We start from the raw sequence: 139496 nt of genomic DNA on the forward strand, positions 1-139496 counted from the left end.
CCTCCAGAGCCTGTTACCACATGCCCGACTACGGCTTTGGGTCTGAGGGAAGGGCAGTGGAGAGCCTGGCAAACAGAATCACAAGCTGTTCTTTGGTGGGGGTGGGGCTGTCTGCGTGACACCTCACGTGAGTACAGGTCTGTGTGTGGAGGGCCAAAGGTCAATTTTGGGTGTTCCGAAGGAGCTGTCAACCTTATTTTATTCTTTAAGTTAAAAATATATGAGTGTTTTGCCTGCATGTCTGTTTGTGTACCATATGCATCTTTGGTGCCCCGGGGGAGGGTGTCAGAGGCTATAGAACTGGGGTTAGCTGTCAACTACAATGTGGGTGCTGGGAACCAAGCTCTGGACTCGTGGAAGAGCAGTGTTGTTTTTTACTGCCGAGCCCTCTCTCCAGTGTGCCTTCTCTGAGACGAGGTCTTACTATGTATCCCTGGCCGAGCTTGAACTTGACAGGTAGCCCTGGCTGGCTTAGAACTCACCAAGATCTTCCTGCGTCTGCCTCCCAAGCACGGAAATGAAATGTGTGCCATCATGCCCAGCAAGTTGATTACTGCATATATGTATGGTGGAGAGGGGGCATGCTACTGCATGTGTGGCTGTCAGAGGACAACTTTTTGGGGTCAGTCCTCTCCGTCCACTTTTATGTAGGTTCCAGGCTTCAAACAGGTAGGTTGTCATTGCTCCCCTGCTTTTTTTTAAGCAAGATCTCACTATGTCAGCCTCCAGCTCCAGCTACTGAGTGCTGGGATTGCCGGTGTGCACCACCATGCCGAGCCAAGTCTCTTATTTTTGTTCTGCTGGGGATCAAACCTGGTGCCTTGTACACGCTACCAAACCCCCAAACTCTGACATCAATATTTATAGTTTTTATATGATGGGTATCCTGCGTGCAGTATGTCTGTGTACCACACTTGTGCCTGGTGTGTGCAGAAGCTGGAAAAGGGCCTTGGACCCCAGGAACTGGAGTTAAGAAAGGTTGTGAGCCCCCAAGTGTGTGCTGGGAGGCCAGGATGATGAGAAAAGGCACAGGAACTTCTTAAATCAATATTAGGAGGAATCAGAATTATTTTAGAGTTAATCTGATCCGAGTTGTGGAGTAAAACCTTATGTATTTGACAATGGTTAACAGAGACCTTTCTGGAAGAGCATGAGTTTGGTTTGTAACCTCAAGTCAGCTCGAGATTTCCCATCTTTTTGGAAAGGGCTTATAGGCCGGGTGCGGTGGCACAGGCCTTTAATCCCAGCGTTCAGAAGGCAGAGGCAGGCAGATCTCTGTGAATTTGAGGCCAGCCTGGTCTACACAGTGAGTTCTGCACAGCCAGGCCGGCTCTGTTATAAGGGTGCGGGAGTGGGGAGAGGGGAGAGGATTGGGAGGACGACCCCATAAACGGATGGGATGGGACAGGATGGGACGAACTTATAATAGGTGTGGTCAGCTGAAGTACTGAAGTGTAAGGTCTGGCGGCACGGTCTGTAGCCCAGGCTGAAAGAGAAGGCCAGCCTGGGCTATGTACCAAGACTCCAGCTGGATAAAAAGGAAAAGTAGCTCGGTAGTGGTGGCGCACACCTTTAGTCTCAGCACTGAGGCAGAGGCAGGGGGATCTCTGAGTGCAAGACTAGGCTGGTCTACAGCATGAGTTCCAGAACAGTCAGGCAGCCTGGCTACACGGAGAACCCCTATCTGGGGCGGGGGGAAGAAAAAAGAAAGGTGCTGGAGAGATGACTCTGCTAATAAGAGCACGGGCTGCTCTTGGAGAGGACCCTAATTTAGTTTCCTGCACCCCAGAGGCTGACAGCTGTAATTCCAGACCCAGCGTATCTCTGATGCCCCCTTCTGGCTCCTGTGGGAAAAACGCTCATGCAAGCGCGCACACCCGCCTTGGTTTCCCTGAGCGCCATTACTAAAGGTTGTGTGTCACCAGTATTGACACAGAGAGGCATGGCTCTGGGTCTCAATAGTGCTGGCCTTCACATGTTAATTATGAATGTGAAAATGTCAGGATCCAAATATCGAACTCTCAGTGTAGAGATTGTGGAGTGACACAGGGGAGGAGAAGGACCCCATTCCTACGAAGGGGCCAGTTGTGCTCGGAAGGCCCAAGTTCGAGTCCGGCTTCTCACAGAGCAGGAGAGTTCATTTCTCTCAGCTAGAGTCCCCTCGGCAGCCCAAGACTGATGTGAAGCTGAGGGACTCTCCACACACTCTTCAAGAGAGAAGAGACAACCATCGGCTCTGCTCGGACACCCCAAAAGCTGGAAGAGAAAGTCAGATTCTACTCTGCAAACTGATCCGCTGAAGTTTCCTAGGGCACATCGGGAAATGTAGTATTTTTTTCACTCACACACACACACACACACACACACACACATCTGTATAGAAATCACTTCCGGGTTAAAACAAAACAAAACAAAACACAAAAAACGAGCGTGAGTCTAAGTCTTTCTCTAGTGGGCCTACAGTTTTCCTGCTACCAGAAACTTGTTTTCTGGGTTCCGGTTGCTGACGGGAGCCGCTACTTCCCTGACTGACTCATGTGCGCATCTGCTCATGCGCAGCGTGCTCTCCGATGTCTGCAGACTACACTTCCCAGAAGACCCTGCGGTGGGCGGGGCCTACCCGCCCCCTGGGAGGGACAAGGTGTTCAGCGGAGACACAGAACCTCTGACCTCGCTCTTTTATTAACAGAAAAGTGTGCCCGCACTTGTTCGGTGGCCCAGGCCGGGGCGTACACAGCCCGGCCGGGCCCTGTTCCTGCCCGGAGTTTGGTGTTGTCAGGCTTCCGCCGGTGCCTTCTCTTGGGGCTCAGGATGCCGGGGCGGACCAAGCGGCGGGCCCGGCAGCGCTGGGGGGCCGGGCGGGGCCTGCCTGGCCCATGAGGATCTGCACCAGCAGGTCGGTGGCCAGCACGTGCGACGGCTCCTCGAAGCCGATGGTTAGTAGCTGCTGGTAGTCCCCGGGTGGCTGTGGGCACAAAATCCTGGGGGCCCGGAGACAAGCCTAGATCGAGCACCTCTGCTTCTCAGCCAGGCGGGCCTTTGTTTCAGTTAGGGTTAGTAATGCAGTAAGGAACGGTGTTTCCTCTGGTGAGGAACTCCTGGGCTTGAGGCTGCTCATCACTTTGCTAGCTGTGTCTCCCTGGGAGAATGACTTACCCACTCTGAAAACATGTTTCCTTTTTTATAAAATAGACTGGTCCACATATCTATGGATTGCTGTTTAGTCTCCATAAAGCACTGTTCAGAGCACAGTAATATGTGATCCCTACTACCAATGGAACCTGAGGTTCAGTCTTTGTGGGGTTCTGTCCCGCCCTCCCTCAGATCTCGCACCCACAATCACTGGGATCCTACCATGAATCAAGGTCATCCTCAGCTGGTCCTAGGGAAATCCACCGGCCAATAGACCAGAGTTTCTGGATCTGGGGGCACGAATTGGCTGGTCCCTGGCCAGTATCCTCCCATGTATCTCGGTAACACAAGAAGTAGCTGAGAGGGAGAGATCAAAAGGAAAAGCAATGCCTTAGCTTTTTTTGCTGAGAACTTTAATTCTGGAGGTGAGACTCAAGTTCATCAGAGGTTGCCTGAGGTTTCAGGTAGGAAGGAGTGTGACTCACTGCTGAGGACTTTCCTCCCTAGTGGCCTGATCTGAAGAGGAATACTTCTATTTTAATGGGGAGGGAGAGTTAAGAAAACTAAAGGTTGAAAGTGTAGCTCAGTGGTATACAGCTCTGGTCCCTGGCTTGTCAGTCTCTGGTGGTGGCACTCAGCAGAGGACTTTGATTTTGACAGAGGAACTCACTAATCCACACGGGAGTCCGGGCCGTGGCTGCTGGCCTCTGTGGTGGCCTCCAGGTTCCAGCGCATCTTCTTATAGAGGTACCTCGGGAAGTGGCTGGCAGTGTATGCAGCGGGGGTGCAGTACCGGAAGATGGACACATCGTGGGAAGGGCTAATGGAGAACCTCCCGCAGAAGAAGCAGGAGATGCTAGCAGGCGACGGGAGAGTGGGCAGTAAGCTGGGCCCTGGGCTCCACCACCCCACAGCCTCATTTGCTGACCCCTTACCTCAGAGGGTTAGTTTCTTCCAGGTCCACAAACCCAAAGGAGGCGTACATGAGGACTAACTGTTCCAAGCGCAGAGTTAGCTGCTGGGAGATCTCCAACAACTGCATGGAAGGTGGGAGTTCATGACCTTAGGTGGTCGGCCAGAAGCAGCCCTCCTGCGCCTAGGCGGCTCCGAAGGGGAAGGCTCTGGTAGGACAGCCACTGTACACACCCCCTTCCGGACCAGCTCCTGCAGGGCTCCGTAGATGGGAGGGACACTCCTTGCGGCAGCCTCAAGGTACAGGAAGTAAGGCTCACACATTTTTAAGAAGGTGGGCATGGCCTTCGCCAACTGTTCCTTCTGCACCCTGTCCCTGCTGAAGGGAGGAAGCGGCCTTCATGTGGTAGCCCTCTCCCTCCATCCCCAGGTGCTCCATGCTCACCCTCCACCTGTATCCCTGGCTGAACCCATTACAAAATTCCCTCGGTGTTGTGGCTTAGTGGTAAGAACACTTACATAGCCTGTGCGGAGTCCTGGATTCCATGCCAGCACCCAAAACTTACACATAAAAAGAGGGACTGGGAAGCTAAGTTCGTGGTAGAGATTCAGGTTTGGCATGGGTAAAGCTTTAGCTTCAGCATAAGGAAAAGACCCCTCCCCCCCATGTCAGGTCTTTCTCCCACCATCTTTCAGAACCACCTGCATCAGAGCCATTTGGAACATTTGTTAAAGTCCTGGCACCTGGCCTGGAACGCAGCTCCGTGGCAGAAAGCCTGCTTAGCACAAGGGCCTGGCCCCATCCCCTGTGTTTGGGGGTATATACAACTGAGCTCTTTCCAAGCTCTGCATGGAAAGCTGGGATTTAAGCAAGCCTCCTGTAAGCAGCACAGTGCCTTCCCCCTGGTCTGGAAATTGCATTTTTCTCTGGGTGTGGAGGGTAGCCTCTCATACCGGAAGTTCTCTGGCTAGCGTTGATGCAGATGGATTTTGTTTAGCTCACTTACACAGTTTTTAAACATCTTTGCTAGCATTTCATATTTACTAAGCAGTACTCAGTAGACCGAGGCAGAAAGGTCGCCAACTCGAGCATAATGAGACTCTGTCTCAAGGGGGGAAAAATCGGACCAATCAACCAACCAACCAAAAACCAAATTCTGGAAGAAAGATTCTGGGTATCCTAATTAAGGCCGATACACTGCCTTCTTCGGCCTCTCAATTCTCCACAGCGGACGGTACACTAGGAGAGTGTACTCCTAATCAGCTAGCCCTGTGTACTAGCTCCAGGCCCTGAGTTCAGTTTTTGGCCCCTGTGGGCTGCACAGCTTGTCCTCCTGTCCTAGGCCCTTGTTCAGGGTCACCTGTAGAGCAAGTAGCTTTGAAAGTCGTCCGCCTTCCTGAGCAGGTAACGGAGCTGGTCAGTGATGGGGCTGAACATGGAGTCCAGTGGGAATCGAGTCGGGGCCGGCCCGAGCTCCGCTGCCAGTGGCTCCCGGGAGGAAGCGGAGCCTGGGGCTTCCATCAGGGGCTGTGCCCGCTGGGGTTCCAGCTCCGCCGAGGCCTCTGGTCTCCCTGTGGGCGACCACGAGGGGTCCCCATAGGGCGGCGGCCCGGGTCCCAGTTCGTCTGAAGGCGGTGCTTCTCCAGGGCCCAGGGCCAGCGACCCAGCGAACCACGGCTCCGCAGCCATCAGCGTCCACCGCAAACTCCTCCTGCGGCGTTCCGGGAGCACAGCACACCTGCGGCCGGCCGGCCGGGACAGTGATCGCAGCCGCGGCCCACGAGGCCCGGCCTCGACGTCTCCGCCGGCACCGCCCCGCGGGGCTTTTGCCTCTTTTGAATTTGGGCACGCGGAGGGCCGCGCAGCCTGGGCCTGCACTGCGCACGGAGCTCGCCAGGTGCTGGCGCGCGGAGCAGAGGGCGCTGCGAAGGGCGGAGCCTCAGACCTGCCTTGTAGCTGCGGCAAGCGGTAGGCACCTTTTTCTCTTCTAGGCTGGAGAGGGTTCCTAACGTGTTAGGAATCCCGGAGTAACAGTTACGGAGAGACACTGGCTCCATCCCACCTGGTGGCCCCAAGCTCCAACCGATGGACCTGGGATCAGCATGTGGACCTACTGGGACTAGTGATGTAGCGATTACTTCCACAATAAACTCCTCAGACAGGTGATCCGGCTTATCTCTTTTGTTCCAATATGCCCGCCCTAGTCCCAGAACACATCTCTGACTCGTGTAGATTGGATTCCTTGCTATGTGCAAAGACTGACTGGTATTTAAGTACAGGTAGGAAGCCAAATGCATTAACTACAGGGCTGGAAGGACAGCAGCAACAGGTGTCCTTGTCCTGTGTGACCCTCAACTTTCTGCCTTGTCAAGCCAATTGCCCTGTCTATAAAATGCCTTTTTATGATGTCTGCTTCATGAAACAACAGGGGACAACAGATCTCTCAAGTGTACAGTTAACTGTTGGTCGCTCAACAAACACTTGAGCAGGTAGTTCTGGAATGAACAGACAGAAGACAAACTATTTCAGTCCTAGAGACTTTGTTGTTGTTGTAGACAGGACTGAACAGCGTAAATTGGCCTTGAAATGACTATGTAACTAAGGCTAGCCTTGACTCATGATCCTGCTTCCATCTCTGAAGGGCTGACAACAGCTGCGAACCCAGCCCAGCTGCAAATACCATTTCCTTTCTGCAGTGGTGGGGCGGGAACCAAGGTGTTCTGCATATCTGGCAAGCCTCCTCGTGGGCTGAGAAAAGCCGCCACTATTCCTTCCCCACGAAAGTCTCAACGTTAACTCTCCACAGAGTTTGTAGCGCCTCCTATCTCCATTCACAAAATGGACTCTTTTTTTTTTCTTCTTTAAAGTTTTTTTAAGTTTTATTTAAAAAACCTTCGGTGCAATATTAAAAAGCAATACAGCCAGGTGGAGCAACAATGGACAGACAGAAAGGGAAGGAACCAGAGGACCAAGGTCCCTTACCTCAGCTGTTCCCCAGAGGCTGGGGGCCAGGCTGGGCGGAGGGCACAGGCGGTGGGAAGAGAGACCACCACCAGGACGAATAGGCAGAACAAAACATAGATAAGATACATCTGGCTGAACTGAGGAGGGTCTGGGGCCACAGGAAGCTCCCCTGTTTTTTTGTTTTTCAAAAATGTCCTTGTTTGGGGTGAAAGGGGGGCCCCTGGTAACTGAGCCAAGTCCTCCTACCCCACATTCCACTATGGTGGAGAGGGGATGAACTAAGGTGGGGGCGAGAAGAGGGGGAAATGAATGGGGAGGAGCACCTCCTCACTGGAGTCTCTTGGGAAGGTTCAGAGGGTCCCCATGTCCAGCTCCTGGACTACGGGGCCACCATGGGTGGGATCTGAACTGGATGGGGTCGGACAAGGCTAGGTGCTCAGCCTAGAAAGCCATCAGGATCGTCATCCTCAAAGTGGCCTTGCTGAAGCACCTTGATGTGGTGCTCGTAGATCTTCAGGGCTGGGCCCAAGCGGATGGACAGGCCAGTGAGCACATCTGTCCGTTGCATGAGCAACAAAGACTTGCCATCAATTTCCTGGGCAGGACAGAAAGGGCAGGGTCAGCAAACACCTGCAGGCCCTGCGTGTGCAGACGCGTGCAGTCCCGGGAACTCACCTGCTCCTGAAAAGCAGTGGCCTGCTCTGGGAAGCCCGCCTCAGTGAAGTACTCCACCACATCCATGACCGTCCACTCCACGGGGTCAGCTGGCTTCTCTTTGCGCCCAGGACTGCATCAGAACGAAGAGTAACAGTGACCACAGCACAGCTCACCCAGGTTCTTAACCCCAGTGTCCCCAGCGCTTCAACTTACGGGCAGCCGAAAGGTGTCCCATCAGCCCCAGGGAGGGCTGGTTTTCCTGGGGGCAAAGGCACAGGAGATGGAGAATCTGGAGCAGCCGCAACACAAGCTGGCAAAGGGGAGAGCAGGTGGCAGTCTCAGGCGAGTTCACAGGGCCCTGCTCCGCACTGCCCACCCAGAGGGGCTTACCTGATCCCCCTTCTTTATTCACAGCTGCCATGGAGAACACCTGGCGTGTGCAGCTGCCAGGTGCTGGTCCCCGCCCTTCATCCTGACCCTGGTAGGGTCCACAGGGCGACCACTCCTTGACCCTCTCCTTAGCACTCTGAGGGCCGCGCTCTCCATTAATCTGTTGGTGCTGCGCACCTGCGGGGCGGTCACTCTCAGGCACTTCTGAGCCCTCTGATACATTGTCCTCCTCCTCCTCCTCCTCGTCCTCATCATCTTCCTCTTCCTTCTCAAACACCCGTTCTTCTCCACCTCTCTGGGGCCAGAGAAAGAAGCAGGCAGAGTTAGAGCTTCTAGTCCCGGATGAAATGAAATCCAGTGTCCGACGCCACCTTTGACAACAACACGGAGTAACTTTTACGCTGTCGTTTCCGTGCCAGGTTCTGGGTTAATAAAGCCCTCAATAGCCAAGTCTTACTAAACTCGCTAAACTACCCCCAGGGGTCGCTACTGTCAGCAATCCGGGTTTACAGCAGAGGAAACTGAGGCTCCGGAAGATCAGGTCACCGACCAAGATAACCGCTTTCGTAGTCCACGGGGACCCTGGTCGAACCCCGGCCACCTGACGTGCCTCTCCCTCCCGGGACTCTCGTCCCCACCAACTTCGCCCGCACCTGCCCGGTGCGCTCACCTTGCTCCGCGCCGCGCGTGCGCTAGCGGCCGGCGGCGCCCGTCCCGGCCTGTCTCCGCGGGGCAGCGCGAGCGCTCCCAGGCGGGTGCGCTCCAGACGGCCCCGCGCCGCCTCTTCTTCCAGCAAGCCCTGCACGCGGCCGCGAGTGAGGCGTCCGCTGGCGCCGCCGCTGCCCCCGAGGTAGCGCACGACTTCCCGCAGGCTCACGGGCCGCGCCGGGCCGCCCGCCCGCGCCGCGCCCCCCTCCGGCGGCGGCTGTGGCTGCGGCGGCGGCGGCTGCTGCTGCTGTGGCGGCGCCGGCGGCGGCGGCTCCCGGGCGGCGACGGCGGGTGGCGGTGCACGGCGCGGGCCGGCTGGGGGCGCCGCGGCCGGGGGCGCGGCGGGCGCTGGTGGCGGCGCGGCCAGGGGCGCGGCCCGCTGAGCCCGGGGACCCGGCTGCGCGGGGCCGGGAGAAGGGGGCGCTGTGGCGGCGGCCGCGCGGGGCGCCCGGGTCGGGGCGGCGACGGGCGCGGGCGGCGGGGCGGGCGTGGGCGGTGGCGCGGCGGGGCCCCCGCGGGGGACGCGCGGCGGGGCGGGTGGGGTGGCTCCGCGGCGGGGCGGCTGGACGCGCGCCGCGTTGCGGTACGAGATGCTCCCCTTGTAGCTGACCCGGAGCACGGCGCGCTGCTGGATCAGTTTCTCGAGCTCCGCGCGCGTGCGCTCGGGCTCCGGGCCGTGCCGCCGCCGCACCATCCGGCAGATGCGCTCCAGGTCCGGCCGCGCCTTGCGCGAGCGCAGCGAGTCGATGGTGTCCAGAATCCACTCTTGATAGTGCGGGGAAGCGGCGGACGACGAGGCGGCGGCCGCCGTGGTGGCGGCCGCCGCCGTCTCCGGCGGGGGTAGGGCCGGGGGCCCCGCCATGCCTCCCGCCCGGCCCGGCTGCACGGTGCGCGCTGCCTCCCTCCCAGCGCGGCGCCCCCTCCCCGCTCCCCTCCCTCCGCCGCTGCCCGCCTCCTCCGCCTCCCCCCGGGGGGCGCAGCGCCTCGGCGGAGCGGCGGCGGCGCTGCTGTTTCTTCGCAAAAAAAAAAAAAAAAAAAAAAAAAAAAAAGAGAGAGAGAGAGAGAGGAGAGCGCGCGAGAGAGACAGAAAAAAAAAATAGTGAGAGAGAAAGAAAAGAGGAAAAAAATATGCACACACTCACTCACTCGCACGCACGCACACAACAGCCCCGCTTCTGCTGGGCGCGCGCGGGGCCGGGGATGCGAGGAGGGAGGAGGGGAGCGCGGCGCGGCCGGCCCCTCCCCGCCGCCGCCGCCGCACGCGCGCCCTGCGCCCGGGACACTCCGGCCCCCCTTCCTGCTCGCCCTCCCCCGCTGCCCGCCTTCCTCGCTCCCTCCCACCCCCACGCGCCCGCTTTTAAGGTGGAGCCCGGGCCCCCGCCCGCCCCGTGTACCCGGCGCTCTAGCTCACTCCGGCTCGCTCCGGCCCCCCCTTACAACTCCCGCGCGCTTTTTAAGGAGGCGCCGCGGAGTTGGCGCCGGAGCGGGGGCGGGGAGCGCGGCGGGCGGGGGAGGGGAGAGCAGGGGGGGGAGGGGACAGGGGCGGGCGGGGCGCGCGGGCGGCGTTCGGCCGCCCTCCAGCCATTGGGCGCGGGACCCAGACGTCCTCGGCGCCCAGCCCCCTCTCCACGCCTCTCCGCGCGCAGCGCTCTCGGGACCGCACTTACCGGGAACTAGCCGCGCCGCGGCCCGACGCTCCGCGCTCCTAGGGAGCCGCGGAGAGCTCACTAGCGGCCCTGCCGCGCCTACACGAGGGCTTGCGGGCGCGCGGGGCTCCCCCTTTCTCCTTCTACCCGGCCGATCCCGCTGCCGTTCGGTCGAACTGGTCCGGGCGGCTCCCTCCAGTGGCCTCTTGGTCCCGGACTAGACGAAGTAGAGGTGCGAGCAGATTTGAAGACCAGAACTCAGGGTCAAAGGACAGTTTGCCCACCCCACCCCTTCTTTCTCTGGCAGGGCGGAGGAAGTGCAGGAATTCCAGCTAAACCTGGTTTCTCCAGGGTCCCGAGGCCAGGGTCTCCCGAGCCTCGACGCTGAGGTCCGAAATTCCCTTTCCTACACCCCGAGGGTGTGATCGAAGTCGGGAATACCAGCGACACTTTTATTTTAAAACAAAACTTTATTGGTAATAGTTTTCAAATATGTTTACAACAGCACACTGTTCAAGAGGAAGTCTCATCCTTCGAAGCACACAGGTTGAACGGCCCCCCTCGCCCCCTGGGGCCCCCACCCAGGCCTGAGAGCTCCTCCTTTTTGGGAGAAGTTACGAGAGGGATAAACACAGGGATAAATGGGGTAATTTCCCCAGCAGCTCCCCACCTTTCTATTGAGAGAAAAGCACAGTCAGACTTGGGGGTGCAGTGAATGGGGATGCACACAGCAAGAGGTGATGGACAGCTGACAGCTAAGCTAGAAGTGAGGCGCCCAGGATGGGGAGGGGCTGATGCACGGAAGAGTTGGCATGAGACCCCTAGAAAAGGGCTGGGAGGCTAGCAGCTCAGGGCGAGGTTCAAAGCCCGGTTCCTTCCTCGACAGAGTCAGTTGGCTACCCCGGTCTCATCAGGATGGATTTGTGGAGCAAGGTAGTTTGGGAGGGGTGGGGCAGTTTGGAGGATGGGAGGCACTGGTGGAAATTAATTTAAATGAAGATTAAAAAAAAAAAAAAAAAAAAAAAAACTAAAACAAGAACAAAAAAAAAAAAAAAAAAAACAAAAAACCCACTAGCAAGCAGCCCTCTGTACACGTCACTAAAATCTCCCTTTCCAAGTAGGACTGCATGGAAGGGAAGGTTGGCTTTTCTGTCCATCCTTAGTGTCCGGTGCTGGGGTGAGGGTGGAGGCTGAATTTGGGCCCCTCTTTCCGTACCCTGCCCCTGGATACACCAGCAAGATGGGGTGTGACTGGAGCTAAGAAATTCATTGAGAACAGGCAGAGAAGTGTGGGGGAGAATGGCGGGAGGGGAACAGCTGATGTTGCCCCTTCCCCAGTGTCTGGCTTTCCTGCTCTCCCTAACCCTGGGGGTGTGGAGTGGGTGTTAAATTAGATGCATGGAACTCTAGGGCCCTCTGGCTGTTCGATCCAACCCTCCCACCCCCAACCAGAAAAAAAAAAAAAAGATAAAGAAAAAGAAAAAAAAAAGATAAAGAAAAAGAAAACCCATGGGGCTCAAGCACACCCCTAAAACTCAGTAAACTCCTTGCCACACTTCTCAGTGATGGAGACCCGGATCTCTTCCTCCTCATAGTCGTCAAAGTTACTCGTGTCCCCAGGGCCTTTAAACTTTGGTATGAAGGGAGCTTCCACCTGGAGAGGGATTAAGAACCACCCAGAGCTTATTAGCCGACCTTACCATCATTACAACAATAAAATCGAATGGCCAATAATCAGAAGACACTTGCTGTAACCCAGGCCTGTGCTCAACGTTAGGGCATAGTGTCTTCTTTGCAACCCAACTCAGCAAATGGAAGTCACGTCCCAGAGAATATTTCCTGTCCAAAGCCACAAAGTTGCTAGAGGACCCAGCATCCCATGCATATTCACTTACTAGCTTCAGGAAGCTCTTGTTTAATCTCAAGCTTAATAGGCTGTTTGTAAGATCCTATCCCTGATTCCTGGCCTTTCCCCAACTTTGGGCATGCTGGGGAAAAAGAAGCCCACCTTTCTCTGATAGATGGCAATCCAGTCAGTTGTGGCAAACCACTTGTGGTTCTTGATGTCATTGACCCCGTTCTTGAGGTTTCCAAAGCGCTTGGTAAGATCCACCTGTAGAAGGTTCCGTAGCAGGTCCTTCAAGTCAGAACTGAAGTGGGATGGGAACCGCACCTGGAAGGGGGTGTAGACAGAGTGGGGTGCTGCTCACATACTTAGGGGGTCCAGAATGCTTTTTCCATTTTTGACACAGGATATCCCTCAGCCAACCCCACCCCTAGACAAGGTTTCTCTGTGTAGCCCTGGCTGTCCTGGAGCTCTCTGTAGACCAGGCTGTCTTCAAACTCAGAGATCAACCTGCCTCTTCCTCCTAAATGCTGAGATTAAATGTGTGCACCACCATACCAGGTGAGACAGAATTTTAAGGTATAGCTCAAACTGGCCTTAAACACATGATCCTGTCTCCTAGCCTCCTGACTGCTAGAACTACAGGTACACACCATACTTGAACAGCCCTACAGGGAGAATCTGTTAAGATGGCTTGAAGGGCCCAGCAGTGGTGGCCCACAAGTTTGAGGCCAGCCTGGGCTACAGAGTGAGTTTCAGGACAGCCAAGGCTGTTATATAGAGACCTCGTCTTGACACAAAAAGGCTTGTTGGAGTGTGGTGGCACTTGCCTATAATCCCAGCACTCAGGCAGAGGCAGGTGGATTTCTGTGATGTGAGTTTAAGGCCAGCCTGGTCTATATGGTCTAGACCAGCCAAGGCTACATAATGAAGACCTTGTCTCAGTGGGGGGTGGGGGGCAGGAAGATGGCTCATTGCTGGGCCAATGGATGGTTCTGGTCCTGCAGAGGACCTAGGTTTGATTCTAGTACCCACACGGTGGCTCATAACCACCTGTAACTCCATTCCTGGGATATCCAATGCCTTTGGCCTCCAAGGGTGCCTGCACTCATGTGTACACACCTACATACAGACACACAAATATACACATAATTAAAAAATAAAGTAGGTAAAATATAAATAAAGATGGCCTATTGGAGCTAGCGCTACAGCTTTGTGACAGGTCAGTAGCCTAGCACAAACAGGACTCTGCCTTTAGGTCCCAGAGGCCATGTCAAAAAATATACCTTGAGTCCCCTCTGGGTTTGCTGGCTTGGCAATTGTGGGTAAGGCCTGAGAATCTACTACCCCAAGGTCACGTGTAACAGAACTATAGAGAGGCCCTGCCCAGGCCTCTAGACTTGTACTGTATCCCCTCAGCTGCGGTTCTTCAGGTAACTCTGCTGACTGAGGTCTGATGGCTTCTGAAATAAGGATATTTCATCACTCTGGATAAACTGACTTGTACATTCCTTAAGAAGCCAGTACAGTTCTTCCAGTCATGCACCTCCAAAGGCTCTTGTACGTCCCTGTATGCAGCCCCTGGATTTATACCTGTAAGAACTGGCTTCAAGGAGCCAGAGGTGATGGTACAAGCTTGTCATTCCTGTACTTGGAAGGCTAATTCAGGAAGGTTGAGTGCCAGGGCCCCATATTAAGACCCTGTTGTAAATCAATCAGTCAGTCAGTCAAACACGCAAAATGGCTCAGCAGGTAAAGGTACTTGTTGCTGAGCCTAATAATCTAAGCTTGATACCCAAGGTATCATAGTGGGACAGAACTGACTCCTGAAAATTGACCCTGACTTAAATACACTGACACAGTGCCACAAGCATAATGAACTGGTGTTAAAAAATAAAAATTTAAAAAAAAGGAAGAAAAGAAAGAAGAGGAAGGAGGAAAGAAAGGTAAGGCAGACTAGCAAGAAAAACAGACTAAAAGAATGGAAAGAAACAAAGACAAAAAGAAAACCAGCTGGTGTCTGCTATGCCTTTCCAGTGCCGTGTGACCTTGGCCGGGGTCCTTGACCTCTCCAGGCCTGTACTGGCCTCAATGACATGGGGCAGATATCCCAGGGTTCTGTGTGACAAGATAACACAGCCAGGGCCTGTGGGAACTGTAAGTTGTTACAAAGAAGGGGCTTATGCTCAGCCATGTGTGGTGGCACACGCCCGTTCACCCAGGATTTGGGAGGGAGCAGCAGGACCCGAAGTTCAAGGGTAACCTTGATTACTTGTGGAACTGGAGTCCAACCTGAGACTCTTAGTTTTCAAAACAACAAAATGCCCAGTGTTAAAAGGGAATTCGCTCTCCTCCTCAGAATCTTCCCTGGAGTTTTTTGTACCCTCAGCCACCATCCTGGACATTTCAATTTTTCATTTTGTGTTTCTTCTGAGTGACATTCTGTAACACTGTTCAAAATCTCTAATTTCACAACAATCCTCCTGCCTCAGCCTTCTGAATTTGAGAATAAAAAGCATCTACTAAGTAAGGCTCCCTCGTTTACTCCCACCAGAGGCAGAGACAGGCAGATCTCTGTGAGTTTGAAATCAGCCTGGTCTATATAGTAAATTCTAGATTAGCCAGGACTACAAAGTGAGACACTGTCTCAAACAAACAAACAAACAAACGAAAAAAGAAAAAGAAAAATGCAGGGCTGTCTTTCTTCTGTGCAATAGGAGGCACTCATATTCCACTCCTGGGTGATGATGAGTATGTGCCCAGTCCTGAGGACCATACACAGAATGGGAGTCTTCTTCCAACCTCCCAGAAAGGCACACGGCTGGTTCCCTTGTTTCCAGATGGGTCAAATGAGGCTCAGAGAATCAAAGTGATTTTGTCTCAGTTTTACCCAATAGTTTGTTACAGGACTGGGACTTGGGAGGGGCAGAGCCCACAATCCTTGAACAATGCAGGGAGACTTGGAGCCAACCAGTGGCTGTGGTCAAAGACGCTGAAGCAGGCGGCTGACAGCCAGGTTTCCCTGCTAGGTACAACTGCTGAAAGGAGAGCTGTGATTCTCAGCACCACTCCCGCCCCTGCGAAGGTGTCCACTTGCTTCTGATGGTGCAATCTCAGACCAACCATTCTCCCTCTCTGCACCTTAGTTTCCTCATTTCTTCAGCGTATGGCTAAAGGGTAACCAGGGCTAATGGATGGTAGTCCTCTTGAAAGGTACACTGCTGGGTTTGTCTTTGTTATGAGACAAAAAAGTTTTACTCTGTAGCCCAGGCTGGTCTGGAACTCATGGCAATTCTCCTGCCTTGGATTTCTAAAGAGTGCTGTATCACCATGCCAGGCTAACTAAGGGTACACAGCTGCAGGCCCTGCCCACAGCAGACTAAGGCTTGCTCTTATGGCTGGGGGCAACACTTGGGAACCAAACACATTTGTTCTTCTGGTCTGGTGTCAGGGCAGCACATTCTGTAACCAGTGATCTGATATGATTAGGCTTCCTCACATGCTTAGGAATTCAGTCCTGTCAGTTGTGAGATAGATTCTCCAAAGCATTGTCGTGTGTGTGTGTGTGTGTGTGTGTGCGTGCGCGCACTCACGCACACGTGAGTGCATGTGTCTGTGTGTGTCTTGTTGGCTATACATGCTAGACCACTGCCCTACCGCTGAGATATACCATTATTCCCCATCACTGTGGATTCAGGGCATGTGTACTATAGCTGAGCCATGCACGCCTGTCCTTGATTTTTCCGAGTTTCACTAGCTCATGCTATCCTGGAAATCTCTATGTGGCCTAGGCTGGCCTCAAACTTAAGATTCTCCTGCCTCGGGCTTCTGACTGTAGGGTGACAGGTTTGTGTCCCCACACTCAGCCTGGGGGGAAAAGTGGAAGGCTGTTTTGATGCCTTCCAGGGCTGAACTCTATATCCTGGCCTCACCTTCCCAGAGACGATTTTCTCGTAGATCTGGATAGGCTGGTCAGCGAAGAAGGGCGGGTAACCAGCAGCCATCTCGTAGATGAGGACCCCGAGAGCCCACCAGTCCACAGCCTTGTTGTAGCCCTAGAGCAAGATGGGGGGCCATTCGATGAGGCAAGAAGGTGAAGAGGGAGATGGCTCCTCAGGGGCAGGGCAGGCTAGTGAGGTGGAGCAGGCCTCAGGGGTGGGACAGGCTGGTGAGGTGCCTACTTTGCTCAGGATAATCTCGGGGGCCAAGTATTCAGGGGTCCCACACAAGGTCCAAGTACGGCCTTTCACACGCTTGGCAAAACCGAAGTCTGTCACCTGTAGGCACAAGAATGGGCAGTAGGTAGGGAGAAGGGCTGCAGGCTTCAACTGTGCCTGGGAGTGCCCTCCCCCGGCCGCGGGCACCTGAATATAGCCCTGCTGGTCGATGAGAAGGTTCTCGGGCTTGAGGTCCCGGTAGATGAGGTCCAGGGAGTGCAGATACTCAAAGGTCAGGACGATCTGCGCCGCGTAGAAACGGGCATGGGGCTCACTGGTGGGACAAGCCAGGAGGGGATGTGTGGGTGAACATGACCACATTCCCAAGTGGTCCAACACGTGGGTCTGATTGCCCACGGAGCAAGACACCCCATGTCTAGCTAATCAAAATGCAGATTCAAGGCTGGGCATGATGCTGTGCACCAGTGGTCCCAGCTATGTGGGAGGCCAAGATAGAGGGAGTGCATGAACCCAGGATTCCAAAAACAGCCTGAGTAATATACAAAGACTCAAAACTGTACAGTAAAAACTGGGGAGCCAGACATGGTGGCACATATCTATCACCAAAGCACTCTGGGAGGCAGAAGCAGAAGGACCGTCTAAAGCCAGCCTGGGCTACATCATGAGTTCTAAGCCAGCCCAGACTACATAGTGTCAAGAACAAAACAAACAACAACAAAATCAAGCCACCCCCCCCACACACACACTGAGCTGTACAATTCCATTCCAAAGCTCGAGATAGACAAAATGGGGCTGAAGGCTTAGAAGGATGGGTGCCTTGCTGAGGAGTTAACTTATTCAAGAAAGTGCTTTAAGGAATTTTGTCTGATACTCAAGAGTTTTGGAAGAAAGTAATTAGGGTACATACAAGCGTCAAAACAAAACCCACCTACCAGGCATAATGGCATACACATTGAACCTCAGAACTCCAGAGTCCTGTCAGTTCTAGGCCAGCCTGGTCTACGTGGTAAGCCCCAGGCCAGCCAAAGTTACATAAAACAAACCAAACAACAAAAATAATGCCAAACACCTCACAGGTTTGGTCATCAAGGACTTCCGGTCTTGTTGGTTTGTTTTTGTAAATTAGGCAAAGCTGAAGTTCATAAAAAAGACAACTTTTAGAGTTTGGACAAGAAACCGCAGGGGTGGGGGTGGGGGTGGGGGCTCTCAGCAGCTGTCCAGAGAGAAGTGAAGGAGAAGGGTGAAGCCAGGCTGTGTGCATTGCCAGCAAGGAGGGCAGCATGTAACAGCAGGCACTCACACAGAAGCACACAACTTCAGAGAAAAAGGAAGCACGAAGTACTGCAGACATTGTACCCAGCGCCCAGCCAGCACTGGACAGGTAGAGACAGAAAAGGAAAGGCTTCCCCTTTCTGACTCAGGCAAGCCTCACAATGGCACACAGAAATCTCACTTTTTGATTTTGTTTTGAAGATGGTTGCTTGTTTTTGACACAGGGGTTTTCAGTGCAGCCTGGGTTAGTCTCAGACTCCTGATCATACTGTCTCGACATCCTGAGTGCTGGGATTAGAGGCACACACCTCCACACTTGATGGGATGTTTGGATTTTAGTGTGTATAAAAATATTTGTTTAGCTGGGCAGTGGTGGTACTCACTTTTAATCCCAGCAGAGGTAGGAGAACCTCTGAGTATGAGGCCAGCCTGGTCTACAGACTGAGATCCAGGACAGTCAAGACTATATAGAGAAACGCTTTCTCAAAAAACAACCTCCCCCAAAAGAACGCCAACAACAAAGCGCGCGCGCACATACACACACACACACACACACACACACACGTCACATAACATACTACCATAAAATTTAAAACTACATGAAATTATCCACTAATTTTAAATTAAAAAAAAAATTCTTTTGAGGTGCAGTGGTGGGCTCCTATGATTCCAGAAAGCTGAGGAAGGGGAACCGAGTCACCCTAGGAGTTAAAGGCTAGCCTGCACCACATAGTGTGATCTCTTTTTTTTTCCTTTCTGTGCCGCCACTGAGCTCCACCCCAGACAAGCCAATTGAAACTTTGAGCCTGAAGTCACCATGACTGGTCATTCAGCTTGGTTGGCTGAAACATCACAAATTGCTTAGCATAACAGGAACAAAACCCCATGGGGGTTAAGTGTGGTGACAGATGCCTGTCATGTCAGCACTCAGGAGGAAGGAACAGGAGGATCTTGAGCCAAAGACCAGCTTCAGTTACACAGCAAGACCCCACCAACAAACACCGTGCACGCGTGCGCACACACACAAATCAAATCAAATCAAATCTGACTGAAACCCAGAGAGAGCACTTTCCACTGCTAAGCAAACTGGATCCCTGTATGCCCCTGGGATGGAAGGGAAGGGACCTGCTTACCTGAACCTTCCGATCCGCCGTAGGTGAGAGAACATCTCTCCACCAGGCACATACTCCATGACCATGTATAAGTTTGAGTTGTCCTGTGGGAGGCAAATTGAGTCAAGGCCCTGTCCTTAGGCACTGGGCTCCATCCAAAGACCACGGTGGCCTGGAGGGCCACTGAAACCTCGGTGACAACTATCTTCCCAGTGGCCCATGCTTCAAGCAGCAGGAGCTGATTTTGTCTGGGAGCAGGAAGAAGCAGCTACTACTCTGTCCTCACAAGAGGGGAAGGTGAGGACGTGGCCAGTGGCCAGCTATACTTCTGCAGTGGCTACTGTCTCAAGCTTCAGTGTCAGCATTTGCCACACAGGCGAGACAGGCGACAGGATCTGCCAGACCCAAAACAAGAATGTGTGGGGCAAGATGGCACTCAGCTAGAGTCTTGGTGACTGAGGAGGGCAAAGACCAGTGTCTTAAGACCAGCCTGGTTATGCAAGAAGAAGAAAATATATTTGCTGATGAAATAGCTCAACTGTTACAGGCTCACAGGCAAAAGTAGAAAAGATTACTACAGGATTGGGGACGTGGCTCAACTTCAGAGCATTTCATCTAGCACATATGAAGTCCTGGATTCTATCCCTAACACCATAAAAAACAAAACAAAAACTGACAAGGCATGATCTTGGCACTCAGGAAGCTGAGGCAGGAGAACCATGAATTCTAGGCCAGCTTGGGATATACAGTGAGATCCTGTAATCCCAGTACTTGGGGAGGCAGAGGCAGTGATCTCTGTGAGTTCCACGACAGCCTGGTCTACAAAGAGACTCCAGAACAGCCAAGGCTACACAGAGAAACCCTTTTTTGGAAAAAAAAGAGAAGGACGGAAGGAAGGAAGGAAGGAAGGAAGGAAGGAAGGAAGGAAGGAAGGAAGGAAGCAACGAAGGAAGGAAGAGAAACTATGAATTGCTGTTTTGAGTGGTATTCCCACAGGTTCTTATGCACCTGCATAAGAAAGAAAGAAAAGAAGAAAGGAAAGAAAGCAAAAAAAGAAGGAAGGAAGGAAGGAAGGAAGGAAGGAAGGAAGGAAGGAAGGAAGAAACTATGAATTGCTGTTTTGAGTGGCATTCCCATAGCTTCTTACGCACCTGCATAAGAAAGAAAGAAAAGGAAGGAAAGAAAGAAAGCAAAGAAGGAAGGAAGGAAGGAAGAAAGGAAGGGAGGGAGGGAAGGAGGGAAGGAAGGAGGGAGGAAAGAAAAGAAAGAAAAAAAGAAAGAGAGAGAAAGAGAAACTATGAATTGCTGACTGCCTGTTTTGAGTGATGTTCCCACAGGTTCTTATGTACCTGCAAGAAAGCCTCACTCTTAGCATAGTGCTGCATCCCATTTCGCAAAAGAGGTGAGCAAAGCTCAGTGTGGCCAGTGCCTCTCCTGCAGGGTGATGCATATGAGAGGCAGGGTGGGAAGCAGTTCCCTGGTTGCCTGGCCTGGTGGCAGTCTGTGTTCCTGCGGACGAGTCAGGGTGGTGATTCCAAGGGAGGTCATTCAGGCTGGGTGATGTACCCAATATTACTGAACTAGCAGTTGGCTAAGTGAAGAGCTGAGCTGGAGGTGCCCAGGGCCCCAGCCCACCCTGGTTTCTGGCATTCCTCCTCTATAATCTTCTTCCTTGAAAGTGGGTGGCCCCAGCCCTCGGGGTCAAGAGGCTGTGCCCTGCAGATGGCTAGGATCTACCCTCCACCCTCCTCAAGCCCAGGCTGTGGCCCTTACCTTGAAGGAGAATTCAAGTTTGACCAGGAACGGGAAGTTGACAGCCTGCAGGATGCGCTTCTCATTCAGAGTGTGCTCGATCTGCTTCAGCTTTACCACCTGAGTCAGAAAAGGGGTGTGAGATAGGCTCCTTCCCTAGCCTGGGTCACAACCAGGAATATGGGAGTGGGGACCATTTCTTCAGCCAGAATGGTCCAGATACCCACAGCTTGGCTGCATGCTGAGACATGGCACACAGATCAGAGGACAGAACATGTATATAGGAGCCTCCCCACAGACCAGAGGAAATTTTTATCTTGTGTGGTACTGGGCATGGAACTCAGGGCCTTCCATGTGCTAGACTAACTATCACTGAGCAACATTCCCAGTCCTTTTAAAACTTTATATTTATTTATATCTCTGTTGGGAGCAACCTGAGCATGCTCAGGCATACATGTGGAAGTCTGTCCCCTTTTACCATGTAAATCCTGAAGGTCAAATTCAGGTTGTCAGGCTTGGTGGCACCTTCACCTGCTAAGCCATGTTGGTCATCTTCCCCAGCAACTTCCAAACACATTTGGAACAACTGTGACAGAGCAATCTTTTCAGTTTCTACACTTTCTTGCCTTTCCACGGATTTGTAAGTGTAAGATGATCTGGATTTGGTATACACGTTAAAGATTGAGGCAGAAGGATACGGAGTTTAAGAACAAATTTGGGGGGGGGGGGGCTGGAGAGATGGCTCAGCGGTTAAGAGCATTGTCTGCTCTTCCAGATGGACCCTGGGTTCAATTCCCAGCACCCACATGGCAGCTCACAATTGTCTGTAATTCCAGGATCCAACACCCTCACACAGACATCCGTGCAGGCAAAACACCAATGTGCATAAAATAAAAATAAATAAAATGTTAAAAAAAAAAAACAGAACAAATTTGGTTACACAAAGGCACTCACCTAGGCTACATGAGACCCTATCTCAACACACACACACACACCCCAAAAGTAAAATACAGTGCATTCCAAAGCTAACATGGAAAAAAAAAATCACAAACTGTTTCACCAGCAGAGTAGTGCATGCCTGTAATCTCAGCATTCAGGAAGGCCTCAGGTTTGAAGGCAGCCTGGGCTACCTATTAAGGCCTTATTTTAAAACCAAGGCTGTCAAGTTTGATCTGAGTCTGATGAACTGAGTTCAATCCCTAGAACCCACAAGGTAGGAGAAAACCAAGTCCTTAAAGTTGTCCTCTAGCCTCTACACTTTTGCTGCGGCTCTCACCAACTGCCCAATTAAAGGTATAACAAAAACAAAACAAGCAGCAACCGCAACCTAGCCTGATGTGGTAGTGCGTGCCTGTAAGTCCAAGCACTTAGGAGGCAGGAGGATTAGCAGGAATTCGAGGCTATCCTTGGCTACACAGAGTCTGAAACTAGGGCTTTGATTGATGAGACAATCAAAACCAACCAACCAACCTTTACATACACTGGCAGCACAGAAATGGTTACAACAGATCCACTGTATTAACTGTAAAACATGGCTAAAATAAATTCCAGGGCTGAGGGATGTAGCCCAGCAGTGTAGCACTTGCTTAATGTGTGTGAGGTCTTGAGTTCTAGTCTCAGCAGCTGGAGAGGAAAAAAAGAATTTCCTCTGTTTTGTTGTACTCTTTCGACGGGATTACTGGATAATGGAGAAATCCTCCTGTTAGGCTGTGGGGTAGCTCAGTGGTTGAGCAAGTGAATGGCCCAGATTTGATTGCCAGTACCACACAGAAACAGAAACAAAGAAATTCTATGACTCACGCTGTTTCTGTTGGTGGTGTTCTATAGCAGTGTCAGCCTCAAACAGGGGTCAGAAATCTTCATTGGTCTGGACAGGTGGCTTAGTGGTTTAAAAAAAGGATGAGCTCATCTTGCAGAAGACTAGAGTTTGATTCCCAGAACCCATGTCAGGTGGCTCAAAAACTCTAGCTGCTGGGGGATGCAATGCCTCTAGCCGCCATGGGTACCTACAAATATACCCACAGGCACACACAGACAGACAGATACACATAGACAATTGTAAGAAAAAGCTTTATAGCGGGAGTTGAGAGGATGGCTCAGTTGGCAAAATGCCTATTGCACAAGCATGAGGCCCTGAGTTCAGATCCCCGGCGCCCTGGCCAGTGTGGCGGTGTGCATCTGTAGCCTGGCACTGGCACACTGGAGACAGGTAGGTCTCTGGTGCTCGTTGGCCAACTTCACTCCAAGTTCAGTGAGGTAAAGTGGGGAGCCAGGCATGGTGGCACATGCCTTCAAGGCAGAGCTCATGGTTTGAGACAAACCAGCCTGGCTTATACAGTAAGTTCCAGGATAGCCAGGGCTACAGAGAGAGAAACCCTGTCTCAAAAAACTAAAAAATAGTAATAATGATATTAAAAATATAATTAAATAATTTAATAATAGTAAATAATACTGTAATAATACTAAATAATGATAATAATGTGTAGAGTGACTGAAGAAGAGATCCAGTATATATCTTAGATCTCTAGCTTACACATGGACACACAGACATAAAGACGCACACTCATGCATACACAGAGTTTATGAAAAGCTGCATGTGGTGGCAAACACCTGTCACCCCATGATTCTGGAAGAACATGGAGAAGGATCTCAAGTTTGAAGCCGGTCTGGGCTACATGGTGAAACCCCATTTGCAAAAAGCTTTTTGTTATTTTGAGACAAGGCTTCATATAAGCCCAGGATGGCAATAAACTTGCCAAAAGGATGACCTTGAATTTCTCACCCTGCCTCCACCTCTGCTCCTGACTGCTAGGATGTTCCACCACAAAAGTTTTGTTGTTGTTGTTGTTGTTTCTGTCCTTTATTTTTCTCTGCATAGCACTCGCTAGCTGTCCTGAAACTCACTCTGTAGACTAGGCCGGCCTTGAACTCAAAGATCCCCTTGCCTCTGCCTCCTGAACTGGGATTAAAGGAGTGTGCCACCATGCCTGGCTTCTACCACAAACATTGTGAGTGTCTGTCTGTATTTGCGTCCATGTGTGCACACACACATTCCCCAATCATTCTCCATCTCCTTTTTGTTTTTTGAGACAGGGTTTCTCTGTATAGCCTTAGCGGTCCTGGACTCGCTTCGTAGACCAGGCTGGCCTCGAACTCACAGAGGTCCTCCTGCCTCTCTGAGTGCTGAGATTATAAGCACGTGCTACTGCTCCCGACATTTTTTTGTTTGTTTGTTTGTTTGTTTTAAAGAAAATCCTCTGTATGGAGTTTCAGGTGTATACACCCACAGTGCATGTGTGGGGATCAGAGGTCAACCTCAGGAGTATGTTTTAACCTTCTATCTTGCTTAAAGCTGGGATCTTATCTGCTGTTGCATATAACAAGCTACCCTTGAACTCCCAGGGACTCTCCTGTCTCCACTCTGTCTCACAGGAGGAGTGCCGGTACAAATGAGTGCTACTGTGGTAGGCTTTGTGTGCCCTCTGGAGATTGAACTCAGGTCCTCAGTCTTGCCCGAGAGGTGACTTATCTACTAAGCTATCTCTTCAGCTCTTCAACTCTTTAAATTGTTTTTCTTTAAATTCAGTTATCGGCTCCACACAGCCACAGTTCAAAACAAATACTGAGAGTCACAGGCAAACATGGGACGAAGCACAGGGAGTCTAGTGGAAAGAGGGGGGAGGGACAAATGGACATAGAGGTGACAAGAGCTCCACAAGAAGACTGTCAGAACCAGTCAACCAGGACTCAGAGGGGCTTGCGGAATCTGAAGCACCAACCAAGGACAATGCACAGACTGGACCTAGGTCCTCTACATATATGTACCGATGGGCAGCTCAGGCTTCACGTGGGGGCACTAGTAAGGGGAGCAGGGGCTGTCTCTGACACGGACTATGTTGCCTGCTTTCTCACCACTTCCTGCTGATGGGACCCTACCAGGCCACAGGGGAAGAAGACAAACCCAGTCCTCATGTGACTAGATGTGCTGGAGTGTGTGGATAGGGGGGCTCTCCTATTTTGAGGAATAGGGGAGGGTGTGTGGGAGAGGAGAGGAGGGAGAGGCCTATGACCGAGATGTAAATTGAATAAACTAATTAATTAATAAAAAAAGAAATTCACTTATCTTGTTGGGTGGAGGTGGGAGGGTGGGGGTGGATGCTTGTGCCATGAGATACTTGCAGAGAGCACAGGACACTTGATCTTGATCTAAGGACAACTTCAACTTGTAGGAGTGCTCTCTCCTTCCACAATGTGGGTTCTGGGGACTGAGCCAGCTCTCTAATCCCATCTCTGCCTCTACCTCATTTTCAGATAGGCTGTTTCACCCTGAAACTTGGAGCTGGTTATGCTTATTGGCCAACAAGCCACACACACACACACACACACACACACACACACACACACACACACACAATTCTTTTTAAAGAACTTCTGTGTAAGTGGAGCAGTGTTGGCATGATCCTTTAATCCCAGCACTCAGAAGGCAGAGGCAGGAGGATCTCTGTGAGTTTGAGGCCAGCCTGGTCTACAGAATGATACAGAGAATATTTTGTCTTAAAAAAGCGAAAGAGGGTGAAGGGAGGGGCTAGAGAGATGGCTCAGTGGTTAGAGGGTCTTCCAGAGGTCCTGAGTTCAGTTTCTGGCAACCACATGGTGGCTCAAAACCACCTATAATTTGATCTGATGCCCTCTTCTGGCATGCAGGTGTACATGCAAACAGAACACTCCTACATTAAAACTAAATAAATAAATAAAAGAGAGCAACTCAAAAAAAAAAAGAGGACCTTGTGTGTAAACCTGATTTTCTCCGGAAGACCCTGGCCTCCTCTGCCCAGAGATCTGCAGAGCTCTGGCCAGGGTGTGCAGTGATGCTGCTTCCACAGGACCTCACACCCTTTCCCACTTCATCTTTTTCAGAGATAAGGGGGGAACCCAGGGCCCTGAGAATGCTGGCCAAGCGCCAAGCCTCTGAGCTGCACCTCAGAGGCCGACAGTAAACTACTAATAGATGACTTACAATGTTTAAGAAAAGAGGCACATGTCCCTTCACTTTCCGGAACTCAGAACAGTATTTTGCATGTGGCAAGGCCAAGCTGCCACTGGACCCTCCTAAAATCTGAGGTGGAAGAGAGGGCTGCGTTGCTAATTTACAGCGAACTGCAGCTATGTTCTCGTGCAGCCCTTGGAGCTGGCAGCGGTGAGTGAATGGGCAGGAGAGCTGGTAGGCAGAGCTGGGAAAGCCTGGTAGCTGCTCATCTTACCTTCTGTTTGTCCAAGATCTTCATGGCATAGTGGTTCCCGCTCTCCTTGTGCTTCACGAGCATCACACGCCCAAAGGAGCCAGTACCAAGGGTCTTGAGTCTATCAAACTGATCCAACTGGGCTGTATTCTGCACGTAAGGACAGAAGGGTCAGGGCACCTCCCTGCAGCCTTCTGAGCTGGGGAGTCCCCTGTGTCACCGGCAGAGGGGGCCCTGGGGAGTGGATGGAGATGACCCAGGGGACATTCTTCCAAGCAGGGTAGCAGGGGCCAGATCCGGCCCTGGCCTGGGGCCCAGGAGCTGCTAGCAGCTGCATGGAGAGCAGGGGCTGCCAGGTGCAAGGAGTGGGGTGGGGCCCAGCGATGAGAGGCAGGGGTCACCATGGGCGAGAGAGAAGGGAATAAGAAGACAGGCCTGGGGAGGGCACACAGTGACAGAGCACACAGTCTGGCCCCTGGGTACTGCTCACTCTGAGGTACTCACCTGAGAAGGGTTCTCCCATTTTTTCAGAAAATCTTCCTTGGCTTTGGCTAAGAACTCTTTCACTGAGGGAGAGAGAGTAAGGTTAGGTGAAGAGTCCTTGCTTCAAGGCACATCAAGTTTTCCACGCTGGTGGAAAATGAGGTACAGATGTTTCAAGCCACAACCCGATATTTTACTAGTGTCTTTGGAGGGGGGATCCTAGATGCAACTTGGGGAATCTTGATTGGACCAGTGCCCGAGTATCCTACTAATTACAGAGCTGGGTCTCAGATTCCGGTACTATCTGAATAGGGTTCATGGAGATTCAGGCACACAGGCCAGCCCACCCCACTCTCCCCACACTAACAGACATTCCTTGGCCTGAGTTCTGCCAGCTGAGGTATTAATAGCCTCTGATCTGGCTGCTCCTCTGTTGAGGCCAGGCCTTGGTGGAGGCCTGTAGGGCTACTGTAGCAGGTGCCCTTGGGGGGCTCAGCTGTCACCTTGGTCCCCGCTGGCTCTGTGCCTGCCTTTGCTGAGGGGAGAACTCTCACCCCTGAACTACTTCACTGGGTACCTCCCTTCAGGCACACTCCACCCTGGCGCCTACAGCACCCTGAGGCCAGCATCTCATTTCTGAATGTAGAAGCTGTCCCTGGAGACTGGCTAGGGCACCCATTTCATCTATACTCTTATTTGGTCTGCTTGACAACCTTCCATACATCTGTTTTAACCACTTAATAGCTCAGGAAAATGAATGCGGTCTGAGGACAGCTCATTGTTGTGTACGGCTACTGAGAGGCAGCTGAGGGCCAGGACTTCAAGGTGGTAACTCAGATACTCTGTCTGGAGCCTGATGGGCTGTGTGTCTTCGGACAACTGATCCTGTCTCGCTGGGTCTCAGTTTTTCACATGAGCAAATGGGGATGAAGCAATGATGACTTTGTAGTGCTAGGGAGTAATTCCACTCTGGCAAGGGGAACTGGACAGTGGCCTGGCGCCAGGTTTATGGTACAGAAATATCAGCTATTCTCTGTGAGGGTTAATCTTAGTTGGCAACTTACATCGGGAATCAACTAAGACCCCAGCAGCTAGGCACACCTATGAGGAGTTTTTCTTAACCAGATTATTTGAGGTGGGAAGACCCACCGAAATCTGGGCCACACTGTCTGATGGCAGCCCACCTAGAAAAGGACACGGAAGAAGGAAGCTTTGCCTTTTGCCTGCTTGCCCTGACTCGCACTGGCAAGTTCATTTGTCCTTTGCTGGTATTAGAACCCACTTCTTCAGTATTCCAGTATAGACTGAAGACCATCGGCTGTTCAGGGATCTTCCAAAACTAGACTGAGACAGTTGACACATCCAGTCTTGGGACTGAACAACTACCCAAACTACAGACTGTACACCAGTCTAATAAATCCCAGATATTTATTTATTTCCATCTGTTCTGTTCCTTTAGAGAGCTATGACTAATAATCTCTTTATTTTATTTATTTCTTTATTCTGAGGTAGGGTCTCAGTCTACATACCCCTGGCCACCCTGGAACTCACTACATAGAACAGATTAGCCTGCTTTTGCCTTAAAGGTGTGCACCACTGAACTTAGCCCCTCTATTGATTTTCTGAGACAGGATCTTACATTGTAGCCCACTATGACATGGAACCCACTATGTAGCACAGGATTTCCTTGAACTCAGAGCAGTCCTTCTGACTCAGGTTCCCTAGTATTGAGACGGATATGAGCCACTATACCTAGACATTTGGGGTCAAGGCACAGAGGGGACAGTGCCAGGAGGACCAGGCTTGGAGTAATGGCACAGACTTATAATATCAAGACCTGAGGAAGGATTTTGAGCTCAAGGCCAGCCTAGGATATACAGCAAGGACTTGTATTGAAAGACTTAGGGACTGGAGCTGTTGCTCAATAGTAGAGCACTTGTCAGTGTGCACAAGGCCTAGGTTCTAACCCTAGCATGACAACATGAGAGAACACACTGGGGTGTAACCCACAATTAGGAGGCTAAGATAAAAGGATCTCAGGTACTAGACAGCCCTCTCAAAAAACAAAACAAAACAAGTAAAGGCAGTGGTGGACAACAAGAATAAGCACCTGAAACAGGAACCCCGCACTCACCTGCTGCCTGTCTCTCCCAGCAGAGTGTGGTATGGGGGTTAGGTAACATGGGGCAATCTAGGGCCCATCAGTTCCCAGCCAGGATTCAGGGTGCTGACTGAGGCTTTAGTCCCCAGAAAGTGTAGCGCAGGTAACCCAGGAAACGGACAGCCAGATGGGCCCAGAGGAACAGCTGCAGCCACAGCTGGAAGGTGGTATCACCCTCACCCTCACTACTTCCAGACCCCAGATGCACCTCACATTCACTACTTCCAGACCCTAGATCCATCCCAGGAGGCCCTAGGTTCTCTCTGCAATCTTCACTTTGATGGAGTAACCAGTGCCTCTTGGTAAGTCCTGGGGGTTGGGGAAGGAGCTGGTTGCCACGGAAGCATTTAAAGGCACCTGCTCCAGCCTGGCCAACGTCTGCAGAGGCTCTCCTTGGCATCAAGAGGTGGGAAGATTCTCTACAGGGTATCCCTCTGCCTGGCCTATCCTTCCAAAGATGCCCATGGCTCCCAGAATGTCTTTCCCAGTGGTGCAGTCTGCACAATGTCCATGTGCCCAGAAGACTGCCCATGGGCAGAGGTGAAGGAGTTAAGATCCAGGCTCAGGCAACAGGTGCCAGCTCTCCAGAGGTTAAAGCCCCAGAGCTTGTTATTAGCTGAAAGAACAGGCAGAAAGGAAGGCCAGGGTGGGGAACAGTGGCAGAGCCGCTTTATCTTCTCTTCTGAGTTCCCTTTTAACGCAGAGCCCCCAAATCCTGCTACCTTGAGAGAAATGAGCACATCTGGTTCTCTGTCTTGTTCCTCTGTAGGGGTAGAGAGGGGAATGGTGTCCCGGGATGTCCTTGGCCTCTGTCAAACGTTACCCTGCGCCTGGCTCTGTTCTCAACCATGAAAGTCCAAACCGGAAATGAATGGCTAAACTTGGGTGGGGGAGGGGAAGGTAGCTTTACTCATCCTCTTCCTTCTTTCCAGGCTTCCAAAAGCCAAAAGCTCTACAGCAGCTTTCCCAGGGCTGCCTGGCACCCATGGACCCTTGCTGGCAACAGGAAGTAGACAAGGAGAGTAGACCAGCAGCTGCTAGCCTGTGGAACTGCAGCCCTGCTCACTTCTCTCATTTGTACGGGAAAGGTGCCATTGGCCTCCACTCTCTGGATCTGATGTGCTGAGAAAACTCCAGACACCTCTACGAAAGTCAGTGCCACAGCAAGACATGGAAATCACCTTGGATTCAGATATGGGGTCATGGCAGCAGGCGAGTGCACTGCATCACAGTCCCAGTTTGAGGGTGACCCCCAACCCTAGGTCCCCTCTGTCTCCAGGCAGGGTTCAGGGTAACAAGCTCTACTCTACCCAGGTCTAAGGTGGACCAATCTTCATTTTGGGTTGATCCCCAAACTGGGTGGGACTATTCCATGTCTCTGTCTGAGCTGGAGCCCCACTCTGGGTATACCATCTACTCTGGTCTGAAATGGACCCTCTGCTCTTCCTTCTCAGGCCCCAACCCAGGATGTTAGGAAAGGAGGGGTTTCGAGGGATACCCAAGGGTCCACAGACTCCTTCTCTCCACCTGCTCCCCTAAACCCTTATCACAGCCCCTCCCTAACTTAAGGGGCAGATAGTGCCTAGGAAGTTGCTATAGCAACAGGGCTCAGCCTCACCATCGTTGGAGCTGGAAGCCATCACTCAGTCTTTCTCAGGGCACTAGCACTACGGTGGCTGGGAAGCCTCATAAGATCTGCTGCACCAGTGTGGCTGCCAGTCCTCAGGAGGCCCTGCCTGTAGAGGGAGCCAGGAAGTTTTAGGGTAGGAACAGGAAGAGAAACTCAACCTGCAGACTAATGGGTGCAGGGGAGGGGCAGATAGAACCCTTCAAACTTCTGTTGGCCTGACTGGCAAAAGGCAAAGCTGCCTGAGAAGACCCTCTTGGGCACCCATACAACTGCCGATGCTAGCAAGGGTTTGACCCTCTGAAGCCTCTATAGGATATTAGAAGGCAACAAATATTTCCATGCAGAAATGTCCTGAGGACATTCCCTAAGTGACTGTATCCACTTGTCTTGGGGACTTCTTTGGGGCTCCTTCTTAACCACTCCTGCTACTTTCCCCGTGGATCAACTCCCTGGGCTGTGTACTAGCGGAGACCTGAGCCCCACTTGGCTGTTAGTGTTGACAGCCTCCTGGGGTTAGACCTTTCCCTCTGTCCTCTGGGCTTCTCACCCTGGACCCTGTCGACATCTGTGTCATTTCAGGGTCATTCCACATACCTTATTCTGTACTGGGCTGCTTCTATATTCTTGCCCTTTTTCTTGGTCAAGGAGGCAGTAAACCTGGGCCCTGTGATGGCAGTGCAGTGGACTGCAAGATGCCTGCTTAGTGCCTAGGCATCTTCCCGACCCCAGTGGGGCGGGCATGTGGCAGATGAAATGCAGGTGCCCCCTACAGGCTGGTGTGGCTACTGCCCCAGTCCTGCTTATAAGATAGTATCTGGCTTTACTTCTTCCTCTAAGCAGCAGCTTCCAAGTCAGAAGGGCTTCCTTTCTTACCCTGTTCCTCTCTAGGGGTTGAGGGATGTTTCCAAAGTCTGCCTCAGAGGCAGAACACAAAGTTATTCTGGGGATGTTTCTTTCTCTTTTTTTCGAGGCAGGGTTTCTCTGCATAGCCTTAGATGTTCTGGACTTGATTTGTAGACCAGGCTGACCTCAAACTCAAGAGATCCTCCTGCGTCTGCCTCCCTGAGCGCTGGGATTACAGGCGTGGGCCACTGTGCCCAGCCTGGGGATGTTTCAATATCCAGTTATACATTTAAGTGGTGCTGGGGGTTGAACCTAGGCCTTGCACATATTATTCACATATTGTGCCACTGAGCTGTGTCTCCAGTTCTTATTTACTTTTTGAGATAGCATCTCATTACTTTGCCCAACTATCTTAGAATTTAAGATTCTCTTGCTTTAGCCTCCCTAGTAGCTGGGATGACAAGTCTGTACCAGAGACTATAAAAGGCCTAACAATCTCAGACTGCAATAGCTTAGGACCTATGAACAAGAAAATGAGGAGTTTTTATTTTTTAAAGGCTGTGTCTCCATTGTGGCCCAGGTTGTCCTCAAACTCAGGTCCTTCTGCCTCAGTACCTTTCTTGCTTGTTACAGGTTCAAGATACTGTGCTGTTCGTATGTTTAAGTTTTTTTGTTTTGTTTTTACATTTATTGTGTGTGTACACACACTTTTGTGGAGGTCAGAGGACAACTTGCAGGAGTCAGTTCTCTCCTTCTACCATGTGGGTCCGAGGAAGACAACTCAGACTGACAGGCTTGGCATCAAACATCTTTACCTGCTGAGCCATCTTGATGGACACAGGTTTTATTTGTATTTTGATACAAGGTCTTGCTGTTACCCAAACTAGCCTTTAACTCTTGGATTGAAGCAAACCTGCCTCAGCGTCTCCTATGGCTGGTAGCACCAATATACACTATTAGGCAGAGTTTATTTTAATTGTTTCAAGTTAAGATATGACTGAAGTTAAGTCTTGAAGGCTGGATGAGGTGGCGCACACCTTTGATCCCAGCACTTAGGAAGCAAGGGCAGGTGGGTCTCTGTGAGCTGGAGGCCAGCTTGGTCTACACAAGTTCCAGGCCAGGTGGAACTACAGATTGAGACCCTGTCTCAGACAACCAAAATAAAAGAATGTCTGCGTTGAAACATCCTGGGGTCCAGGAGATCTGGCAGTAGACAGTTCTGGATGTGAATTCTGCCTATATGGTGTCATCTGTGTAAACTCAGATGGCTCACTTGGGCAAAAATCATCAAAGTAAGCATGTTGATGAAGACCAGTTAACTTAGCCCTCCTGAATGCATGTTAAGTAGTCAATGGATTTCATCCCAATGGTTCACTTCTGAGCAGCTGGCCAACTCAGAGACTCTGATCTTTTTCTTGGGATCTTTCCTCCTCTGTGGTTCTTAGTTCCTGCTGTACGGGTCTGATATGCTTAAAGCTTTCCTAGCAGTATATCTAAACTTTCAAAGGGGCCACTGCAATATACAGTCCACTGAGTGTACCATCTACCTCCTGTTGGGCATCACCTGCCAAGGGGGCTGGCCCTTCCCCTTCTGCCTGGGCCCCTCCAAGCTCAAGGCCAAGACCTTTTTGGGCACTACCCACCTGCTCCTCTGTCATCAAGCCCTCAACTACAAGCACTTGCCTCTCTGTCCCCTGCGCATCAGTGAAACGCCAGGCCTCTTAAGGCTGCCCTGCTGGGCTGAGCTCTACTGTTTGAAAGTGGGGGAAGGGCAAAAAGTTCTTGGGCTTCCATGGCATTCTGGGGACTCAGATACTGAAATGGGCAGAACTGATCATGGCCTCTTCTTTGGGAGGTCTGAATACTTCTGGGTAACTGGAAGAGGTTCTCAGCTGCAGTCCATCTTTAGCTTGGAGTTACACCACTTTAAGAGATGGAATTATTGGGGGACAGGACCCAGGTCTCTTTATGAATGTATTTCAAATGCACAATTACTTTCTTTCTCTGGCTGGAAAAGTTCAGCATGTTTAGGGGTAGGATGAGCCCTGTGGATGTTCGGAACCCATCTGCTCCAGCAAACCAAATCATTAGCTGTCACCTATTGCTGGATAGTGGCACCCCACTTTTGCAATTCCTCTTTCTGACCATTCCAATTCAAGTTGAATGAGCCCTTGCTAACTCAACATTTCATCCTCAGCCTTGAACCAGGAGGAGTGAAGCAGTCCCAGGGACTGGGTGAATGACAGAACCGCAGTTGTGAAATGACCATTTATTGAGGGGCCTTCCAAGGAGCCCAGACCTCAGGCCAAGCCAGGAGATGGAAGGGTGCTCTGCTGCCTTCCCCCACCACAACCCAAGAGAGAGGACAGACGCAATGGCTCTGAGCGAGACCAGCTCCAACTTGGATCTGGGAGCGCAGGAGCTGTCTAGGTTCATAAACAGTCTGCCACCCAGCCAGGGCCAGACTGAGGAGGCAGAGCGACAGGATGCGAGGGGCAGAGGGACCCAGCAAGATCTTGTCCCCCATGCCAAGTGACACAGAAGGTAAAAACAATGCAGGAGGTGGCTCTGGGAAATGCTCATGGGGGCAACTGGGGCTTGGAGGTGGGGGCTGTGATTAGGTGAACCGGGCAGGGGTAAGAGAAAGATGGCGGGGGCTGGAGGGGGAGGGGTGTGGTCACCAAGTGGCCAAGGTCCCTGCAGAATGGACCCTACAGCACTCCCGAGATTGGCAGGAGCCTGGATCAGGGTCCGGCATTGGGGCGCTGTGTGGGAAAGGTGAATGGCGAAGTGGGGGTAGAGTTAGAATCTGGGAAAAGGGACTAGGAGAGGAGGGAGTGGGGTGGTGAGAGGGCCCCATCTGGGGCCCGGCGGTCATACATGCAATGGTTGGCAGTGACAGCTGGGTGGGGGGGCATGGCCTTTGCAGTGGGGGATGATCGGCCATGGGCACAGGGGCCCTCCCGGGGGCAAGGTACCTCTGCGGTGCTCGGACTCCAACGAGGACAGGCAGCGGGCAGGGGTGCAGACAGACAGGATTGGGGAGGCATATGGGGGAGGGGCCATGCAGTGATGGGCACGGCACGAGCAGGCCGCACGCAGGAGAGATCAGGGTGACGACCGGGCACTCACCGCTCTCCTGCTCGCTGCCCTTCTTGGCGGCGGCGGCGTTGCCCATCGCGGCGGCGTCGCGGCCGGGGCCGGTCCCGGAGCTGCGACGCGGCGGGTGCTAAGGCGGCCGGCGGCCCGGGAGCGCGCTCGGCAGCAGAGGCGGCGGCCCCTGGGGCTGGCTGCGCTGGCTGCGGCGCCACGACCCCCGCCCAGCCCCTGCTTCCCGCGTCTCTCTGCGCCCGCCCGCGGGGGAGCCTCAGCCCAAGTCCTCTGTCCGTGACGCCCCCGCAATTTGTTACCCATTGGTTGAGGACTCCCTGACTGACAGACGTACGCCGCTGTCCATTGGCTCTCCCGACTCCTCCCGCGTCACCATTGGCTCCCTGGTGCGTGACGTGCGTTGCGAACGTTCGGCCACTCAGAGGCTCGTGAGGCCGCAGTCGGGCGGGCGAACGCTCATCATTGGCCGAGAAGCCCGATAAGGCTTGGGACTCGCCCTAAGAGGCCGCCGATTGGCGGAGACGCGCGGCCCCGGCCGGTGTCAGTCCCAGGGTGAGAGGGCGGGGCAGCGGCGCAGGCTGCGGCCCTAGCGGCGGGCGGGGCGGAGGCTGCGGCGGCCGTAGCTGGAGGGTGGCTGGGTGGCCGGCGCTGCGAGGAGCGGTAGGCGGCCCGGGTGGACGCGCGGGCGGCACTGTGTGCGCTGCAGCCTTCCGCTCCTGCCCAGTGCGGCAGCGGCCACGGGCCAGCGGAGATTGACACTACGGCGGGCGAGCGCAGCGGCTGTCCACCTGCCAGCGGGGGGAGGGGCCGGCTGGCGCCGCGGGTCAAAGGTCGCCGGACGCCGTTCGGCGTCATTCATAAGGCCTGACGCTGGGCTGCCGTGACCTAGCCAGCTGGGGAGACGGGGCGGGGGAGCCGGCGGTTGCGGGGAGCCGACGGGGGCGGGATGCTGGACCCAGAATTGAGGGCGCACTGGGAGGGAACTCTCAGTGTCCAGTCTTTGCTGTGGCCCAACCCGAAAAGTATAACGGACACTGGCCAAGTACATGACTTCTTGTTCTTAGCACTTTGGTACTGTCATACTCCCATTTTACGGAGGTGGCACGGTCAGACTGGTTCCTTGCTCTTAACTAATCATCCTGCACATTGCCAGCATAAACTGCCCTCTGTGGGCAGGCAGAGAGCCATTCTCCTTCCTTGTGGTTGCCCATCTTTAAATTTTATTTTTATACAATGCTTGGGATTGAAGATGATGCCCACCACCTGCTAAGCAAGCATTGTACCATTGAGCTAGAACCTCACCCAGGGCACTCTTTTAAGTCTGCACTGTCAGAATGTGGTCGGTTTTCTGGGCCACCGACATCAGGAGCCTGAGTGCTCTGTGGAGTGGTCTCCTGCACTCTAGAGTGGTGTTCAGAACCCCCACCCTCACACACTGGATGCTAGTACTCCTCCATTTTTCTATTGCAACATAAACCATCTCCAGACACTGCTCAGTGTAGCCTGGGAAACAAACCCCACCCCCACCAGAGGACCTCTGTAATAGAGGGTGGCCAGGGTGGAAGGTGCTGAGGGCACAATGACTCCAAAGGGTAGTTGGCCCTGAGTTACATATACCCAGAGGCTCACTGCGCAGCATGAGTGTGCTCAGCTGTGCGTGTCCAGCTTCTAAGCCAGCAACTACCTAACTGCTGCTAGGTCAGCTGCAGTCCCCACAGGGAAAGCACCCTGCCAGAGAGTGGGGTTTCTTTGGATTATGAAAGCTGGCTGAGCAGACAAATGCTCCATCTCTGATTTGAGGAGTTACACCACAGCTAAATGAAATTATCTAAATTGTGGCTGTGTGTGTCCTTGGGTCACAATATTGCTCTATGCCTGTGGGTCAAGGTCAGAGTAAGAAAAATCACTGGCTATCATCTACTGGGCAGCTGGTATACTTAAGCTTGAACAGAAAACAAAACCCACAAAAAACAAAAAACCTTGGGCAAAGAAAAACAGTCTTACCCTCAGCGTGTGGTGCAAACTGTACAACCAGGTGAGACTGAAATAGGGAAGCAAGGAAGGGGAGGGAGGACAACAAGTCACCCATGAAGGTGACAAAGCTACTCAGGTGTAGGAGGCAAAACAAAACAAAAAAGCATTAAAAGAAATTTATTTTATTTTTTTTAACGGGCTAGATGACTTAAGAGCACTGGCTGCTCTTCCAGAGGACCTGGGTACAAGTCCCAGCTCACATGGGGATTCACAGCCAGTTCTAGGGGTTCCAATGCTCTCTGTGGCCTCTGCAGACACCAGGTGCTCAAGTAGTACACAGCCAGCCTTACAGGCAAAATACCCAAACACATAAAAACTTTTAAAAAATGTTTTAAACCAGGCAAGGTGGGACACACATTTAATCAGAACAGGGAGGCAGAGACAGGTGAATCTCTGAGTTTGAGGCCAGCCTGATCTCAGAGTAACTTCCAGGACAGCCACAGAAACCCTGTCTCAAACAAACAAAACAAAAAAAGCCAGACACAGTGCATGCCTAGCACTTAGGGAGGCAGAGGCAGGCAGATATCTGTGGGTTTGAGGCCAGCCTGGTCTACAAATAAGAGTCCAGGGCAGCAAGGCTACAGAGTAACCCTGTCTTGAAAAAACAAACAAACAAACAAAAAAACACATTAAAACAAAGCCTTTCTGGGTGTAATGTTGCACACTTGTTAAAAATAATTACTTTATCACTTTGTATTCCAGCTGTAACCCCCTCCCTCCTCCTCTCCTATGCCCCTCCCCCAGTCCAATGATAGCATAGGTCCTCCTCCCCTTCCATCTGACCCTAGTCTATCAGGTCTCATCAGAACTGGCTTCTTTGTCTTCCTCTGTGGACTGGTAAGGCTGCTCCCCCCTCAGGTGGAGGTGATCAAAAAGCCAGCCCATGAGTTCATGTCAGAGACGGTCCCTGTTCCTATTATTGGGGAACCCACTTGGACACTGAGCTGCCATGGGCTGATGTTGTACACTTTTAGGCAGAGGCAGGTGGATCTCTGAGTTTGAGGCCAGCCTGGTCTACACAGTGAATTCCAGGCCTGCCAGGAATGAAAAAACAAACAAACAATCTAAATGAAGTGCTTTTATTTTTAAACCAACCAAACTTTTAATATAAAAACTTTTAATATACACACTGCAATCACAAAAGCGTACACGTAGCAGCAAGGCTTAGAGTAGGGTGGATGGAATAGGGATTTTTCAAGTCAGCCTGCCAAATGCCTCCCTTATCCTAGAGTACCGGGTAGCTCATAAAAACATGTGGTCAAAGCAAACCCTGATGACTCCATGGGGCCAGACTGCATGAAGCAAGACTTCTAATATGCCTCCCACCAAAATGCCTCCAACCTAGGGCAGTCCTCTCAGAAAGCCAGGCTCAGTAAGATGAGACGGTGGCTGTGACCAAAGTACCACCATCTCTCCCTGGCCCGGGGAGTTCACCTTTGGGGAGTTTTCTACTGAATGACCTAGACACCCTGTGGACAGTGGTGGTACTGAGTTGGCCTTCTAACTAGGATCCCACGCCTGAGCCTGAGCCCCCAAGAACTGGAGTGGGAAGGAATGATAGCCTCTGGCCAAGGCTAGGCAGGCACTGCCCAAGCAAACCTCAAGGCAGGTGGTGTTCAGAGAGCTTCTCACAGAAACTGATAGTGTAGAAGAAAAAAATGACACAATGAATGAGCAATACAAGTACCTTCTTCTTAGAAGCCTGTAGGTCATAATAAGTGAGATGAGTCTCTTGGACCTGGGTGGAATAGATCAGGACCCATTTTTTTCCTTGGGGCTGATAGATCTAGAGGCAGCTGGTTGTCCCCAAAATCTTGAGCTAACCAAGCATGACTGTCTGAGGGCCCGTAGGTCCCCTCCAGGTGTGCAAGGAGACTGCCATGGTCCTACTGAGCCCTGCTTGGACCCCCGTCAGATGCAATCCATGGAGTTCTCGGGGAGGAGGCCTGGGATGCAACTAGGGAGGCCCAAGCTTTTGATGGGAGTGCAACTGAGGGGAAGGCCAAAGTCCAGGTTGGGGTCCTGGTTCTCTATGGCCTCCAGCCTGTCTGGGTTGTTGTCCCAGTTGATATGGAATCGGGTCACCCGGGGATTAGAGGCCAAGATGTTCCGCTGTAGCTGGAGTAAGAAGAAGAATGTCAGCCCCTATCACCCACGTGTTTATCATTCCCTCAGACCTCCACTTGGAAGTAGCAGACTCTACCACCCCTGCCACCCAGACGCAGAGATACTTATAACTGTGGGTAGGAATAGGGCCTTCTCATCTTGGTTTTGCTTGGCTTTGTTCATTTCTTTTTGGGTTGTTTTGAGAAAGGGTATCAACTATGTAGCCCTTGCTGGCCTGGAACTCTGCACACCAGGGTGGTCTTAAACTCATAGAGATCTGCCTGCCTCTGTCTCCCAAGTGCTAGGGGTAAAGGTATTATGCCTGGCTTGTTTGGTTTTTTTTAAACAAGTGTATGGGTGTTTGGCTGCACGTATGTTTGTGCACCATGTGTGCCTGGTACCTTTGGTAGCCAGAAGAAGGTATGGATCCACCAAAACTGGAACAACAGTTGCTTATCTACCACCATGTGGGTGCTGGGAATCAAAGTTGGGCTCTCTGGAAGAACAGCAAGTTTCTTAAACACTCAGCCATCTCTCCAGCCCATTTTATTTTATAAATATTATTTTTATTGTATGAATGTTTTGCCTACATGAATGTCTGTCAACCTATGTGCCTGATCCCTGTGGAAGTCAGTAGAAGGCATAGATTCCCTGGAACTAGAATTAAGGGTGGCTGTGAGCCACCATGTGGATGCTAGGAATCAAACCTAGGTCCTCTGCAAGGACAGGATATGCTCCTGACTGCTGAGCTCTCTCTTTAGTAACCCCCCCCACACACACCTGGTCTTGCTATGTAGCCAAGTTGGTGTGAACTTCTTATGTAGATGAGGCTGGCCTCTAACTTATGATACTCCTGGCTTAGCCTTTTGAGGGCCGGGGTGCTGAGATAATAGAATATTCCACTGTCTCTAGTTTTAGTACTCATGCCTCAAGAAAAGACTTATTCTATCCTAGCCCTACCTCAGCAATGCAGAAACAGCATGACCTGTTAACCTTCTCTGACCTTGGCTCCCATACCCCTCAACTAAAGGAACTGGCCTAGCTGAAGCAGGAAGTGCAGAGTCAGGCCCCACCTGAGAGAAGTCTGGCTTTTGGGGTGGGTTCTCCCGAAGCTCTGGGTTTGGGTACTCATTGTTGACATAGTAGCCCACACGGATGAACTCCTGTCCATGGTAGGTGCAGGTGATGAGAACCACAGTCACACCCACGGCGTCTGTCTCAGGAATGAGGGATGGGTTTGGGGCATCAGCCTGGGAAGACATATCCTGGACTTTAGCAGTGCCAATCACAATCAAATGTTATTAACACAAAGACTACCAATGAACTGGGACTAGACAAACTGATAGCACAGATGACTATGAAGATCATGAATTTGATTTGGCAGCATGCTTACCCAGCATGCATAGAGCCCTGTCTTTATCCTTAGTCTTTAGTAATTATACCAACAATAAATTCAAAACCGCTGGATTTGATTAGGAGACAAGGGTATTATGGTGGAGTATGGTAAGCAAGGGGATTGACATGAGATGAAGCTGGTCAGGTGGATACTAGGCAACCCAGGCCTGTGAGGGCAATTAATGGCTTGGGAAAGAGCAGTGTTTAGTGGGAGGTAGAGTCTGAAAAGACTGGTGTCTGGTAGAGGTCTGGCTGCAGCAGAAGTATGGATGCCAGGCAGGGGTCATCCTAGAAAGGGGCAGTAGCCTAAACCCAACAACAGGGAGTAGAATCATGGATCAGGGTCTTCGGCGTTGGACAGAATAGCTATATGAAACCAATGGAAATGAAAACCCTTAACCAGAACCACAGCAGAGAGGTCACACCAGCAGCCCTGTTCCAGGGCCAGGCTGCATGCTCTGGAAGGAGACTGTAAACACAGAGCTCAGTGGGCTGGACAGGTAGGAGTGTCAGGGGCAGGTAGCTTGAAATAGGGGAAACCAGTGGGAGATAATGGATGATGACTTACTGAGTATCCACTGATAAGCCTGGTGATACTAGACAGCACTACTTGAAAGTCACAGCCCATTTTTGTATTCACTGATTCTGAGTTTACAAATCTGGCAACCTGATACATCTAGAAACTTCAAAATTAACTAGTGTAGTACTTTCATAATTGTTTTTACAAACATGTACAGAGCAAGGGAAAACCCTGTGCTCAGGCTCCAACATGGTACCAAACTAGGGGCTACTTGACCTTCTTGCCTCTGCTTTCAATGCAAAGTACTAGGAGGACCCTTTTTGACTATTGATCTAGTGTCAAAATTCTAAAGTTGCTTATGGTCCCTGTATGTCAGGATAAGAACAGTTCTCCCACACATACCAGCTACCACAATATTTTGTCTCTCTCCTTGCATAGAAACACAGAGCTAAGCAACCATGAATGGAACCCTCTGGAACCTTTCTTGCTACACTGCCAACAATCCCAGAGCACAATGCAAACACTAAGTTTTTTATTCATCCTCACCTTTACTACACACCTTTGTATTTATGAAGACAGGGTATCACTATGTATCCTTGGCTGGCCTAAAACTCGGAGATCTGCCTGCCTCTGCCTCCTGAATGCTCAGATTAAAAGTGTGCCACACCCTGCCTAATTGGTTTTAACAGCATTTGGCTGTGTTGCCTAGGCTGGCCTTGAACCTGAAGCAATCTTTCTCTCAGCCTTCTACATACTGAGACCACGAACAAGTACCACTAAACTCAGCTACCACCTGTAAGAGAAACTGAGTACTTCCTTGATTCATTATACACACAAATGTTTAACTCACTGATGCCAAATGCTTTATTGAGATGTCCTAAAATATATAATCAGTGAGTAAAGATTTACATCTTACAATAAATAAGACAATAAGTAAATAAGATCTCCAATACAGTGCCTAAGTGCTCTGTGCTGGGTAAGCTTTGTTCAGACATGGGTTAATGCTGCTGGCTGAGTTCATAATCAGCATTTACTATACTAATGTATTTGGAACAGGGTCTTACTGCAGAGCCCAGGCTGGATCCAAGCTGTGTGGACAGTACTGTGCCTAGCTCTGGCTGATGAACAAGTAACAACAAAACCTCTTAATCCTTATTCTTCCTTGAGGGGAGTAATTCAATATTCATGAACTGTGTTCATGGGTTTTGTACAACTCCTATGAACAGATCACAAATTAGTGGACCTGTGGTCACTAGGAGCTGTGACCCAGAGGTTGGGTGAAGATGAGACTGGGATAGCATTCCCCAGGCAGCTCCTAGCAGTCACCCAAAATATGTGACTTAGGTAGGCCTTGAACTTGTGGTCCTCCTGCATCATTGTCCTGGGTAGCAGTTCTAGCTCATTAGGATTTAAACTTGAACCTGACTAAAACTAGTGAGCTTTCAGGTAAAGGAGGAAAGTTCTAGGCTGGGGTAGGGCTTAGTGGTGGAGTGCGATGTCTGGCATATAGCAGGCCCTGGATCCATCTCCAGCTTGAAACATTTCTGGCAACTTCCTTACCTGAAAGATGAACATATGTCTTCCTGCAGGGACAGGGCCCACCAGCACTGAATCTAGGACCTGATCAAACTCCTCGCTCTCAGCTGAGCCCACATAAATGATCTTCCATTCCAGGTCTGCAAGCACATGGGGATAAGGGAGTTGGCGACTGAAATAGCTGGAGAGCAAGGCAAGGGTCTTCTTGTTAGTTTCAGGCAAACCTGAATATACTAGAAGTCCTATGAACTGGTGTGTTTGCTGGGCGGTAGGCTCTGGCACTGTCTTGAATTAGAGCAAGTATGAAGATCTACATTAGTGGAGGCATTTTTCCTGTGGGCCCAACTGTGCCAAGTGACCTTGACTCCAGCCCTCCAAGGAAACTTAGGCCTGTCAATAGCAGAGAGAAACTACACAGCAGAGGCTGACTCAAAAGTCCTGTGACACTGGCTGGTGAAGGGAACAGCAGGGAACTAGGCTACTCTGGGACCCTGGTCTCTGGGTAGGAAGTGCCGTCTTCTTTCACAGAGGGATTAGTGTCACCAAGTAGAGCAGATCCCTTGACAACTGGGACAGAGTGGCAGATTCCAATCCAGCAGGAGAGCCAGGTGGCAGGAGGAAAAAAATCAAAGCTGCTAGGGGAACCAACTTCTCCCAAAGTTGTCTACATCTGGCACCAACTCATGCCTACTTGTGCACATTGTGGGACAGAGGCTCTGCCAGCAAATGGTGTGTGACATACCTCCAAAACCTGACTCTGTACTTCATCGCTAAGGGGGCTCAGTCCTGGAGTATACCCACAAGAGATGAAAGAAAAGTACCTGGAGACCCTTCCCATTAATCTCAGAAGATCCCTGGTGCCCATAGCCTCTTGCAGGAGGGCCAAGTGCTACCAGGAGCAAGGTCATGCTAGTACAGAGAAGCTTGGCATCAGACCCAGAACTTATTTTAGGCTCTTTGAAATTACACAACCCCTAGCTCCAGCAGCTGGGAAAAGTTGCACAAGCTGAGATTTTTCACAGGGAGCTCTTGGAAGCTGCCTGGCCCTTGGTCCGGTATGGCACAGGCATCCAACACTGGAAGCACAGATAGATACCAGATCATACTATAGAGTCAGTCACCTGAGCCACAGAGCCTTCCTTGATACATCCATTCCCTTGTCCCTTTACAATTTCATGTAGGTCCTTCTTGTTTAAGCCTTATTTTCTTGTGTGCCTTTCCAAAGCTTGTTTTTCTTTTATGTGTATGGGTGTTTTGCCTGAATGTATGCCTGTCTATCAGGTCATAGCTCCCTAGGTGCCTTGTGCCCACAGAAGCCATCTGCTGGAACTGGAGGTACAAATGGTAGTTAATCACCATGTGGGTGCTGGGAACTGAACCTGGGTCCTCAGGGAGAGCAACTCGTCTCTAACTATGGAATGGTCTCTCTAGCTGTCCCTAGCTATTTATTTAGTAGCAGTGCCGGCGATGCACTCAGGGCATGCACATGCCAAAAAACTGCTGAGCCAGGCTCCAGGCTCCCAGCCTCATGGATTTAGTTTTGTATAAAGTGACACACCAGAATCAATGATTCTGGAAGGACAGAAAAGTATGCTACCCTTGCTTGCTCTTACCTGCTGAGATGGCTGTGCCAAACTCTTTCTTCAGGCCTCTTCCCCAAAACCCATGGAGTCACATATTCATACATTTAATTAATGTGCTGGAGAGAAGGCTAGGCAAAAAAAAAGTTTGAACAGAAAAGTCCCTTGTGTCCCTAAGGCACCTGACATTGCTTAGTCTATGTCAATACTTTTTGGCAAAACCTACTGAAAGAAAAATATAATATATGCTGGAAGCAAACAGATGGTGAAGTCCTGTCTTGTCGTGGGCCAAGAGACAGACTGGAGAATTCACGAAAGACCACATAAAATAACAACTAAAAAGTCAGAACTGATCAAATTATCTACAGAAAAAGATGACTGAAACAAGGGTCCATAAACTGCAATAATGTTTAAATTTAATGAAATTCTTTTTTTAAAGTTTAGGAAAAAACTCTTTTTATTATGTGTAGTGTCCTGCCTGCATGTACACCTACATGCCAGAAGAGGGCACCAAATCTCATTATAGAGATTTGTGAGCCATGAAGTGTTGCCGGAAATTGAACTCAGGACCATTAGGAAGAACATCCAGTTCTCTTAACTGCTGAGCCATCCCTCCAGCCCCCTTGATAAAGGTCTTTTTATATTTTCTTCCTTCAAAAGGTAGAATTGTATTGATACATGCCTTTAATATTAGCATGTGAGACACAGCTTTAAAAAAAAAAAAAAGAAAAGATAGGTTTGGGCCTGAAAGATGGCTCTAAGGGTTAAGGAACTTATCACAAAACCTAAAGACGAAGCTCACTCCCCAGAAAACACATGACAGAAGGAGAGAACTGACTCCAGCAAGGTGTCCTGACCACCGCATGCATTAGAACACATACACATCTGCAAAAACAAAGGAACAAATGACAGGGTCTTTCTATGGAGTGTAGGCTAGTACAGAACTTACAACATTCCTGCAAGCCTTCCAAGTATTGGGATTATGAGAGTGCACCTATGTGTGTCTCTCATCGAATCTGGAGCTTGCTTTGTCAGCTAGGTAGGCTAGTGGCCAATGGACCCTTGGGAGTCACTTACCTGTACCTGCTACACACTCCCCCACTTTTACCTGAGTGCTGAACAGCCGAACTCGGGTCCTTTCTGACACTGGGATGCAGTGTTATGAACAAAGAGAAACTAAAGATTTCATTTCAGAATATACTCAGCTTTTAGCACCTGAAGGTTATGCAGCCATAAACTCAACCAAGCACAGATAGAAAATAAAACATCTGGAGCTGGGCAGTGATGCACGCCTGTGATCCCAGCACTTAGGGAGGCAGAGGTAGGCAGAGCTCTGGGAGTTTGAGGCCAGCCTGATCTACAAAGTGAGTCCAGGACAGCCAAGTCTACACAGAGAAACCCTGTCTCAAAAAACAACAAAAAAGCAAGCAAGCAAAACAATCTAGGGTGGAAGGCGTAGCCCAGAGCGGGAGTGCACATCTAGCACTCACAATGCCTGGGTTCCATTCCCAGCACCAAACACAAACACAAGTTTGTGCTGAATATGCATATGTACAACTTATCTTTTTTTAATTTATTCTCACATTATGTATCCCTAGCTGATCTAGACTCAGAGATCCAGCTGTCTCTGCCTCTTGAGTGCTGGAATTAAAGGAGTTTCATTTAATCTCTAAACAACATAGTATAACAGGTGTTTCTACAGCAACTGACACTTAAGTTAGAATAAGTCACATCAGGATGGGAAAATGACTTGGTATACAGTGCTTTCTATATAAGCATGTAAAAAGGTATAGTGGCTTATATAAGTCCAGCCTTGGAAGGTGGACATGGGATTGCTATAATGAACTCACTAATAAGACTAGCCATGCCATCAAACCCCAGGTTTAAGAGACCCTGTCTCAATGAATAATGAATAATAAAAATGATCAACTGAAGATGATTCCTGACATCAACCCAGGAACTCCCCTGTATACAACCTGCCTGCCTCATCTCCCACAAAAAAAATGGAAAAAGAAAAAAGTCACTTGTACATGATTAGCCTTCATGGAGGGGCTGGACACTGTGGTACACACCTGTAACCCCAGCACTCTGGAGATAGTTGTAGGAGGATCCAGAAATCAAGATTATACTCTTATTACATATTAAGTTCAAGGCCAACCTAGGCTTCATAGACCCTGTCCAAACAAAAGAAGAAAAAAAAAAAGAAAAAAAGAAAAGAAAAGAAAACCAGACTAATAAATAGTCTACGGGAGATTGTGCAGGTTCTCTGCAAACACTGTACCATTTTGTAAAAGGGCCTTGATACTGGTACCTGAGGGACTTTTCTGAAAGCGGTGATGAAGGCTATTTCTTCAAAAGTAGGTGTGGACAATCAATCATTCATACAGAAAAAACTCACACCAATTACAGAATATTTTTTCTTTCTTTCTTTCCTTCCTTCCTTTCTTTTCCTTCCTTCCTTCCTTCCTTTTTTTCTTTGTGCGAGACAGGATCCCATTGTATAAAACAGGCTAACTTTGAATTCACAAAGATCCTCTTGCCTCTCCTTCTCAAATACTGGGATTAAAAGTACCCACTATTTTTGTTTTTTCATATGTGTATGATGTGTTTACATGCATGTAAATTTGGTTGTGCTTAAGTCATGAAGTATATGAAGATAAGAGGACCTTAAGTGCAGTACATGTCAGCCTATACAGTGAGCTTTCGGGGAGTCTCTTGTCACCACAAAATTTATCCATTAAGCTATCTCTGCAGCTCAATTCTGTTTTGTTTTGATACTCTGTTCACATTGATCCCTTTAAAGATTAAGATACATTTTTTACAAATTGGGGGGAAAAAAAACACCAAAGCTAAAAATATTACTAAAGACATGTAAAAATTATTGAAGATTAGCTGAACTTGTTTTAGACAGCACTGGGGTCAAAATCCAGAATTTCACACATGCTATATAACTGCTTCATTAATGACCTAGACCTCAGGCCATCCTCCCCCCACCCCTTTCTTTTTTAAGATTTATTATTTAGACAGTATTTTGCCTGTATGTACATCTGCATGCCAGAAGAGGGCACCATTAAATATGGTTATGAGCTACCATGTGGTTTGCTGGAAATTGAACTCAGGACCTTTGGAAGAAAGGCCAGTACTCCTAACTTCTGAGCCATCTCTCCAGCCCCTTCCTTTATTTCTTGAGACAGTTTCTGACTGTGCAGCCTTGGCAATCGACCTGCCTTTGTTTCCTGAGTGCTGGGGTTAAAGATGTGTACCACTATGCTCTGGCCTTCTTTGCTTTTCCCTCCCTCTCTTCCTCCTTCCTTTTTTGAGACAGTTTCAGATAGGCAGGCTGACTGGAACTTGCTATAAGCTAAGGCTGGTTGGCCTTGAATTTCTGATCCTCCTGTCATCCCCCTTCCCACCCCCTCATATGCTGAGAATACAAGTAAGTGCCACACCTCCTGTTTCTTTGAGTCTAGGTTTTCCTATGTAGCTCAGGTATCTGCTTGCACGATAGGGCTATAGTTGTTCACACTGTTCTCTTTCCTTAAACTTCCATATATCTATTGCCTGGACTTTTGTTCATTATACAGATCAACTTTGGTGCACAACATCTGCTTCTCTGACTCCTTCAACTGTACCTACTGAAATTCTCAGCTGAAAAGGAAAGAAGCTGGGCCAAATCCACTAAATGTAGACTGTGCCTTGGATGTCTACTTCAGATGTTGAACAGAGGTAACCACAGGGCTTGAGAGCTTTTCAAAAATGGGGGCCAGCTGATCAGGGCTAAGGGGCTTATCAGGTTTCAGCAGATAGTGCCAAAATGCAAGGAAACAACTACTCTATGATTCACTGGAAGGAGGCTAGGAAGATGAAGGCGATCTTGCAGGTTAGTCAAGAGTGTAAGGAATAGAATCAATCAGTATAACTTGGAGGAAAAGCACCACCCTCTTGTATCTTTTCAAAGGGTCCTGATGTGACAAGAAATTCTATGGTCGTTCCTAATATGTTCTCCTAAAATACTGTTGAGCTAGTCATATAGCTCAATGGCAGAACAACTGTTTAGCATGTGTCTAGTCCTGGGTTTGATTTCTAGCACAAACACAAGAGACAATACACATAGGTCCTCTATTGCCCCCACCAAAGTATATAAATTAAAGTAAAATAAAACTTACAAGCAGGGGCTGGTGAGATGGCTCAGCATTTAAGAACACCATGAATACTCTTACTGAGGACCCAAAGTTTGATTCCCAGCACCCACCACCCACATGGTGGCTCATAACTGCCTCTAATTCCAGTTCAGGTAATGATACCATCTCCTGGCCTCTATAGGCACCATGTGAATATGTGATGTACATGCAGGCAAAATTCACATAAACAAACAAACAAACAAAGACCTACAAGTAAATGTTTTCTTCCTTTTCTAATATTGTAGGAAAGATAAGGAATCTGGGAGCTGGCCAGATGCCTCAGCAGATAAAGTGTTTCCCATGAAAGCCTAAGAACATGAATTCAGGGTGCTGGAGAAATGGCTCAAGGTTAAAATCCAGTATTACTATTAAAGGCCCAATTTTTATTCCCAACACCCATTTCAGGAGGCTCATTCTAGGCTGGCCAGAACTAGTATAGTGAAACCCTGTTTCAACACACACACACACACCAACCACAACAACAACAACAACAACAAAAACAAAACAAAAAAACAGGAAAGAAAATTGCACTACTGAGGCTGAGATGGTGGATCTCTGGCTCATTAGGCAGCCAGCCTAGCAGTATTGGAGTTCCAGGTTTTGCTGAGACACTGTCTCTAAAATAGGTAGGACAGGGCCAGAGGGACAGCCCATGGGTTAAGAGAACTGGCTGCTCTCCTACAGGCCAGGTAAGATTCCCAACACCTACATGGTGACTCAAAAAAACCTGTAACTCCAGTTCCAGAACACCCAGCTCCTTCTTCTGAACTCTGTAGGTACCAGGCACTCAAGTGGTACCAGAAATACATGCAGGGAAAGCGCACACGCACACCAAGGTGGAGAGTAATGTGTCTCTGGCCCACACCCACAGACATATTAAACTCAAAAACAAAATTAAAAACAATCTGCACTCAGAGCTGGAAGACAAACTTCAGTGATAATGCTCCTACTATTGGGCTGACTTGGATAAATCAGCCTGCTCCTATTTAAACATGACCAGCAGGCTGACTCCTGCCTCGTTGTTGTGACTCTATAAATAAGGAATAAAAGTAATACCAGGCAATGACCATGTAACCCTTTTTAAATGCAAGGAGCACAAACAGGCTGATTGAAACCTGATCTCAGCATCTGGGAACTGTGAATCCCTTAAAGTCTTAGCTCCTTATAGCTCCTCTTAGCTTCCAAATACATCTTATTCCATAGTTACCCTACCTTTTATTTATTTATTTACACCCTGCCTTGTTCCAGCAAGGATTTAACCCAGCTTATTCTATACTTAGTTATAAGTAGACTCCTTTAAACTTAAAGAGAAAATAGGGAGAAGCTGAGCCACTGGCCTACCCCAAGCAAACACTATAGTAGCTCCAAGTGAACAGGAGTGAGTGGGCTGGCTTTGCCTGAACACCACCCAACAGCCACCAAGAGGCTCTAGTTGCTACAACCTAGCCTCTCAGAGCTCCACCTCCTCAGCTGCTACATCCTTTTCAATCCTCAGTAGAGAAATGGTCTCACAGAGGACTTACCTTGCTGTGTAGCTGAGACTCCAGAGTGACCTCACATTTTACATGTTCACAGGTTTATTTGAAAGGTCTTTAGCTCTTTATGGCTCTTGCCCTCTCATGTGTGAGATGAGAGCCATGGCCACCTTTACATCTCCATATGAATTAAGTCACTCTGTCAAAGATTCACAAAAGCCAGTGACCTCCCAGCTGACTGCAGTTGCATCCCATCCCTGTTTGGCCAGTCCACCCACTCCCCAGATTAGGTCAGCCATGAAAAGAGACAGGGATTCCATGCACAGAGTTAGCTGGAAGCTGGCAGAAATCTCAGAAACTAGTAGAGGCCTGCCTGGCTGTGGTACCCTTACCTGAGTGTTCATTCAATACCAGAACAGGAACTGAAGAGACCAAATTACCTACAAAGACTAGAGACAGAAGGCCCCATCTCTCCCTATGGGTGGGCAGGGTCACAAAAGAGGAGGGTCTAGCAGGTTGGAGAAAAAGATGCCCACAAGAAAAAATGGGAGGACGGTAACAAAGGTTGAGTTTCCATAAGGAAGCAAGATGGAAGGTTTCCTATGGGGAAACCGGCATGAAATCTGGGTTTAGCCATAGAGAAAAAGGCGTGGCTGCGGCTCTCCACGGGTTAAATGGAGGCTGACACCTCTACAAGGAAAACGGGCCAAGGATGAACGGTGCAGGATGAGGGGTGACGAGGCCTCCACGAGACAGTGCAGGGTACTGTGCACAGGGTCATATTCACCAAGAAGTCGGAGTAGGGGCCATGGCGGCGTATCACCAATGGGAGATTCAGTTGGCCAAGGGGAGAGGTTCCGGGGAGATTGGGGGTGGCAAAAGGGTTTGGGGTTCCCTGCACAGGCCCAGCCTCACCATCAGACAGGGCCTCACTGCATTCGAAGCTGATCTCGAACCGGAAGGGGCTGTGGAAAGGGCTCGGGTTCTCCAGCACAGCCACATTCAGCACCGACACCTTGGCCATAATCTCGCCAACGGGCCGCAGCTGCAGAGGAGCCTTCTTCAGCGACCTGCGACGGGGGAGGAGACACTCGGCAAGGCAGAGGCCCCGCAGTGACTCCCAACTCTTGTCTCTAAAGAGCTTCTCCAGGCCGCGCGCAGCCTTCAAATAGCCGGCTCAGCCCTCCAGCCAATCGTCGCTAAGAATCTGTGACGGCACGAGAGCCTCGTCAGCCAATCCTGGGGCGTCTTCCGGCGCGCGCCTCGACCCTCAGACCAATCAGAGAAGCTCCCTCTTCACGGGCCACAGGAGGCGGAACGATAATCTCTTAGCTTCGTCAAGTGTCGACCGGGAACCAATCCCTAGCGTCTCCGACTCGAATATCTTGCCCCAGGGTGGGAGGAGTTAGAGCGCGGAACTTCTCTTGTCCAATCCCAAGCTTTACCGCACCAGCCTGACCCGCCCCTCGTTCAGCTTTTCCGGTAGAGGCACCTCAGAGAGAGCAGCGCCGCCAACGGTCGAACGGTGGCGCGCGACTCTAACCAAAGCGCGCAGAAAGGCCGGTACTTGCTCTCACAGTGATTGACAAATGGCCAGAGGGCGGGGCTTACACAGCTTCCTAAAATGTGATTGGCTAATGTCGTGGCTGGGCTTGAGGAAGGCTGGGCCAGAGAGCTGTGCCCTCACAGTGAAAAGTATAAGGAGGAAAGGTAGCTGCAGGTGAGCGTTTCCCGGAGCTACCCTGAAGGGTTCCTGGATTTAAAGCTTAGTAGTCGAGGAGACCATTGTGGACTTTTGGATCACCCCTGAGACAAGATGGCGCGATGCTGAGGGAGATGCAGGATCGCGTACCAGTCCGAAAGAAGTACTAGTTCGTGGACGGACCCAGGGTTTGAATCCTGCCTCTGCACCCCGTTTTCCAGCCCGTTGAAAATTCACTGTTCGGGCCGGGCCTGGTGGAGTACACACGGGAGGCAAAGGCAGGCGGGTCTCTGAGTTCGAGGCCAGCCTGCTCTAACAGTGCGCACCAGGACAGTCAGGCTACACAAAGCTACCCTGTCTCGAAAAACCAAGGCAGACAAAAACAAAACAAAACAAAAAAAACCTGCCACTATTTATAACAATATAATGCATTCGAAACGTATCTTCCACAACTTCCTGACCATACCCTGACATAGTCTGTTAACACAATCAGTGAGAAATAACATGAGTCCCAGACCTTTTACCAATTACATCTTTTAAATGTTAAAAAAAAAAAAAAAAAAAAAAAAAGCGGACAAACAAAACATCGGAAGTGGTAGGTGTATATCATTAATCCCAGCACTCGGGAATCAGAGTTAGGCAGACTTCTGTTAGGCTCCTGTGTCTGTTAGGCTCCTGTCAGCGTGGTCAGCAAATCAAGTTTGGGGAAGTAACTAGATAAATTAGTTTTCACACTTGACCAGCACAAAAAGGCCAAGAAGCAATCTAATTTTAACTCAATAAAACAAAATGCTGATTTCAAACATAATCATTATAAAAATACTAATGCGCTATCCTGTATCCTTTTATTCAGTGAGAAATGTTTGGACTTCTGTGTTTCACATTTCAAGTACATCTGTAACCTGATATGGGAATGTCCATTTTGATTTGAAAGAGGTATCTGGCCTTTTATATTTCACAAAATTTATGGTTGAAAATGTAAGCTAGAGGGAGCTGGAGAGATGGCTCAGAGGTTAAGAGCACTGGCTACTACTTCTAAAGATCATGAGTTCAATTCCCAGCAACCACATGGTGGCTCATAATCACTGTTAATAAGATCTGGTGCCCTCTTCTGGCCTGTAGGTGTACAGGCAGACAACATTGTATACATAATAAGTAGATTTTTTTTTTTTTTTTAATGTAAGCCAGAAATTTCAGCACTTGGGAGGCAAGGCAGAAGTTCAAGGCCAGCCATGGCTACATAGAGAGACACTGTCTCAGAAAAAATAAAACAACAAAAAGAACAGAACACATACTGTTCTTGCAGAGTTGGTTCTCACCCACATGACATGGCTGTTCACAACCATCCATACTTCAGTTCCAGGAGCTCCAAAGCCCTGACTCATCATGTGCATTCAGCAGCCATGTGTCGCACATGCAAATGAGGCAAGCAAAACACTCTCCAGGGTACAAAAATAAACGAATCGTTAGAAAAACAGTTGGGCATGGTGGCACACTCCTTTAATCTCAGCACTCAAGAGTCGCAAGGATCTCTGTGAGTTTGAGCAACCCCTGACATAGTGAGTTCCAGGCAGCCAAAGCTACACAGCAGGACACCCCCACCCCCCACCCCCAAAAGAAAAAGAAAAAAGTGTGTTCATGAACTTCAATCCCAACTTCCCCACTGTGATAGTTCAAATGAAAATGGCCCTCATAGGCTTGCATGTTTGAATGCTTGGTCTCCAGCTGGAGGAACTGTTCAGGAAAGAATTGGAGGTGTGGCCTTGTGGGAGGAGGTGTGTCACGTGGAGGCCAGCTTTTTGAGGTCTCAGAAGACTGGCAGGCAAAATGTGATCTCTCAGCTGATCTCCCACCATGCCTTTGTTCCCACCATCATGGACTCTAACCCTCTGAAACCCTAAACCAAGTTAAACTCTTTCTTTCAGAAACTGCATTCATTGTGGTGTTTCTCAGCAACAGAAAAGTAAATGAAGATGCCCACAGACTTAAAAGCCCGCCTGCCTGTTAGTAGTCGGTGGCACACACCTTTAATCCCAGCACTAAGGAGGCAGAGGCAGGCAGACCTCTGTGTTCGAGACCAGCCTGGTCTACAGAGCAAGTTCCAGGACAGCCAGGGCTACACAGAGAAACCCTGTCTCAAAAAAAAAAAAAAAAGTTTTTCATGCCCAGAACTGAAATAAGGTAGTCAGGCACTTGGAAGGATAAGATAGGATTGTACACAGATTTGAGGCCAGCATGCACTATATAGTAATGCCTTATCTCAAAAGATAAAATCAATTTAATGATGAGGTTGCCATCCATTTCCTAGACACAAGCCAAGTTTGTTTCTCTCCTTTCCATTGTAGATTACTTTATCCTCAGCCCCATCGTCTTCATATCCCAGAAAAGCTCATCAGCCACAGTAGTCTGATGCTTATGAAGAAAGTCATCTGTATTTCATTCTTGGTACAGCTGGCTAAATGATCTTCAGATATAAACCAGACCATGTTATTATTCTGCTTAAAACCTTCAAAGGCTTATCCTGCTTAGAATGAAACCTAAGATCTTTACTGTGGTTCAAGAGGCCCTTTCTGGCCCCAGGTCACCTCACTGGCCTCATCTTCCAGTCCCTTCCTGTCACTACTCACAGCCTTGCTGCCTTTTTATTTCTCTTTCAACACACAAGCCTGAGTCCTGCTTTAGGGCTGTGCACTTGCTGTTCCCTTTGCATAGAAGGTAATCACTTGCTGCCTCATTCTCACTATTAGGAATCAATTCACATGTTCTCAGAAGGTTTCTCAGACACCTTATCTAATATGGTCCTTTATTTTATTTTTATACTCTGGATCTAGTAGCTTGATAGTCTGATAGTCTACTTACATCCTCTTTGTGTCTTAGTTTTCTCATATTATTTATTAGTTACTTTTAAAATATTATTTTATTTTTATAAGTGGTTTTTTTTCCCCACATGTATGTCTATGTACCAGGCCTGGTATGCAGAGGCCAGAAGAGCATGTCAGATCCCCTTGGAAGCAGAGTTTCAGGAAGCGGAGTTGTCATGTGGGTGCTGGGAATTGAACCAGGGTCCTTTGCAAGAACAACAGGAAGTACTCTTATCCACTGAGCCATCTTTCCAGGCCCTGTTTATTTATTTGTATTTGTGTGCTTGAACACAGAGTTCAGAGGACAAATTGTAGAAACTGGTTCTCAGGGATCCAACTCAAGCCATCAGGCAAGTGCCTTTACCCACTGAACCATCCCACCAGTCTTCTTCTTTTTTTTTTTTTTTAATATGATAGGTGTTTCACCTGGATATATCTGCATATCATTTTGTGTGCCTGGTACCTACAAAAGACAGATGAGGGCACTGAATCCTCAGGAAATGGAGCTACAGACAGTTGTGAGCTGCTGTGTCTGTGGTGAGTACTGGACCCGTGCAAGAGCAACAAGTGACATCAGCCCCCCTCACCACCACCACCCCCCCGCGCCTGTTTCTTTGACACAGTGTTTCACTTTGTAGCAGGCTAACACACCTATGGATCCCCAGCACCTCCTGGTTATGTGGATGGAATCCTGACCCTTTGGTGTGCTAGGCAAGCACTCCACCTCCGAGCTACAGCCTTAGACCCTTACATTAGTTTTGAACTGGCCTTTGTCTTATTATCTCTTTTTGAAAACAAAAGTCTCATCTGGCTCCCATCTCATTATTGCAGCTTGTAGCTCAAGAGTCTAACACAGGACCTCACACACAGGTAAAAATCTGCCTTTTTTTTTTTTTTAAAGAAAGGTTAAGTTCATATATAGTCTTAAAGTATATGAAATATGGACAGCATCCAGGGAAGCAAAGTTGATGGTAGAACCTAGAAATAAACAGCTTTTTGACATTAAGGTTTTTGTTTGGTTAGTTTGGTTTTTCAAGACAGGGTTTCTCTGTGTAGCCTTGGCTGTCCTAGAACTTACCCTGTAGACCAGGCTGGCCTGGAATTCAGAGACGAACCTTCTCTGCCTCTCAAGTGCTGGGATTAAAGGTGTGTTCTACCACCACCCAGCTAGGTTATTTGTTTAATTATGAACATCTCAGTGTGTAGGTTTGTGCTTGAGTACAAGTGTCTTGGAGGTCAGAGAGGGCATCAGATTTCCTGGAGCTGGAGTTCCAGGCAGTTGGGAACTACCTGATGTGGGCACTGAGAACTGAACTGTGCCACCACACCTGGCTTTGTTTTTGTTTTGTTTTTTTTTTAATAAATTTATATTTATGTCTGTTTTGTAGGCATGTATTTCTGTGCACCGTGTGTGTTTCTAGTGTGCAGAGGCCAGAAGAGGGTGTTGAATTCCTAGAACTGGAATTAGAGCTGCCACATAGGTACTGGGAATTGAACCTGGGTCCTCTAGAAGAGCAGCTAGTTCTCTTAACCACTGAGCTATCTCTTTAGTCTTCATCTTTTTAATATTAATATATTCTTTGGATAGGTATAGAGGTCCTTTTACCCCAATAATTGGGAGGCAGACTTGGGAGAATGGCTGTGATTTGAGTGAGACCTACAGAGTGAGACTCTTATCTCAAAAGAGAAAGAAAGAAAGAAAAGAAAAAGTCTTCTGATTAAATTAGTGATGAGCTTAAGAAATACACTTTTATTTTATCTTAAAATTTTGTTTCATGTATATATGAGTGTTTTTTCTTTGTGTATGTTTGTGTACCACATGTGTGCCTAGTGCTTGTAGGACTCCAACACCCACTTCTAGCCTCTAAAGGCACACACATGGGATGTGCACATACATACAGGCAAAACGCCCATTCACTAAAATAAAATAAGTAAAAATTAAAGTACCATACAGTGAAGTGTAATTTGGTAGATTAAAAATTTCCCAGAAGAGGATAAAATCATGAATGGTTACTAAATATATTTAAATTAAAATTTGGAAGGAACCAGGCCTGATGGTTCATGCTGATAATCCCAGCGCTCAAAAGGCTTGAGAACCGAGAATTTTTGAGTTCAAGACTAGCCTTGACTACACAGCAAGTTCAAGGCCACTTGGGCTAAGAAACCTTATCTCAAAAGACAAACAAACTAAACAAACAAAAAAACTAAATGATAACATGTTATGTGGGTTTTCAGGTTATAGAGTCTGAAAAGCTTATTAATACAGTCTCATAATCCACATTTGAACTAAATCTCCAACCCCAGCGGGGGATGGAGTACAGGCCCACACACACTAGGCAAGCATCCCACCACTGAGCCCCTCCTTCCGATACCCCAACTGACTAATACAACACCATTTGTTGTAAACAAAAAAGGTCTTTAAAACACTGCTCTTGCCAGACATGGTGGTGCATGCCTTTAATCCCAATGCTCAGGAGGCAGAGGCACAGGGAGTTCAAGGCCAGCCTGGTCTACAAAGGGAGTTCCAGGATAGCCAAAGTTCTGTTATACAGAGAAAGCCTATATTAAAAAAATTAGAAAAACAACCCCCCCTCTACTCTTTGCCAACTATGTGCTATAAAAGCATCAAATAGCACACTGCCACTGCGTGCAAAGGCCATTTAAGAACCCAGCTTGTAATCCCAGCATTCATGGGACAGGATTGCTACTAGGTTCCATCCAGGAAACAGAACAACAAAAAGGGATCCAGTTTTCTCCTGTTAAACAGTCTTATAAGCACACAACAAAAAGAGGTGAGGGACCAGTGATATGGCTCAGTGAGTAAAGGCCTGCTGCCAATCCTAAAGAATCTGAGTTCAATCTTGGAACCCACATGGTGGAAAGAGAAAACTTAATTTCTGTTAAAGTGTTTTTCTTCCTGTTCCTAAGTTCCTCAGATAACGACTCATGGGACTCAAAATATATTTACAAATATCTAAGTCATATAGCTAGGTTCTTCTCTAACTAGCTCATAACTTAATATCCCACTTGTTCTAATCTCCATTTTGCCACATGGCTGGTTACCTGTGCTCAGGTACCATTATGTCTATCCTCATATCTTCCCAGGCAAATCTCTCACTCCTGGCTTTATTCCAGAATCCTTTCTGCCTGCTGGATGTCCCACGTTCTATTCTATCCTTTCCGTCCATAGATTTTTTTTTTTTATTGACAGGTGCTACATCCATACAATACCAGTTGCAAAAACAAGAATTATAATTGAAAAAAAAAAAGAAAGAATTACAATTGATGTGTTTCTGTCATATTTTGTTAAGGTGTTTATACAGTTATTTGTTTTCTTTCCTTGGTTCCTTTATCATGAATTATAACATCAACTGACCTATCATATTTAAGTTTTGAGATACTAAAAGAATGTCCCTCAAGGGACATGCTACCTATTCTAAAATATATAATGCATTTGTGGTTGTTCATGGGAAAGTTACATCACGTTAGGTGTAATTATGACCCAATTCTTGTTTCCATTTTGAAATAAAGCCATTTTTCCTCCAAACAAAATATATATGACCATGTATACTCCCCAAAGTTCTGTCCTCTGTGAAGATTTCCTCTCACCAGTGTCTTTCAGGGTTGTCCCTGAAAGGGACTGTAATGCTGCCACTGCCCACTTCTGGGTGTGCCTGCAGAACATGCGGAACCATCAGTAGACCAGGTCCTCGCCTTCTCTTCCTCAGTCAAGAGAGCATAAAGCACACCTCATGAGGCTATAGGAGCATGTTTAGGACCAGACATTGTAAAGGGAGTAGAAACATAGGCATTTCAGCAGCAGATTCATATAACTTGCTTGTGTTTTCAGGACCTGCTCAGACATGAGCATTTATATATCACTTCCATTTGACAATGGATTACTGCCATGTACATCCTACTTCATGGCTTAGTGGATCAGATAATACCAACACATGATGGGCAGCTCAGGTCTCATGGTAACTTGGTGGCCTATTGTCAAATGTTCAGTTTTCATTAAGGCCCAATAGCAGACCAAGAGCTCATAGTTGTCTGCAGATGATGGTAGAGCCTTACTCCAAATTCCAAAGGTCTCTGTGATTCACTTACATGGGCTTGCCAAAGTCTCCAAACAGCCTCTGCCTCTGCCACCTTAATACCATTGAGTCTGCTAGATCATATGTTCCAAGTGGTAGAACAGCCTGCATAAAAGCATGGGCTTGTTCAAGGGCCTTCTGTTCCAGGCCCTACTCAAAGCTAGCAGCCTTCTGAGTCATTTGTTATATGGACTGGAGAAACACAAGTGAGGAAGTACTGTCTCCAGAATCCAAATAGGCCCATTAGGTGTGGGTCAGGTGTAATAACAGCCTTCACTTTAGACGGAATATCTCTGCATTCTCCACACCACTGGATTCCTAAGAATTTCACTGAGATAGAAGGCCCTTGAATTTTGGTTAGATTAATTCACCATCTTCTGATGTGCATGTGTCTTATCAACAAGTTCAAAATGGTTGCTACCTCTTACTCACTTGCTCCAAATCAGCGTAATGCTGCCAGTATAATGCACCAATGTGATAGTCCATGGAAGAGCCTAATGATCAAAGATCCCTTTTAACAGGGCTGGAGATTAATATATCCTTGAGGTAAAACTGTAAAGGTATATTGCTAGCCTTGCCAGCTGAAAGCAAATTGCTTCTGGTGTCCTTATGGACAGGTACTGAGAAAACACATCTGCTACATCAATGGTTGCAGGGCAGGTGTCAGGAGATGTGTTCATTTGCTCAAGTAAAGACACCATATTTGGTACAGCAGCTACAATTAAAGTCATTGCTTAAGTTTTCAATAGTCAGTTGTCATTCTCCACCAACCAGATAGGAGACTTAAAGGAAGATGTGGTAGGAACTGCCATCCCTGCATCTTTCAAGTCCTTGATGGTGGCACTAATTTCTGCAGTTGTGATGCTGTTTTTCGTTCACTGTTTTCTAGCAGAGGCATTTCAGATGGCTCCCATTTGGCCTTTTCAACCACAAGAGCCCTCACTGCACTAGTCCAGGAATCAATGTATAAATTCACACAACTTTTAAATATATTCTGGACTTGAGGAAATGACTACAGGATGATTTCAGGGACCCATTCGACCTGCTGTGAGTCAGAACAGCCAGAATTCCTTTAATCACCTGACCTCCATAAGCTCCTGCTTTTTTGTTTGTTTTTATTTTTTCAAGACAGGGTTTCTCTGTGTAGCCTTGTCTGTCCTAGATTTGCTCTGTAGAGTAGGTTGTCCTCAAACTACGGAACTCCACCTGCCTCTGTGAGTGCTTGGATTAAAGGTGTGCGCTACCACTGCTTGGCTACATTATCTATCTATCTATCTATCTATCTATCTATCTATCTATCTATCGATCTATCTATCTACCTACCTATCTTTTTAAACTTTCAAGCTTCCTAGAGTCTAAATTCAGTAGGCACATCAATAAACCCAGCCTGGTCCAGTTCTATGTTCCTTTCACTATCATCCTTTACTCTTTCTTCCCCCTCCCCGCCCTTGGTTTCGAAACAGGGTTTCTCTGTTGTAGCCTTGGCTGTCTTGGAACTCAATTTAGAGACCAGGCTAGCTTGAACTCACAGAGATCCATATGTCTCTGCCTACTGAGTGCTGGGACTAAAGGTGTGCACCACCACACCCAGCTTCACTAAGTATGTCTCCTTGTGGACTTCACTTTCTATCTCCCCTCTAGGAGTTTCTTAGCCTTGTCTAGAGGCAACTAAAGGTGGGCTTTGATCAGTACTCTCTTGCCTGGCATCTCCTTAGGAAAATCCACTTATGGTCTAGTAGACAAGAATCAATTTCCTCAGGTGGAGGCTGACAAGCCAGTACTCCAGATAGTTGGGGTATACCTGCTGATAAGAGTGGAGAGACTGGAGCTGGTGAGGTGGCTCAGAAGTTAAGAGTACTGGCTGCTCTTCTAGAGGACCCCAGTGACAGTTCACAACTGTAACTCCAGTTCCTGGGGCTTGAACACTGTTGGCATACTTTTTTTAAAAACTCTTTTATTTACATTTCTTATATCTTTTTCTCCCTACTCCACCCCAATCCCTTCCAACACCCCAACACCACGTAGGAGAGAGAAATGGTTAGTGGGAGAGGGAGTGCAGTTCTCTTAGCTGCTTCCTGGCTGGTTAGGGTCGTCAGGTTCCTTGGAGCCAGTCCAGTTCTCATTTCAGGAGATCTTCAACTTCTTGTTTCACAACAGCAACCAGGAGCATCGAGGGGGAAGCAGGAGCAGCCTTATTATTTCTCATTCTCCATACTCTCTGGGCTCTGGCATTTGTTCTCTCTCCAGAGTCCTCAGATTTAAACTATCTGCAGCTGGCAAGGAGCTCCTCCTAGAGCTCCACAAGAACACATGAATGCACACATGCTGGCAGAGTGCTGTATAAATAATAAAGAAATAAATTTTAAAGAAAAAATAGTTTTTTTTTTTCAAGACAGGGTTTCTAGACCAGGTTGCTCTTGAACTCATGGAGGTCCACTTGCCTCTGTCTCCCAAGTTCTGTGATTACAGGCATGCACTGAGCCTGGCTTAAAAGAAAAAAAAAATCAATAGAGTCCTCTCATACATACATCCCCATTCCTTGATACAGGATCCCAGTCTTCATCAATTAATGACCTTTAACTACTGGTAGTTGTAAACTACCATGTGGGTGTTGGGGAATTGAACCTGGGACCTCTAGAGAGCTCGTAAAGAGGAAGTGTTCTTAACCTCTAAGCCATCTCTCCAGCCTGTGCAAGTCACCTCATCTTTCTTATAATGATGTCCTAGGTTTGGTTTTTCCATAACTTGAGCTCTAGGGCTTTGATTCTGAGACTTTTAGGATGTTTGTGTGTGTCAGATTTATCACTGAGTTCATTGTTGTTTTTTGTCACTATATTCTCTGATGCTAGAGTTGGTTAATTTTATCATGGAGATCGTTATTTTTGTCAGTTTATCCAGAGATGCTTGGTGCAACCAACCAGCATAATTATTTCCCCACAAACTGTCAAAATTTTATATAGTCACTAAATTTATTGCTTCTTACAAAAGGTGAATCAGGATAATTAAATGCATTTGTCTCCTTAAGTTTGTAAAATAGTTCCCACCAGGGATCTTTATTGTTCTCCAAGCTTCTAGGAGAGGCTTCAGCAACTAGGTGCCGGCAAATTGGAAAGCCTATTCCAGATACTTAAACAATTCATCCTTATAGAACCACTCCTGGTACCACAATTAGTCAGGGTTCTCTAGAGAAACAGAGAAAAAAATAGCATATATATATATATATATATATATATATATATATATGAAAATATTTGTTGGCTTACAGGCTGTGGTCTGGCTAGTCCAACAATGGTTGTCTCCTGAACGAAAGTCCAATAATCCAATAGTTGTTCAGTCCACAAGGATGGTTGTCTCAAATGGTCTTCAGAATACACTGGAATCCTGAAGAAATAGGCTCTAATGCCAGTGAAGGAATGAATTTACCAGTGATAATGAGGACAAGCAGGCAAAGAGCAAGGGCTTCCTTCTTCCATATCTTTTATATAGGTTTCCACTAGAGAATGTGGCCCAGGTTTAAGATGAGTCTTCCCACTTCAGATGATCCCTTTAAGAAAAATCCCGCATAGGTGTACCCAGCACCCTTGGGCTTTAGTTGATTCCAAATGTAGTCAAGCTGACATCCAAGAATAGTCATCAGAGTCCTTATTCCACATTAGAATATAGACGGCAGCTAGAATTTGTGTCACACTGAGTGGCTGTAGCCTAGGGCTATGTGCCCAGGGCTTCTCTGAGAGTGTGACACACTGGCCAGGGCAGAGAACTAGGTATGTGTGGCCCATGTGTGCATATCCATCTGTAAAACTGAATTCTAACTCTAGCTGTACACCCTGGATTGTGGGTGCAGATCAGGGGAGACTGCTCAAAAAAATCAGGCAGATCAGGAGTATGAAAGCATGCCACTGTGCACATCAGTACCTGGTGCCTGCTGAGGGTTCAAAGAGTTTTTGTTTCTTCTAAATTTTGTTTGAGTGTTTTGCTTGTATGTAAGTATGTGGACCACATGCATGCCTGTGGAGATCAGAAGGACTGGATTGCCTAGAACTGGAGTCACAGATGGTTGTGAGCCACTATATGGGTGCTGGGAACAGAAGCTGGGTCCTCTGCAACAGCAAGTGATCTTTACCACAGAACCATCGCCCCAGCCCCTTAATTTTATTGAGATTTTATTTTCACTGTGTAGGCCAGGCTGATCTTGACTGGTCAGTGCTCTTGCCTCAGCTTCCTACATGCTGAAGCCATAGGCCTGTGATACCATGGTCATCCAACTTCAGAGTGTTTAAGTATAGCTTCCCGGGACTGAGATAACTATAACCTACATTTTCTCTGTTCCCCCAATTGAACCACAGTACTCACATCATTCCAAGAAATCTTAATTTCTTTATTGTTCGACTTTTGACTCAACATTTTTTTAAACTTTTTGTTTTTTTCTGAAACGTTCTTATGAGCCTTTTGTTTTATTCTCGTTAAATGCACTCGACCCAAAATTGGTTTGGCATATCGAAAAGGAGACCAAGGAGGGGAGGGACTAGGAGGGCGGGAGCAGGGAGGAGGCCCAAATGGACTGAGAAATTGAGAATGAGAGTAGAGAGAGGGACACAGAGACAGCAAAAAGGACACAAAGAAATAAGTTGGATAGCTAGGGAAACCCAAAAGAAAAAAAACTTCAGAGAAAAAGAATGAGCAAGATTTAGGAGCAAATGAATTCAGGAGCCCAAGGAAGGGAGTAGGAGGAGACCAAGACCCTTCTCTGTACCGTCCCCGCTGGGATGGGGGCGTCAAGGCACCAGGTCTGGTTAAGTTAGGGGACACCTGGGCTCTCTGGGTGGCTTGCGCTGGATTGTAGTGGATCCAGCCCCACATAGGGATCTGCCATGTAGCTCTGAGGCCTAGGAGTTAACTCCCTGTGCTAGTGATTGGAGCTGGAGCAGGAACCACAGGCCCCACTACACTACATCCTGTAATCCTCCATAGCCCACACTTGAAGAAGGGCTGTGCAGAAGAGAGGGCACAGGACTCCTGTGCCTGCCAATCCCCAAGGAGCTCTTCACCCTACCTCTTTTTCCTGGTTTGTTGGTATCTGATGGGTCTCAGGCCTGGGCTGAGTCAAGTCCTCTGGCTCCTAGACCAACCACTCCACATAGCCACAGCGAGCCACAGGTTGAATGAAATTACACAAGGGCTATGAGCCATTTCATGCTCTCTTCACACCTGCTTGGTGGGACTATCCCCACCCTCTCTCCTTTTCCTTATCTAGACTTCACCCTTCATCTTCTGGCAAGAGAGGTTAGAACATACTACCAGAAAAAACCAGAGATGGAATAAACCCTGCCTTCTCACATTGTTCCCCTCCATGGGGCAAACCATTATCTTTGGTCTGGCCCCCTTTCCCCCTCAATAATGGGGACAAGCCAGTCCCAGCTCCCGAGAAGGGAGAGGGCTTTCTAGCAGCAAAACGGGTCATCCTTCCAGCCACCTGTCCACCTCCTTCTCAGCTCCTTCCTAGAGTCCCTCCCCAATAACCCAAATTAGTTGATGGCAGCAGCAAGCTGAGACCCAAGGACGCTTGAACTCATGGCACTTGTGAGGAAGGAGGCAGGGAAGAATCAGGGTGAAGTCAGCAGAGGTGTGATGTCACCTCTGGAAGATGGCAGCAGGGTTATTCTACCCCCAAAAAACTGGGGGAGGGCAGGCCAGGCTAAAGGGCTGGAAGCGCTTGGCCGACACCCTAAGCCTGCCAGAGGGCTTGGGGTGGGGTTGGTAAGGGAAAGTGACCTCACCTTTGCCCACCTCCACAAAATGACCTCACTACTGCCATCCCATCCTCAGCTATAGGAAGCACTGTCTGACCTCCACTACTCTTTGCCTTGCCCTTCCCAGGATGGGACACCAGCCTCCTCCTGCCTGCCATGAGTCCTGAAGTGATATACAAGAAGCAGGAACTCAAAGGGGTAGTGCAGCCATCTTGGCAAAAGCATCTTTGGGTGTGAGGATGTCTCCTGGCCAGTGGGGCAGGGGGAGACAGGCTCTGGTCCTGGGGCAGGCAGTGAGGTACACACCCCAGGAGGGCTGACTGATGCAGGGAGAACAGCAGAGGTGAAAGAAGTGGCGCTAGGAAGGACAGGTTCTTTGTTTCGCTGTTGCTTCTAGATTTGTTTTGTCTCTGGAGTGTAAAAAGCTGCTCTGGCCGCTGCCCACCCCGGCTGGGATGTACACACACAGGAAGTCCTGGCTGCCAGGGCTGGCTGCTGCTCTGTTCCGGAGAAAGTCCGGGCTGGCCTGGGCTGCAGGTGCCCGGTGGCTTCAAGTGATGAGATTTTTTTCTTACTTTTTTTTTTTTTGTCTTTTTTTTCCTTTTCCATTTTGTTGAAATATTTACAGCAATAGGGGAGGAAGAGAGAGGGGCAAGAGGACCCCCTAGGGAAAGATCCAAACCCAGGACCCACTCCTCAGGGAGCCCCAGACCCCAAAACTGCTCCCCAGATAGCCCAGCCCACAGGACTGGGAACTGCCCAAATATGGCCACCCCAGTGGGTTAGGGGCCCTTCGGGGAGTTGTGCTTCATCAGGAGTCACCCCAAGGGAGGGGGTCATTGGGTGCACTCTGGGGATTGATGGGCAGGCTTGCTTGGGAGACAGGGACCAATAGCAAGGGGGAAAGGAGCTTCAGCGAAAGTTCCACCGTTAACCACCAGCCCCCACTGCCCCATTCCCTGGACCTGGGCTTTCTTGCAGTACAAGACCCAATCTCCAGGGAGCAAGGACTGTAGCACGGGAGGATCCTGTCCATCTGTCCCACTGCTCCCTTTTGGTGGAGAGGAGCTGATAGGCTGGATCCTGCAAGGCTTTGGCCACCTCAAAAGTGGCAACTCCTGGAGACCCAGGGAAGCCTTATTCCTTGCTTTCTTTCTCCACAGGCAGCTTCAGGAGGTGGTTATAGCCTTCCAGCTGCTCCCTCACTCCCAGGCCCTGGGGCATCTCCTCAATGCACTCCCCTAGAGAGGTTTGGGGGGTGTGGCTGGTGGAAACCCTGTCTACTAACCCTGGCACCTGGGGCCCAGGTCGGAGTCCCAAGGGGACTGTGGGGCCCACGGGCTGAGGGGCACCCAGAGAGTGGCCCACCAGCCACTGCCTCCGTCAGTCTCTGCTCCCACCAAAGCCCCTCCTGGGTTCCCTCCCTGGCCAGGCCTCCGGCCTCTGGTCCACGAGGCCCCTCAGAGACTAGTGACCAACTGCATCTGCCCATCCCCATCGGGGCCTGGCCCCTCGAGGCTGGGGGCTGCCAGGTAGCCCTCATGGCTAGGCCGCCGCACCTGGTAGTAGCCCTGTAGGGGATTCCGAGCCACCAGGGCCGGCGGGCGGGAGGTGTAGTAAATTTCTGGGGGCCCAGGAGGAGCAGGTGGGGGTGGGGGCAGGGCCTCATTAGGCCCTTCGGGGCTGCTGTCCGGGTAGGAGGGCGAGTCCCGCAGGTTGGCCCCGCTGGCATAGAGGGAGTCCCGACCGGGAGGGGAGGAGAGAGGCCGGCTGGTGGCCCCATCCTCTGCTGTGCAGCTCTCCGACTCGTCCAGGTCACTCTGGTACAGCACCGACTGGGCCCGGGGCAGCAGCAGCGGCTCCTCCAAGGCCTTGTAGAGAAGTTCAATCTCAGCCCGGTCAGCACCCCCGGGCCCACCGGCCTCGTCCTCACTGACCCCTGGCACGGGTGGCACAGGAGGCTCTGGTGGAGGCCCTTTGGCGCCTCCACTGGCCCCCCGGAGGTTGTTGTGCACCAGCTCTGAGATGATCATCTTCTCAAAGGCGGCAGCATCCGCCAGGTTCCGGCCTCGGGGTGGCTCAGGACCCCCATCCCCTGGAGGAAAATCTCCGCTGCGCAAGGAGTAGCTGTTGTTGAAGTTGCCATTAAGGGGCAGGGTGTCCATGCCACAGGCTTCCCGGCCTCCCAAGGGGTGCTCTGCAGGGGAGAGGGGGCAATCAGGATGGGCCTGGTAGGCAAAGGGAGCTGAGAGATCTGCCCCAGAGCCTCTGTTCTCACTTCCCTCTTCCTCACCTGCAGTGAGGTCTGCTGACTAGCAGCAGACTGATGAGGGTGTGCCTAAGGACCAATTCCCCAAGCTCCCCTCTTTAGTTAAGCTTCAGAACTTCAGCAAGTAGAGGCCTATATAGGCAGATACACTAGGCTTAGTCCTAGGCTTGGATCATTCACTTTCATTCCCTGAGGATGCACAACAGAGCCTGTGGGTAGCAGTACTCCAAGTTTATAGTCCCTATGAGAGGCTACTTGGCACCCCGCACCCCCCACCCCCTCCACCCCACGGAAGTGCTTCCAGGAAACAGTGGTACTTACTGGGTTCCCTGTAGCTTCCTGCAAACGCCAGCCCACAAAAGAGAAGACAAGAATGAGCTAAGCAGAGGCCCCTCAGGACTTGCCCTTGGGGCCTCCCAACCTGGGACTCTGTTCTTCCCCGGCATCCAGGCAGCCTAAGTGTCCTCACCTGGGGAGTTGAAGACGGGGGGCGAGGAGGGATTGAAGCCCACAGACTCTGCAATGAGTGTATTGTATGGGCTAGTGCCTCCTCGGGGCTGGAGCACGGGGTTGGTCAGTAGGTGGTTCCCCATGGTACCTGCCCAAGGGAAGGGTAGAAAGTTACAAGGCAGCCCAGAGAACTGGGGCAAGAAGCTTCTGATAAAGGAACCAGGGCCAGGGGAGATCTCACCTCGGTTCAGGGTGGGGGTGCTGTTGATATCACCCGCCATAAAAGAGGACTCTGTCTGTTTCCTCACGGTATCATTCCACATCCTCCGGATTCGGCTCTGGGGACACAGCCCAAACATGAGGGGATCTCTAGGGCCACCCTGCCCTCCAGAATCTTTCTGAGATTCTGGCAGAGCACTCCTGCCTCTTGGCCCCAGAGAGACCTGGTGGACATGCCTTCCCTGCCCGGGTACCTGGGTCCCTGTATAGTATCGGGTGTTACTTCGCATGGCTGAGGTCTTAAGGGAGCCGTGAGTGCCCCCAGGCGGGGAGCGGATGCAGCAGTAGGAGTGACGCAGGCACTTGCTGTACTCCTTGTGCACCTGTGAAAGAGGTGACAATCAGCTGGCAGTGGACACCCACCTCTTTTGTGACTGGTCACTCAAAATTGGCTGCTTCACAGGTCCAAAGACTGACCTCTTATTTTAGTGGTTGGCAGGCCACCAAAACTTGTCATCTGTCCCCTGTGGCCAGCTATTCAGGCTATTTTCTGGGCACAAACTTTTCCCCACCATCATTCTTTTTCATTCTCCAACTTAACACATCTTTAAGAAACATGTACTATATGCCAGGCGTAGGAGCGCGTGATCTCCTTATCTTCCTTCCCCTCCACCCAGACTAGAACTCTAGGCATGCACCGCTGTGTGCAATTCATGTGACACTGGGAAAGGAGCCCAGACTTCACCTATGCTAGGCAAGCACTCTGCCAGCTCAGGTACACCCTCAGCCCTCGTGTTTTTATTTACACTTTGACTTTGAAAGAAAATCTTCTCCCTTCTGTATTTTTAAGGAAAAAAATTTATGCAAATGGATGTTTTGCCTGCATGCATGTATGTACGCCAAGTGTGCACACTGCCCTAGAAGCTAGATGAAGGTAGGAATCTTTATACTGTGGCTCCCAGTTCTGTCACCCATGGCTAGGCCTCACTGTCCAACAGGGCCACAAGAGCACCCATAGCTGAATCTGTTCCATCCTGCCACTCTTCTGAGCTGTGCCCCTATGTCTTGTTTTATTTCTAGGATCTTCTTTACCTCTGGCTGAATACTCCCACCTGACCCTTACCAGATGCAGATGTTCCACAGAAAGCAGGTGGCATACCACGAATGCCTTAGTCCCTTCCTCCCAGCCTCCCTATCCTAATAATCCAGAAAGTGCCTGAGGAGAGCTTTGCCACCTCACCTTTTTCTGTAAGGCGCAGTGAAAGACAAAGATGAAGACCCCCTGGAAGGCGTTGAAGGTGGTGAAGAGATAGGCCATGACTACTGACTCCTTGTTGATGAAGAGGAGGCCAAAAGCCCAAGTGAGGCCCAGCAGGAAGAGCAGCGCAATGGCACCCAGCGCCCAGGACCTGGTGGCCAGGGGGACAGGCAGTCATAGTGCTCCCCAAGGAAGACAACCCACCCCAAGGCCTCCGGTGCCGTCTGAAAGACCTAGCCTAAGGTTGAGCAGGCCCTAAGGAGGCCTGAGGGTTGATCAGTGGAGGGTTGTTCCCTGCCAACCTCATTATTTTGTCCAATTTCCAGACCACTCAAACACCCTTTGTGGCCCATTTTTCAAGGTGCCCTCAAACAGACTCACACTGAATGTGCAGCCACGGGCCTGAAAACACAGGCTGGATGGACTGTTGCACTTTCTGGCCCTGCTAAGTCAGGCCATACCACGCACAATGCCCTCATGTGGACACCCCCCTGGACGGCACAGTAACAAGCAGTGTCTCAGGGAAGCCTGGGAGGTGCCCAGGGCCAGCGGCTCACTTGATGTTGTCAAGGCGGCTGGAGTCAGGCTTGAGCACTGAAGAGCTTCGGATCATCTTGTGCAGGGTCACCATGAGGAACACCAGGTTCACCTGGACAGGAGGACAGGAAAGGGCGCTTAGTCTGCCCCAACCCCTTCTCAGTGCTTCTCTGCCCACAGGGGACCATGTGGCACCATGATGCCCACCACCTGCAGTCAGTGATTTGTATCACTATAGTGAGGCCAAGGGTCACGGTTTGGCATAAACAGGGGCTTGGGCCACAGCTGTGGGTACACTGGCCTCAGTGCTGGGGACCATGGACTTGGTCATCCTGGTCTTTTTAGCTGCTATTCAGGTGTGTGTGTGTGTGTGTGGTATTAAAGAAAGAACCTGGGGCCTTTTGCATCATGGGCAAGTGTTCATTACTGAGCCATGCCCTGGCCCCTCTGCTTGGTTCTGACAGTTTTTACATTAGTGCCTTGCAAAGCTGGCAAGGGGCCCTGGGCTTAGGGTCAAAAAGATCAGCCTGAATGAAAAGAGCTCCAGTACTTGGAGTACCACTCACCACAATGACAAAGGAGACGGGCCCAATGAAGCTCCAGATGAAGTAGTTATCCACCCTCAGCCAGCAGCTAAAGAGAAACACAACCAGAGTGGAGAGATGCCTGACAGGCCAGCCACCCCAGCCCTGGCTCAAGGAAAGCCAGCTACTCCAGGGTCAGCCAGACGAAGACCGCAGGGACAACAGTGGTACTCACGCCTTCTCAGTGCCATAGCTCCGGTAGTCAATGGCTGCTGCAATGCCTACCACCAGGGCCGGAAAGCAGTAGCCGCCCAGGTAATAGTACTTGGTCCGCGAGTACTCGCTCTCAAACACCTCCACCAGCAGCAGGTAGAGGTGTACGCCCTCGAGGCACAGCCAGGAGAAGGCGGCCAGGAAGAAGTAGTGCAGCAGGCCAGCAAAGATAGGGCAGGCGACCTACAAGAGCAGCTCAGTGAGTTGGCTGCTCCACCCGCCGCGGCCCCTCCTGCTGCCCAGCTTTGGCCCCAAGTCTACCTCACCTCATATTGAGTCTTGTCTATCCCAACCAGGAAGAGCAGCTCCGCGAGGAAGAGGTTGATGCACAGGTTCTTGTGGATGGTGTTGCGGTCTGTCTGCAGGCCCCGCAGGAAGCAGAAGGTGGAGATGCAGATAGCCAGACAGACCAGTGAGATGACGATGCCAACCCAGGTGATGACCGACAGCAGCAGCTCATTGATACGGCCCTGGTACTAGGGGACAGGAGAGGGTGCACTCAGGGCTCAGTCAGGTGCCAGCGGAAGGTAAGGACCCAGGCAAGGCTGTGGGCCACAAGGCCCTCCAGTGCTGCCCACCCAGCCACCAAGCTGGCCCCCACCCCTGTGCAGGCTCACTTCCTCATGCTCTGGAAGGCTTGTGGAGAGATGACAAATGTGACATCAACTTGCTTCTCCAGAGTGCCTCAGGGCCAGAGGGAGCCAGATGCAAGGCCTCATGCCCCAGGCAAGACTGGTGGACCCCCATGCCCATGAGCTGGCCACCATAGGCATCGCCCATGCTGTATGCGCTCTAGGATGCCATGCAAAGCCAGGCCAGCAGGCCCGCCCGGAGCAGCAGAGCGCTGGCCAGCTTACAATCTCTCGGTGAGCCATGAGCACTGCGAAGTTGGTGAGGTGGCTGCAGGCACATGTGGTATGGGTCTTATTGGACTCCACCAGGCGGCAGCCTTGGGTTGACCAGTAGCCCAGCATGGAGCGCTCTGAGTAGTTCCAGAAGGAGCAGTTTGCATTGAAGTGGTTCTTGGCCTGTTGTATAGTGGTGGACAGAGTGTCAAGACTACAAGTCCTGTTCTTGCCCTCACACCGGCTACAGGGACAGTGATGAGCATGAAGGAAGTGTCTGGGGTCCGAGGTGACCACCAGCTCTATGGGGCGTATGGTCCAAGCTGAAGCACGAGAGCTGAAACTTACTCTCGTGTGGGTGAACACATGGTGGGGTGTATGTAGTCCAGGGACAGAGGATGATGGGACCACTGAGGAGGGAGGGAGGGCTACACCTGGGCTCACCTCCAAGTGGGCCACAGTAAAGATGACAGGGTCCATTAGGAAGACGCGGCTCGATTCCTTATTGATGGATGCTGCAATGACCTGTGAGTTGACCACCAGGGAGGCACCTCCAGGGCCACTGGTCCCTGCCTCACCTGCCAGCTTCACTGTGGCATTCTCCGTGGACAAGAAGAGGCCCAGGTTGTTGTAGAGAATGAAGACAACCTTGACCACACCTAAGATGGGCACAGGAGAGAGTGGCCTTCCTTAGTACATCCTTCCATCTGGCACTATGGCTCTAAGATGCACTGGAACTAGGCTGTGGCCCAGGTCACACAGCTCAAGAGCCATTTCCTCAAGACCACTGTTCATCAGTGGCCACTTTTACTTTCTGTGTGACTGTATGACCCTAGCCTTTCTGTGCCTTGGTCTCAAATGGCAGAGTACCTTCTAGAGCCAGGACCAGCTCTGCAAACCCAGGCTTCTGCAAGGCTTTGGGATATCCATGCTAGCGGCAGATAAACCACTGTTAAGACACGTGACTGTTGTGTTCCAACAGAACCAAGATCAAGGTGCAAAGTGGCCAGTGTGCACGTGCAGACAAACCCTGTGGGACACTGACCATTGCGGCTATTCTGCTTGATGGTGTTGGCGGACAGCTGGATGGAGTTCTCACTGGGATATTCCTGGGGGAACACCAGCTCCTGCACTTGACCCTCTGTGTTCAGGACAGTCACCTCCAGGACTTGAGGGTAGGGGCAGAAAAGACATGCTATGAGTGTCTACACCCAGACAGGGCCCATGCTATCCCAGGAAGCCCGCAGCAAAACCACAAGCCCAGGGATTGAGGGCCCACTACCCCCAGAGTCCGTGACTGACCCTGGAGTGGCTGCAGTACTCACCCACGTTCTGCTTGGCAGCCAAGAAGCGAGCAGGTTCCCTGACGTTGTCGGCTAGCAGGAAGGCGCCCTCCTCCAGCACATCTAGGAGCATAGTGGCTGTGTGCACCTGCTCTGTGGCATTCATGTCTTTCCAAGACTCCAGTGCCTCTGGCCGGAGCAGGTTGTCCACGGTCTCCACCACAGCCTGTCGCAGGGACAACACAATGAGTCATCCACACCCTCTATTTCCTTGGGACTATCTTGAATGCCCCTCCTCTCCCTTCAACTCCCAAAGCCCCCAGGAAGCCAAGGACACTCATTCCCAAGAGCTGGCCCCACTGGACTCACCTTGATATAGTCCTTGCAGGTTCTTTCTCGCTTATGCATCTAGAGAAAGAAATGGAGGTGGTGACAGGTGGAGATGCCAGGTACTGCTGCCCTAGCCCTGGTGCTCAGGCACCGGAGCCTTAATAGATCACTCCTCCAGAGACCAGCCTTAGGACGCAAGCCAGGGCAGAGCCCCGGAGTCCCACAGCCCTCACTGCTCACTGCGGGGTGGCAGCAGGTGCACAGGTACCAGGCAGATCCTTCCTACAGGCCCACCTTGTTGTAGTTCTTGCCGGCTGACTCGCGCTCGATGGGCCGTAGGGCTTGGAGCTGGGCATCCAGAATGTCTAGAAGTTGCTCCATCAGCTTCACCGACGAGGACACGTCCCCAGCATAGATGGAGCCCCGTGTGTGGCGGGCCAGCTCACTGGCAATGTTGGCTGCGTTCTCTCCACTTTTGATCTGCGTAAGGTGGGGAGGAGGGCGACCTCAGGCCTCTTGGGCACTGGCCCGCATGGCTCCACATTCCCTCTTCACATGCCCCACCTGTGTAGGCCATCTTCTCCCAGCTGGCCCTTCCCACAGGAAGTTTAAGTAAAAGGAGAACCCTTGCCCTGGTTTTCAGCCCTATGTGTCTCCCCAACTGCTTCCACTACTCCTCTTGACCCTGGGCTCTGGTCAGCCTGCCTGCAAGGGGCAGCAGTTACTGGTACCTTCTGGGCTACTTGGTTGACCCAGGGGGAAGTGCAGTTGCTGAGGTCAGGGCCCCGAGGGTTCCAGAGCCCCAGAGCTGGGAGACACTGGAACGAGGCAATTCCTGTAGAGATAGACAAGAAAGCCAAAGAGAAGGAGATGAAAAGGGGCCAAGGAAGGCGAGAGGAGGAGACAGCAGAGGATGAGTAAGAGAAGGACACTTGGGAAAAGGCACAGGGCAGCCTACCCTGAGCCTCCCAGATACAGACCCCCTAGGGAAAGATCTGCTGTGGAAGGTTCTCCCACTAAGCATCTTCCAAGCTTGTCTGAAATCCCCCGAACACCTGACTTGTTTACCTGTCCCGCATCTGTTCAGAATCTTTAGTCTGAGGCTGGGAGCGGAGTCACCTGCAGCTCCCCAGGTGCTAGGCTCTAAACCACACCTATACAGCTAAGCTGTACTCTCCCAGCCCTCCAGCTGCAGCTCCAGCACTCACCTCGAGTTCCCTTGGGGCAAGGCCTCTCCACCAGCATACCCTGTTGGGTAGCTGGCCACTGGACCCGCCGGACCTCTCGGGGCTCACAGAAGAGCTCAGGGGACACATGCAGATTGGGGGCTGGAGGCCGCCGGGTACTGGGTGCTGGCGCTGTGGCTGGAGGCAGATCAGGTCCCAACTGGTTGATGGCACCCACTGGGTGTGTGGTTAGGGGCGCCCTTCGAAGTGGAGTGGTGGCTGCAGGCGAGGCTGTGCTGGTGAGGGGTGTGGGCCGCGCTGTGGTGGTGGTACTGAGAGGCGGGGAAGTGGCTGGTCCTAGAAGGTAGAGGGGGACACAGGGCATGTTCATATCCATGCCTAAGGCACACCAATGTGCCCAAGCACAGGGTCCCCTGGCACCCTGCCATCTTCCTTACCCACCAAAGAGGAAAACTCTTCTGGGGGCCCTGGCCTCTTTGTGCTCATTAGTTCCCACATTCACATGCACTCTCAGAAGAGGGTGAAATGTACTTGCACACTGTGAAGTGTCTAGCCTAGAGCTGGGATGGTCTGTCGGAGCTGCTGGGTCTAATCACCTCCCACCTGACACAGCTGACTGGTGTACCTGGCTACACCTTCCCTCAGGGGCACCCAACTTCCCTCCTGCAAAGGTTGGAAAAGGCTCTCTGGAGCCCTGTGGCTGCTCTGGGTTGATGGGAAGCTGAAGGCAAAGTGAGCGGAAGCATCTGCTCTTGAATTTTCAACCTCAGCAATCCCACACGAATGCCCAGGCAGCATAGCTCCTGGCTAGAGCCCAGAATCCTGGGTTCAATCCTCAAGTCAAGTCACTCAGTGCATGAGTTTCACCTGTAAAACAGTGCAGTGGACCCAAGCTTTGAAGACATTAGGCACGTTGAAGTGCGGACTGTGAGAAGTGTGGACAGTGTTTGCCACAAGCTGTGATTTTCTTCACCCCCTAATCCCCTAGAGCTTACAGTGAGCCCTGTATCCTGGTACTGGAGTAATAGATGCGACCAGGCCTACTCCCCTCAAAACCCATCCTCACCAGCGCTGGGATCTGGGGGTCCGAACTCCAGGCTGTAGCGCACCACAAAATAGTTGTTCCACACATACAGCTGGTTGTCCCGGGGGTTGTAGTCAACAGAGGACACAAACTGGTAGGGGTTGGGGAAGGCGAGACTGACTGGTTCCTCTCGGTTCGCGTTGGTGTTGAAGGCATAGTCCACCCGGTTTCCAGCCGCCTCACTGTCGTCGTCCACATAGACAGAGCGTAACACATAGAGGACACCGCACACCATGAAGGCATTGGAGGCCGAACGCTTGTCGTAGCCTGTTTCCCACGTGCCCTCGAATCGCAACGTGTAGGGGTTGAGCTGGCTCACCACCAGGCGCCCATTGTTTCCTTCGGTGGCATAAATGACCCATAACCCGTTCTCATCCACTGCCAGGTCAATGTCAGTTTTGCCTCCCCAGCGGTAAGGTGAGGTGTCATGGTAGTTGGCTGTGTTGATGACTGTCTCACCGCTCTTGATGCGGGTCCTTAGGTCATACTTGACAATGTTGCGTGTGCGCTCCTTGTTGTAGAAGACTGCGCCATCATAGACCACAAAGCCAGTGCCATCCACACGGTTGGGTAGTCTGTAGGTGGTGGTGTGGCGCGCGGCCACATAGTCCTCCCAGGAGGCATATTCAGTCAGTGTGTCTGTGCGGTAAGGGATCCAGGGCATTACGTAGATCCGGTCACCCGCCTGCAGCGGGTCCTTGCACCACGCACCAGACTGGTGCTCTGACTCGTGTGTGGAGGTGGGCTCCAGCACCTTCTGCAGGGTCCCTGGGCACACGAAGACTGGGCGGGGTGGGCAGGTAGGCAGGGAGGAGGTGGAGAGGAGCAGAGGGAAGGAGAAAGGGGAGAGAGAGGCATGTTGGTCACACGGTGGGGAGGAAACCATGCTGTCCCCTCCTGCTGCTGCAGTCATGGTTGCTTGGTCGGGCTGGTGATGGGAAGGGGTTTGTGGGCTGGAACTCCCGCCCTGCCCAGCTGCCCCTCTCCCTGGAGCTGTGAACCCTGGAGACCATCAAGAGCAGGGTTAGTGTAGGAAGGTGGGTGCCCTCTTCCCTTCCTTGGCTGCTAGAGACCCCACAGGCTGGGGACAAAGGATTTGGCCGGAGCTCTCCCAGACTGGGTACGAGAGGGATAGGGAGGGGGGTCCTCTGCTGCAATGCCACCTAGCCTCAAGGTTCAGGTATCAGCACTCTGGCCTCCCTTCTCTGCCTCTATGGAAAACTAGGGGCTGGGATTCCATCCTTCACCAACCATGCAGGGATGGTCTTCAAAAACAAAAACAAAAACAAAAAAAACAACAAAAAACCACTTCACTTTCTTCCTCCTCCAAAAGCTGCAAGGTAGAGTGCTGTTTCCACACCCACTCTGGCAGCGAGGCTTAGGGCTCTCTAGTCTCTCCTCAGGTCCCTGATGCTGTCTGGGCTCCACTCAGCTGGGACCCGCCAAGTAGGTAGCTGAGGAAAGGAGGGAGGGAAGCAGCTCCCAGGTTAGGCTAGGGAGGAGTCCAGGTCTGCCCCAGCCGGCAGGGTCTCTGCTGGGTCAGGGTCAGAAGCACACACTGACACTGGTGCACAAGGGTGGTGTTGGGACATGGAGAATGACAGGACTCCCGGGACATTTGGGGTGAGGGAGCTGCGCAGAGGGAAGAGAGACAAGGAGGGGTGTGTGCATCCACAAAGTCCTGGCTCCAAGGGAGGCGCTCTGGAGACCACCTGGGAAGAAAAGGTTAGTGCTGGCGAGGAGAGAGGGGGTGAGCAGAGAATTCACTCCAAGGCCCAGGCCCGACTGAGAGTCCCTTCCAGGGGCAGTCCCAGGTCCAGCTCGGAGGGGGCAAGGGAGGGAACCAAGTGCTAGGATAAAGCCCCAGCCCACCCCAGCCAGCCCCCCACCTCCCCTGCCCCGGACCCCGATTTACCTGTGACCATCCCCGGCTCGGGAGGAGGGACCAAGGCAGCGCTGATGTCAGAAAGGTGGGGGGCCCCGCCCCACCCCCCCATTCCCTGAAAAGAGGAAAACCTCGACTGCATCTCGTTGGCACCACTGGCCTGCCCACCCTTGCCCCTCACAGCCCAGCACCACCTGTTCCTAGCCTACCCTCCTGATCCAGCAGGTCAGTGTGGCCAGCCCCCCCCAACCCCCTTCCCTGAGTACTGTGGGCCAGATGCCCTTCCCTTCAGGAGGGCTGGTGCCTCCTTCTCATTTCATGATAGAACCCACAGGCAGGCCAGGGCTGTAGGGTGTGTGCATGTGGGTCTATGGTGAATTCTCTGCTCCTGCTTGGTCCATCACCAAAGCAGCTAGCCCCAGGGGCACAGGGAGAGCTGGAACAACTTGGCACCAGCATAGTGGGCAGCCTCAGTAGTGATAGGAGCCAAGTCTAGTGCCTACTTCCAGCCTGACTCATCAGCAGGCTAACTTGGTTGGGGTGCAGTCTGTAGGCCTCCCTTGATAGCACTGGGCAACGTTGGCTCCAGGTCCCTAGGCACAAGGCAGCCATCAACACAGCCCCTTTAACAGGAGTTAAGCTTGGGCTCTGAGCCTTGGCATTCCCATCAGTTATGTCTGTACCCTCTGACCAGAATACCTGGGCCCCACCCTCTTTTTCTGTTCCCTGGATCTTCCCTTTATCCCATAGAGACCCCTGCCAGGGGTATGTGTTTATGAAGAGGGCCTGAGCTGGTCAGAGGGTACCAGGGGAGGAAAAACACAGTTAGAGGTCATTCCAAGGAAGGGGAAAAATAAGAAAGGTGCCAGGGGCCTTGAGCAGCAAGGACCCCTCCTCAGCACCCAGCTCCTAACACCTTGTCCCTCCCGTAGCCCAACCCGGAGAGGAGTTCCAGTGCCGTAGTTCCAAGCCTGCAAGAAGAGTGGCTAGTGCAGGGCTGACTCAGGAGAGCAAAGGAGGGACGGAGCCCAGGCCTCTGAGATGGGCAAGGCAGGAAGGAAAGGGGAGGGGAGCAGCTCAGAGGGACCCCGCCCACCTCCCTGGCAGGGGATCCTCCACAGACCACCTTAATTTCAAGGTAAAACCATTTCATTGTTTGTCCATTGCCTCCTGCCCTACTACTAGCAGGTCACCCTCCACTCCCTAGCCCATAATGGATAGCCTCATCCACCAGTGTGGGGCTCCCTGCAAGAAATTATGGGGCCTGTGGAAGTCCCCAGAGCAAGTCTGTGACCCCATCACCCCTCCCTGGTCCTCTCCCACATCAGCCCGGAAGAAACCCTGACTGCAGCTTTGCAAGTGTGCAGAGACAGAACCCACTCCCACCCTCTCCAGGAAGCCCTCCCCCCCACCCCCATCCCAGGGGTTTGGCAGGCTGCCCCCTCCCAGGGGATTGGGATAGCTGACAACCCTCCTCAATACTGAACCCGACTGGTCAGGAGGGGTGGAGGGTGAGGAGACTGGTTCTCTGTACTCCACAACAGCTCTGGGCCTTGGAAACGCCAAACCAGAAGAACTTAGGCCACCAGGAGCCAGAGAGGAGAAATCTGGTCCCCAAAGGAAAAAGTGTCCCTTCCACCCCACCACCCTCTACCAGAAAATACTTTGCAAAAGGTACTAGGGGAAAGGAGAGAGAAGAGGAGAGAGAGAAAGAGAGAGAAGGAGCAAGGGAGGGAAGAAGAGACAGAGACCGAGGAAGAGAGACCTGTACCGGTGCCTGTGGAGGCTGGGGTGTCCCTCCCCCCCACCCGCCTGGAGGCTTACACATTTCTCCTAAGGGAGGCAAAAGAAATGAGAGATGAGGTCAGGTGCCCTGCAGGGACCAGGGACCCGAAGAGGTACAGAGGGAGGTGAGAGGAGAGAGAGAAAGAGAGACAGGAGAAGGGTAGGGTGAGTAGCTTGCCCCGGCTCAGGGAGGAGCTTCGGTGAATATCTGGAGGGTGGAGAAGGCCGTGGCCGTGACCCTGGCCTGGGTGGTGCTGCAGCACCAGGGCCAGCCCAGCTGTGCTGGGAGGACACCCGGGGCAGGGAAGTCACTGGACCAAGTAGGGGCGGGGAGAAGAAGGGTGGGAGGGCGGGCCACATGAGTATGGTACAGGTGGAACAAAGTGTGAGTTAGGGGTTAGCATTGGTAACAGTGCGTTTACCTTTCTGCTCCACTTCTACTTTAAGCATCGGAAGAGAGAGAGAAAACAAATTGAAAAAAAATGTGCAAGAAAAAAAGAGAAAAAAAAAGATTAAATTGCTTTCGTTTCTTTTCTGGCCACACGCCCCCTCTTCCTGTCTTTCCTCCTGCTTTCCCAACCCCTTCCGTAGCATCATTTCAGCCCCCACCCCCAAGTCCCTTCTTTTGGGGTAGGATGGGGGTGAGAGGGTGTTGAGGAGACAGTGAGAAGGAACAGGGGAGACACACAGGAGGGAAGAGACAAAGAGACTGGGTATGGTACAGACGGGCAGGCAGACAGAGCCCTCGGGCAGGAGGGGCCCTGGTGTGAGGAGGAGCCCCGCTGATAGGAGCTGAGCTCTGGCTATAGGGCAGCCAGGCAGTGGGGACCATAGTAGGCTCCTCTTCACCCTGTATGCTGAAGTCCCTGCTAGAACCAGGGGCCGAGAGAAGGGAGTCTCTGGGGCCTGGGTACCCCTCTCAGCCAAGAGCACAGGCTGAGGCCCTTCCCCTCTGAGTAGACCCCACCTGAGTCCAGCTGTTTCCCTAAGCCCTCCACACCCCTGAAATGCACAAAGAGAGGGCAGTAGAGCCAGACACAGAACAACAGAGGCAGGCAGGCAAGAGCCCCTGGCCTCGGACAGAGCCAGGGTAGGGGAGACAAGAGGCACAGAACTGGAGGGGACACGGACTGGGCTGGACAGCACATGGCAGACAAGCTCCTATACTCTCAGGGGGTGGGCTCAAGGTTCAGCTGCTCTGCCCAGTCCACCAAGGGCCCAGGAACCCTAGCTGTACCCTGCCCTGCCCACCGCCCTTGATGACGCACAGGTGGCACCTGGGGAGGAAGGGAGAGTTAGGCTGTGCTCAGCTGCAAAGCAAATCCAGTGTTAGTCCAATGTCTGGGGTTCCCACACTCCGGTGACACCACCCCCAAGCTGTGGGAGCCCTGGCCCCCCACCCCTGCCCCACCATCACCAGCACTGGGGTCACCCCAGCCTCTGAAGCCCAAGGCCTGTGGCTGACCAGGTCGATCCCCTCCAGGCACCCTGCTTGAGTTCTGCAGGGACCCTGTCTGGCTCCCCAGCGCCTCACCCAGGGCCTAGCACTCAGGATATGCTCAGAGAAAGTTATGGAAGTGTGTCCCTGGCTTCTCTGGCTTCCCCCTAGCTTTAGTTATTCTTGAACCCCAACCCCAAATATCTGGGGGGCCAGGAGCTAATTTAGCTGTGCCTACTAGCTCTGCCTGCCCGGGAGCACCAGTGGTCAACCTCCCACGACACCCGCCCTGCCTGAGCACTGTCTTCAAAGGCTCATCTGCATTCCCCTTAGTCTAAAGCTGCCACGATGCCCGGGCACCTTCAACCTCCAGCCCATCTTCCTGGGTTGTGCTCCTGGGCCACACAAGGGGGCTTGGCTCCAGGTCTGAGCTCCACCACAGGTCCTGTGGCCTCTTCTTTTCTTGTATCTTGGTTTGGACTTTGGACCTGGACCAGGGACTTTTCCAGCCCTGTGTCCTGCCTGCTCTGGAGATTTGGGCTCATTATATGTTGCTGTTCTTATTGTGATTACCAACCACGGCAATAATAGTAACAGGATAGAGGTGAAGCGTAGTCACAGTGACAGCAGCCAGTGCTCCTGAGGGTGCAGTCAGGCCTTCCAGGACCCTGTCTACAGCTTGGGAAACTGAGGTTCAGGAGACATGAAGCCACACAGAAGAGGCCATGCAGCTGCCATTCCCTCAGAACCTATGGCCCGGGGCACAAAGGAGCTTGAGTCCCATGCTGTCTAATTCCTCAAAGCACTCAGGGCACACTTTTGACCCCCTCCCCCACCATAGAGGAGTTAAGAGGCTCAGGTGGCGGGAAAGAGCGTCCGTACCATCACTGAGCACATCTTGAACCAGGTTCGGGGCTGGGCGCTGGGGGGGTGAAGTCGCAGCCTCTGCCTTCGGGGCTTTGCTCCTGGGAGCAGACTCTGGCCGCAGGGCCAAGCGCTTGCCACTCCCGATCTCCAGGACTCACGCCTCCGTCTGCAGCACCCGGAGAAATTTTTAAGTCATTTGCTGCAGGTTTCAGAGCCAGACAAGTCAGGAGCCAGGTTGAACCTCTTGCCTTCTGCCCAGCCCTATGTGTTAGACTTGTCACTTCCCACCTCCCTCCCTGCTGCCCCAGCTGTGGGTGGGCAGTGTCCCCAGTGCTGTGGGGAGGCTTCAGGGAGCAGACAGGCATCCCCCTCAGGCGGTAGAAGAAGGCCTCAGGCACTGAAAGGAAAGGGCGAAGACTAAAAGAAGAAAGTTACAGGAGCAGTAAGTGACCCTGTTCACCCATCATCCTGGCTTCACCTGCAAGGAGAAATCAAAGGTTGGAGGGGTGGGGGTTGGGGGGAGCTGGTTGGGAGGGGAGAGGAGGGAGAGTTATGAGGTCTCCTGCTCCCCTGCCCCCTCACTTGGACACCCTGACGATCCTGCCTCCTCCCCTTTTGCCTAAAGGCCCTCCCTACCTCCAGGCTGGCTATGTGAAGCCAGGTGAGAGGACAGAAGGGGCAGTGGGAGGAGGAGGGAGGAGAGTGGGCAGGAAGACTGGTGATGCTACCGGGTGTTGAGGATGAACAACCCTCTCTATCTGCTTCCCTTGGTCAGATGTAGTCGGGCTCCCAAAAACCATCTTCTCAGGGGGCACTGTCAGTCCATCATGGCGGCACTTCCTTTGCAGACAGGAAGTGGTCTCAGGGTAATAGATAAACCAACCAGTAGTTAGCAACCTTGGAAAATGTCTTTGGCTTCCATGATGTGGAATGGCAGGAGGGTGTGTGTGGAGGAAATTGAGAAAGGAGATGATGAATGGGACAGAAGATCTGGTGTGTCCATGGTCAAGGGAACAAAAGGGTATGAGGCAGGGAGAAAGAGCAGTTGCAAGGCTGGAGAGAGATGCTGTAGGAGTGTGGCTTTGAAGGGCTTTAGCAAGCAAAGAGCGTGTGAGGAAGCAGGGAGTGGGAGATGACAGGAACTGAAGATGTCTCTACAGGAGGGACAGAGTCTGTGGGGTGGGCGAGCAGCCACCAAGTGTGGACAAGTGTCTGTGAGAAGAATGTGTCAAAGTGGGAGCAAGCCTGCTGTCCCCTGGGCCCATCCCCGTGGATGTGTGCACATGTGCTGGGTCAGGGTTCCCCTTCCTTGCTCCATGGGGTAAGGGCCCCAGAGAGCATGAGAACAAGATAACTCACTGTAAGGGACACAGTCGTACTGCACCTCCAGGTACTTGTAGGTTCCAGGACAGGGGTCAGGAAAGGCATCAGAGCCGGCCACCACCACACACTGGGTCCGGTTATTACACCTACAGACAGAGAAGGGAAAAGGGGCTAAGAAAAATGGACTCAGACACAGAAGGCTCTAGGGTCTGGAGGCAAACATACAGCTCCCAATGGAAAGGTGTTGCGGAATGGGTACACTGGAGTGCTGGCTTGCTTCCTGCCTGCCCTCTTTCCCACAGGTGTCTGAGAAGACCTGCAGCCAGCACAGCCAGGAAGACTATTGAATCTCTACAGAGAATTCACTGACCCCAGGTCCTGCCAGCCTCCCAGGGACTAGTATGGAAAAGAATGCCTATTTTACAACTAGAAGATGCCATCACAGACACTCAGCCACACTTGGTGGCTGCTCACCCACCCCGCAGGCCCTGTCCCCACCTGTGGGGGTGTCTTCAGTTCTAGTCATCTGCCTAGTCCCTGCTTCTTCCCCTTACTTGCAGCAACCATCCGTGCCCAGTTAAGGTGTCATCCCCATTATCGGCTAGGCTGGGTATGTTTCTAGGCATGCCTGGAAGGGTCTCACCAAAGAGAATTAACCCAGGCAGATAGATCTACCCCAAATGTGGGCAAATCCATTCCACGGCCTGAAAGCCTAGACTGATGCAATAAAAGGGGAAAGGGGAAAGGCAGAATACCTCCCTCTCTGCTTCCTGGTAGCCATGATGTGAAGAGCCATGGTCGGTCACATAGCCCCTACTGTGATGGCCTGAATTCTGAAATCAAGAGCCAAAATGAACCGTTCCTTAAGTTCTCTCTGTCAGGTACACGGTCATGGCCACAGAGAAGAAACACAGCCATCACCATTCCTAGTCCTTGGAGTGGCCAGGCACATAACTTGAGCCTGGAGGTGATGGTGCAGTTCCATCGCTTGGGAGGCAGAGGCAGGCACACCTCTAGTTGGAAGCCAGTCAGGCCTACAAGAGTGAGTTTCAGAAAAGCCAGGGCTATACAGAGAAACCCTGTCTCAAAACCACAAAACCAAAAACGCAAGCAAATAAGCAGCTTGAATCTGCTTCTAGTTCTTCTTGGGAGCAGGAAGTGCACAGAGGAAAACAGTAGGAGGCTGGGGAGTAAATAAAGGAGGCATGGCAGGGCACAGCAATCCTGGCCCTCAACAACGTGCTCCACAGAATTTATAGAGTGTGTACAAATCCTCAACACACAGGTTCACAGCCGCACTGCCATCATCCACCAACAGGGGGAGATAACCCAAAAGCCTGTCCAAGGAGGAAGGGGTGAATAAAATCCAGCCTGTTTGAGATGTTGGTGGTATCACTGGCACAGTTGCCTGGTATAATGTGGCCTGTACACATGACGGAACGGTATCTGGCCATGAAAAGGTCTATAGTGCTGACTAATGTCACATGAAGGATAAGTTTCCACAGCGATGCTGAGGGAAGGCTGCAGGGAACAGGTTGGTGTGGGGCAGGCAAATCTCTGAGCAAAGAACAGAGAACGGGGCAGCAGGTAAAGCAGCTGGGAAAGGACATGTGGTTTCCTTTTGGGGTGATGGAATTCTCCAGAACTAAGTTGAGCCAGTAAATGCACAAAATGTCACCAAAAGCATTCACTTTACAGCTGTTAATTTCAGGGGGTATGTGGTCCAGTGACAGGCTGCTCAGGCAGTATGGAGCAGATGCTGAGCTGCAGCCCCAGCTCCTCTGGGAGAGTGGGTGTGTGTCCATCTCTAAGGGTGGAACTCCAGGAGGTAGAAACAGTAAGGGCCAGGGAAGTTTCGTGCCCACTGTCCCATGTTATCTGTCAAAGCAGCTTAGCTGCAACCCTGAGAGACAGAGTTGTAGCATTCAGAGAGGAAGCCAGGTTGAAGGGCCCCAAATGCCCTCCCCACAAGGCTCCTGAGGCACCTTCACACTCCCTTGCCCCTGTAACTGAACTACTCAGCCTCCTGTGTGGAGGGGAACAGAAATGACTCTGTTCTAGCTGCCGTGGACACAGTGGGGAGGAACCAGGGTGCACTCAAGGAAGAGGGTGGGGTTTAAGTCACATCCACATATCTCATCTGGAAGCTAGATGAAATATCAGGAGAAAGGGGGCAAAGGGGACAAGACAGCTCCAGCCCTGCATACTCTGAACCACCCAATGTCTTCCCAATGTCCTGTGAAGCTCTTGGTGTCTTCCCCTCCTCTGTCCCCACCCCACTTCCCCGTATGCTGCTCCCAGCCTTCCTTCCTCTTCTACCACGCTACATTTCAAGGGTGAGCCCTGAACTCTGACATCTCAGGCATCAAGTGAGTTCCTACTGTGTATCTGGCCAGAGCCACAGTGGCAAGGGACAAGTCTGTTGTCCCTGTCAGGCCAGTGGGTAGAGTTAGGAAGGACATAAGATAAAATACCAAGCAAAGACACAGTATCTGATGGAAATGTGCATGGAAGGCAGGGCCCTAAAGGGATCAGGAGTAGGGTAGGAGCCTGCAGTTTCAGAGTGTGCAGAAGTGCTCAGCCACAAGGAAGCAAAGGACAGCCACTTGGATCTCAGGGGTAGCATTCTAGGCAGAAAGAACAAACAGCAAGGATATACTTGTGTTTCCAATCCCCTCCCTCCCCCCCAGCGGTTGGCTTTGCCACTTTCCTGCTAACAGGCCTGGTACCTGCAGCCCACAGACCCTATGCAGGGTGTGAGAGATCAGAACAGGAAGCTGGGAGCCTTTGGGCTACAGGGTACAGGTGTGTCTGTTTATTTTGCAGTACTGAGAACTGAACCCAGAAAGTACTCCAGAGTGAGCTGTCTCCCATGGCTGGAATTGTGTGAGTGCATAGGGAAGGAGGGTCAGTGGTCAAGGCAGGCCACACAGGGCCAGTCTACTCAAGAAAGCTTTGGCTTTTGCAGAGAAAGGTGGGAACCAGAGAAGAGTCCTAAGCAGAGGGGTAGGATCCAACTTGGGTGTTCACTGGTGCCCACTGGCTTCGTAGGAAAAATGAACTATAAAAGACTAGATGGTGGCAAGGAGAGCAGGCAGGAGAACCTGTCTTATGGAGAAGCCAAAGGCTCTGGGTGGGCTGGCGGTTCAAGTATGTTCTGAGAATTTTGGTTTCTTTAAAAAACACAGAAATATGTTTCCATTTTAATCCCAGGTGTGGGATATGGGTTTTTTGCAGCAGCTGACTGTGATTTGCCTCATGCTCTAGCAGAGACGTGGTTTTACCAGCTGCAGATTGTGTGATGTTTGGAATTCTGGGGACTTTTCAGAGGGTACATAAATGCTAGGCCCTGAGGAGGATGGTGGGATGTTGTTGGTTGGGGTTTGTCAAGCAGTCATGTGCAAAGAAACAAGAAATTAGATATCCTGATGGCAAAGATGAAACCTGCCCCAAGAAGCTCCAGACCCCCTATCAGCTGGAAGAATTCTGACGACAGCGCTGTCCCCTTTCCTCACTGTACTTTTTTCTCTCATATCTAATGTTAGGAGTTGAACAGCAACCAACAGGTCTTGGAATAAGTTTCTGGAGGTGGCAAGAAGGATGGGCAAGTGTCTATGGCACTGGTTCTCAAACTATAGGTTGCAACCCCTTTGGGGGCGGTTGCATATCAGCTATCCTGTATATCAGATATTTACATTATGATTCATAAGAGTAGCAAATTATAGTTATGAAGAAGCAGTGAAAATAACATTACAGGTGGGGCCACCACAACATGAGTAGCTGTATTAAAGGGTCACAGCACTGGGAAGGTTGAGAACCACTGTTCTAATGGGGTGAGTGGGTTAGGGACACTGCCCATGGGAAGCAGTTCATCTCACTTGCTGTCTGTGATCAGGGAACGCCTGTGAGACACGTGGAGGTGAGAGATCAGGTTTACCTTTGTGACATGATTTTGAAGGCATCAGGCAGGTAGCACTGCACGTTCTCCATCTGGAAAGGGTCGGCATCGCAGATCTTGTCATCTGTGCGCCCGTAGTTAGCATTCTCCACCATGATGACGTCACTGCCTGGGCACCGAAGCTCGATGGGGTAGCCTTCACATGCTAGCTCCCGGCGCATCAATCCAAATGGGAGCCCAGCCCGGCTCAGGCCTGCAGAACAGTTGGTGACAGTGTCAGAGTCATCAGGGAAGAAAGAACCTGCTGGCTCAGCCAGGTTTAAGAAACTGGTTATGTGAATGTCGACCCTATTAGACTGTGAAATGGCACTGAGTCTTAACCCCTGTGGAGGAAGGGGTAACCTGGTCCAGGGAGAGCTGATCCTTCTTCACCTTATAACGCCCTGCCTGGTAAGAAAAGAGTGAACATTATCTCGGAGGTTGTGGATCAGCCACAACTGTGTGGCCCTAGATTCTTTCAAATCAAGTTTTTCCATTTGTGTGTGTGTATGTATGAACGCACATGTGGAGCTCAGAGGGCAACTTGGACCTTTTACCAATGGTTCTGGGGACTGAATTCAAGTTAGGCTTCATGGCAAACAGCTTAATCAACCTGAGCCATCTCACTAGCCCTGCCCCTCAGAATCAGATGCTGAACTGAAGAACCAAGTACTCACAAAGAGTGTGGAGATAGTGTCACTTGGATTTTTCTCAACTACTAAACTGAGGCAGGGTCTCGAGGCCTCTGCTGGACTCAAACTTGCAATATAGCCTTGAACTGACTTTCCTGCCTCCACTTTCCACGCTGGGACTATTGGCATGTGCCAGCACACACACACACATAGACACACACACACACACACACACACACACACACACACACACACACATTTCCCCCTTGAGACAGGATCCCAGGCTGGCCACAAACCTACAGTAATCTTCCTTCCTGCCTCAGCCTTGCAAATGCTGGGACAATAGACACATACCACCACATCTGGCTTGGAGATGTTTTTACAGTGAAAATCAATTTAAAATGAGGCTCTCAAAGAGGGCTCCGAGCCAGTCTGACAAGGGTCCTTACAAATAGAGAGCATTTGGGGTATATTTTATTGTTACTGTTGTAATACTAGTAATAGAGGCCAAGGGCTCTAGCACACTTTTTGTTCTGAGAAAGCATCACACTTGCTCAGGCAGACTGGCCTTGAACCGTGATTCTCCTCCTTCAGCCTCCTGAACAGCTAGGACACCAGGGCGGTGCTGCTACTCTCCACTAAAAGAGGAAGACTGCAGACGTGAGGGACCTCAAGTGAGGAGACCCCAGCAGGAGCCAGCTGGGCTGAGGCCACTATGGCAGGCCTTTGTTCTCCTGAATGTTGGGATGAAGAAGGCTGTGGCAGTTTTAGCAAACAAGTCCCCTGATGAGAGGCTTTAGGGTGGGGTCCTCTGGAGGGGTGGCTGCCATGCAGGTAAACAGACCTACAAAGGGGCTTCAGCTGAGACTGGGGATGGCAGCACAGGATGTCACAACAGAACTGTGCAGGGCCTCACTATTCTGTCACACACCTTCTCTTGACTGGCAGATTCTGTCTGTTGCAAGAGCTATTTCTGAGCACAGTAGCTTCTGTGGGTGCTACCGGCCCTCCGATTGCACTTGTCACAACTGAGAGTGGCCCTGAGGACCTCCCACCACTACCACTGCACAAGGAGCAGGCTGAACCTAATGTCTGGAACCCAGTTCTAGAGGATCTAGCACCTGTACAGACATACAAGCAGGCAACACATCGATCAACGCAAATAAAAACGCATTCTACCACTGACCTATACCTGCCTGTTTTGTTTCTTTTTTTGGAGGTAGGGTCTTGCTGTGTAGCTCAGCCTGGTTTGGAACTTGGGAGTCCTGTTGCTTCGGCTTCCCCCAAATTCTCAGATTTTAAGCATGTGTCACCAAACCCAACCTTTTGCATGCTTTAAGTCCTGATAGCCACTAGCAGTAGCTTCCCCAGGCCTTGTTTTCCCAGGCCGTAAAATGGGTACCCACAGGGTCAGGATCATACGGCAGGGATTCTAGACCAAGGGAGGTTTTCTTTGTTTTGGTTTTTTTGGCTCACACACAGCCACAAGTGGCTTCAAAGTCTAAATAGTAAAGGCTAGCCTTGAACTCCTGATCCTCCCCTTCCATCTCCAAATGCTGGGGTCACAGGGGGTAGCAGCACACTCAGTCAGGAATTCTGAGCATGTTCCTTCACACCAAAGAAGGGTCCCTCTGTAACAACCAGAGCTACACAGCACAGCTTAAGTCCCAACTCTGCTGCTCCCTGGCCTGGCCTGGCTCCAAGTCCCTGGTCTCTCTCCGACTACCAGAGGTTCATTTACAGTTAATGTGGCTACTAATGTGCTGACAAGACACTTTTTTTTTTTGTTATGGGTGTTTCTCAGGAGCCAGTGGTGACAGGCTACCCTGGCAACCACCTTGGGACACCAGTTGCAGCCCAGCCACATGGGGTAAACAAAGGCAGAAACTACAGCTAAGTGCTGTGAAGGGTGCCTGTACTGGGGCAGCAGAGTCAAGACGGCCCCTTTCAAGATGGGGTCCACATACTGTTGACAGAGTCCCCAGGGGTTACAGCAGCCAGGCCCTTGGGTTTTTTGGGATGAGTAGAGCCCCAGTTGAGAGAAAGTTTCCCATGTGCTCCTGTCATGCCATCTGCTTCCTCCTCTAATTTTAGCTTCCCTAGTCAGAGAAGAAGGCCTGGGGGTGGAGGCTGCCTCACACGGGCTGGGGGTGGCGGCAGCCCCTTCTGGCCTGGCAGAGGCTGTACCCGGAACTTGGGTACTAGGGAGACTGGGTCAGTGACCAGCAGGTCCTGCCAAGGCTTCAGGACAAGGTTGACAACGTCCCTTCATCTCTGTGACTTTCCAGAGGACAGGGATCGCAAGGTAGGGGGAGGGAGCCCTTCTAAGAGGGGCCAAGGCCAAAAGACTCCTTCTTGGCTTCTGTTGCCCTGCACTGAATTGATATCCAACCTGGGATGGCAGCTAAGTGATGGACACGGGGCAGCCTGCTCAGGGCATTAACTGTGCCATACGCAGGATCCCAGGCCAGAGCTGGGTAATTAGTTGTTTTTAAATAAACGTCAGCAGGCATGCTTTAATTAAGCCTTGGTCCCAGTGAGCCTTGGAGGTGCCATGAATGAGAGGGAAGGGAGTAACAGAGAAAGAGGTGGCCCCCTGGAAGGCCTGTCTTGGTCCTAGGAGTCCCCCAAGCATGACAGCACCTGGTGCCCCGGCCTGCTGGGAGTTCAACACTCCTTAGTGGAGCCTGTTAAGGGTGGCATCACAAGGTTCCCTCTGGCCTGGTCCAGCTTCATCTGGGCAAAGGCTCTGGCCTGCAGAGAATTAATGTTACCCACCCTCCCATCTGTGTTTGGAGACCCAGCCCTTCCCCAGCACCTACCTTGGGTGGCAGAGGTGACAAGGATAGTTGTGACACAGAGACTCCAGAGTGCTGCAGCCAAGCGGGCCATGGCGAAGGCCAGGGGCGGGTACACGGCTCTCAGCGGACTGTGGGGGGGGCCTCGCCCCGCATCACCAGGGGACCACGGCCTAGCCCACCAGCCTGAGGGAAGACAGGGAAGTGATACAGAGCAGGCGCTGACCTTGGCAAGCCCAGGGGGCGCCTGTCTTCTGCTAATGGTGAGACCCTTCCTGGGCTTTCTGCACCTTGGGGGTGCACACAGCCCTGTTCCAGGGTCACCCTCACCAGCTCCCCAGTGGAGCCTCTCTGGGGACGGCTAGATAGGTCAGCATGGCTGCCAAGCACCCACCCACACCAAAGTTGTTTCAGCTTCATCCTAAAACCCTGGCCCTGTTCATTCCTCTCTACCACCATGCATCCTCATCCCTCAAGGAGGGCAAGGGGTGTCCAACCTGATTCCAGCCTCAGCTTTGGGCAGGAATCCAGCCCCGCCCCTAGCCTTTGCTTCCTGTCTCTCTGCTCTGGCAGCTAATTAGAATCCAGCTGGCTGGCGCCACAGATAGGGGACCAGGGACACCGAAGTCCCCTCTTTCCTTTCTAGGGGACTCTCGGGGTGAGTTGGAGACAGGCAGTCGGGATGGGAGGAGTGCTGAGGAGAGACAGTGGGGACCAGGGGTATACTGATGACCTCCTTGGCCATGAGCTCCTCCCAGGACATCAGTTCTGACTTGCTGTTTCTTCCTCCCCACCCTCTGCTCCTGTGACGTCTATACCCCAGTCCTTGGGGCCGTCACAGTCTAGAGCCATCACCTGCCAACAGCCTAAAAACACTCCTTCTAGGAAGGGCCCCCAGAGGAAAGAAACACCATGATCTAGCCCCAGCTATCACCCGGCCTGCCCCTTCCACTCCAACCCCCTATTGGGTCCAAATCTCTTCTTGCAGCCTGGGATCCCTCAACATAGCTCTCCTCCTCTTCCTCCCTCCTCCCATTTCAAAGTCCTTGAGAAACCACCTATCCATGACCCACTTAGTCCTCCTTCCCCATTCTGCTCCACCCAGGCCTGCCTTAGGGTCTTGGCATGTGTCTATTCCTCTATACTCCGGCTTACGAGTTCCGCACAGGGCTGGCCAACATTCTGCTCATAAGCAATTGTTTATCTTCGAAGGAAACTGCCCACCAAGAGATCTAGATATCTTTGTTCAGGATTGCCACACCCAACTTCTAGAGCTGGCCCTCCATTCTGAGAAATCCTATCTGTTGACTGAATCTCAGACCTATGGCTTCCCTTGCTGCCATCTCTCTCTGTGCGTAACCCTGACTCTGGCCCTCACCCTCCAGAGCTAAGGGATCAGTGACAAGACTCATCCCAAAGCACCACTTCCCTCTACTCCTCAGGTGCTACCCTGCTGACCTGGCAATCCCTGCTCTCTTTTCTGCTTGCTCAGCAAAGCTTGCAGCCCCCAAACACTGTCTAGGATGGTCTCCTATGATTCCCAGACAGGAGCTTCTCACTTGGAGCCCAAGCTGGGGGTAACCCTCCCTAATCCTGTGCTTATAAAGCAGCAGTTCACCAGCACCATCAGCCTGAGCTATAACGTCTGCTCCCGGCCACCCCTGAAATGACCTTCCTATAGTGGCGGGCTGTCAGACCTCCAGGTCTGTCTCCCCTGTGCACTACAACCAGCTCTCTTCTTACCACCGGGACCCCTGACCATCTAGCCACCTTCCTCCCTCATGCAGCCCAGACGTGAGTGGCCTGAGGTGCTTGTAGATGGTTTACACTGAGATATCTCTCCTCCGCACTCACCTCCCCCCTCCTTTCCAGTCACTGCAGTCTCCACCTGCCTCTTGCAGAGCTTCCTTTCCAGCTGTGCTAGTCCCAGAGACAGGGAGAAACAAAACTGCAGAGGGTTGGTTCACCACACTCACAAGACGCTATGGAAGCCACTGCCCCAGGTGAGTCCAGGCCCCTAAAGTCGACTCGTCTTGAAGTAATCTAGGGCCAGGCCTATGCTCTAGCACCTCCCAGCCTTACTCCCTCAGGGAGGCAAACCATTACACTGTTTTAAGAGCAACAATCTCCTCGTGCACAAAGTGGGCTTAGACCCTCATCAGGTGGGGACCCACGACACTCTCCCAAAAGGCTGCACCCTCAATGTGGAGACCGCAAAGGAAGTCACCATCCAGCTTATGACCTCAGACACTGCCAGAGGCTACCAGCGTACTCTCTAGCAGGATCAAATCCTGAGAAAGCCCTCCCAGCCACCAGGGGCAGCCACCTTCCACATCCACATCCCAGAAGGCCAGGCCCTTGCCTGCTCTTCCTCACCCTGTCCCAGCTCGGGAGCGAGTCAGGGATCTGTCCTCACTGTATCCTTTTATCTTAATACTCTACGCTTCCTGTAGGCAGGGGGATGTTGCGGTTTTTTGTTTTGTTTTGTTTTTTATTATTGCAACATAAGGGCTGGAGAGATGGCTCATGGGTCAAGAGCACTTGCCCTTGCAGAGGCCCCTGGTTCAGTTCCCAGAACCTACACGGTGACTCAGAACCACCTGTAACTCCAATTCCAGGGGGAGCCAATGCCCTCTTTTAACCCCTCAAGGTCACCAGGCAGAGAGACACGTATGTATGTATGTATGAGTGTACTGAACATAATACATACATGAGTAAGGTATACCTGTATACATTACATATAAAACATGACATAATCTAAACCATTCAAGCTGTTTTCTTCAAGCATGCAGATGGAATCTAGGGCCTCCTGAATTTGCTAAGCATTCAGTCTACCTGTGAGCTACACCCCGGCGTCCAAACCACTTAAGTATACAATAAGCGCTATTAATTATGGGGTCATTTTGGCTATTTGGCTTGGTTTTTTAATAACCCAAGCTGGCCTTAAATTCACATCAGTCCTCCTGTCTCCATCTCTTGCAAGCTAGGGTTACAAACATGCGCTGCTACATGCAGCTTCATTTACTGTGACCTCGCCACGGGGCTCTAGACTGCTGCCCAGGCTTTTGTGACCTCCTGCCTCAGCCTCCCCTCTAGCCGGGATTCCAGACACTCTTGGCCAGTGTGCCAGGACTCCCCCAGCAGCTGCTGGTTCCGTATTCCCAAGGCGGGTCCTGTGCACGCTAGGCAAGGGCTCTCCCACCACACTAGCCACACCCAGCCCTTTATTCTAGCTTTCTTAGGGCTGGAATTGTGCGCGCACTGCCAGACCTGGTCCTTTCTCCCTTGCAATGCTGAGGACTGGACCCCAGGCTGTGGGCCAGAAGCCAGCTTCCTTAATCATGGGTTAGACACATAACTGAAGGTGGGGCTGTGGAAAAGTTGACAATTTTTCATCAACTGCCTCAACATGCAAAGACCAAAAACAAATTCAAATCAAAGACACCAAGAACCCGAGGCTTTTCTGGCAGTGCTCGGCTGCACTGCAGCTTCCTTGTCCCTGGGCCCACTTCACTGGTCTTGGTTCTGAGGGTACCAAGGCATTTGTAGCATGTGCTTTGGCTGCCGTCCCCCTCAGCACCTATGACCCATGGAACTTGTCTCAAAGACTAGAGAGACATACGTGTGTGCTCTTCAGTGCTAACTTTTCTTTCAAATTTTCTGCATTTATAGAAATATTGTGGTTTAATTACAGGAAAGCAAGAGCTTTTAATATTTTTAATATTTTTCTATCACCATTCCTAAGCATGTAAGTATTAAATTAGTATGTCTTTGGATTTGTTTAATTTTTAAAAATTTTTTGAGGGAAATCTGGGAAGATAGATGACTTTGTAGTTAAGAGTGTGTACTGCTGCCCAGTGTGGTGGCCCACACCTGTAATCCTAGCACTTGGGAGGCAGAGGCATACAGATCTGTGAGTTTGAAGCCAGCCTGGTCTACATACTAAATTCTGAAACAGCCAGAGCTGCATAGTAAGACCTTGTCTCTAAAAAGCAAACAAAGATGAAAACTCTGTATGTGTGTTTATGCCATTTGTGTGCAGATGCCCACAGAGGGTGCTGGATCCCTCAAGAATTGGAGCCTTCGACAGCTCTGATGTCCTGTTGGGAATCGGTGCAGTCCCAGGCCGGACTAAAGCTTCCAGGAGGGGTTATATAGAGTCTGGCAAATGCCACACTATGTGCAGACAGCACCAAGCCCCCAACCCTGGTCTCTGGGGTCCTGGGTGGCAGGGACTTACTTTCTCATTGCTCTGAGAGACAGGCATGAACTGAAGAGACTGCAAGCTGGGCTTCTGTCAAGGGCTCCCTAGCCAGGATGCCGAGCGCCTTCCTGCCTGTTCTCACTCAGCCCTCCTGGGTGTGCACGAGAAGGGTCCCTGTGCCTCTTGTGTTCTTGTAAGGATGCCACCTATGCTCCCTGGTGGGGCCCATGATCAGATCGCACTTAACCTTATCCGTGTCGCTAGAAGCTCCCCAAACCTTCTTCTTGCCAGTGGGCACAGGTCTATCATTCCAGTTAGTTAGGAGGAGGAGACAAGAGGATCTTGAATTGAAGGCCAGTCAGAGCTAGAATGAGCTGAAGGCCAGTCTGGATACCTCAGACATTACTTACTATTCAAAATAAAATGTAAGCTGGGTATAGACACCTTTAATCTCGGTACTTTGGAGGTGTGAGTTTGAGGCCAGTCTGGTCTACACAGCAAAACTCTAGGCCAGGGTTACATATTTAATATACATTTAAATTATATTTTGATTATGTGAGTGCTGATGACAAAAGCACTGGATCCCTGAGGCAATTGAACTTGGGTTCTCTGGAAAGGCAGCCCACTTGCCCCTAACACGTGAACCACCCATCTCTCCAGCTTTCCAATGAATATTTGTAAAGGGGCCAGGGCACAGTAGACTATACAAATGTGTCTTGACTCATTCTCCACCTTAGCTTTTGATACAGGCTCTCCTCACCAACTGTGTAGAGTGCCTGGCTAGCAAGCTCCTCGCAAACTCTCCAGCCTCAACCTTCCTGTCCTCACTGGGGTTGTGGATGCACACGGCCACACACCTGGGGGTTAGGCCGGCCTTGAGCTGTGGCAATCCTGCCTCTGCCTCAAGTGCTGGGATGACAGGTGGTTGCAATCACACCTGGCTCCCACGTATCTCTCATTTAAGCACAACGATGGAGCCAGGGACCGCAGTACCCACTTTATGGAATCCTGTACCTTGTTAGACTTTCCTGGGCACCATCTCTGTCCAGCTTGGTCCCCTCCTCCCTGAACCTGACTCACCAGCACCTGAATCATCTCTGTCTCTCTTTTGCACAGAACAGTCCATGGCTCCTACCTTCCTTCCACTAAAGGCCTAAAGCCCTACTGAGCCCACATATGACCAGAGCAGAAAGTGTGTTGCCTACTGATTGGGTGCCTTGAAAGATGAAGACACCGCTCCCAGGCCCCAGCTGTGCTCATGTGTTATGAGAGGATGGGACCCTACGGCAGCAGCTCCCGGAACCAGGCGCGCACAGTACCTGTGCTCCATCTCACACCAGGTGACCCTAGGGAGACAGGGCTGGCGACTCAGCCTTGGTGGCAACCTGACCCTGGTGCATCCTCCAAGGGCCACACACCTGCCTCTGCTTGTGTCTGAGTTCTGCACTCGCCTTTAGCCGAGGGAGGCCATGTGCAGCGGGGCCTGTCCTCGAGTGCCCTAGGGCGGGGACAGGGAGTGTGACAGGAGGAGAAGCGGCTGCTGGAGGAGAGGGGGCGCCTGGAGCCTGCCCTAGCCTGCAGTTGCCACGGCAACCCTGTATGCTGAGTGGGTGGGAGTCTGGGAGTCTGAGGAGGGGTGACAGGAAACAAGAAGGGGGCGCTGGGCCCCTCCTGGCCTTACTTGCCCGACCCTGGAACAGTCACCCATTAGGCACCTTGTCTCCCGTTTGTGGCTGTGAGCCCACCTCCGCCTCCACTTCCAGGAAGCGGTGCTGGTGGGCCCTGTGGCAGGCACCAGTACCAGTCTGGAGTACAGCCCTGAGGTCTGGATCAATTCATTAGGCTCTAGGCTTCCTGGGCCCTGCATGAGAACTGACAGGGCTGGCTTGCAGATATGGAGCAGGTGCCGCAAGTGCTGGGCACTCAGTCCTTCTCCAACAGGGTCAGGATGAGGACAGGGTCCCCGCTGCATAGTCAGTACATCAGACTCACCAGACAGCAGCCTGGGCCTTCCCCAGGACAGCTGTACCGTGCCATCTCTGTCTGTCAGCCACTTCTCTGAAGACCTGGCTCCTGCCCTCACTCTCAGAAGTAAGGTCAGGGGTGGCCGGCCAGCACCTGAATCACTCTCTCTCCTGCTCAGAACACTCCCTGGCTCCCACCTTCTCAAATGCCAAAGCCCTCACTGAGGCCCCATGCACAGCCCTACCCCAGGACCTTTGCATAGACTGTCCCCCTCCCCACCAGTTACCTATGTCTACTGGGCTTTGCTCACACTTCCTCAGAGCACAGGAAGGTCCCACCAGTGCTCTGCCTTGCCTCTATTTCTTTCTTTTCTCCTGGTTCTACATCAAGGAACCTTGTACTGTCGTTATATGCTTCTTTTCTCTCCCACTGGACGTTGGCTCTACAGGGTTGTGTGTGAGTCTTCGTCCCAACACTCAGCAGAGCAGGAACTGGTATGTAATTATTCCGATTGAAGCTTCAGAAGGCTGCCCTAGCTAGAGGCAGAGGTGGGAGTGTCAGAAGGTCAAGGCCAGCCTGGTCTATGAAGTGAATTCCAAGCTACCCAGGATTAAACAGGTTGTGTGATTCTGCCTCAAAATAAATCAGTGAATGAATTTTTAAAAATGTAAAGGCTGGGGGTGTGGTTCAGTGGTGGCACCCCCTTCCTGGTGAGGCACTGGGTCTACCCCAGCGAGCCACCCACAACACCTGTATCCCGGGATACCTTTTCTCTAGTCTCCCGTCAATCTATGCCCTCTCCTGTATTCTCTACCCTTTCCACACCATGCCTCTGTGCTTTGTTCCCCAGGCTGTACTCAGGCCCAGCTGTTGATGGTCTGTGTTTCCCACAGCAAGGGCCTCACAGAAGGCCCTATCTCCAGCTACCATAGAGTCAGCCTCAAGCACACAGTAGGTCTTGTTCATTGATTAATAATGACAAAACAGATACAAAGACCCAGACATGTAGGAGGGGCCTCAAGACGGAGGCATCTCTGTCAGGAATGTGCAAAGGCCCCAAAGCAGCAATGTGCTGAGACACAGCTGGCGGTCAGCAAATGAAGCAGGAGTAGAAGGAAGTGAGGGTGGCACGTGCATGGCCTGAGTAGGGCCCTGGGATGACCCTGGCCTTTTCTGGGTGAGGTGGAGTATTTCTAAACAAAAGGAGTGCTTTCCACCAGAGAGTAGACTGTGTATGGATAGTGGTCCCAGGACTGGAGGGCACAGCACCCCTACTCGCTCCTTTCACCCACCACCAAAGCTAGAAACGCTTCTCATCTGCTGCTTTTCCTGCCCATCAGCCCTGTCCATAAGGCTGCTTCAGAAATACCATGCCACCCCATCTCCAGGGCTCAAGGAAGATCTAGATGCTCTGATCCCTTCGGTTATGAGGGTCCTGTCCCCTAGGGCTCCTCCCACAGGGCTAGCCCCACTTAGTCCAGGAACCCCACCAGACTCCAGCAACAGCAGGTCTCATGCTGAACCTCTCTACCCTCCACAGGCGAACCCCAGACCTCTCCAAACTGGTGAGCCTGAGGTCCAGCTGGGCTTGCTATCTGTGCTCAGCTATAAACACTTTCTCTTTCCTTTACTTGAACCCTGCTTCTTTCTCACCTTTCCCCTCAGGCTCTCCAGTCAGTTTCCCCTCCAGGCCACAGCTGGGAGGCCCCAACTCTAAGAAGCTATGACCTACCTGCCTGCCCACTCTACTCTCACCTATGGCATGCTAGTACCAGGGGAGCCATTCGGTGTGCTCACCTCACAGTGAAAACTGTTTATCCTAGTTTCACCTCCTGTGCCACAGCACAGCTGAAATCAGTGCTAGAAGCCGGGACCCTGAGCGGAGGACATAGAGGACACCTTTGTCCCCCTGACAACTGCATTCTGGGGGTGGGGGTGGGGGGAAGAAGCAGGATTCTCAGTAGGACAAAGGGACAAGCCCCAGACTAGCACCCTCAGGTCCAAGGTTCAAATCCAGATGGGATTTGAAAGCGGCACTTCCGGCTAAATGACAAAGTGTACATGCAGGTCACAGTTTGGGAATTCTATCTCTCAGCAGGGGCACATCAAGTGGCACAATATGGTTGTTAAGGCTCAGAAATGACATTTGGTTTGGGGCTGCAACAGCCCATAGTGGAGCACTTCCACTGCCTAGGATGTGGGAAGTCCTGGGTCTCATCTCCACTGCTTAAAGTAAATAAATAAGCAATCTTTCTGTCTGCTCTCCTGAACATCCACCATGTGTGACCCACACCAGGGAGCAGGAGAGAGGGCACTAGGAAGTCGAGTTGATCATGTTTCAGTGCAGTGGAAGATAAATCTAGAGAGACAGGATGGGACACCTTGTACTTTTACTTATTTTTATATTATATTAATGGGTGTTTGGCCGGCATGTATGTCCATGTGCCACCTATGTGTGGTGCCCATAGAAGCCAGGCCTGCCAATGGAGCCACAGACTGCTGCCAGTTGTCAGGGTGCTGGAAACTGAACCTGGGTCCTCTGGAAGGGCAGCCAGTGCTCTTAACCATTGAGCCATCACTCCCTGTAATCACTGAAACAAGCACACTTGCCCAGGGTGATACTGCAGCTACGTGCTGTGAAGGGAAGAACAGAGTCCTGCAGACATCCACGGAGGGAAAAGCCCTTTTAGGCTTGTGCAAAGGTTGAGCAAAGGTTCTGGGGCACGACTGTGCTCACACAACAAGTCCAGGGAGAATAAGGAAATGAAAAGCAGCCAGGAAGCGGCCAGACTCAATTTCCCCAATGGGGCTGCCCTCAGTTGGGGCGCTCTGGGGCAGGGGCTGCCAACCATGGTCTGACCACTACCCATTCTTGTCTGCAGTGAGTTAAGATGGTCCCCTTACATTTTTAGGGGTGAGGAGAACGTTGACCTTACAAGAGAGACAGTCCAGAAAGCCCACAGACACCCCCTCCCCTTGCTGGGGGTGGGACTCTGAGCAGGCTGAGGCAAGAGGATGGAAGGGTTGTATGGCCAGCTTGGGACACAAAGAGAGGGGAGGGGGTGGAGAGGAAGACTAGCATGTCCATCAGGACCCAACATCAGGTACACCACTGGGTCACTAATAATGGCTCGCAGTCCACTTGTGACTCTGAGGCAATTTTTTTTAAGCCCACGGGGGGGGGCACTGTTTATTCTTAGCTGGGGGTGTGTGCAAAGCTATTTTTAGTCTCCAATTTATTGACTAAATTGTTATCCTCCCCTCACTTTGGAGGAGGAGGTAAGCATGACCAGGAAGCCTGGTTACTGGCTCCCCTGGGCTCAGAGAAACCTAAACCAGGTAGAGGATCCCATCCCAGAGAGAAGCTGGATCAGTGCCGGAGGGACCTGGGAGCAACTGCTCAGACCCTGACTCAAGGATTCCCAGCTTCCTGGTGAGGGATAGGGGTTCCTCAAATTCCCCCTCCAGGACCTAAACCCTGCAGTACACAGTCATTTGGAGCCATGTCCTCACAAAGACACCCTCACACACAAAAGGTACCTTTGGGTACAGTGAGATTAGACCCAGATGCGTCCAGGACTGCAGAGGAATGTCATGTAACTAACCCAACCCAGGCCTTGCTTCTGAAAAGGGGGCCAGGTCAGAGGGTATGGCACAGGGTCTTCAGTTCCACTCAGTGAAGTGTGCCAGCCTGCCTGCCTCCCTCTTTCCTTCACTTTAGAACATTATTTTTATTGTTTGCAATCATGTTTGTATGTGGGGAAGGGGGCATGTGAGTGAGTGCAGATCCTTATGGAGCCCAGAGATGCCACATCCCCAGGAGCTGCAGCCACAGGTGAACAGGTGAGCCACCTGCTGTGGTGCTAGGGACAGAGTTCTGGTCCTCTGCAAGAGCAGTGCGTGCTCTAATTCCCGAGCTGCCTCTCCCTCCTCTCTGTCTTGTGAAATCTCCCTCTGCAGCAGAGGCTGGCCTCAAATGCATGCTCAGCCAACCCTGAGGGTCAGGAACAGTAGGCCAGCACTGCCACATGCAGCTCCGTGAAGAGCTCCTCCAGAGCACCTAAGCTCCAAAAGCAAACCTAGCAACAAGATCCCCCAACCTCTGGATCTTCCTCAGTCAGACAGACAGTAAACAGACAGGCACAATAAATCAGGGAATTACAGAGGTGTGAAGGCCACAGGCTCCGCAGAAAGTAAAGAGGGCTGTGGGAGCTGAAGTTTGAAGTTCCATGTCCTGGATGGAACTGCCTTTGTAGAAGTGAGATCTCCAAGAGCATGGCAGGATTTGCGAAGAGTGGGAGTGGGATAAAAGAAAGGACATGGGGGAAGGGAGCTGGAGAGATGGCTCAGCCGGTAAGAGCACTGACTGTTCTTCCAGGGGTCCTGGGTTCAAATCCCAGCACCCACACGGCAGTTGACAACTGTCTGTAACTCTAGAATCTGACACCCTCACAAAGACATACAGGCAGGCAAACCACCAATGCACATAAAATAAATTAATTTAAAAAGAAAGAAGAGACAGGAGGTGACAGCACACTCCATACCCTAAAGTGAGGAGCTGAGGGGCTAAGGGCCTCTGTTCACAGTCTAGGGCTGCCCTCCCTAGAAGAAGTACTCACACTCAGACACATTCTCTGCCCACTGTCCTGGTGGCACCTCAGGCCTGGAACCTGGTAGAAAAAGCACTTGAAAGCATTTGCACTTTGCTCAGAAGCACACTAGCTCTTCTGGGACACACAGGCAGCTCACACTAGTAGGTGTGGGCAAGGTAAAGCCCCCTTCTGCGACCCCTCCCCACTATGTGCATACAGGCAGCTGCCCAAGAGTGTTAGAGGGTGGTACCAATTTCTACAAGACTTACCCCCTCAGCAAAATTCACCAAGGAATGCACAGTCCAGGCCCTCTCTGAGCGCAGGGATGTGGGAATCTTAGAAGTCAATAGCCTAGGCCTGAACCATAGTGTGCAAAAGAGGCATACATAGATGTAAGCCAAAGCAGAAACTGGCTGGATTTGGAGATGCCAGGTCTTCCCTGGCTGTGGAAAGCCCCAGGACCCTACTTTCTGTTCCATCCCAGGCAGAGAGGCATGTTGTCTTGCTATGTACCTCCAGCTCACCAGGGAACCCCCACCTCGAGCAGCCCCTTCCAGTGTCCCCACAGTGAGGCTGAACCCCCACCTCGAGCAGCCCCTTCCAGTGTCCCCACAGTGAGGCTGGAGGAGGGGAAGTGTCTGGCAACTGGAAATCCGATCCCTGAGAGAAGCCCACACAGAAACCAAAGCTTCCAGTGTCCTTGGCCATGTCTGGCTGGGAAAGCGGCAGAGGGCGGGAACAGAGACCAGAAACTCCCATCTGTGGTGGGAGTGGGAGGTGGGTCCCACTCCTACTATTCTAGGGGTGTATGCTCCAGAGGTGCATAGGGCCTGCCCGAACTTCTTCCTTCCCCTCTAGATGCCCATGCTGAGGATGAAGCACCAGAGGGTCTCTCGCCAGCCTGGAGGTACAGCCAACACAGAAACGAAAGACAAGGCAGCACAGTCCCATGTGCAGATGGAGACCAGAGGGCCTGGTGCAAACAGACTCCTCAGGCAGGACCAGGCGGCTGCAGGCTCCTCCCCCCTCATGGGGCTTCCAGAGCGCCCCCCCCCCCCAGGAGAAGGAGGTTCCCCAGGGCAGGCTGGGAATAGAAATCTCTGGCCTTGTACCTCCCAGGCTCAGCCGCCCAGGTGCACTAGTCCCTAGCTCCCCACCCTCCCCCAACTCCGAGGGTTGTCTCCACACCCAAGGGTGTCCAGTAGCACAGGTGATAGTGGGTTATGTTGGTCCCCATGAACGAGAGTCAGAAGGCAAAAGCAACAGGGTGGCCCAAGCCAGAGGACGAAGATGGTGGCATGCCAGCAGGAGGGCCGGTACCCACACGTTCACGTACATGGCTGTGGCTCAGTGCAAAGGTGCCACACCGCCAGCCATGGAATTAGTTCCCTTTTCCGCCTTCCAGATGATTTTTCATCTCTGTAATTAATGGGCAAGTCATATCTGAACGGCATGGCAGGCAAATTGCTAGTTAGGAAAATCACAGATAATTTTCTCGATATGATAATGAAGGTTGTATTCCGTCTCTTATTCTCCCTGTTTTCATCCTACTTTTAAGTAATAAATTTGGCATTAGCGGGCAGGGTGTGGGGAGGAAGGAAGTAACCTGTCCCCAAAGCTGGGACCTGTCTTAGCCAGCCTGCCCTGACACACATACCAAGGTCCCCAGCTCTCGAAGATGGAGATGCTAGTGGGGACCCTCAAAGGAACAACCTGACATCCCGTGATTGATGGGGATAGTGCCGGGGTCTAGGAGCAGGTGGAGCACAGGGAGCCGTCAGGCTGTGGGCCACATGGAGTTGGGTCTGGGGTCAGTTTAAAGGCTCACGCCTGCCCTTGGGGTGCAAGAAAGAGGAGCAGGTACCAATGGCCTCTCTCTCAGCAGCACTGGAGGTCAACAGGCCCAGAACAGTCATCCACCCGTTCTTACCCCGTCCAACCCCCTCTCCACAGTGACCCCCTACTCTATTGAAGACACGAGGGTAAGCAGAGAGAGGGGGAGACAGACAGAGATAAAGAGGCTGCCAGCCATCTTGGCGGCCATCTTGAACCCCTCCCCCAACTCCCCCAAACGCACCACATGTTTGGATATGGAAAGACAAATCCTGGCTCTGGGTCCCACAGAGGCTGGGAAAGGAGGGGGCTCTCTGGTTCACACTGGGACAGGAGGGACACCCACAACGATGCCAAAACTGGGGAGCAGGCAGGGTGAGAGGAAGCAGGAAGGTACAATAAGATGATGCCGGGCAAGGATAGGGCTGGGAGCTGACCTAGAGAAGTGTACGGACTGGACGCGTGTGCTTAGGGGCTGTTTGCCGGCGGGGTGCCGTCTTCACATAGGTGCTTGGGGCACACTGAGCTGAAGCCGTTTGAGGGCTTACTCTGACCACTGCCTGAGTACACACGACCCTCCCACGACACAGACATACAGCACACACAAACTGGACTTTCATCCCAGGACCCTCAAACGGGACGATGACAACCGAGCCACACAGCTCTATTTCAGGAACACCTAGAAGAGGGGAGAGCTCGTTCCGGTAGCTCTAGCCTGTCAGCCTCCATCCGTGCTTAACCGGGTACCACCAACAGAAGATGCTTCACGTCTGCACCCGGGCTGCCCACGGTGCCCCTCCGGGCAGCAACCCACTCGACACCCAGACAGACCTCTCCCCACCCCCCACCCCCACTCCCCGCGCCACTGCCTCCCAGAGAAAAACAACCCTAAGCCCAGCATCCTGCGGTGCCAGCCCCCCGACATGGCTTCTCTGGGGATCCAGGGCCCGCGCGCCGCGCGCACACGCACCCTCTCCACTCACACCCAGACACCTACACAAACAGGGCGCCAAGCACCCGCGCGCACACGCACCGGGGACACGCAGGCACCGCCGCGCCGCTTCCCCACAAAGGCCGGCGCGCGCGCGGGCACACGCAGCCACGCGCGGGCACACTAGCGGTCCCCTCCCCCTGCAGGGCACCCTGCGGCCGCCCATCCGCACCCCCAGCGAGCCCCTGGCGGGCGGGGTAGGGTGCTTCCCCCGCCCCTCCCGCCGCGCACACCTGGCCCAGGTGCGGCGTGGCCCGAGTCTCCGGCACACTCACCTGTCCAGCGGCGCTCCGGGGTCGGCCGTGCGCGCTCCTCCCGCGGCTCCGCGAAGCCGGGCCCCCCGCCCGGCACATCTCCCGGAGCCCGGCCCAGGGGGAAGCGGGGAGGGGGTGGCTGAGCGAGGGCGGACTCCGTGTCCCTGCCTTCCTCGGGCCCAGCACTGCCGCCACCGACCAAAATTTAAAAGGGGGAGGGGGGAAGAAAAAGGAAAGAAAAGGCCGATCGCGGCGCTCCGGAGGCGGCCCCGGCCCCGGGCGCGCGGGTCTGCGCCCCTCCCGGGGAGCGAGGCGTGGAGGCGGAGGGGCGGGGGCGGCGTCAGAGCTCGGGGGGCTGGGGCGAGGCGGAGCCCCCCGAGGCGGCGCCGGCTGCCCGCATCTCCCCCGCAGCTCCGCGGCCCCGACGGAGGCGGCACGTGTGTGCCCAGGCGACTTCCCAGCGCCCCCCGGACGGCAGCGGGCGAAGGGTTAACGCGGCAGCCCGGGCGGCCGCGCAGGCCCCCGCCGCCCGGCGGCGCCGCTCCTGGGCCCGCGCGGCCCCATCCGCCGGGGCGTCTCCGGCTGACGGCGGGGCGGGGGCGCCGCAGCGCCGACTGCTCCCGCGCCGACCGCTAGCGCTGCCCGCGGGGGGCCGGGGCTACGCAGCTGGAGGCAGGCGCGGCGGCGTCGCGCCCCCGGGGTGGCCGGAGCAGGGGGCGCGGGGCTGGGCCCGTGGGCACCGCAGGCTGCGCGGAGCGAGCGGGCTCGGGGCACCAGCAATGACAAGCCGCCTGCTCTCGGCGCTCCCGGGCCCGCCGGCTCCGGGAGGGGGGGGCGGGCAAGCGCAAAACCTGGCCTGGACTAACCGCCCGGGACTGGCCTCCTCAGCCCTTCCGTGCGTCCCGGGGACGGGCCCGGAAACCTGGCCTGGAGTTCCTCTTGCCTCCCCCAAGAAAAAGTGGGCAGAGGGAGGCGACGCGCTAGATCCTCTAGATGGGCCAGGGGGTGGTGAGGTGCGGCGGGCGGCAGGAAGAACCGGAACGGATTCTGCAGCCGGGCTGTGCAGAAAGGCGCCTAGCTGGTGAGGGGTAAATGGAGAGCTGTGCAAAGATTGCGCAAAACCTGGCTCGGATTAGGAGGAGCGGGCAGGGGCGGCGGTGGGAGAGAGGGGGGGTTGGAGCTGCGACAGGGCCAGATGCACCCGGGGCACGCAAATTTCGGGCCGGATTCTTCTAGGGGAGATGGAGTAATGCGTCAGGCCTGTGCTGTGGCAACAAGAAAGACCTGGACCAGAACGTCTCCGACCCGGAATTGCAGGAGGGTCGGAGGTGGGGGGTGCTGCTTAGTGACTGACAACAGCGTAGGCTGCCCCCCATCTTCCTGACAGCGACGTGCGATGGGGAGGGACAAAATGAGGGCTGGACTGAGGTATGGAGGGATCCCGCGCGTTAGCTGCAACGGGGCGGGCAGGTAAAAGCAGTATCTGGACCCTGGGTGATGCGACAGGAAGGGGATGTGGTGTGGATCCCGCTACCCTGGGAGACCAGACCTACAATAAAAAAAAAAAAAAAAAAGGAGGAACGCAAAGCCAGGACTGGAGCGTGGGCGGAATGGGATGAGACACCCTCCCCTTAGTGCCAGCAGAAGAGTGAGCCTTGGCAACCGGACAGGGGCCTGGAGCTGACCAGGCTGCTGGAGCCGAGGAGAGGTTAGTATCTATAAACGCCTCAAGCGTCTAGCTTTGGAGGGGGTGGGTAGAGAAGAAAAAAAAAATTGAATTTTTAGGTTGCTGGCGGGAGCAAAAGCCCGGTGCAGATTTTCACAATGTAAGAACTATACTGCAGGTGATGGACTCGGAGAAGTAGGGCACCGGACCGGGCTTGGATTCCTAGGCATCGGATTTAGTGTGTGAGGACAGAGGCTGGGTTTAGGCCCCGGCCACAGATGAAGCTTCGGGTTCCCTCTCAGGATGGGAAGGCGGTCGACCTGGCCCAAATCTCTGGAGCCAAAGCTACCACTGACTAGACCCACATTGGGGCTATAAAACCGAGCCTTGTGCCCAAACCAGGCACTTCAGCAGTACAGACAACTCATGGCGGGGGGTTGGGGGGTACAGAAGCGGGAGTGGTGGTGGTGGGAAGGCCTGAGAGGTGAGAGTGGAGCTTGGAAGCTGCCGCGCTGCGAATCCGTTTTACGAAAGATGGGCGCAACTCTTAAGATTGATGGCTGGGGAGGAGCGAAAACCGGGCTTGGATCCTTGGGGAAGGGAGTCCATCGAAAAGCAACCTAAATATCAACTCAGGCAGCTTATTCAAGTTCAAAGTCCGGCTGAATTTTAGCACTTTGGAAGCCTTGAGAGGGCAGGTAAAGCTTGATGTGGATTTTCCCAGAAAGTGATGTGCTGGGGTTAGAGCGGGTTTAAAAGTCAGTCTCTGTGTCCATGGAAAGCAACGCTTTGCTGACCAGACTGTCTGCTGAGTGGGTGAAAGTCAGGAAAGGCTTTGAGAGTAGAAGAACTTGGGTGGGTCTTGAATAGGAACAAAGACTGTCCACAACAGCCTGAATGTGTACGGTAGACCTTTAACCTTTTTCCAAGAATCCCTGTTAGGGTGCCTGTGCTGGTGGCAGAATTTGGTGGAGAGGCATGGTTGGCTGGTTAAGAACTAGGAGCCACCATTGTAATTTTCATCCCGGCTTCTTTCAAAAACACACTTTTCTCCCAGGAATGGGAGTTCTCGGCTCTTCACAACCTAAAACCTGTGGCCCCAAACTTCAGGGAGAAGTGCTGACCCTCTTCCCGCACCCTCAGGAAAGACTCCATGTTTGAAGATAATCAGCCATGAACCTAAGTGACCAGGCCCTGGGAACTGAATCCAGGGAACCAAAGATACACCTTGGGGGCAGAAAGGATCCTATTCTTTTGTGACTGACTGATGGAGAGTAGGGTCCCGTCGCTCTGTGCCTCAGTTTCCCACTCTGATTTATCAACGATTATCATGGAGCTCTGGAAAGCCTTCCTCCTCACACATCTGCAGGTGTGAGAGTGTGTAGCACTGAGGCTAGGGTGTCCTAATGGCCTAGCTGTGGTTGCCCGGCGTGTCTAAGGACCTGGGCTCCACCTCCAGCCCAAGCGGAGAGGGAGGAGTCCTTTAGCTACTAGCTTCCTTTCTCCCCCAGAATCCCACCCATCCCTACTGCAAAAGCAATCCAGAAGGTAATTCGAACTAACATTCTCCATTATGAGGAAAAGTCGTGGCATATTTTAAGGACCAAGGCTCAGTTTGGAAAAATCCTAGCAGGACTTCCCCTCCCCCTCTGGCTTTCCAGATCCCTTCTCTCCCCAGTTCTGGCGGTCAGTGGTGGCGGCCCCTGGTGGCGGCCGAATTGGCTTGCCAGCCTCCATCCCAACAGTAGCTCTCCGGTTCTTGGGCAGAGGGCTCACAAGGCAAAGGGTGCAGGAAGGCTGTGAACGCCAAGAGTCACCCCACACCCGGACTCTCGGCCTGCGCAGTCGCACTGGAGGCTGCGCCGGCAGCCGGGCTCGGGGAATCACAGCTTACGCGCTGCGCAGACTCACCCCTGCGAGCTCCGCTATCCCCTCATCCCTTAGTGGTACCCGAGGCCCTGACACGATGCACTTCACTACTAGCATCCTGCCCTTCGCTTCGGGACCCTAAGCAGAGTGACCACGTCGTTCTGCACATCTTTACGCACAGGCTGTCCGATGTCTTGGGTGCCCCGAGTCTATAGGCACGACACCCCATCTTTTGGGCACCTTGTTCTAGAGGGGAGCGATAGGCAGAGTGTCCCAGCATTAAGGTACCCAGTGCGTCATTGGGATCCCATAGTCTGAGCGTCTAGCATGTTAGACGCCCTTCTCGCCCTCAGTGTGTGGGGCCTACGGGGCTCAGTGAACTCTTGTCCTGAGACAGGGTTTCTCTGTGCTGTCCTGGACTCGCTTTGTAGAGCAGGCTGGCCTCGAATTCAGGAGCGTGCTTGCCCCTGCTTCGCAGAGTGCTGGGATTACAGGCATGCTCGCCACCGTGCTACATGCTCCTTATTTGCCTCGCGCCCAGCGCCTTCCAGGAAGCTCCTGCTCCACCTGCGACAGGGAGCCGATCTGTCAGGAGAGCTGGATGACTGGGATTTTGTGCACCTCTGCGGTCCCTGGGAGCTATCTGTACCAGATCCCTTGAGCAATTTTTGAGTTCCATCCAGTACCACACTCAGTACCCACTCCAGTGAGCAGCAAGACAAAGACATCACAGAATTCTGGGCATTGTGGCACACCTTGCTTTAACCCCAGAACTCAGGTATTTCAATGGTGGTGAACAGAATGTCTCTCTTCTGGTACTGACAATCTAATTGGTGAAACAAATACAAGGCCCTGCAAATGCATAAAAGACAAATAATTCAGGAATACAAGTGCCACCAAGAAGAGGAAGGGAGGAAAGCAGACACAGAAATGGAGGCAGGTCTTGTCGTGCAAGAGCGGAACTTCAGACTGATTCCGTGTTAAGCATTTTCTCATCTACCCAGCCCTACATCTTCAATTAGGGGAGCTCCCCGAAGCTCTCTCTGTTTGAACAAAGATCTGAGAAAAGGCAAGAGCCGCTGGGTTGGGGATAGGTAGCCTCTTCCAGGGCCCTGAGGAAGGAACATTGAGCAGATCAATGAGGACCCTTCAGAGGAAAAGAAGGAGGGAAGAGAAAGCATCGTGTTGGCTTCCCCGGCTGTGAGGTGCCAACTATGGGAAGTTGGTGAGAGAGGAAGGAAGAGTGAGAACTCACTCATGTGTTCACAGGTTCTCTGGCCACTGTGGGGGAAGACTATAGGGTCAAAGGCAGTTGCTAAAGACTTGGTGATAACTTGACAGTCCAGGCTCCATGCTGATAGTGAGGCCCTGGAGGTGGCAGTGGAGGTGGGGAGAAAGATTTGAGGGGCTTGGGTGTGACTCTGCACCTACCTGAGATCCCTCAGTGAGGGCTAGGAATGTAAGTCAACATCCGAGCGCTGGCCTAGAATCTCCCAGGCTTAGACTCTCTGCCATGGCCTTATTCATGGCAGTGGTTTCACACCCAGCACAGCACAGGCAGTGGAGCAGATGGAAATGGAGTGAGTGCAGAAGCAGATCTCAGTGCGGCTGAGCATCAGGAAGGGTGGGGAAGCTGCAGAAAGGACACTTGAAGGTTAGACTCAAGATTCACGCTTGACCCACCACCGAGCAAGTCGCTAGAGCAAAGCAGCCCTGGGCGTGTGACCCTGGTGAACTACTCTTTATAACAAGACTGTGAGGAAACCGCCTCCTCCATCTCAGAGATAGGACAGTTGAGGCTCCAGAATGCACAGAGCAATTATGGAATCGGAGTCAAAACTGGGTGAGGAGGCACACATCTGTAATCTCAGCACTCTGGAGGTGGAGTTAGAAATGCCATGAGTTTGAAGCCATGTAGTGTTACAGCATATGATTTCATCGACGTGAAACAGAGACAGAAAACAGGTGAGTGGTAGGCTGAGATCAGGAAAGACAGGAGCAGTGAGAGCTGAAAGGCAGGGTGTTCATGTGGGTGTGTGTGGGGAAGACTGGTAAAAATAAAGTGGACCTAGACATATGTACTAATCCCTGGGCTGTCCTAAATTTAAAAAAACTGTATGAGTGGGACAGCAAGATGCCACACACACAGATGTGTGCACACACAAACTAAATATACATTTAAAATGTGACAGGGGTGACCTGAGTGAGATGGGGAGACTGGGAAGATGATCATCAGGTGAGAGGCTGGTGACTGAGGCTGGCATAGCAGAGTAAGGGGAGGGTGAGGGGGATTAGGATGTTGTAGAGACAGACTCAGGGGTACCCCTTAGCCTTCATACTCCATGGTGCTCAGCATCCCATCCTTCTCATTCCTGAGCCCCTCTCCATATCAGTGTCCACCTCAGAGTGCTCTTGTCTGTTGTGTATGTCCACAGGCACACGTGTTGAAGGCGTGGTGCTGTTGGGAATTGACAGGAGTTGGAGCTTTATTAGAAGTCTCTGAGTTGCAAGGTGTTTTAGTTATTTTCTATTGTTGCAAAACAACATCATGGCCAAGGCAACTGATGAAAGAAGGAATTTATTTGGGGCTTACAGTTTCAGAGGGTTAGAGTCCATGAGCACCATGGCACAGAGACTGGCAGCCGGCAGGTGGCACTGGAGCAATGGCTGATGGCTCATAGGTGAGACACAAGCTCAAGGCAGAGAGAGCTACCTGGGAATGCTGTGGATTTTTAAACCTCAAAGTCATACCCCCTCCATAAGGCCACACCTCCTAACCCTTCCCGAACAGTTCCAACCACTGTTCAAGACCAAGTGTTCAAACATATGAGCTTCTGAGGGTCATTCTCATTCAAGCCACCACCCTAAGAATGACCTTGAGAGGAACTGTGGGACTCTCCTCTTTTCTCGTCTCCCCTTTCACCTCCTATCCAGGTGTGCTTAACCACTGCTCCTGCCAGGAAAGATGTGTTGCCTCCCCTCAGGCCATATGATTATGGAGGGGACCCCCAAAACTGTGGGCCAAAAGACATGTCTTTGGTGCTGGTGTGCACTCAGTTAGTGCCTACCTGCCACACCAGGCCTAACTCCCATCCTATCACCACATATATAAGTAGGTGAATAACCTCTCTTTATAAATTGATTTATTTCAGCATTTAGTCACAGACAATTTTTGTTTTTTTCTTTTTCAAGTCAACAACTTTATTGTCAGTTACATGATTCATGGGGGAGGGAGGAAGGTACAAAGAGTTAGGGATTGTAAAAAAAAAATCCAGGTTTATACACCTCATTCTGTTTACACATGGTTGCTGGGCTGTCTCCCCTGCAGGTACAGCTGCTGCACCTGCCAGGTGCCTCCACAGATGCAGGCCTCCAGGCAGCAGGTGCAGTAGCTTTTTTTTTTTTTTTTTTTTTTTTTTTACAGCGTGTGTGCATTTGAACTGTGTAACAGCAGGCGCAGGAGGAACTGGGGTCCGTGGTGAGCCAAAGCACTGGGTGGAGTCTGAAGACAGATGCTCAAAGCTATGCTATAAGGAAGTCTTCCTTTCTTTTCTTTTTGGCAAGGGTTCATGTAGCCCAGGCTGGCCTCTGACTATATAACTGAGAATGACCTTGGACTCCTGTCTCTAACTCCCAAGTGGGAGTGCAAGGATTACAGGCAGGCCCCACTGCACAAGGTCTTAAACGGTATTGGGGCTTGAACCTAGGGCCCTGTCATGTCAGGTAAGCCCTCCATCAGCTGGGCCACATGTGCAGCTCCTTTGTGTTTTCTCTTTGATTTGTGTCTTTTTATGGATACCAGGAGGCGGAGCATGTTGTTCCTCATCCACTGCTGTAAGTCCACAGTCCAGAACTGCTCCGGGCCAATAGTAGTGTGTCTAAGGAGGTGAGGGAGTAAGCAAAGAGTCCGGGAGGCTGCCGGCCTGCTCCAGTAGGTAGGTGGGCAGGCCGAGTGACAAGTGCTTAATAGGCGCCCAGCTGCTCCTGTTAAATGAACCGCGCTTCTTTCCCCGGCCACTATGGGCCGCTGTCCTACTGCTCTGTGGCAGCCAGGTGAGCCGGCCCGTGCCTTCTCCCCGGATGTGGGGGAGGCGCAGCTTCCTCCGGGACCTGGGGCAGGGGGAGAGCTGAGGTGTCAGGAGCTGGGGGTTCGAGGGAAGGAGATTGCAGAGCTTGTCTGAGGTGGAAACTGCGAAAAAAAGTGTGTGGGGAGGATAGGAGGGAAGAAAGGAGGAAGGTCACTTGGTGTTGCAGAGACTTGGGGGGTACAGGAGTAGAAAGGGGTTTGGAACACGTACCTAAGAGAAGGGATGAAGAGACAGGTGAGCAGGTGAGAAGGAAGAAGGGTCGCGGAGGGGTTGCCCTGGATGCTTTACTGGGGATCATGTGATTTGGACTGGGGTGTAGCGCTGGCCTGCTGTAGGGTGGTGAGCAGCCCCAGGGAAGGTAATGAGAAGGGGGAGAGGGAGGGAGGAAAAGGAAAAGGAGAAGAAGGAAACATTAGTGAGCCCCAGCGAGCTAAGGCAAAGGGAAGTCAGGTAGAGACTGGAGAGGACCTGGGACCCTCCTCAACCAGACAGTTCACAGATCGCCTCAGATGATGAGACTGGAGGGCTGAAGATAGGAGAATTTTCTGGTTTTGGAAGAGGATCCCAGGGTAGAGGTCCTGAGGGTGTTGCCCTAGGAAAGTCTAGGCAGAGTCCAGGCTGCAGAAGGCCACTGGGAGTGGCGTGGTCTGGAAGGGCCCCTGTGTGTAAGGAAGAGCAATTGAGGAGAGAGACAAGCTGGGAAAGGACACAAAAGGGCCTGGGTGGCTTCCACAGAGTAGGCGATTCCTAATCACGCCCAGGACCGTTGAAGGGGTTATAAAGCAGTATTGACCCAGGAATGAAAATACAGCAGTGGGGTGGGAGGGAGGCGGTGGGAAGGAGGGCCACAGTTGGGGAACTGAAGTCACACGTGTCTTTGAAGCTCAGTTTCTACAACTCCAGCCCTATGCTAGCACATGAGAACCCACTCTATTGAAAGAATGGATTTGGCAGAAGAACCAGAAGCCAGAGTGTCTGTGTGTGTTTTCTTATTGTTACAGTAGCCAGTGTCTGACTTACAGACACTGACTTACCTTGGCTCACCACGACCTCTTAGCCATATTACTTTTGGGCTTGTGACCAGACAGTGTGACGTCCGATGGTGCAAAGCCAATCGCTCCAGAGCAGGGAAGTGAGCACACACTCCTGACGGCGGTACTTGCCCCAGACCTCTCTTAGAGATTCGGCCACCCTCCTGTGGTTTGGTGAGACTTTGAATGGGAACCCACTCCTCATGTACATGCCTTGTAAGCGGCTGTCCACCTGGTGGCGATGTGTTGGAAGGGGCTGGGAACTTGGGAGGTGAGGCCTAGCTTGAAAAACTAGATCACTAAGGACATGACTTTCAAGGTTCTTAAGTCCTCAGACCCTGCGTTTCCTGCTTCCTGTTTGCTCTGATATGTGCAGTTCTGCCTTGGGCTCTCATGCTGAGGAGTTCCGCTTGGGAACACTCAGCTGAGCAAACACGGAGGGAGCCTTCTGAAACCGTGAGCCAAATACATCTTTCTTCCCTTAAGTTATTCTCTTAGGATTTTGGTCATAGTAATGACAAAATAACTAATGAAAGCACCAAGATGGGTACCAGGCTTTTAACACGTGGCCCCTTGGTGGAAGAGGTCCAGATCTGATCTATAGTTTGTACAAAATTCCCCAGGCTCAGATCTACTGAGTAAAACTGCTATCCTGCAACAGTTCCACCAATGGACTAATTCACAGTGGGGACAAACAGCAGACATCATGTGATTCCTTGCCTGTGACATTTAGGGCAGGCAGAAGCTATCCAGAGATAGTTCAGTGCTCAGGAATTCCTACATGCAGCAACCACAGATGTTTATGGCTGATAAGTCAAGAGGGAGACTTGCCCAGTGCATTCTGGGACAGGAATGGCATCCTTAGTTGCCACCTGCTGATGCCAGGAACATACTCTCCTAGTTGTGACACGGGGCTTTAAGGAGTAGAGGCAAAAATACTCTAAAAGGAAAGCTCTTGGGTGAGTGAGACTTTGTATAGAATATTCACTGCAACAGACTTCTGGGGTCTTAAGTGGTCCCTATCTTGAGGGAGATGGTGGTGACAAGTGGAGAATATGGGTTAAAAAAATAGAGGGACTGAGAAGATGGTTTAATGGTTAAAGTATTTGTCACATAATCATAAAGACCTGAGTTCAATCTCTAGCACCCCTGAAATGCTGAACAACAGCTTGTACTTGTAATCACAGCCCTGGGGAGCAGAGACAGGAGAATACCTGGGGTTGACTGGCTAGCCAACCTAGCCTAATGGATGGGCTCCACGTTCAGTAAGAGTCCCTGTCTCAAAACTTAAAGTGGAGGATTAGCAAGATGGCTCAGCAGTAGAAGCACTTGCTACCAAGCCTAGGCTCCATGCTGGGAACCCATGTGGTAGAAGGAGGGAGCTGACTCTGGAAAGTTGTCCTTTGTCCTCCACAGGTGTATCATGGTGTGTGTGTGTGTGTGTGTGTGTGTGTGTACGAAGTGTAACAAGAATTTTTACCTAAGTTAATAATAAGGTGGACGGCAACCAAGAACCACATACTATCTCTACTTCTGCTCCACCTCAGCTTGAACATATACAGACAAATCCACACAGAAAAGTTCCAGATCTGTCTTCTTGGTCATCACCAGCTGAACTTGTGCCTAGACTCTACCAGTGAGGAGTGGCAGAAAGACAGTCTAGAGTCTGACACTAGAAAGATGAGGCCCAACTTGGAGGTAGAGCCCTTGTCTAGAACCCTCCAGAGAGGGGCTGCAGGTATTATTCAGTGGTGCAGTACTTGCTTAATGTCTTTGGTCCTAGGCTCTGTTGCCATAAAAGTGCTCCTCTGTTTTGGACTGCACGTTTTAACTCAGTCAATGCACCCACCTGGCACTGTGTGGTCTTGGGTTCCATCCGCAGCATCAGAAATACAAGAATAAGAACCCAAGATGCAAGTGAATCAGAAGACAAGAGTCAACATGCCACAGAGCTAAGTAAAAGAACCCAGAGAACGTATGAGGTTTGGGCCTCTGTATGAAATGTCTAGGGCAGACAAACCACAGAGAGACAGAAAGTAGATCAGAGGCTGCAAGGGGCTGGAGAAAATAAATTATTGCTTTGAGGTAAAGAGAATTAAGAGATGATGGTCTAGAATTAAATCTAGAATTAAGAGATGATAGTCACATAACTCTTTTTTAAAGATAGATTCATTCATTCATTCATTCATACAGTGTTCTGCCTGCATGGACACCTGCATGCCAGAAGAGGGCACCAGATCTCACTATAGATGGTTGGGAGCCACCATGTGGTTGCTGGGAATTGAACTCAGGACCTTTGGAAGAACAGCCAGGGCTCTTAACCTCTGAGCCATCTCTCCAGCCCCAATTACACAACTCTTGAATATACTGAACTGTACTTTTCTCTTTTGTGGTGGGGCCGGAACCCAAGGCTTTGAATTGAAGCGCCCTAACACGGGGTTGTAGCCTAGCCCTTGAATTACACTTTTATTAGTTTGCTTGTTTATTTAGTCCTTCATATTTGTACATAATGCATTCTGATTATTGTGCTCTCTTGTCTCCCTCCTACCCTGTCAGCTCTCCTTTCTCCATACATATCTGTCTGCCACATTCATGACTTTTTTTTGTGAGCCACTGAATTTAACCAGGCCCATCTGTGTGACCCTTGGTTTGGTGCTACCCACTGGAGAAATAAAGAAAAGAAACCTTTTTTCTTTTCTTTTTTCTTTAGAAGAGAGTGTCTCATTCTGTAGCAGTCTGGCCTGGAACTATGGAACCTAGGCTAGCCTTAAACTAATGGCAATCCTCCTACTTCAGCCTTTTGTGTTCTGTGATGACAGGTAACACATCCCATTTCTGCTTGACCAAGTAGTACATTTCTACAATACATAAATTACCAAACCTTGGGCATTTTGTTATAGCAACAGGACATCCACAACAGTGACATCCACAGGTGTTGGGATGCGGTTGACTTTTGTCTTTTGTGGGAGAAGTGGCCACCTTCTGCCTGTTCCAGGTTTCCAGGCTTTCTAAAGCTGCACACTGCAGATTCAGGCCTGAGTTGCAGGTGGCCTCAGCTGGCCCAGCTGAGTGGCTGTCATTTGCCTTCTGGTCAGCAGCTTGAGCTAGCCTCTGACCCTCAGCCACTATCTTTTCAGGGCTCACAGGTCTGGCTAGGAGTGAATGCTCCCTGGAGCCAAGAGAAACATTTTCTTTCTTTTTTTTTTTTTTTTTTTTTTGTCTCTGTTTTGCCTCAGTTCTCTCTTTGCAGGAGCATCATCTTTCAGAGGCATAGAGTGGCCTCTTTCCTTTTGACCTTCCTTTTTTGTTTGTTTTTTTTTGAGACAGGGTTTCTCTGTGTAACCCTGTTTGTCCAGGAGCTCAGTCTGTGGACCAGGCTGGCCTCAAACTCAGAGATTTGCCTACCTGAGTGCTGGGATTGAAGGTGTGTGCCACAACTAACCAGAGCCTTTCATTATTTTATATTAATAAATCTGGCCATGGTGGCACACACCTGTAGTCTTGGCACTCAGAATGCCAGGGAGCCAGAAGCTAAAGGGCATCCTTGGGTACACAGTCAATATGAAGCCAAGAAACAGCATCCCCGCCAGCCCCTCCCTCCCACTCTTCCTTTCCTCCTCTCAAAGAGCCACACATATGCTCTGGCCATACACATGCATACATACATGAACGCACACGCACACACACGCACACACACACACACACACACACACACAAAGTGTAAAATTTTTTAAAAGAGGAAAAATGAACACAAGACTGGAAAGGCATCAAAGTAGGCAGTCCCTGAGGCCCCAGGCATTAAGCTTGCGGGCTCATGAGCAGGAAGACAGGACCACAGGTCCCATAGTCTCCACCAAGCCACCTTTTAGACTCAATATCCTTTGCGTGGCTAAGAGTGAACCCATGCCTGACATCCGTTTCTCACTCTGAGCCTGAAAAGTGAAAGAAAGGAGGGGACATTTTTTTCCATCTGTTCTTCCTGTGATGGAATGTGGTTTTCACTACTCACACCCACCTCTCCTCCCATCTCTTCTAGGCCAAGGGGATGAATAATATAAATTCCAGCAAATAGCTTTGCTGTGTGCTCAGTGGGTATGTGAATAATGGCTCATCTCTGCCCTGGGGAGGGAAATAGACCATGGAGATATTGAGGATAGGAGCCTCATTCTGTGTGTATGTGTGTGTGAGAGAGTGTGTGTGAGAGAGTGTGTGTGAGAGAGAGTGTGTGTGTGTGTGAGAGAGAGAGAGTGTGTGTGAGAGAGACTGTGTGTGTGTGAGAGAGAGAGTGTGTGTGAGAGAGAGACTGTGTGTATGTATGTGTGAGAGAGGAGACTGTGTGTGTTCACAATAACCATGTCACCCCAAATAACATTCTAGAACATCCAATTATGATCTCAACTGACCTTTCTTTCATGTATTTATGCATTTATTTCTTTTTGATTTAAATTCTGTTTTTTGGGGGGAAGAGTGTGCACAGCATCCATATGGAGTCGGAGAACAATGCTTGAAGTGCCTCTCTCTTCCTAGTTGTGGTTCCCCACCTTCTGAAGTGTGTGTTCTGGGACTTTGAACTCAGAGCTCAGGTGGTCAGGATTAGCAACAAGTGTCTTTAACTGCCTAGCCATTTGCTGACCCTATTTTTTTGTTCATTTGTTTGATTTTATTTTTAAACAGGGTCCTACTATGTAGCCCTGACTAGCTTGGAACTTGGTATGTAGACCAGGTTGGTCTTGAACTTACAGAGATCCACCTGCCTCTTCCTCTGGAGCCCCACCACGCCTGCCCCCTCCATGTTTTGGTAAGGGGGAACCCATTTATTTTTGATACAGCGTCTTGTGTGGTCCAGACTGGCTTCCAACTCACTATGTAGTTGAAGATGACCTTGAACTTCTGATCCTCTGATCTTCCTGCCTCCACTTGTTCAATGTGGAGCTGAGGATCTCCATCCCTGCCAGGTGACCTTTCTAGTTAAGCATCGCTGCCCTATGGACCCATTCCCACCTAGAATGAAGGGCTTTGTTAGAGAACACCTGAGTCCATTCAGTGACTCATGCATGAGCTAAGGCACAAGCTATGCAGTCTCCCAAAGTCTTGCCCTTCCTGGCTGCCTATTCTAGAGACCGGAGACAGCGATGGCCACAAAGAATTTGTGCTGGGGGTTGTAAGCACCCCTGTAATCCTAGTACTGGGGCACAGGGCTGCATCAAACATAAATAAGGTAAAGTATTGAGGTAGGCCTCTATACATGTGTACACACACATACATGCATACATGAGCACACACATACACACTGAAAGAAAAATTAAAAGTAAAGACCATTAAAGCTCTTAGTGAGCACTTACCAAGAACATACAAGGCTTGCACCTCCAGCTCTGCCAATGATGATGATGATGATAATGATGGTGATACATGAGACAAAAGTCCAGTAAACTGGGCCGGTGAGATGGCTCAGCAGGTAAAAGATGCCTGCTGTGCAACCTTCAGTTCAATCTCTGGAACTCACAGGGTAGGAGGAAAAGTGACTCCTGGAATGTGCCCCTGATCCCCAGACAAACAACTGTGGCAAGCTGGCACCCCCTATAATTATGGTAGGTAAGTAAGTAAACAAATAATATTTAAAACCCACCAAACTATGTCTTTCTAATGGGAGGAGCCTATGATGGAAATGTGGGATACAGTGGGGATGGGTTATGGCATATGCCTGTAATCCCAGCATTCCGGAGGCAGAAGCAAAAGGATCAGGAGTTCAAGGTCATCAATGGCTAGACAGTGAGTTCCCAGACAGCCTGAGCTCTATGAGACCCTGTCTCAAAAAAAAAAAAAAAAAAAAAAAATTCCAGGACACCATGAACACAGGCAGTTTCCACACAGCAGACATTATTGCTTTCAGGTCTGAAGCCTGACCTTCCAAGTTCGTGGTGCCAGCCTGTTCTTACAGACAGAGATGACAAGTCTTTGCTCTGCTGCCACATGTCCTAGAACTCCTACATAAGGTCACAGTCCCACTCAGGAGGTCCCTAAATGTCCTCACCTCCCACCTTGAAATATCATGACCTTAGAGAGGTAAAGGTTTCAACTCAGAAACTTAGAGGAACACAGATTCTGAAAACGGTACTTCTCTCCAACCTCTCATGTCCCCTTCCTCCCTGCGGTAGGTTATTAAACGTCAGCCTCCCTTCAGGATATTCTCATATCCTAGAACCAGTGAGTGTGCTTTTTTTGGGGGGTGGGGGTGAGGTCTTTGAAGCCATAATTAAGAATCTCCACATAAGATCATGGTGGGTTGAGGCATGCCTCCAGTCCTTTGACAATGCTCCTGTGAGGGAAGAGGAAGGGAGACAGACATAGAGACAAAGACTGAGCCTAGAGCTGCAACCCACCCCCTGCTCCCTGCTCCCCACAGCGCTGGGTTACAGACCCAAGCTGCCCTGGCCAGCATGGGTTCCCCACAGCTCCACCTCCCCAGTCAAGTCCCCCTAGTTTAGAGTTTGTTAGAACTGCTCTAGGAAATAATGCATTCCTCTTATTGTTTGTCTCCAAGCGTCCTCCCAGACTCATGTACCAACACTTGTTTCCCATCCGGTGGCAATATTCTGGGAGACTATAGAATCCTTAGGAGATGGGGCATAGGTGGCAGGCATCCCTTAGCAGCTTAGCCTTTGAAGGCCAAACCTTGTTCCTGGTCTTTCTGGTGTACACTCTCACCAGCCCAGAAGATGGCTTTCTGCCAGGCTTCCCTGTTGGGGTGTTTTGAAACCTTTAAACTGTGAGCTGGGATGACAGTTTAAGGCAGGGTCTCACTGTAGCTCAGGCTGGCCTCAAACTCACACCACCATGTAGCAGAGGACCTTGACTGAGTTCCTGGCCTCCTGCTCTCATGCCCTAAATCCTGGGGTTACAGGTAAATAGCGCTATGCCAGGTTTATGGCAATGCTGGGGGTGGAATCCATGACCTTGAGCATCCTAGGCAAGCACTTTGACATCTAGCTCACCGAAAAGTAATCCCTTTTCCTAGAAGTTGTTTCTCTCTGACATTCTGCCATAGCCAATGCAAAGGAGACCAATAAAGGGTTGGTGAGATGGCTCAGCAGGTAAAGTCTGCCCAGCCTGAAGACTTCAGTTTGATTCCTAAATCCCAGAATCTGGCAAGTTGTCCTTTGAACATACACACACACACACACACACACAGCATGAATAAACATAAGTGACCAGTTCAATTTCTGTCTCCAGCAGAGTCCTAAGAATTGTAGCAGGTTTGAGCTCTCCCACCTCCACCCCTCTCCTGCAATTGTCCACTCTTCTCCATTCAAGCTTCTGTCCCCTTTGTCCATGAAGAGGGAGCCACCTTGCTCAACCAGATGGCCATTTCTTACTGCCAGGACTGTGTGCCATTTGACTTCCCTCCACAGGCACTCTGTACCTACCAGACAGGCTCAAGTGAGGAGCACCAATGTCTGGGAAGCTTCTAATAGCCTAGATGACAAGCAAGGATTCTCCTCTTGGGCTTTGCTAGCATGTTGACTTTGGATTTCTTTCTTTCTTTTTTCTTTCTTCCTTCCTTCCTTCCTTCCTTCCTTCCTTTCTTTCTTTCCTTCTTTCTTTCTAAGATTTAATTATTTATTATTTATATAGCATTCTGCCTGCACACCAGAAGAAGGCACCAGATCTCACTATGAGCCACCATGTGGTTGCTGGGAATTGAACTTAGGACCTCTGGAAGCATAGTTAGTGCTCTTAACCTCTGAGCCATCTCTCCAGCCTGTTGACTTTGGATTTCTGCCTCCAGAACCAGGGAGAATAGGCTGTGGTTACATCCTGGACTTATGACAGTAGCCCAAAGAGCCAATGAAGTTATTTTTCCCAAAGTAAGTCCCAAGAGTTTGCTTGGAGTAGAAGGGTAGTGTACCTGTGAGGTGAGCTCTGGAAATACCAGTGGGAAGCAGAAAAGAGTTGCAAGAGTCTTAGGGTATCTATTGCTGTGATTAAACACCATGACCAAAGTAACTCAGGGGGGAGAGAGCTTCATCTTACATTTCTCAGGTAACTGTCCACCACTGAGGGAGGGCAGGGCAGGACAAGGATAGGGCGCAGGAAATGATGCAGAGAACATGGACTGGTGCTACTGGTTTGTTCGCCATGGCTTGCTCAACTGGCTTTCTTAAAGCATCCAGGACCACCCGCCCAGGGGTGGTCCTCCTTCCCACATTAATCACCACCAAGAAAAAGTACCACAGGCTTTCCCACAGGTCAGTATGGTGGGAACATGTTCTCAGTTGAGGTTCCTCTCTCCCAAAATGACTCTGGCTTGTGTCAGAGTTTCCAGCACAGTCTCCCAAAGGCCCATCTGTTGAAGGCCAGGCTCTCAGTGCACCGGGGTTCACAAATGGGTTCTCTGCAAGGGATGAGCCAACTGTCCTGGGAGACCAAGGTCTTAAAGCCCATGGGCACCTCCAGGATCAAATTGACATTCTCTCATGCACAAAGGGAGAGAGTGGGGTCCCTGTCATCTGACACCTAGCCTGTTTGGGTCAATGTCTGCTGGCAGGGAAAAGAAATTCACTAGAAGTTTTAGCAGTTCCCATGTAAGCACCTCCCCTTGAGTGTGCATAGAACTCTGTGATCTGCCAAGAGAATGTGGCAAACGTGGTGGGATTGTCATTGCTGAAGTTAGGTTGTAAAAAGAGACTCTCTCGCTATCTCTTTCTCCACTCTCAATCTTGCTCTTCCATTCTTTCTCAAGGTCTCACTACATAGCCCAGGCTGACCTCTTTTCTGTTTTAATTGCCATGTGCCCATGGCCATTTAGCCATTTGTTTAATTTTTATTTTATTTGTTTGTTTTTTAATGATTTATTTATTTTGTTGTATGTGGGCTGAGTGTTTGCAGTATCCATTGCTTGCCTACCTGGTGCCGGCAGAGGTCAGAAGAGGGCGCCGGATCCCTTGGAACTAGAGTCACAGATGATTATGAACTGCTGTGTGGGTGCAGGGAATTGAACCTGAGTCCTCTACAAGAACAAGTGCTGTTAACTGCTGAGCCATCTCCCCAGCCCTGGTTTAATTTCTAAATTCACAAACCCAAACTGCATGTGTATTTCTGGTGTGCCCCAAGGTGTTCTGAGACATGTGAATACTTCGGAGCATCTAAATGGAACTAACTACCATGACCTTTGCCTTAACTTTGCCTTAGAGCAAAGGCAATATGAGTCCAATAAAAACTGCAGTGTGGAGTTTGGGTTTTTCTCTTTCCCAGGCTAGGGTCGTAAGGTCAATGCTCTTTTTCAATGATGAACAATGTACGGCTCTAGACTGCCCAGACAGCAGCGGGAAGTGATGGGAGCACAGACCTCTCCAGGGTGCTGTATTGCTAAGCCAGGAGGCTGGGTGGCTAAGTTTACTAAACACAGCAAATCATTACTAAACTAAGGGCTGGGAGAAGTTCATAAAGTGCTTGACTTGCATGTGTGAGGACCAGAGTTTGATCACTAGAACCCACATGAAAAGAAGTTGGGAGTGATAGCCTGCTTATAATTCGGGGGGAAGCTGGGACAGGGTAGTCTCTGGGGCTGACTGGGTGAGCTCAAGGATTCAGAAAAGAACCTGTCTCAAAAAAAAAAAAAACCAGGTGTGAAGTTGAGGAGGGCCCCAGAGTTGGGCCCCTTGTCTCCATGCAGCAGTGCACACAGGTGAACATGCGCTCACATGCATGCACACACACCAAATACACACGGATTAAGCTGCTTGCATAAGTCGGACTTACAATGCATTACCTATTACAAGCTGAAAAACAACTGTATCTCACGTATCCCCGTTTTCCTCTGGTTTTCCTTTTTTTTAATTTATTTTTATTTTATGTATTTTGACTGCATGTATGTCTGTGTGAGGGTATCAGATCCCCTGGAACAGGAGTTACAGACAGTTGTGAGCTACCATATGGGTGCTGGGAATTGAACTCTAGTCCTCTGATAAGAGCAGTCAGTGCCCTTAACTGCTGAGCCATCTCTCCAGCCCCTTCCCTCTGGTTATTCTTATTGCCTTCCTTTTCTCCTTTTTCTAGAAAAAAATATTTAAATATCTTAGTGATTTTCCTGGCATATATTTAAAAAAAAAAACTTTTTATTCATTTTTGTGAATTTCACATCATGTAACCCAATCCTATTCATCTCCCTGTCTGTTAGTATCCACCCTCTGCCCCTGCAACTCCCCCCCACAAAACAAACAACAACAACAACAAAATCTTCTTGTCACAGTGTACCCCACAGTTCACCCTTTTGTTCGCACACTGCAATGAGTCATTGGTCTGCTTCAGGGCCTCTGCCTTTTGTGACACCATCAATACTGGAGTCTCACCAGTACTCCTCTTGGATATCCTGCTGTTGCCCTGTGTCCTGAAGATCCTGCAGCTCTGGATCTACAGAACTGGCCCTTCATGCGCTCCAGCAGTTCATGGATGGGGTGGATGTTGGGGTGGGCCAGCTCAGAGCCCTGGGTCTGCGCCTGGGGGGTAGCTGAGTCGACTAAATATCTTAATATGTGACTAACTCAGCTACCCCCGAGCTCTCCCGTAAGGCCCGGCCAGCCCACCCACTGCAGGCAGCAGGGGGCAGGGCCCATTCACTCACACTCCGGCCCCAGGCCCAGCGCTCCTGTGCTGCCCTGACTAGGTACAGGCCCCATTCTCCCCAGCACTGCAGCAGGTGATGGGCGGGGCCAGCTCTGCACAGTCCTTGGATGTTGACTTGGTCCCAGGCAGCTGCCCACAGAAACTTCCCCATATCCTTTGGTGGTAATATGTGGCACAGAAATTGCCTGCTTCTACATGGCCATGGACCCAGACATGGCCCTCAGCAGCAGCTCAAGCTGAGACTTCACCACGGCCTCAGAGGGCAGGGCAGGTCACTCACACCGGGCTACTCCTCCTCACCCCTCCCCACCCTTGAGTCTTCACTTCTACCTCTCCTCATGGGGTTCAAACCATTCCATTGCTCTTTCCCTCCCATTTTGCCACCACCTGCTTGCATCATAGCGGCTTCTGATTCTGATTCTGATTCTGAGACACCAGGTGGCCTCTGGTGTCTCCTGCCTGTTTGCATCTCAAGGTTGGGTCTCTCCTAGAATACTTGTGTTTGTTTATTTGTTTGTTTTATGAATCGAAGCAGGAGTGGTGGCTCACTCTTATAATTCCAGCCCTTGGGGAGCTGAAGCAGGAGGATTACTGTAAATTCAAGGCCAGTCTGAGCTATATAGTGAGACCTTGTCTTAAAACAAACAAACAAACAAACAAAAAATGGGCTGGTAAGATGCCTCATCTGGTAAAGGTGCTTGCCACCAAGACTGACTCCCTGAGTTCAGTTTCAGGGATGTACATGGTGGAACCTGGGGGCAGGAACTGAAGTAGAATCCATAGAGAAACACTGTTACAGCCTTGCTCCTCATGGCATGTGCCGCCTGCTTTATGCAACCCAAGACACTCAAGGGTGGCATCACTCACAGTGCTCTGGGCCCTCACATATCAGCCACTGATCAAGAAACCACCTCCACAATCTAATGGTGGCATTTTCTCAATTAAAGTTCTCTCTTCCTACATGACTCTAGCCTGTGTCACGTTTACAAAAAATTAACCAGCACCCGTGGCCACTTTGGGACTCCAAAAGACAATCCTCCAATCCTCCTGTCTCAGCCTGTTAAGTGCTAGCTAGGATTATAGGTATGAGGCAAAACAAAACAAAACAACAAAAACCCTGCAGGTATGTAGGCCACTAAGTTTAAAAGTCGTTTGTTCATGGTCTGAGAGAACTGGAAATGTTCCTGGTGTGGTAGCTGGGTTATACTCCAGACTCTGTCTCCAAACAAACTAATGCCAGTTGGTGGTGACACACACCTTCATCCCAGAGCTCCAGAGCCAGAGGCAGGCATATCTCTGGGAGTTCGAGGCCAGCCTGGTCTACAGAGCTAAAGACTCAAAAAATGAAACAACAACCAAACAACCAAGCAAACACACGAACTAATAAAGGATGGCTGAGTACCACAGGACCAGGGAGAGGACTGCCAAAACCCAGTGGCAGACCCAGGCCCTGTAGCCTTTCTTCTCACTCTTCATGCCTGCACCCACAGCCACGCCTGTCCACTGCCTCCACGGCTATCCTAAAGGTGTCTTCTTCCACATACTCCTGGCTCAACTGCCACCCCAAGGGTGTCTCCACCCAGCTGAGGACTCTAGTTTGCTTGTCTAGCTTTCCCTGGGGAGGGTGTTCTATGGAATGTCTCGTGTGTGTGTGTGTGTGTACCGTATGGCTGCAGTGCCCGCAGAGGGCAGAAAAGGGTGTTGAAGCTCCTGGAATGGTAGTTGTGAGCCATCATGTGGGTGCTGGGAGCCTGATCTGGGTCCTCTGCAAGATCAGCAAGTGCTCTTAGCAGCTGAGCCACTGTCTCATTTTTGTTTTTAAATATGTGTGTGTGAGTGTCTGTGTGTGTGTGTTTATGTACACATATGTGCAGGTACCCATGGAATTCAGAAGAGGGCATCGGATCTCCTGGAGCTGGAATTAGACAATTGCAGTCTGCCCCAAATTGGGTATTGGGAGCTGAACTTAACGGCTGAGCCATCTTCCCCAGAGTCACAGTTGCTGTTTGAATCATAAAACCAAGCATGGCACACAGTAGGTACTCAGTATCAGTGCAGTGAATTAAGATGTCCAGCGAGATTAGACCAGCTCTCTCCCATGACCCTCAGTTCCGAGGTCACCAGAGCTCCTGACCCTGTATACAGCGCCTGTCTGTCCTTCCTCACACCCATGCTCAGCCTGAGCTTCACAGTCTCACCCCGCCCGCCCCCACCCCCACACGTGGCCAGCACTCATTAAGCAATTGCTGAATGCACAGGTCATCCAATCACAGGACAAATGTTTTTATTTCATTCTCCACTGCTGCTGTCCCCAATTTACAGTCAGAAAAATGCAGGCACAGAGCAGCAAAGCCCTGTGGTTTCTTGTGTGTGGTTTCAGGGGATGAGGGTGGCATTTGCATGTATGTGTTTTTGCATGTCAGGTCAGAAGTGAATCTCACATGCTGTTCTTGGTTGATTTTTTTGAGACAGGGTTCCTCTGTGTAGCCCTGGCTGTCCTGGAACTCACTCTGTAGACCAGGCTGGCCTCCATCTCACAGAAATCCATCTGCCTCTGCCTCCTGGGTGCTGGGATTACAGGTATGCCTAACCATGCTTGGATTAGAGATCATTCTTTGTGAGTGTGTATGTGTGTGCATGTGTATGGAAGACAACTTGCTGGAGTGGGTATGTGAGAACCAGGAATTAGACTCAGGTCATCAGGCTTGGCAGCAAGTGCCTTTACCAATTTGAGCCACCTTGATGGCCTTTCTTTCTTTCTTTCTTTCTTTCTTTCTTTCTTTCTTTCCTTCTCTCTTTTAAATACAGCCTCTCACTGGCCCGAGTATCTCTGATTAGGATGACCAATGAGCTCCAGGGACCCACTGCCTCCCCAAATTGCCTGCCATTATGCCTGACTTTTAAACTACGGGTTCTAGGGATTGAAACCAGGTACTCACAGGCACTTTATCAATAGAACCATCTTCCAACCTCCAAGTCATAAGCATCCTAAAAGTGACACAAATCCCAGCCAAGGCTTGTATTCCAACTAAGCCTGTCATGCTGTCACAGTGCTAGTGTCTCCAGTGACATTCAGCTTCTGTGGGGGGTATGATGGTCAGGAGATGAAGGCCAGAGGAGTGGGAGTCAAGTTCATCCTCAGCTACATATTGCATTCAGGGCCAGCCTGAGCTATCCAAATGATGAAGATGATGATGGTGATGCAAAAAGAAATTTAGCTTGTGTCCAATGGTTAGTTTTCTTTTGACATAATGAGCCCTGTTCCCTCTCCTGTTCTCACTGAGGTGAGATCATCAAGGTATGGAATGATGAGCTTGAGCCAGCAGGCCCAGTTGAGGAGTGCCACTATCGCCTCAGAGAGATTACAGGCCAGTCAGATGTCTATAGGACACGAGAGTGGTGCTGGTTTCAGAAATGGAGGGCGGTCCTTGATGGGGATAATTTAAATAATGACAATTAGTCACACAACAGATTTTATATGAAAGAGGTTTATTAGATGGAGATGAAGAGAGAGAGAGAGAAGGGAGAGAAGGACATGATGGGAGAAAAGAGAGGGGCGCCCCGACAGAGAAAGGGGAGAGGGCAGGGAGCCAAGAGAGGCCAAGAGGAGCAAGAGAGGGAACACGTGGCAGATTGTTCCCTTTTAAGGAGCAAGGTAACCACACCTTCCAGGTGTGGTTACCTGGCCGGTGACACATAATGACATCATAGGTTGCTAGGCAACCCAGAAGCAGGCTGTCTAAACACTAACAGTCCTGACATAACTCCATAGCCTGGGCCTGGATAGAGCGGTAAACCCGGACAGTCACAGGGGCCAAACAGCTGCAAGACTGTGGGAGTCTGTGCACTGCAACCTGCTATCTCTGCCTTCACTACATCTCTTCAGGCTGTGGGAGCCCAGCAGAGGCTAGGCCATAAGAGCACAGCAGCCCTCAGGGAGGAGCACAGCAACGCTGAGTCGTTGGAGGAGTTTCTGCTTTCTCTGCTGTGGAGGTCAGAAGCCACCTTAGAGACACCGGGCTGAGCCACACTTTCTTGGACAGCTGAGTCCTTCTGTGCCTCCCGCTCACTTCTGGTTCGTGCCAAATGCTGCTGGTCCTCAGCTTGGAGATATTTTCTCTAATATGTTCATGAGGTGGGACTTTCCTATCCTCTCCGTCCTGTGTCTGAGAGTCTTTGTTTTTGCAATATCCAGGATGTCTCAGGCGCCAGGCCTATGGCTTACCACACTGAGCCATACCAGCTCCCTATCACTGGTGAATCCCAGGCAGGTGCTCTCCTGCAGGCCACGCCCCTCAGCTCACAGGTGGGTTCCAGGAGGGCACTTTGAGTCTCATTGAAACTGTAACGCCACCCTCCATTCTTGCTCTCAAATATCTCTTTCTCTTTCCTTAGCTTTCTCCCCTGGGGGGGGAGGGGTTCTTGCTTTGCTATCTATAAAACCTGGAATTTTTTTTTCTAAGACAGGGTCTCTATTTAGTCCTGGGTGTCCTAGAACTTGCACTGTAGAGCAGGCAGGTCTTGAACTCACAGAGATCTGTTGTCTCTTCCTCCTGGGTGCTGGGATTAAAGGTGTGTGTGCCACCAGTTTCTAAAGCTAACCGTAAGAGCATCTCTCTCCGGGAGTTCTCATGTTCGCTCTTGCACGTGAGAAGCTGGCTGCCACGGCTCAGAGGGCCCAGTCTGTGCAGTCATCAGCGGGTACTTACCGAGCACATACTCTGTAGTGCACCATTTGGGCACTGAGGGTACTATGGTAAACCAGTACAAAATTCTCTGAGGGCTAACGTTCTTTATAGATGGGACCTGGTGAGGAGGTTACCCCCAAGGCGTAGGGACCACCAGTACTGTAGGGCACAGGCTCTCTGGGCCTTCTACTTGCTCGTGTTTGTAGCAAGCTTCCATTCCTGTCTTTCCACCTTTTCTATATGAGAACCGACGTTCAGAGAGGGTGACATGCCTGAGCTCACACAACTGATAATGTCAGCAAGAATCCAGACCCAAGCTGGAGCATTCCAGGGTTCAGGTGAGTCACGGGTCAGATGACAGTAAGACAGAGGGACAGCTGCTGGGGTACTGCTAGCTAGGCAGAAGTCTTTTCTGAAGGAGACATTGAACAGGTGTCTGAAGGCCGGCCAGCGGGGGACAACAGCAGGCAGCGCCCGTGCTGAATGTATCCGGGCGCTGTGAGGGGAGGGGACCTCACGGGGAGGGGGCGACAAGACTATTACTGTTGTATCCCCTGACCATCTGGGACCACCTTTCAATACACACTTGACATTTTGTGTGAATTTATTTTGTTTGTTTGCTTTTTCAGACAGGTTTTCACTCTGGAGCACAGGATTGGCCCAGAACTCACAACCCTCTTGCCTCAGCTTTCTAGTGCTGGGATCACAGGCATGTCAGGATGTATCACCTCTGACAGATAGAGAAACTGAGGCTCTGACCTGCCTGAGGGTCCCCCTGCCCCGCCCCATCAGTGGCGCTCGGAAGTGAACCTGAACTAGCATCCGCAGGCTGGGAGGAGACGGGAGATTAGTGAGATGCCAGAGGCCAGCAGGGATCAAGGGACAGTACTGCTCTGCCCAGGGCAAGCCGGCGCGGTCCTGGGACGCTTCAAGACAGATTTTTAAAACGCTACCCCAACCCCCAGTCTCACAGCGTCCAGAATTCCTGCCTTTTCCTTAAGCCGAGCAGCTTCAGGCGCTTCATTAGCGCCTCTGAGGCCCCGGCCGCCCTGGGGGATGAAAGCGGCGGAGAGGGGCGCCGTCCTAATTCCGGCTCACCTGGCAGGGGGTCGGGCGCTGAAAGGGACGCGGCTGGCCGGCCTCGAGGCCCCGCCAGCGGCCGACTGGACCCGCCGTCTGCGCTTCAAATGCAAAATCCGAGCAGGGGGGTGGGGACGCCGGTGGCCTCTGCTCCTCCTTTAATAGACCAAAGGACTCTGGCGGCTTAGCTCTTTTTCCTAATTTAAAGATATTTTCAGGCTTTTGGGAGCTCCCCGTGGCGAAGCAAGAAGGCTGGGTTTGGGGGGCCTTGAAACAGCCACCACGGTTGCCCACGGAGGGACCGGAGAGCTCAGAGCAGGGCAGACTGAGGCTGGTTAGAGTCCAAAGATAAGACACGGGAATCGTAAGGAGACTCGTGTTGGCTCTTTGCTCTCTGCCTCAGTTTCCCTCTCTGGAACCTCTGCAGGCCCCAACTAAAAGGTAGGACCGAGGTGCAGAGGTGCTTACTAAATGTGAACATCGGTTTCTCCTGAGAGAGGGCTCTCAGGGTCAGGCCTGGAGGCCTTGGGAGGCGAATGACTTGGGAGACAGATGGAAGAGGCTTGCTGCCTCCCAGTCTGGCACCCCGGATGCCAGGGCGGGAAGGAGAGTGGAGAGCCAGGCCGATGTGTGCAGCCGCCTCCATACCGGAGGATGGGAACCAGGACCGAGAACGGAGCTGCTGCCTGGAGTTAAAGAGAGTTGAAGGAGGACGCGAGAGATGTCTTCCTCTAGGTACAGCCCAGGCTGCACTCATTGCCTCGCCCTCCCAGGGCCCCTCCTCTCTTCCTCGCCCGCGGCACCCCTGCGGGCCTGCCAGCTCCCGCGCCCCCTCCCTCCCGCTCCGCTTCTCGGGTTCCTGGCCAGCCCAGTTCTCCCCTCCCCCTCCCCCCAGGACTGCCTCCCGCTCCCGGACTGCGCAGCCCCCCATCCCCCCGGAGCGCCTCCTCCCCGTCCCCCCCCCTCCCTGGGCGGGGCCGCAGCCGTCTCGCAGGCGGAGGGAGGGCGCGGAGGAGGGAAGGAGGGGTGTTTGGAGACGCTCCCGCTCCCCGCCCGGGGACCTGGCACCCGCGCCCACCTCTCCCGCACAGCTCGAGGCCCTCAACATCGGGGTTCGAGAGCTTTCGGGGATCGCTGGGCGAGGCGGCGGCGCCTCAGACCCCTCCAACCCTGCAGGTGAACCTCGGGGTCCGCGGACCGGGACGCAGCTCTGGCTGTGGCCCAAAAGGGCGCGGCGGCTCTAGAACCCGCTGACTCCCGCCTCTCCATCCTGCCCCGCACTGCCCCTGCCCACCGCCGCCCGTCCCCTCCCCGCGTGCGGAGCCGGGAGCGGCCCCGGAGTGCAGGAGGAATCGCACATAAATCTGCCCTAATGATGGTGGTGCTGATGAGACCCCGCAGCTCGCCAGCCGAGCTCCCGCGCACTGCGCATGAGCAGCAGCAGCGGGCGCTCCCCAGAGCCTGGGACTCCTCCACACTTCTGACAGGCCTAAGCGGGGATCCGGGAGCCCAAGTGTTTGGGATGACATCTCACCCGGCGCTTGCGCTGCGGCTCAAGGGCAAGAATTACCGCCACGAGGATGGCGGCTTTCCTTGGCTTCACTTACTGCCAAGCCACCACCCCAGACCCTGAAGTCCCAAGGTGATCTGAAACCGTGCTAGGCACCCACAACGCGACTGCTTTCTTGTTAAGGGAGATCTGTCAGCTTTGGGTTTTCTTGTCCTCATTCCGTTTCTTAGCCGTGTGACCTTAGGCAAGCCGCCTGACTTCGCTTGACATTGAGTTTGCTGTATTGTACTGCACTTATATGCAACACACCCTTAAGACAACTTCCACTGTCACAGACACAGGAAACCCAGCAGTTGTAAGGGTGGGGCCCGGGGGAGGCAGGAATAGTCTGCTTCCAAAGATAACCTTGAGCTCTTGCACCTCAGAGCTCACTCTCTGGTGGCCTCTCTGTTGTGGTTGGCTCGGATTTAATACCATTGCTTCCGTTAGGGTCTGCTTAATGCCCTAGTAGCCCACTCATCCTTAAGACTGTGGGGTCAGAGGGCTAGGGGATGTGACTCAACTGCTCTCACACATGCATTTGGCTGTGAAGCCTGTCCCCAGCGCAGCGTGTAACTGGGCACGGTCCTAGCACTTGGAAGGTAAAGAAAGGGGAATCAGGGGTTCATGGCTGTCTTTGGCTATAGTAAATTCGGGGTCAGCCTGGTCTCCATAGTGAGTTCCAGTCAAGCCAGGGATACATAGTGGACACTGTCTGAAAAACAGAAGAAGAGGAAGAAGAAGAAGAAGAAGAAGAAGAAGAAGAAGAAGAAGAAGAAGAAGAAGAAGAAGAAGAAGAAAGGTTTCTTCCTGCTGCTGTGTGAGGCTCCTAAGCTGCCTAGATCCTGATGCCTTCTTCCTGGGAATCTTTCCCGACCTTCTGAATCAACAAAGGTGGACAATGGGAAGTGGAGACCTAGTTTCAAATGGGTAGTCCAGGCATGGTAGCCCAGTAGGTAAGTGCTTACTGCTAACTGATGGCTTGGCAGGTTCAATGCCCTGGCAGAAGGAAAGTGCCAGCTCTTGAAAGTTATGCTTTGACCTTTGTGTCCCATCCCTATAAACCAATAAGTAAATATTTAAAAAAACAGAATTCTAGAAGCCTTGACAACTCAGCTTTACTTTTCTGCCGTAGTAAGGGTGTCTGACTTTGCCCTTGAAGGCAAAATGGGTGTCGGAGCGCAGGCAGAGGCACCGTTCCTCTGTCTTCATGGATGTGCTTCCCACACCAGCTTTGACCTAATCCATGTTTGCAGAGGAGCCATAAGTTCTGTGAATCGGCCATTTATTAGGTGGACACCATGGTAGCTCTGCTTCCTGCACTGCAATGACCACTAGGTTCCATAAACTTCCAAAAAAACATGGCCTTCAAGAGGATAGTTGACATCTGGGTGTCTTCCTATTATTGTTCTCATTATGATTATTATTAGCAACAGCATTAGTTTTTTTTATTTGTTTGCTTGCTTGCTTGTTTTGAGACAGGGTCTCTCTGTAGTCCTTGCTGCCCTGGAACTGTCTGTGTAGACCAAGCTGGCCTTGAACTCACGCAGATCTGCCTGCCTCTGCCTGCTAAGCTAGGATTAAAGGCCTTTGCAACCATACCCAGCCTCTAGTCTATGTTTTGAGATTGAGCTTGGAGCACACTGTACGTGGCTACATTGACTGGGCACCAGGTCTCAGGGACCTTGTTGTGTCTAGCACCGGGGTTATCAGACAAACATTGCCATGCTTTTTAATGTGGGAACTGGGATTCAACTCAGACCCTCATGCTATTTAGCAAAGCACTGCTCTCATTTCTAGCTCCAACCTTTTTCTTTAAAACAAACAAGAAACAGTTTATGTGTGTGAGTGTTTTGCCTGCATGTACGTATGTGTACCACATGTGTGCTTGGTGGCTGATGAAACCAGAAAAGGGCATTGGATTCCTTGGGACTGGAGTTAAACTGATGATAGCAAGCCACCATATTGGTACTGGGAACCAAACTAAGGTCCATCAAGAAGAGCAGCTAGTGCTCTTAACTGCTGAGCCACCTCTCCTGATTTTATTTTTCTAAAAATAAAAAAATAAAAAGTATTTTTCTAAAAAATATGTTATCATTTTTCAGATAATAATATGTGTGCGGATGTGTGTCTGAATGCTGGTGCCCTCTGGAGGAGCAGAACACACTGAGCACTGAGCTGCCTCTCCAGCTTCCCATTAATTTTACTTTATTTTACTTTTTTTTTTTTTTGAGACCTGTTTTTCTGTGTAGACCTAGCTGTCCTGGAACTCAGGGCAGCCTGGGTAGCCCAGGCCAGCTTCAAACTGAGAGATCTGGCTGCCTCTGCCTCCTGAGTGCTGGGGTTAAAGGCCGGTGCCACTGCCACCTTAGAGCATTAGTGTTGTTATGATTTTAATTACGTGCACATGTGGGTGGGCATGTGCACATAAATGTGCCTGCAGAAGCCAGGAGAGGACATGGGATTCCCTAGAGTTGCAGGACAACAGAACATGTGAGCTGCCGTGTAGGTGCTGGGAACCAAATTCAGGTCCTGCTGCAGCCTCCTCTCTCCAGCTCTGTCTCAACTTTTCTTGTGTGTACATCATGCCCCACTCCTCTCCTAGAGGCACTTTCTTAGGTACTTTTCTATAGCTGTGCTAAGATTCCATGACCAAGGCAACTTATAGAAGAGTGTGGTTACCCTGGGGTTTATGGTTTGAGAGGGTTAGAGTCCATGACCACCATGGTGGGGAGCACGGTAGCAGGCAGGGAGCATGGCACTCGGAGCAGCAGCTGACACCTTGAGACACACACACAGGCAGAGCTACTGGGAATGGCTTTTGAACACTTAAAGCCAGTGCCCAGTGACATTCCACCCCCAAGAGACCACATTTCTTAATCCTCCCCAAACAGTTCCAGCAGAAGAGGATGTCAAACCCACTGGAACTGGAGTTACAAATGGTTGTGAGCTGTCGGGTGGGGGCTGGGAATGGAACCTGAGTTCCTGTCTCTGAACTACGGAGGCATCTCTCAGGCTGGAACTGGAACTATAGCTCTTGTCTAGCATGTATAAAGCCCTGGGTTCCACCCTCTGTCCCATGTGAAGCCAGATATGGTGGTGCACACTTACAATCCCAGCACTCAGGAACGAAAGTCAAGAGACCAGGAGTTCAAAGTCATCTTCAACTATGAAGCAAGTTTGAGGTTGGCCTGGGCTACATGGGTGCCTATCTCAAAACAAACAAGAGAACAAATGATAAAGGGATGTGGTGGCGCTGGCATGGAATCCAGCATTAAGGAGGTCAGCAGGATCTTGAGTTTAAAGCCAGTGTGAGTTACAGAGGGAGAACCAGCCTCAAAATAATAGGAAGAAGAGAGGGCTGTTTTTCTTTAAAATCGTATTTCCTGTGTGTATGCACATGTCCATACATGTATGTAGCCCAGGCTAGCCTGAGTTCCCAGCACCCACATAGAAAAGCCAGCACGGTGGTTCACAGTTAGAATCTCAGTTGTGGGGAAGCCACCACACACGTGGGTACTGGGCCTGCCAGCCAGCCTTACCTAACGGTGAGCTCCAGGACAGTGAGAGACAGGCTCTCAGATCACAAGGGGACAGGTCCTGAAGCTTCCTGATACTGGAATTTGACCTCTGGTCAAATTTTACACATATGCACACAAGTGCAAAGAAAGAGAGAGACAAGGGGAAGGGGGAAGAGAAAGGAAAGAAAAGGACAAAGTAACCGTGGCCTCCAAAATACAAATGCTAGATCTATTGAGTGGCCATTGTGCTCCAGTGCTTTAAGCCCTTTACATGATCCTGTGATCATGAGGTATGCACATGGTGGGCAGGCATGTATGCAGGCAAAGCACTCATGCTCGTATGTAGCCTGGATGACCTCGAACTTGTGATGTTCCTGCCCGCTTCCAGAACACCTGGGTTTTGCTTTGCTGAGCAGGGGTACAGGGCTTTGTGCATGCTAGGCAAGGATTCCACCAGCTGAGCAATATCCTCAGCTCTAGTTTTTTTTAGTTTGTTTTATTTTTAATTCATCTTTAATTCTTAATTCACTTTATTTTGTGTGTATGGCCATTTTGCCTGCATATGTATCTGCGTACCGTGTGTATAGTGCCTGAAGAGGTCAGAAGAGAGTGTCAGATCCCCTGGAACTGGAGTTGCAGCCAGTTGTGAGCCACTATGTGGCTGCTATCGAACCTAGGTCCTCTGGAAGAGCAGCCACTGCTCTTTATTGCTGAACCATCTCTCCAGTCTTAGTGTTTTGTTTTTTGAGTCATGGTTTTACTGTGTAGTCTGGGCTTACCCCAAACTCCTGGGCTCAAGCAATCCTCCTGCCTCAGCCTTCCTACACCCTGGAGGAGCACCACACTGCCCCCCCTTTTTTTCCTTAAGACGACTGGCCCTAATTGCTTGGCATTAAGAAGGTGTTGTCTCTACCTCTCAAGCAGGAACCGTAATGGGTTCCTGTCTAGTTAGAGTTTCTGTTGCTGTGAAGAGACACCATCACCAAGGCAACTCTTAAAGGACAACATTTAATTGGACAGACCTATGGTTTCAGTGGGGTTTAGTTCACTGTCGTCATGGCAGGAAACATGCTGGCATGCAGACAGACCAGGTGCTAGGGAAGGAGCTGAGAGCTCTACATCTTGATCCAAAGGCAGCAGAAAGAGACTGTGTGTCACACTGGGTATAGCTTGAACATATGAGACCTCAAAGCCCCACCTCCACAGTGACACACTTCCTCCCTTAAGGCCACACCTCCTGATAGTGCCACTTCCTATGGGCCAAGCATTCAGACACATGAGTCTATGGGGCCCATTTCTATTCAAACCACCACAGTTCCCACTGGAAAGAATGCTAATTGAGAACTTTAAATAAAATGGAGTAGACTAAATTATTTTTTCACATTTGGTGGCAATGCCTGTCATCCCAGCATTGGAGAGGCTGAAGCAGAAGGACCAAGAGTTGCAGGCTAGCCTGGGATACATAGGACCCTGCCTGAAACAAATGAACAAACAAACCAACAAACCAAGGGTCTGACGAAATAGCCCAGTGAGTAAGACTGCTTCCTGTGCAAGCAAGAGCACCAGGTTTGTATCCCCAGAACTCACACAGAGGCCTGGTGCCTATGATCCCAGTCCCAGGAAGACAGAGGGAGCTGGACCCTGGGGCTCATCTGTCAGCCATTCCAGCCAAATCAGAGACCTCCAGACCAGTGAGACCCTGTCTCAAAGGAGGTGGCTGGCCTTCCTGAAGATGACACCCGAGGCTGGCCCCAGACTCTGCACACATGGACATTTGGAAGCACACATACTTTTGGGTTTTTGTTATTGTTCTTCTGTTTTCTTAGAGAGGGTTTCTCTGTGTAGCCTTGACTGTCCTGGAACTTGTTCTGTAGACCACACTGACTCTGAACTCACAGAGATCCACCTGCCTCTGCTTCCCTAGTGCTGGGATTAAGGGCATGGGTTACCACCAAATGGACACACATGCATTTTTTTTTAAAGGAAGAAAAATGACTGAGGTGAGGGTGACCATAAAGTGCTGGTGAAGAATTTGGATGGTGGGTGACTAGGGGATAGAAAAGCATGTCCAGAGCCTGTGTGAGATGCTCAGTGGGGCAGAGGAATGTGGGTAGGAGAACTGACCAGGAAGTTGTCCTCTGATTTCCAGGTGTACTGATCTACAAGTAAACACTTTCTTTTTTGTATTGTTGGTTTTTGAGACATGGTCTCACTACGTGGCCTTGGCTGCCGAGGAACTCACTCTGTAGACCAGGCTGGCCTCCAAATCACAGAGATCCACACCTGCCTCTGCCTCCTGAGTTTTGGGGTCAATGGTGTGTGCCACCACAGTGCTTGTCGAAATAAATATTAAAAAGTAAAAATAAAAAATTGTCCCAGAAGGCTTGAGAATGAAGCCTGGTTTGGAATCCTACTCGGACCCTCTAATTTCAGGGTGACTTTGGTGAACCCCATCACTGCCTCGGGCCTAAGTTCCTTCTCTGCCTTTGTCTTTATAACCTGCCTCCCAAGACGACAACGTTGAGTGTCTGTCAAGCTTGAGGCTGCTGGCACCCAGCGGTTCTGCACTCCCAAGCCCAGCTACTGTGATTTTTGAGGTTCTCCAAGGATATGCTGGGGGAAGACCAGTTTCTGACTCAAAATCCGGTAGCCAAGGCACCTACACATCTACTGCACCTAGCCTGTTAATCACCTATCAGTCCCAAGAGTCTTTCTTCCCTACCCTTCCTCCTACCCCCCACCCCACCCCTGAATTTCTCTGTGTAGTCTTGGCTGTCCTGGACTGGCTCTGTAGACCAGGCTGGCCTCGAACTCACAGTGATCCAACTGCCTCTGCCTCCCTGAGTGCTGGGATTAAAGGCGTGCACCACACCCAAACACCCTGGCTGGACCAAGAGTCTAAGCCACCCCCACCTCCCACCCCCACCCTCGGGGGAATCTTTGTTTAGCCCTCCCCCAGTATATTCATTTTATAATCTCTCCGCAGGTCTGAGTCTCTACATCTTCCTGGATTATCTTTCCTGCCTTTCCCGAGCGGGGAGGTCAGGTGCAGGGTTTCGGGCTGACTGAAGGTGACACCAAGGTGGAGCAAGTGCTTTCCCATCCTGCCTGGCCGATGGGGTCTCCTGGTCGGTCCTGCTGTAGTGGTGAGCCCCGGCCTAGGGGCCGCGGTAACCCGTCCCTGTAGGCCAGGGCGCCGGGCTCAGAAGCGCCTCTCCTGCGCCGTCCCCCGCTCGAGCCCCTGCCTTCAGGCGGTGTGCGCGAGGCCTCGGTTCCCACCTTTGAAGAGAGTCAGAATTGAACGCTGACAAAGCCTCGGGTTTTTCGGAATTAAGGATGGGAACCATCCAGTGAGACCTGAGAAAATAAGGGTGAGGGTAAATGGGGAAACCGAGGCTGTCCCCCTCCAACAGGTGAGAGTTGGTCTCACTGGCTCCAGCCAGCATCCTTTTGGTGCTGTTTCTTGTCATCTGCCAACTCTTATCGGATGGAGGGCACAGCAAGCATGGGCTGTGGGATGTTCCTCCGTAGGTAAGGTGTTCGCCCGGTGTGCACAAAGCCCTGGGTTTGATCCACAGCCATGCCAAGACAGTGCACACCTGTAACCACCAGCTCAGCAGGTGGATACGGGAAGATCATCAGTTCGATGCCAGCCTGGTAGGAATCTGCTTTAAAAGAAAAAGAAAACAAGAGGCAGGTGGGTGGGGGTCACATTTTGCAAATCTGCAATCTCAGCACCTTCGAGGTAGAGACAGGAGAATCAGGAGTTCAAAGTAAGCCTTGGTTACATAGTCAGTTCGAGGCCAGCCAGGGCTTTAGGACCCTGACACGAACCCCAAAACAGGGCTGGAGAGATGAAGCACTGGGTCATCAAGTACCTGAGATTGGATCCCCAGATCTATTTAAAACAAAACAAAAGCAAACAAAGCCAGACATGGCGGCTGATGTCTGTAATCCCGCTGCAGGTGGCAGGAACACAGGCGCTCAGTGCCCAGACAGTTTAGTGATCCATGAGCTGAGACCCTCTTCAGAGATCTGGTGAAGAAGTTAGCAGGCAATCAGGTAGAGGACTGCCTGACATTAGGGAGGCACTTGCCTTGACCTCTAGTCTCCACATTTGCATGCACACACACACACATATGCACACCCACACACATGCTTTAAAAACCTTTCCTATTTTTAAATTTTAGTATTTTTATGGATGTTTTATCTGCATGTGTGTCTGTGCGTGCATGCTTCGTGCCCATGGGGTCGGAAGAGGGCATCTGATCTACTGCAAGTGGGGTTGTGAGCCGCCATGCGGATGCTGGGACTGAAGCAGAGTTTCTTCCAGGAGCAACCAATGCTCTTACCTGCTGAGCCATCTCTCCATATCCCCTCTTCAGCATCTTTTAAAGGTTTTAGTATGTAGCTCTGGGTCACCTAGAACTGATAGGCCAGGTTGCCTCAAACTCAGAGCTCCCTGCTTTCGCCTGGGATTAACATGTGCTGCCACGCCCAGCCCTAACCCCTCTTTTAACCACACCCTCTTTTCTCTCTCTGAAGGGACTTGATTCACAAGGAACAGTTACAGCTGCTCCAGAGGAAAAGGGCGTCGGCCTCCGTTCATAAAGGCAGCAAATGGGCGGCACCTCCTGTGCCCTGGCTGCAGGCCGAAGCTATTTACTGAGAGGCAGTGGAACTCTGTGGTCTTGTTCAGCTTCAAGGTCAGGCACCCTGTGCCAACCCGAGTCTCAGTGGTGGGCATCCTGACTTGTTTAAACCTCTGGCCAGTTTAGACAGGGAATCATTGTGTTGCCCTGTCTACCTGCCTCTGCCTCCCAAGGACTGAGATTAGAGCACTCACCACTACCCCTGGCTAGACCATTTTTCTTGAGGAAACATAAAATCACAAATTCGTAAGGCTCTGTCTGGAAACAGCTCAGTTGGCAAACTCCTTGGGGCATAAGCCCGGTGTCAGCCCTGAACCCATATGAAGAGCTGGCTGTGCTGGCACCTTGCTGTAATTTTAGCACAGGCTGTGTTGGGACAAACAGATCCCTAGGGCTCACTGGCCAGTTGGTTTAGCTTAATGAGAGACCACAGTCCCAGTGAGAGACCATGCCCCCCCCGAAAAAAAAAAAAAAGAACAGTTGAGGAATGATACTTTGGCCAACACCTGCACACAAACACAAAATAGATAAAGTGTTTGTCTGGGGTTGGAGAGATGGCTCAGTGGCTAAGAGCACTGACTCCTCTTTCAGAGGACCCTGAGTTCAAGTAACACCACCCTCACCCTCACGGCAGCTCACAACCATCTGAAGCTCCGGTTCCTAAGAACTGGACATTTTCTGGCCTCTGCTGGCACAGATACACACATACACATGAATAAATAATAAAATAAATCTTAAAAAAGAGGGAGAAAAGAAAAAGTGTTCTTCTCAGCACCATTCCAAGCACTCCACCTTCATTAATTCAGTTTTCGAAAGTGTTGCCGCTCAGTATCGTTGGTGACGTGTTTCCTGCCCTGATGAAGTTAGAATTTGTGTACTGTCCACCTGGGAGACAGTGGGTGTGTGACCCCAGCGGAACTGACATTCCAAGGCTGTTACATTTAACTGACTCTAGAACCTTCTAGAATGTCAGCAAGCAGGAATGTTTGCTGCTAGAACTTCAGCAAGAAAGAATGTTCCAGAAAGTGGATGCTTCGCCAGTGCTCCCAATGAGCAGAACCTGCCCTCAGCGGCTCACAACAAACGTGAAGCAGGAGTGGGAGGATGCATTTCCCCCAGGACTGAACGGTGGAAGGATACATGCCACAGAGGGCCTTCATGAGGCTGGGTCGCATGGTGAGGGCTGGGGAATTCAGCAATGGCTGCCCTGCCCACTGCAGAGGCTGAGAGCCCTCTACCTCAGCTGTCCCAGATCAGGAGGTCAGGGTGGCACAGAGAAACTCTGTAAGAAATGGCTCAGAGGTTAAAAGCACTGGCTGCTCTTCCAAAGGTCCTGAGTTCAATTTCCAGCAACTACATGGTGACTCATTATCATCTCTGAGATCTGCTGCCCTCTTCTGGGGTGCAGGCAAACATGCAGGCAGAACACTGTATAAATATGACAATAAACAGTAATAATATAAAAAAATCTCTTCTGAGACTCAAGGCAATCTCTTTAACTGTATTCCCCTATAAAATAAAAAAGCAAATTATGTATGTCCAATTTAAAATAACACAGAACATACATTAGCATTCCAGAAGCAAAGAAAGGGGACAGAGTGAGGAGATGCTGGACCAAAGCAAGATTGAAACCCAGCTGAGCTAACACTGAGTTCTGTGGCTCCATCCACGATGTCAAAGGGCTTAGAGGCTCAGCCTTCCCGCTTTGCTGCCTGCAGCACACGCCTGGGCTGGTCCCACTCCTGGTGCGCAGCTCTTCCAGGCAGCTCTCTCATGGCTCTGGCTTCTCCAACATCTTGGGGTCTCCAACACAATCCAGGCTTCACTTTCACACCTTCAGCAAAGGCCTCTCAGGGCCTTTAAGCTGAGGCCCCTCTGCCACCCATTTCCTGGCCTCAGCATCTCTCTGAAACCTTGGAGAGATTCCATGACATCTTTCTTTAACTCATGTGTTCGTCATGACCCAAAATCCAGAATCAGGTGGATGACACATCTAGTTTCTGTTTCCTGTTTAAGGTGGATCCTCCCTTGAATGACATTTGCAAAGATTTTGTTTAGAGCTCGAAGCGCTTCGTGCTCTTTCACACAGGGAAGGTTAGCTGGGTGGGGCCTTGCCGAGAGGGCATCTTTCCTTTATCCTTGGCATATTTGGCCCCTCCTTAATGGCACTGACACCCTTAACAACTGCAGCCTGGCTTGCTGGTGTCCCTTTTCTCCCCAGAATGAATGTATATTTTGTATTTCTTTCTGCTCCATTTGCTCTTTCTCATTGAAGACCTACATAAGAGTGACTGCTAATAACTATGCGGCATAGTCAATATTAGAATGTCTTGAAATCACACACACACACACACACACACACACACACACACACGTCCACTTAAATTTAGCTTCAGGTAATTTCTGAGGACATGGACAGAAGGCAGCCAGGTCATTTGCCCAAACATCACAAGAGTAGTCTCCATGACTTTTTGAGTGGGGCTTTTGCAGTCTGAATGGCTGTTGGTACCGCTGTCTTCCGGACTCCTGCTGGGATGGTCCAGTAAGCTCTGTGGTCAGCATTCTACCACCTTTCTGGTCCAGAGTACCGAACTATTCCCCATTCAGATTGAACAAAGCAAGAACCACATGGTCGTGTTCTTCACAGCAATGCCTCACAGTCTTGGTAGCAACTCTGTTGGTTAGCTGGTTAGT

General features: G+C 51.2%; 5 protein-coding genes and 1 long non-coding RNA gene across 13 annotated transcripts; 1 reads left to right on the forward strand and 5 right to left on the reverse strand.

Annotated features, from left to right (window-relative positions):
• Nucleotides 1–2796: 2796 nt before the first annotated feature.
• Nucleotides 2797–6211, forward strand: LOC132656856 (uncharacterized). Its single transcript, XR_009594631.1, has 2 exons — nucleotides 2797–2936; nucleotides 3793–6211. It is a non-coding gene; the product is annotated as an uncharacterized LOC132656856 (long non-coding RNA).
• Nucleotides 6212–6891: 680 nt separating this feature from the next.
• On the reverse strand, nucleotides 6892–11774 carry Samd1 (sterile alpha motif domain containing 1). 2 transcript variants are annotated; one of them, XM_060392377.1, is made up of 7 exons: nucleotides 10749–11774; nucleotides 10432–10627; nucleotides 8727–9777; nucleotides 8057–8351; nucleotides 7880–7976; nucleotides 7685–7796; nucleotides 6892–7604 (listed from the first exon to the last, which is right to left on the reverse strand). In XM_060392377.1, exons 3-7 carry the CDS (start codon nucleotides 9624–9626, stop codon nucleotides 7446–7448), a joined length of 1563 nt encoding a protein of 520 aa, XP_060248360.1. In that variant the 5' UTR covers nucleotides 9627–9777; nucleotides 10432–10627; nucleotides 10749–11774; the 3' UTR covers nucleotides 6892–7445. The 2 variants fall into 2 exon arrangements, with proteins under 2 accessions (XP_060248360.1, XP_021487935.1); XM_021632260.2 differs by lacking the exons at nucleotides 10432–10627; nucleotides 10749–11774 and having other exon boundaries at nucleotides 8727–10079.
• A 21-nt stretch (nucleotides 11775–11795) lies between these two features.
• Prkaca (protein kinase cAMP-activated catalytic subunit alpha) lies at nucleotides 11796–34334 on the reverse strand. 2 transcript variants are annotated; one of them, XM_060392378.1, is made up of 11 exons: nucleotides 34060–34334; nucleotides 30073–30190; nucleotides 26315–26376; nucleotides 25832–25960; nucleotides 20592–20690; nucleotides 18840–18922; nucleotides 16621–16747; nucleotides 16438–16533; nucleotides 16189–16311; nucleotides 12419–12583; nucleotides 11796–12064 (listed from the first exon to the last, which is right to left on the reverse strand). In XM_060392378.1, exons 2-11 carry the CDS (start codon nucleotides 30092–30094, stop codon nucleotides 11939–11941), a joined length of 1032 nt encoding a protein of 343 aa, XP_060248361.1. In that variant the 5' UTR covers nucleotides 30095–30190; nucleotides 34060–34334; the 3' UTR covers nucleotides 11796–11938. The 2 variants fall into 2 exon arrangements, with proteins under 2 accessions (XP_060248361.1, XP_021487916.1); XM_021632241.2 differs by lacking the exon at nucleotides 30073–30190.
• On the reverse strand, nucleotides 26383–30066 carry Smim46 (small integral membrane protein 46). Its single transcript, XM_060392379.1, has one exon. The coding sequence runs from the start codon at nucleotides 28984–28986 to the stop codon at nucleotides 28513–28515; it is 474 nt and encodes a 157-aa protein (XP_060248362.1). The 5' UTR covers nucleotides 28987–30066; the 3' UTR covers nucleotides 26383–28512.
• A 2803-nt stretch (nucleotides 34335–37137) lies between the features above and the next one.
• Nucleotides 37138–50057, reverse strand: Asf1b (anti-silencing function 1B histone chaperone). The gene is made up of 4 exons (XM_021632243.2): nucleotides 49781–50057; nucleotides 41654–41769; nucleotides 39252–39428; nucleotides 37138–38190 (listed from the first exon to the last, which is right to left on the reverse strand). The coding sequence occupies exons 1-4, from the start codon at nucleotides 49887–49889 to the stop codon at nucleotides 37984–37986; spliced, it is 609 nt and encodes a 202-aa protein (XP_021487918.1). The 5' UTR covers nucleotides 49890–50057; the 3' UTR covers nucleotides 37138–37983.
• Nucleotides 50058–61879: 11822 nt separating this feature from the next.
• Nucleotides 61880–103056, reverse strand: Adgrl1 (adhesion G protein-coupled receptor L1). Of its 6 annotated transcripts, none has more exons than XM_021632245.2 (24): nucleotides 102057–103050; nucleotides 88221–88382; nucleotides 84767–84980; nucleotides 80866–80975; nucleotides 77624–77638; nucleotides 73514–74314; nucleotides 72469–72783; nucleotides 71992–72095; nucleotides 71555–71740; nucleotides 71300–71338; nucleotides 70973–71156; nucleotides 70693–70815; nucleotides 70092–70306; nucleotides 69660–69830; nucleotides 69069–69278; nucleotides 68765–68985; nucleotides 68572–68638; nucleotides 68026–68117; nucleotides 67451–67619; nucleotides 66465–66593; nucleotides 66233–66329; nucleotides 66011–66139; nucleotides 65863–65880; nucleotides 61880–65469 (listed from the first exon to the last, which is right to left on the reverse strand). In XM_021632245.2, exons 2-24 carry the CDS (start codon nucleotides 88288–88290, stop codon nucleotides 64733–64735), a joined length of 4416 nt encoding a protein of 1471 aa, XP_021487920.1. In that variant the 5' UTR covers nucleotides 88291–88382; nucleotides 102057–103050; the 3' UTR covers nucleotides 61880–64732. The 6 variants fall into 6 exon arrangements, with proteins under 6 accessions (XP_021487920.1, XP_060248363.1, XP_021487919.1 ...); XM_060392380.1 differs by having other exon boundaries at nucleotides 77624–77641; XM_021632244.2 differs by having other exon boundaries at nucleotides 66233–66593; nucleotides 102057–103056.
• Between the last annotated feature and the right edge of the window lie 36440 nt (nucleotides 103057–139496).

This window comes from Meriones unguiculatus, chromosome 10, assembly GCF_030254825.1.
Source record: "Meriones unguiculatus strain TT.TT164.6M chromosome 10, Bangor_MerUng_6.1, whole genome shotgun sequence".
NCBI lineage: Eukaryota > Metazoa > Chordata > Mammalia > Rodentia > Muridae > Meriones > Meriones unguiculatus.

Excerpts from the sequence above, each read along its gene's own strand:
- Smim46 (XM_060392379.1), bottom strand. The coding sequence starts at position 28,986 with ATGGGCAGTCTTCTGGGCACATGGACATTGTGCAGACTGCACCACTGG.
- Samd1 (XM_060392377.1), bottom strand. The coding sequence starts at position 9,626 with ATGGCGGGGCCCCCGGCCCTACCCCCGCCGGAGACGGCGGCGGCCGCC. Across the intron at positions 8,352-8,726 it reads CACGCGCGGCGCGGAGCAAG|AGAGGTGGAGAAGAACGGGT; the intron begins GTGAGCGCACCG and ends CTCTGGCCCCAG. Across the intron at positions 7,605-7,684 it reads CCACTGCTTTTCAGGAGCAG|GAAATTGATGGCAAGTCTTT; the intron begins GTGAGTTCCCGG and ends TGTCCTGCCCAG.
- Asf1b (XM_021632243.2), bottom strand. The coding sequence starts at position 49,889 with ATGGCCAAGGTGTCGGTGCTGAATGTGGCTGTGCTGGAGAACCCGAGC. Across the intron at positions 39,429-41,653 it reads GACATATGTTCATCTTTCAG|GCTGATGCCCCAAACCCATC; the intron begins GTAAGGAAGTTG and ends ATGTCTTCCCAG. Across the intron at positions 38,191-39,251 it reads AAAAGCCAGACTTCTCTCAG|CTACAGCGGAACATCTTGGC; the intron begins GTGGGGCCTGAC and ends TTCTTACTCCAG.
- Prkaca (XM_021632241.2), bottom strand. The coding sequence starts at position 34,105 with ATGGGCAACGCCGCCGCCGCCAAGAAGGGCAGCGAGCAGGAGAGCG. Across the intron at positions 25,961-26,314 it reads AATGGGAGAACCCTTCTCAG|AATACAGCCCAGTTGGATCA; the intron begins GTGAGTACCTCA and ends CCTTACGTGCAG. Across the intron at positions 16,748-18,839 it reads CGGCGGATCGGAAGGTTCAG|TGAGCCCCATGCCCGTTTCT; the intron begins GTAAGCAGGTCC and ends TTGTCCCACCAG.
- Adgrl1 (XM_021632244.2), bottom strand. The coding sequence starts at position 88,290 with ATGGCCCGCTTGGCTGCAGCACTCTGGAGTCTCTGTGTCACAACTATC. Across the intron at positions 71,157-71,299 it reads CCTGCAAGGACTATATCAAG|GCTGTGGTGGAGACCGTGGA; the intron begins GTGAGTCCAGTG and ends TCCCTGCGACAG. Across the intron at positions 66,140-66,232 it reads CACCCCCACCCTGAACCGAG|GTACCATGGGGAACCACCTA; the intron begins GTGAGATCTCCC and ends TCCCTTGGGCAG.